Source organism: Oncorhynchus kisutch, linkage group LG2 (assembly GCF_002021735.2).
Source record: "Oncorhynchus kisutch isolate 150728-3 linkage group LG2, Okis_V2, whole genome shotgun sequence".
Taxonomy (NCBI): domain Eukaryota; kingdom Metazoa; phylum Chordata; class Actinopteri; order Salmoniformes; family Salmonidae; genus Oncorhynchus; species Oncorhynchus kisutch.
In genome coordinates this window covers 51,334,761-51,468,812 of record NC_034175.2, presented here as the reverse complement: position 1 = coordinate 51,468,812, position 134,052 = coordinate 51,334,761, and the positions used below count along the sequence as shown (strand labels likewise).

The window sequence follows — 134,052 nt, the reverse complement described above, 5'->3', positions numbered from 1 at the left end:
GCCTTTTAAAATTATAAACTTGGATTAGCTAACACAACATGCCATTGGAACACAGGAGTGATGGTTGCTGATAATGGGCTTCTGTATGCCTGGGTAGATATTACATTAAAATTCTGCCGTTTCCAGCTACAATAGTCATTTACAAGACTGCATTTCTGATCATTTTGATGTTATTTTAATGGACAAAAAAAAAGAAATGTCCTTGTTTTTGAAAGAAGCTAAGTGACCCCAAACTTTTGAACAGTAGCCAAAAGTTTTGAATGACACATACATTTTCACAAAGTCTGCCTCAGTTTGTATGATGGCAATTTGCATATACTCCAGAATGTTATGAAGAGTGATCAGATGAATTGCAATTAATTGCAAAGTCCCTCTTTGCCATGCAAATGAACTGAATCCCCCAAAAACATTTCCACTGCATTTCAGCCCTGTCACAAAAGGACCAGCTGACATCATGTTAGTGATTCTTTTGTTAACACAGGTGTGAGTGTTTGTGAGGACAAGGCTGGCGATCACACTGTCATGCTGATTGAGTTCGAATAACAGACTGGAAACTTCAAAAGGAGGGTGGTGCTTGGAATCATTGTTCTTCCTCTGTCAAATATGGTTACCTGTGAGGAAACGCATGCCATTATCATTGCTTTGCACAAAAAGGGCTTCACAGGCTATTGGATATTGCTGCCAGTAAGATTGCACCTAAATCAACCATTTATTGGATCATCAAGAACTTCAAGGAGAGCGGTTCTATTCTTGTGAAGAAGGCTTCAGGGCGCCCAAGAAAGTCCAGCAAGCGCCAGGACCGTCTCCTAAAGTTGATTCAGCTGCGGGATTGGGGCACCACCAGTACAGAGCTTGCTCAGGAATGGCAGCAGGCAGGTGTGAGTGCATTTGCATGCACAGTGAGGCGAAGACTTTTGGAGGATGGCCTGGTGTCAAGAAGGGCAGCAAAGAAGCCACTTCTCTCTAAGAAAAACATCAGGGACAGACTAATATTCTGCAAAACGTACAGGGATTGGACTGCTGAGGACTGGGGTAAAGTCATTTTCTCTGATGAATCCCCTTTACGATTGTTTGGGGCATCCGGAAAAAAGCTTGTCCTGAGAAGACAAGGTGAGAGCTACCATCAGTCCTGTGTCATGCCAACAGTAAAGCATCCTGAGACCATTCATGTGTGGGGTTGCTTCTCAGCCAAGGGAGTGGGCTCACTCACAATTTTGCCTAAGAACACAGCCATGAATAAAGAATGGTACCAACAAATCCTCCGAGAGCAACTTCTCCCAACCATCCAGGAACATTTGTGACGAACAATGCCTTTTCCAGCATGATGGAGCTCCTTGCCATAAGGCAAAAGTGATAACTAAGTGGCTCGGGGAACAAAACATTGATATTTTGGGTCCATGGCCAGGAAACTCCCCAGAGCTTAATCCCATTGAGAACTTGTGGTCAATCCTCAAGAGGCAGGTGGACAAACAAAATCCCACAAATTCTGACAAACTCCAAGCATTGATTATGCAAGAATGGGCTGCCATCAGTCAGGATGTGGCCCAGAAGTTAATTGACAGCATCCCAGGGCGGATTGCAGAGGTCTTGAAAAGAAGGGTCAACACTGCAAATATTGACTCTTTGCGCCAACTTTATGTAATTGTCAATAAAAATCTTTGACACATGAAATGCTTGTAATTATACTTCAGTATTCCATAGTAACATCTGACAAAAATATCTAAAGACACTGAAGAAGCAAACTTTGGAAATTAATATTTGTGTCATTCTCAAAACTTTTGGCCACGACTGTACTATTGTCTGACACATCATGTCATCGCCATTGACGATGTCTGTCAAACATGGTTGATTTACGATTTATACCGTAATATCACCCAACCCTAATGTAGGCTATACTGTACGTGTAAGACCTATACAGAACCTAGTCAGGCTAGAAGCGTGTTTTTCCAATTCTCTATATTGTGTCATGGTATGGGGATGTTGAGGTTAAATGCACCACTTGAACTCAATGGATTTATAACTTTCCCACTTCCATCTTTTTGCAGAGAATGACCTGCAATTAAGTGAGTCTGGCAGTGAAAGTGACGATGACTGACCAGTGAGTGACCACTATAATGCTGTGGGTGTGTTCAAGATGTCAGTCTGTGGACAGCTGCACTGACCTCCAGATGGATGGGCGTCCTTTACAGTCACAACAGAAGTGGAATAAGAAGATGGAATATGGATGTGATCTTCTTAATGCCAAACAAGACTGCACCCCTACACCTCCGGAAGCAACACCGCTCCGCACCCCACCAGCATTTCAGTTTTAATGTGTCTTAATTCTATCAATAGTCTAACTTGTCTGTCTGTTAGTGCCTTTTTGACAGACATGGGCCAATAGTTGTGATCAATTCTCTTATCTACACATTTGAACTGGATTATTTTCACTGTACATTTTAGTATTTACTAGTTACTACTAGTTTAGTGTTACTACTAGTTGGCCAAAGTGAACTGGGAACCATACTCCTGATTTGAACAGACAAGGTACTGCTCTTATCAAGGATAGCGTCAGTGTTTTATTAGTTGTAGTACTTAGGCTTTCTGCTGTGAAATAATTACTCTTAAAATATAGGGAATAGGTTGAAGCAGTCATATCATTTAGTTTATTAGGGATTATCTTCAAGTTACTTTTTTGTTTAATATATTTGGCCTAGCAACATATCAAGGTGGGGGGTATTTGAGGAAACTATTGCACTACTTGAAATGGATTGATTTAGCCTAGTGTGGGGTACACACAACTTAAAGATTTTGCTCAGTGTTGCTACTTAATGTATTTGAAAGATTACTTGGCTTTGTAGCTTTTTAAACCTTCAATACTTGAATCTGACTTATGATTATTTATATTTAACATATTTACTCAAAGACCAACCGCTTATTATATTCTATGGGCATCAGAGCAATGGGAGTGTAGGTAAACTCCTAGTGCCTGTTGCCAGTGAGTTTTCAGAGCTGTAATTAGAACTGCTTTTCCGTTCACTACGATCTCTTCTGTTGCTATTGTTACAGGGGTGAGTCTCAAGTGCTTCGCTGATTTGATTCATCGACTCGTTCTAAAAAATGCATTGGAGAAGAAGGCTTGAGGGTATTAAGCTTGGATCTTCTCCATTGGATTTTAAGAAAGAGGTGATTCATCAAGGAATTCATGAGACACGTGAGTAATCCAGGAACGACTTCTGAGAAAGAGCCCAGGTCATATCTCGTATCTTGCTACTGCACCATCTCTGTAAACAGGAAATGTGTGTTTTATGTTAGAACATATGGTGCATCGCAATCTCTCCTTTCTCCCGAAGTGTGCACTTGTTCAATTCCCTTCATGAATTCGAAAGGAAATCACTGGCATATGGAATCTCTACCTTGCCCATGCCTCCACCAATCCAATTACTTTATATTTGTGGGGAGTTGTGAATGAATGCACACTTCAGGAGAAAGGAGAGATTATTGGGATGTAACAACCATGACCTCCCATAACAAACTCTGGCAACTGGGAAAGAAGCGCAGAGAGTGAGGAAACAGCCTCTGACTGGATAAATAATGAGAAATTGTAATAATAATAATATATGTTGGAAGAATTTTGGATTCAGTAGGTGGTCATGAATAAGTAGCTATTTTGACTTTTTTCTTTTTCGATAAATAAAACGTTAAATTGTTTGTCAGCGTTTGTGTTAGGTCTCTTTTATTTATCTTGTTGGAATACATCGTTATGCACTATTCTCTTACTCAAGTTGGGGGGGGGGGGACCCAGCTGCTGTGCAATACTAATGTAATTAAAAAACTTTGCAAATTAGAAATTCTGCCAGTGATATTCCTAGATGTAAATTTAAATATTACCAAATATAGAAACATTGTGATTTGCTATCAGAAGGATACATTTGGCAAGGCCCCATCTTTTTTAGATACCACTACCCAAGGTAGAACAAAACAATAATGTTTTTTTTCACATCTCGGTCTCCCGTTTATGAAACGGATGTATGTGTAAAAATATTTTACTGCAAAAGTGGTTAAATTGATAGATATTGGGACATACCCCCTAAACTCTAAAAGTACAGAATAATGTCTGGCTTGGGGTGGGCTACAAACTAATTTAACCCAATATTGCAAGCTCTGACATTGCTAAAATGTGGAATACAAGTAGTCTGCCCTATATACACAAACAAAGATCATTAGGATACTTCTAAATGGTAAGTCTTAACCTGTCCTATGCACACACAATCATAAGGATTCTAGTCTTATAATTCAAATACATTTCACTCCATTATACAGTGACAGGGTAGAATACTTTTAGTCATTATCTTAACATTACCTTAAACATATAAATCATATGAATTTCTATTATATCTTCATACATCTTGGAAATATAGACATGTAAACACAGAGATACAATAGGTGGAATTTAACCAGATTTGATCACATTCACATTTGATCCAAACACAAATAAATGGGCAATGCATAGGCTACATTACATTACCACTTTGTTTACCCTGGCAAGAGAGACAGAGCGCATTGGCTGTAACCTATGTAGCTGCGGTGGTTATCATTAGCTCAGTTGAGCAGACTGAGAAATCATCTTGTTTTCTTCACATACATTTCTGTAAAGGGTTCTTGCTTCTGTATGTCAGGAGTGATGTGTTGTCAGGTTTGCTATATAAATATAGTTACAGTTAATATAAGGGAATAAATTCATTAGGCCCTAATCTATGGATTTCACATGACTAGGAGTACAGATATGCATCTGTTGGTCACAGATACCTGAAGAAAAAATAAAGGTAGGTCTGTGAATCCGAAAAGCAGTCAGTATCTGGTGTGACCACCATTTGCCTCATGCAGAACGACACATCTCCTTCACATTGAGTTGATCAGGCTGTTGATTGGGGCCTGAATCTTGTCCCACTCCTCTTCGATGGCTGTGCGAAGTTGCTGGATATTGGTGGGAAATGGAACATGCTGTCGTACTTGTCGATCCAGAGCATCCCAAACATACTCAATGGGTGACATGTCTGGTGAGTATGCAGGCCATGAAAGAACTGGGACATTTTCATGTTTGCGTTGTTCAGATCCTTGCGACATGGGACCGTGCATCATGAGGTGATGGCGGCAGATGAATGGCATGACAATGGGCCTCAGGATCTTGTCACGGTATCTCTGTGCATTTAAATTGCCATAGAATAAAACGCAATTATGTTTGCTTACCGTTGTGTATGGCTTCCCATACAATAACCCCACTGCCACCATGGGGCACTCTGTTCACAATGTTTAAACCAGCAAACCGCTCATCCACACAATGCCATACACGCTGACTGCCATCTGCCCGGTACAGTTGAAACTGGGATTAATCCTGTAAGAGCACAGTTCTGGCAATCGAAGGTGAGCATTGGCCCACTGAATTCGGTTACGACCCAAACTGCAGTCAGGTCAAGCACGCAGATGAGCTTCTCTGGGACGTTTTCTGACAGTTTGTGCAGAAATCATTTGGATGTGCAAACCCACACTTTCATCAGCTGTCATGGAGGATGGTCTCAGCTAATCTCGCAGGTGAAGAAGCCGGATACAGAAGTCCTGGGCTGGTGTGGTTACACGTGGACTGCAGCTGTGAGGCCAGTTGGCCGTATGGCCAAATTCTCTAAAATGACGTTGGAGTCTGCTTATGGTTGGGAAATTAACATTAAATTCTTTGGCAACAGCTCTGGTGGACATTCATGCAGTCAACATGCCAATTGCAGGCTCCCTCAAATCTTGAGCCATCTGTGGCATTGTGCTGTGTGACAAAACTGCTCATTTTAGAGGGGCTTTTTATTGTCCTCAGCACAAGGTGCACCAGTGTAATGATAATGCTGTTTAATCAGCTTCTTGATATGCCACACCTGTCAGGTGGATGAATTATCTTGGCAAATAAAAAATGCTCACTAATAGCGATCTAAACAAATTTGTTCACAACATCTGAGAGAAATGTGCTTTTTGTGCATATGGAACATTTCTGGGATATTTTTCTTCGGAGCATGAAACATGAGTCCAACACTTTACATGTTGCGTTTATATTTTTGTTCAGTATATATTTACCGGAGGACAGTGGAGCGGTGAGCGTTTTGCTAGTTAATGTGCTTTGTGCCCGGCCTGCACAACCTATGATTTCCGGGAATCTGATTGGTTTAGACACAGAACAGAAAGCACATAACCTGCAAAAATCAGTACTCTGATATAAAGGACAGATATGCTTACACAGTGTGCAAGATGAAAATCAAGTCTCACAAGCAGTGGTGATTTTAGCATGTAAATCTTGTTGGGGCAAACTCAACCATTTTTTTAGATGCATGCCAGCAAAACCACAATACTAAACAATGCATAACTTCCACTATAAAGGTGAAAAACGGTGCCCACAAACTGTTAGGGCCTACGTAAAGCTGTCCCAACAGCAGAGCATTCCTTTCAGCACCATGGTGTGAATCCTTACCACAGCTACACCTGGATATCAGCAGAGCCTTGTCTGGCAGCGAAACATTTAATTCAAATCAAATCAAAGTTTATTTGTCATGTGCGCCAAGTACAACAAGTGAAATGCTTACTTACAGGTTCTAACCAATGGTGCGGGAAAAAATGGAAGGTGTGTGTGTGTGTGTGTGTAGGTAAGTAAAGAAATAAAACAACAGTTAAAAGACATTTGAAAAAAGAGTAGCAAGGCTATATACAGACACCTGTTAGTCAGGCTTATTGAGGAAGTATGTACATGTAGGTATCATTAAAGTGACTATGCATATATGATGAACAGAGAGTAGCAGAAGCATAAAAAGAGTGGTTGGCAGGTGGTGGGACACAATGCAGATAGCCCGGTTAGCCAATGTGCGGGAGCACTGGTTGGTTGGGCCATTTAAGTAGTATGTACATGAATGTATAGTTAAAGTGACTATGCGTATAAGATAAACAGAGGGTAGCAGCAGCGTAAAAGAGGGGTTGGGGGGGCACACAATGCAAATAGTCCGGGTAACCATTTGGTTAGATGTTCAGGAGTCTTATGGCTTGGGGGTAAAAACTGTTGAGAGGCCTTTTTGTCCTAGACTCCGGTACCGGAGTACCGGTACCGCTTGCCATGCGGTAGTAGAGAGAACAGTCTATGACTGGGGTAGCTGGGGTCTTTGACAATTTTTAGGGCCTTCCTCTGACACTGCCTGGTGTAGAGGTCCTGGATGGCAGGCAGCTTTGCCCCAGTGATGTACTGTGCCATACGCACTACCCTCTACCCGCCTTGCGGTCGGAGGCAGAGCAATTGCTGTACCAGGCAGTGATGCAACCGGTCAGGATGCTCTCGATGTTGCCGCTGTAGAACCTTTTGAGGATCTCAGGACCCATGACAAATCTTTTTAGTTTCCTGAGGGGGAATAGGCTTTGTTGTGCCCTCTTCACGACTGTCTTGGTGTGTTTGGACCAATCTAGTTTGTTGTTGATGTGGACACCAAGGAGTTTGAAGCTCTCAACCTGCTCCACTACAGCCACATCGATGAGAATGGGAACGTGCTCGGTGCTCCTTTTCCTGTAGTCCACAATCATCAATTCAACTGCCTTTTAAAAACCATAGCTGATATGGCTGACTTGCTTAAATAAATATGGTTTCTACTGACTCCTTGTGGATTTGTGTAACTCGCATTATCCTTCAATAATAATGAATGCCAACATGAGTTTTGAACCATACACAAACATTATTACATTTATGTTCAGTAAATTCATGAGGTTTGTTCTTATATCATTAACACTTACAGTATCTCTAAGTATAAGTAAGTGCAAGCAAACGAGCTGCGACGAAGTAGGTCTTCCTTCAGCACTTTCAAAATGGACACCGACAGAAATTCAGATAGGAATTAGTTCAGATAAGTTCTCAACATCTTGCTGAATTTAACTTGACTCTTATTTAAGTCACCACAGAGCGAGAGAGAGATGCGGTTAATTTACCATTTGAATCATTTTATTTGCCCTACAGTGCCTTCGGAAAGTATTCAGACCTCAACTTTAAAAAAAAACTATTTAGGTTACAGCCTTATTTTAAAGTTTTCCTCATCAATCTACACACAATACCCCATAATGACAAAGTAGAAACAGGTTTAAAGAAATGTTTTGCTCATTTATATTTTGAAAAACTGAAATATCACATTTAGATTAGTATTCAGACACTTTACTCAGTACTTTGTTGAAGCAACTTTGGCAGCGATTACAGCCTCGAGTCTTCTTGGATATGATGCTACAAGCTTGGCACACCTATATTTGGGGAGTTTATCCCATTCTTCTCTGCAGATCCTCTCAAGCTCTGTTAGATTGGATGGGGAGTGTTGCTCCACTGCTATTTTCAGGTCTCTCCGGAGAAGTTTGATCCAGTTCAAGTCCGGGCTCTGGCTGGAACACTCAAGGACATTCAGAGACTTGTCCTGAAGCCACTCCTGCGTTGTCTTGGCTGTGTGCTTATGGTCATTGTCCTGTTGGAAAGTGAACCTTCGCTCCAGTCTGAGATCCTGAGTGCTCTGGAGCAGATTTTCATCAAGGGATCTCTCTGTACTTTGATCTGTTCATCTTTCCCTTGATCCTGACTAGTCTCCCAGTCCTTGCCTCTGAAAAGCATCCCCACAGCATGATGCTGCCCCCACCATGCTTCACCGCTTCTGCAGGTTTCCTCCAGACATGACGCTTACGATTCAGGCCAAAGAGTTCATTCTTAGTTTTGTCAGACCAGAGAATTTTGTTTCTCATGGTCTGAGAGTCTTTAGGTGCCTGTCATGTGGACTGTCAAGCGGACTGTCATGTGTCTTTTACTGAGGAGTGGCTTCCGTCTGGCCATTCTACCATGATATCCTGATTGGTGGTGTGCTGCAGAGATGGTTGTCCCTCTGGAAGGTTCTCCCATCTCCACAGAGGAACTCTAGAACTCTGTCAGAGTGACCATCCGGTTCTTGGTCACCTCCCTGATCAAGGCCCTTCTCCCTGATTGCTCAGTTTGGCCGGTCATCCAGCTCAAGGAAGAGTCTTCGTGGTTCCAAACTTCTTCCATTTAAGAATGATGGAGGCCATTGTGTTCTGGTGGACCTTCAATACTGTAGACGTTTTTTGATACCCTTCTCCAGATCTGTGCCTCGACACGATCCTCTTCTTGGAGCTTTACGGACAATTCCTTCAAACTCATGGCTTGGTTTTTGCTCTGACTTGCACTGTCTTTTGTGGGACCTTATATAGACAGGTGTGTGCCTGCAAAAACAATTGAATTTACCACAGATGGATTTCAATCAAGTTGTAGAAACATCTCAAGGATGATCAATGGATACAGGATGCACCTGAGCTCAACCCGAGTCTCATTGCTAAGGGTCTGAATGCTTACGTAAATAAGGTATTTCTGTTCTAAATTCTAAAAATCTGTTTTCGCTTTGTCCTTATGGGGTATTGTATGTAGATTTCTGAGGATTTTTTTTTTATTTAATACATTTTAGAATAAGTCTGTAGTGTAACAAAATGTGGAAAAGTCAAGGGGTCTGAATACTTTCCCAAGGAACTGTATGTGGTCTAAAAAGGAAGGAAAATAGAATCATGAGGATCCACTTTTATAGACAATAGGCCTATACCAATGCACAGACAGCGCATTGTGTAAAAACAATCCTTGCAATATCAACTGGAATTGCATCGGTCTTATAGTGAACTTTTGCTGACAAACATGGTTACAGACCAAACAACATTATAGTATTCCCTCTTCGTGGAGAAAAGAACATGAGCTATAAGTAAGCAAAACAAAGAAATGCATCATTCCAACATTGCCTAAAATTATAAATGAGATACTAATGAGATAGACTTATGTAAGCAATATAAAAATTGAGATGTACAAACTGTGGTATAAGGGAACGATGAGCGGATAAGAGGCAAGCCGTAATTTCGATTAAGACAATAATGAGCCAGCTAAAACCCTATTTGTTCAGCACTTTTTAAATGGACAGCGACACAATTCAGAACATGGGCCGTTCTTACAGTATTCTCCCTGTACACCAAGTCAGAAACGTAGGATAAATAACGGGGGCATATAAGCAAACAATGAAAGTTTTTACAATATTTCTATAAAACTGGACATAGGCTACATGTACACCACCAAGTCAGAACAGTGTAGGCTAAGTTCTGAGGGGGACCAAATTATTAGGGTGAGACACACAGGCTACTAACAGCTTACTACACAATATACACTTAGTATTAAACATATATCCCTGGCATATTACATAATTTATGCAGCAGCATACAAGACATAGGCCTATTTTTCAACTCACTATTGTTGTACTGTGCTCACAAGGTGATACGGCGGTCTTTCTTGTGGGCAAACTTTGTCATCAGAGTCTGGCATTCTTGATATTTGTGGTATTTTCAAGACTTCAGTGATCTTCTGGTAGCAAAGCCGGAGCTCTAGAAAGCAACCCAAGTTTCCGACTTGGTATGACCGTTCAAAACCTATTTTCCCAGTCATTTTTTCAGAGTTCCCAGTTGTCTTGAACTCACCAAAGTCCAATATTTTCCCGTTCTGAGTTCCCAGTTGTTTTGAACACAGCAGATTGGCAGCATGGCCAATGTATTCAACATTTTCTGGTCCATGGTGTTGCGTGTGAATGTTTATCCTTTTAAGCTTGAAAATAGACACTTTCTGACAGATGTTTTAAATCCTTAAACCTAGACTTGGACTACACACCCTCCACAAAATAGTGATTACTTCACATCGCAGTTAGCCACTGATTCCTTCCAAACCACTCATTGTTGAATTTGCGATTTCCAACATTGTTGTGTAATGTTTATGTCCAATGGCAGATAAGCACCGATACGTTTTTATCTATAATTTATCTTCATATGACAAGGATTGAAAAGGATTTGCCAGTAGATTATATTGGGAATTTTCCAGTACGTGTGTGACATCTTAGAGTAGTCAGCAGGATAAGTGCACTCTATACGTGTGTCTAGGTCATTAGATACCATTAGATATGCACCTGTCTTGGGAGTGGGCATGTCTGTTTATTTTTGTACAATTGCTATGGCCTAATGTTTACTGTTGCTATGGTTACCCCACGAATATAATCTATGCCCTAATGTGAAACCAAGCTAAAATTAGTGCAAGGCAAAAAGATAATGGTGGCTAAATGCCAGAGGGGATGAATCATTCAAATAAAGAGGAGTTACTATGTGTGTGACGTAAGGAGGAAAACTGTATAAAAAGTGTGTGCCAAGGCTGGAAAGGGAGTTGCTTCATGAACCAGCTCGACTTGAGTTACTTTGTAATAAAGTCTATTTGAACTCACAAGCTCTGGTATTTGAGAAATATTATTGACTGAATATTTCCACGACAATTGTCAACATGATTCATGATGACGACTGCTTGTCTAGCTAACTAGTTAGCTAAGATTTTGAAAGTATGATGTTGACATGATCAGTCCAATCAACACTATGGTAGATACAGTGGAGCAAAAAAGTCTTTACTGAAGACTCATCTCTTCAGTGGGTCATATGATTGAGTGTAGTCTGGCCCAGGAGTGGGAAGGTGAACGGAAAGGCTCTGGAGAAACGAACCGCCCTTGCTGTCTCTGCCTGGCCGGTTCCCCTCTTTCCACTGGGATTCTCTGCCTCTAACCCTATTACAGGGGCTGAGTCACTGGCTTGCTGGGGCCCTCTCATGCCGTCCCTGGAAGGGGTGCGTCACCTGAGTGGGTTGATTCACTGATGTGGTCATCCTGTCTGGGTTGGCGCCCCCCCTTGGGTTGTGCCATGGCGGAGATCTTTGTGGGCTATACTCGGCCCTGTCTCAGGATGGTAAGTTGGTGGTTGAAGATATCCCTCTAGTGGTGTGGGGGCTGTGCTTTGGCAAAGTGGGTGGGGTTTATCCTTCCTGTTTGGCCCTGTCCGGGGGTGTCCTCGGATGGGTCCACAGTGTCTCCTGACCCCTCCTGTCTCAGCCTCCAGTATTTATGCTGCAGTAGTTTATGTGTCGGGGGGCTAGGGTCAGTGTGTTATATCTGGAGTACTTCTCCTGTCCTATTCGGTGTCCTATGTGAATCTAAGTGTGCGTTCTCTAATTCTCTCCTTCTCTCTCTCAGAGGACCTGAGCCCTAGGACCATGCCCCAGGATTACCTGACATGATGACTCCTTGCTGTCCCCAGTCCACCTGGCCGTGCTGCTGCTCCAGTTTCAACTGTTCTGCCTTCTTATTATTCGAACATGCTGATCATTTATGAACATTTGAACATCTTGGCCATGTTCTGTTTTAATCTCCACCCGGCACAGCCAGAAGAGGACTGGCCACCCCACATATGCTCTCTCTAATTCTCTCTTTTTTTTCTCTCTCTCGGAGGACCATGCCCCAGGATTACCTGACATGATGACTCCTTGCTGTCCCCAGTCCACCTGGCCGTGCTGCTGCTCCAGTTTCAACTGTTCTGCCTTATTATTATACGACCATGCTGGTCATTTATTAACATTCGTGTTGTTATCTGATGCAATACGAAACATATCCCAGTCCACGTGATGGAAGCAGTCTTGGAGTGTGGAGTCAGCTTGGTCGGACCAGCGTTGGACATACCTCAGCGTGGGAGCCTCTTGTTTTAGTTTCTGTCTGTAGGCAGGGATCAACTAAATGGAGTCGTGGTCAGCTTTTCCGAAAGGGGGGCGGGAAAGACCCAAATCTGCCCAAAACACACAGCACAGGTATCACACACACACCAACGGACATACTAACAATAATCGACAGCACCATGGTGAACAAAGGGCACACTTATATAAGTATTGTCATGTTTGTATCTCTGTGTTTACTGGTCTATATTTCCAAGATGCATTAAGATACCCTAACGCTGTTTGTTTGTGTATTGACTACTTGTATTACAAATGTTAGAAATATCAGAGCTTCTGATATTGGATTATATGAGTTTAGGGTGGAGGGTGTGAGATGTCACAGTATATCAATTTAACCACTTTTGCAGTTAAATATTTTTTCACAATCATCGATTTCATAAAAATGGGAGATGTGAAAAAACATTATTGTGCTTTGTTCTACCTCTGCATTGATGATTTATAGAGCTCTAGACACTGACTGTAACCTTGGACTGTATGGAAAGGTTTCCTCTGGCAGTAAAGATGAGATCACATGGATAGCCGACAATAAACGGTATCAAAGTTCATTAGCGTTCTGAAAAACTAGGACAATAGTGGCAGTTGGATGGCTGGCTGCGCTCTCAGTAGATAAAAACAAGTGGCCATTATAATAGGCAGGAGAGAGCTCAGTCGTACGGATAAGAATAACAGACTACACTTTCCAGCAGTCGGAAGGACAATTTATGCGTCAACATGTTTAGCAGATCTTTATTACAGATCGGACTGCGTGTTTGTACACAGGAGAATAGGAACGGGATTAAAAGAGTGACACCGACGTTAACCTACATTAGTGACAGGCGGCGCGATGCCTCTACCACTATCGTGGGGGACAACAATAAGCAGAAAACTATGGATGATTTGGATGGGCCTAGTTTTCTGAGATCTTTATATTGGCTTTTCGGGAAAGGGTATTTTCAAACAACACATCAAATGCAAGTAAGTGCTGTACAGTGTCATTACAGTGCATTGCGAAACCTAGCTGCTAGTGTTATACCACACCGGTTGCGTATTATTATGTCTAATCTCCTAGTCCATGTGCCAGGGGTTCGGTCAGGTTGATTTGGGGTGGTGTGACGATGTTTTATAATGATTTTCTTGAAGCTCTTTGTCCATAGAGTTAGAAAATGTGTGATAGCAGTGTAGCAATGGCAGCTTTGTTTGATTGCTTTCATCCCTCCATCCATCCCTCCCTCCCTCCATCCCATAACATTTTCCAATATGTATTTTATCCATTGGCAAACATTGTCAGTATACAACAAGTTATTTGTCATGTATACAGTTTAATCATATATAATTGGAAAGCTTAGATCCACAGCTATCCATTAGGCATATTTTCGCAATGTTCAGGTCAATATACTTTGACCTTTGACCTCTAGGGTACATATCAGATGTGCCCGTATAAATTGCTTTAAAAAAGAAACCCTGATACATTTAAAAATTTGTTTGACAAGTGGTTCTGAACGGTCATGAAATTACCTTTCAAATTATATATAATTAAAACAACTTTCAAAGCACCACCTACAACTATTGTTTAAAAATAGCCCATGTTGTGCAGTAATTTGACCGTAGAAAATTGGAAGTTTAGCCATAGAATTCCATGTAGTGGGAGAGCTACGTTCATGGATTGTAAGTTTAGTGATAGAAGCACCAAATTGCACTCGCACAGCTAGAATAGTGTTTTAAAAAGATTTGTAGGTACAGGGCCACCACAGGATTCATGCATTAATCCATGAGAAGCCTTTTTCTAATATGGCCGCCAAACAATTTAATGGAGTCTTATTGGATCAATTTCCCATGACCATACCTGTATGAAATATAATTGTATAATGCCCAATAAAATCATAAATGTTCACCGTGATATAGAATACCCAGCCAAATAACCCGGATGTGTCAGATATACTGTATAAAGATGTTAAATTATTCACCAAATTGTTCTAAGAATATGCCCAAAATGTTATCCAAATCACTGATTTCTGAAGTTCCTTAATTGCAATATTTCATGAGATAAAAAAAAAGACATATTTGCAAATTTTATGGAAATGAAATACATACATATCTAATTTACATAATTATTCACACCCCTGGGTCAAAACATGTTTGAATCATCTTTGGCAGCGATTACAGCTGTGAGTTTTCTGGGTAAATCTCTAAGAGCTTTGCACACCTGGATTGTACAATATTTGCACAAGAAAAAACCCATTATTCAAGTTCTTTTAAATTGGTTGTTGATCATTGCTAGACAGCCATTTTCAAGTCTTGCCATTTTCAACTGTAACTATGCCACTTTCAATGTTGTCTTGGTAAGCAAATCCAGTGTATATTTGGCCTTGTGTTTTAGGTTATTGTCCTGCTGAAAGGTGAATTTGTCTCCCAGTGTCTATTAGAAAGCAGACTAAACCAAGTTTTCCTTTAGGATTTTGCCTGTGCTTCGCTCTATTCCATTTATTTTTATCCTAAAAAAACGTAATAGTCCTTGCCGATGACATTCTGGACATTAAGCAAATTTCTTTGCTACATTCTTTGCAGTTTTACTTTTGTGCCTTTGTTGCAAACAGAATGTATGTTTTGGAATACTTTTATTCTGTACAGGTTAGTATTGTGGTTAGTATTGTGGAGCAACTACAATGTTGTTGATCCATCCTCAGTTTCTTCTATCACAGCCATTAAACTCTGTAATCGTTTTAAAGTCACCATTGGCCTCATTGTGAAATTCCTAAGTGGTTTCTTTCCTCTCCGGCAACTGAGTTAGGAAGGACGCGATTATCTTTCTAGTGACTGGGTGTATTGATGCACCATCCAAAGTGTAATTAATAACTTCACCATACTCAAAGGGATATTCAATGTCTGCTTTTTAAAATTTAAGTTAGTCATAAGGTAGTCATTCAAAAAATAATGTTAAACACAGTCAATGCAACTTATTATGTGACTTGTTAAGCACATTTTTACTCCTGAACTAATTTAGCCTTGCCATAACAAGGTTTGAATTTTCAGCTTTTCATTTTTAATTATTTTGTAAAAAATTCTGAAAACATAATTCCACTTTGACATTATTGGTTATAGTGTGTAGGCCAGTGACACAACATCTCAATTTAATCATTTTTCAATTAAGGCTGTAACACAACAAAATGTAGAAAAAGTCAAGAGGTGTGAATACTTTCTGAAGGCACTGTATCACATTATTCCTGCCACACTGTAGAAAGCCATGCATGGGATTCCTGAAGTATGTATGTATGTAATGTAATGATATGTATGTATGTTTCGACCAGTCTGAACAATCTGAACTGTGTTTTTTGCTAGGTAAACATCATAAAAAAGTTAGCACAATGTGACCAAGGCCTCTATTGGACTAAACAATGTGCAGTTATACTTTTTTCAACCTATCATCTTCACATCTTGGACAATTATGTCTTTCTGTACTTTCCAGAAGTGCCATGCATGCACTCATTTATCAAAACCATTCCATAAAATTGTTTTGCATTTACTGTAGACCTCACACTGCAATTGTGCTCTTCTCCCCTCTCCCCCAGATTGAACACAGCAAGATCTATGGCCCTCTGTGGAAGTCAAAGTACGGGCCCTTGGTGATAGTGAACGTGGCCAGTGCTGAGCTGATTGAGCAGGTATTGAGACAGGAGGGCCGCCATCCCACCCGCACGGACATGCCCCACTGGAGGAGTTACCGCGAGCTGAGGAACCACGCCTATGGGCCCCTCACAGAGTGAGTAGACAGTGGAAACCCAGTCCCAGACCCTTTCATTGTATTCTGATCCCAGATCTGTTTGTGCGGCCGTGCCAACTCCTATGGTATGACGAGGGCCATACACTCTTAGAGAAAAAGGTGTTATCTAGAACCAAAAAGTTATTTGGCTGTCCCAATAGGAGAATCCTTTGAAGAACCCTTTTAGGTTCCATGTAGAATGCTTTTGGTTCCATGTAGAACCCTTTCCACAGAGGTTCTACCTGGAACCAATAAGGGTTCTCCCATGGGGACTGCAGAAGAACCATTTTGGAACTCTTTGTTTTAAGAGTGTCGGAGCTGGCTATACAGTACAATCTAGGATCAGGCTAATGTCATTGTACAGACAGGATATTTAGTATTTTATTACGATCCCATAAAGCTTCAGCTACTCTTCCTGGGGTCCAAACAAAATATAAAACATGACATAATACATAACATTAATAGACAAGGACAGAACTACATACTTTTTTATACATGCTTTCCTACATTTACAGTGAAGTGGGAAGTTTACATACTCTTAGGTTGGAGTCATTAGAACTAGTTTTTCAACCACTCAACAAATTTCTTGTTAACAAACTATAGTTTTAGCAAGTCGGTTAGGACATCTACTTTGTGCATGACGCAAGTAATTTTTCCAACAATTGTTTACAGACAGATTATTTAATTTATAATTCACTGAATCACAATTCCAGTGGGTCAGAAGTTTACATACAGTGGGGCAAAAAAAGTATTTATCAAATCAAATCAAATTTTATTTGTCACATACACATGGTTAGCAGATGTTAATGCGAGTGTAGCGAAATGCTTGTGCTTCTAGTTCCGACAATGCAGTAATAACCAACAAGTAATCTAACTAACAATTCCAAAACTACTGTCTTATACACAGTGTAAGGGGATAAAGAATATGTACATAAGGATATATGAATGAGTGATGGTACAGAGCAGCATAGGCAAGATACAGTAGCTGAAATCGAGTACAGTATATACATATGAGATGAGTATGTAAACAAAGTGGCATAGTTAAAGTGGCTAGTGATACATGTATTACATAAGGATGCAGTCGATGATATAGAGTACAGTATATACGTATGCATATGAGATGATTAATGTAGGGTATGTAAACATTATATAAGGTAGCATTGTTTAAAGTGGCTAGTGATATATTTACATAATTTCCCATCAATTCCCATTATTAAAGTGGCTGGGGTTGAGTCAGTGTCAGTGTGTTGGCAGCAGCCACTCAATGTTAGTGGTGGCTGTTTAACAGTCTGATGGCCTTGAGATAGAAGCTGTTTTTCAGTCTCTCGGTCCCAGCTTTGATGCACCTGTACTGACCTGGGCTTCTGGATGATAGCGGGGTGAACAGGCAGTGGCTCGGGTGGTTGATGTCCTTGATGATCTTTATGGCCTTCCTGTAACATCGGGTGGTGTAGGTGTCCTGGAGGGCAGGTAGTTTGCCCCCGGTGAAGCGTTGTGCAGACCTCACTACCCTCTGGAGAGCCTTACGGTTGAGGGCGGAGCAGTTGCCGTACCAGGCGGTGATACAGCCCGCCAGGATGCTCTCGATTGTGCATCTGTAGAAGTCTGTGAGTGCTTTTGGTGACAAGCCGAATTTCTTCAGCCTCCTGAGGTTGAAGAGGCGCTGCTGCGCCTTCTTCACGATGCTGTCTGTGTGAGTGGACCAATTCAGTTTGTCTGTGATGTGTTGTTGACATTGAGTGTGAGGTTATTTTCCTGGCCCTCACCTCCTCCCTGTAGGCCGTCTTTTCCAAAAGGGGGGCGGGTCAGCCACCAATTGTGCAAGTTCTCCCACTTAAAAAGATGAGAGGCCTGTAATTTTCATCATAGGTACACTTCAACTATGACAGACAAAATGAGAAAGAAAATCCAGAAAATCACATTGTAGGATTTTTTATGAATTTATTTGCAAATTATGGTGGAAAATAAGTATTTGATCACCTATAAACAAGCAAGATTTCTGGCTCTCACAGACCTGTAACTTCTTCTTTAAGAGGCTCCTCTGTCCTCCACTCGTTACCTGTATTAATGGCCCTTGTTTGAACTTGTTATCAGTATAAAAGACACCTGTCCACAACCTCAAACAGTCACACTCCAAACTCCACTATGGCCAAGACCAAAGAGCTGTCAAAGGACACCAGAAACAAAATTGTAGACCTGCACCAGGCTGGGAAGACTGAATATGCAATAGGTAAGCAGCTTGGTTTGAAGAAATCAACTGTGGGAGCAATTATTAGGAAATGGAAGACATACAAGACCACTGATGATCTCCCTCGATCTGGGGCTCCACGCAAGATCTCACCCCGTGGGGTCAAAATTATCACAAGAACGGTGAGCAAAAATCCCAGAACCATACGGGGGGACCTAGTGAATGACCTGCAGAGAGCTGGGACCAAAGTAACAAAGCCTACCATCAGTAACACACTACGCCGCCAGGGACTCAAATCCTGCAGTGCCAGACGTGTCCCCCTGCTTAAGCCAGTACATGTCCAGGGTCGTCTGAAGTTTGCTAGAGAGCATTAGGATGATGCAGAAGAAGATTGGGAGAATGTCATATGAAACCAAAATATAACTTTTTGGTAAAAGCTCAACTCGTTGTGTTTGGAGGACAAAGAATGCTGAGTTGCATCCAAAGAACACCATACCTACTGTGAAGCATGGGGGTGGAAACATCATGCTTTGGGGCTGTTTTTCTGCAAAGGGACTGATCTGTGTAACGGAAAGAATGAATGGGGCCATGTATCGTGAGATTTTCAGCGAAAACCTCCTTCCACCAGCAAGGGCATTGAAGATGAAACGTGGCTGGGTCTTTCAGCATGACAATGATCCCAAACACACCGCCCTGGCATTGAAGGAGTGGCTTCGTAAGAAGCATTTCAAGGTCCTGGAGTGGCCTAGCCAGTCTCCAGATCTCAACCCCATAGAACATTTTTCGGAGGGAGTTTAAAGTCCGTGTTACCCAGCAACAGCCGCAAAACATCACTGCTCTAGAGGAGATCTGCATGGAGGAATGGGCCAAAATACCAGCAACAGTGTGTGAAAACCTTGTGAAGACTTACAGAAAACGTTTGACCTCTTTCATTGGCAACAAAGGGTATATAACAAAGTATTGAGATAAGTATTTGGTCAATAACAAAAGTTTATTTTCCACCATAATTTGCAAATAAATTCATTAAAAATCCTACAATGTGATTTTCTGGATTTTTAAATTCTCATTTTGTCTGTCATAGTTGAAGTGTACCTATGATGAAAATTACAGGCCTCTCTCATCTTTTTAAGTGGGAGAACTTGCACAATTGGTGGCTGAATAAATACTTTTTTGCCCCACTGTACACTAAGTTGTCTGTGCCTTTAAACAACTTGGAAAATTCCAGAAAATGATGTCATGGTTTTAGAAGCTTCTGATAGGCTAATTTACATTATTTGAGCCAATTGGAGGTGTACCTATGGATGTATTTCAAGGCCTACCTTCAAACTCAGTGCCTCTTTGCTTGACATCATGGGAAAATCAAAAGAAATCTGGTTCATCCTTGGGAGCAATTTCCAAGTGCCTGAAGGTACCACGTTCATCTGTACAAACAATTGTACACGAGTATAAACACCATGGGACCACGCAGCTGTCATACCACTCAGGAAGGAGACGTGTTCTGTCTCCTAGAGATTAGCGTACTTTGGTGCGAAAAGTGCAAATCAATCCCAGAACAACAGCAAAGGACCTTGTGAAGATACTGGGGGAAACAGGTACAAAAGTATCCATATCCACAGTAAAACGAGTCCTATATCGACATAACCTGAAAGGCCGCTCTGCAAGGATGAAACCACTGCTCCAACACCACCATTATAAAGCCAGACTACGGTTTGCAACTACTAATGCACTTCATGAAATAGATGGTATCATGAGGCAGGACAATTATGTTGCTCTATTGAAGCAACATCTCAAGACATCAGTCAGGAAGTTAAAGCTTGGTTGCAAATGGATCTTCCAAATGGACATTGACCCCAAGCATACTTCCAAAGTTGTGGCAAAATGGCTTAAGGACAACAAAGTCAAGGTAATGGAGTGGCCATCACAAAGCTCAATCCCATAGAAAATTTGTGGGCAGAACTAAAAAAGCGTGTGCGAGCAAGGAGGCCAACAAACTTGACTCAGTTACACCAGCTCTGTCAGGAGGAATGGGCCAAAATTCACCCAACTTATTGTGGGAAGTTTGTGGAAGGCTACCCGAAATGTTTGACTCAAGTTAAACAATTTGAAGGCAATGCTACAAAATACTAATTGAGTGTATGTAAACTTCTGACCCACTGGGAAAAGCTGAAATAAATCATTCTCTCCACTATTATTTTTTCTAGGATTAAATGTCAGAAATTGTGTAACAGAGTTTAAATGTATTTGGCTAAGGTGTATGTAAACTTCCCACTTCAACTGTATGTAAATGTTTTTGGCAGTTTTTATTTTCAATACATTTGCTAACGTTTCTAAAATCTTGTTTTCGTTTTGTCATTATGGGGTATTATGTGTAGATTGAGGGAAAAAAAACCATTTAAAACAGAAAATAGAATAAGGCTGTATCGTAACAAAATGTGGATAAAGTCAAGGGGTCTGAATACTTTCCAAATGCACTGTAGGTAACAACTCAAGGACAGAACTAGTTACCTAAATGTAAAATAAGAATACACACTTCATACCCTTCAGCCTAACATTCCATACATCAACAATACGTTGATCTACTGAGGCAGGCCCTGAAATCCTAATGTCACTGCACCAATGTTCTTTAAACAACCTGAGAGATTCTCAAGACATCAGCTAGTCAGTGAGCTGAGCAGACTATCATGTCATAGGGAGCATGACTGAAATCCTTACTCTACTGAGGCTTTGTTTACAATTACTTTCTCTGAGCAAGCCCTAATATCCTAATGCCAAGGGCACACCTTATCTTGAACTTCAGCCCAAATGCCAGATATTCTCAAGAGGGAGGTGCTACAAGCTATTTAGGTCAGAGGCGTTGTGCTGTTTTACTTGTTTTTTAAAGCAAAAGTTGCTGCTTTGGCTGCTTGCTTGAGTCATTTGAGATTGCAAGGAGTTTAATGCTATCATGCTATCACATACATTACTGTGTGTTGCCTTGAATTTGTTTTGGTTATAGGGACTGGGAAGAGTCTTCTGGTTACAAGTCTTGTGGAGTATGAATGTCACTCCACTGGTATGTAGTTATTCCTGTGTTGCTTGTCCCAACACCACAGTGAAATATCAGTGTAGTAGTAGGAACATGTGCAAGAATTTGACAAGCACAAACACTTGAACCATGGGCTGCATATACAGAGCCTAGATGAGCCAGACTATACATGAAACACAAAACCTAGGACATAAAACCTCAGCATGATCCATCATGTCGTGCTTGAACCAGTGTTGTACTAGCAAAGGATTGTGGTGCATCTGGGGGATATGTTAAAGAGATTTTCTGGTGCTTTTGAATACTTTTTAGCCAGTAGTTCTGAAAGCAGCGCTCACAAGCCAAAAGTCGTCCCCGAAAAATAGCGTACTACATCACATATGTGCAGATATGCGCACAATGACATTGCTCTCTCTCCCGCTCTGCTGTGTGTGCATCTTGCTAGTTGTCACCCGAATGGCTACGACTCAAATTGCTAGGGGCTGGCCCACGTGGGACCACATTTTAGGAGAATGGCGCAGCACTGTTGTCAGAAAAACAGTTGCTTTCAAACTAGGTATTTTGTGGCTAAATGAGGTAAAAATAGTTATTCTGGTCATAGATTATGCATGTACGAACCCATTGACACATCCAGCACAAATCGATTGTGTCACTTTTTGCACACAACAATAGTGGGGCAAAAAAGTATTTAGTCAGCCACCAATTGTGCAAGTTCTCCCACTTAAAAAGATGAGAGGCCTGTAATTTTCATCATAGGTACACTTAAACTATGACAGACAAAATGAGAAAAATCCAGAAAATCACATTGTAGGATTTTTTTATGAATGTATTTGCAAATTATGGTGGAAAATAAGTATTTGGTCACTTACAAACAAGCAAGATTTCTGGCTCTCACAGACCTGTAACTTCTTCTTTAAGAGGCTCCTCTGTCCTCCACTCGTTACCTGTATTAATGGCACCTGTTTGAACTTGTTATCACTATAAAAGACACCTGTCCACAACCTCAAACAGTCACACTCCAAACTCCACTATGGCCAAGACCAAAGAGCTGTCAAAGGACACCAGAAACAAAATTGTAGACCTGCACCAGGCTGGGAAGACTGAATCTGCAATAGGTAAGCAGCTTGGTTTGAAAAAAATCAACTGTGGGAGCAATTATTAGGAAATGGAAGACATACAAGTCCACTGATAATCTCCCTCGATCTGGGGCTCCACGCAAGATCTCACCCCGTGGGGTCAAAATGATCACAAGAATGGTGAGCAAAAATCCCAGAACCACACGGGGGGACCTAGTGAATGACCTGCAGAGAGCTGGGACCAAAGTAACAAAGCCTACCATCAGTAACACACTACGCCGCCAGGGACTCAAATCCTGCAGTGCAAGACGTGTCCCCCTGCTTAAGCCAGTACATGTCCAGGGCCGTCTGAAGTTTGCTAGAGAGCATTTGGATGATCCAGAAGAAGATTGGGAGAATGTCATATGGTCAGATGAAACCAAAATATAACTTTTTGGTAAAAACTCAACTCGTCGTGTTTGGAGGACAAAGAATGCTGAGTTGCATCCAAAGAACACCATACCTACTGTGAAGCATGGGGGTGGAAACATCATGCTTTGGGGCTGTTTTTCTGCAAAGGGACCAGGATGACTGATCCGTGTAAAGGAAAGAATGAATGGGGCCATGTATCGTGAGATTTTGAGTGAAAACCTCCTTCCATCAGCAAGGGCATTGAAGATGAAACGTGGCTGGGTCTTTCAGCATGACAATGATCCCAAACACACCCGCCTGGGCAACGAAGGAGTGGCTTCGTAAGAAGCATTTCAAGGTCCTGGAGTGGCCTAGCCAGTCTCCAGATCTCAACCCCATAGAAAATCTTTGGAGGGAGTTGAAAGTCTGTGTTGCCCAGCAACAGCCCCAAAACATCACTGCTCTAGAGGAGATCTGCATGGAGGAATGGGCCAAAATACCAGCAACAGTGTGTGAAAACCTTGTGAAGACTTACAGAAAACGTTTGACCTCTGTCATTGCCAACAAAGGGAATATAACAAAGTATTGAGATAAACTTTTGTTATTGACCAAATACTTATTTTCCACCATAATTTGCAAATAAATTCATAAAAAATCCTACAATGTGATTTTTCTGGATTTTTTTCCCTCATTTTGTCTGTCATAGTTGAAGTGTACCTATTATGAAAATTACAGGCCTCTCATCTTTTTAAGTGGGAGAACTTGCACAATTGGTGGCTGACTAAATACTTTTTTGCCCCACTATGTCAGTGGTACATCACTCTGTCACAAGTTGGCACAACAAGCTGGAATAACAAGTTGGCATAAAGTGTTGGTTTTCAGTGAATGTATCTAAATCACAAATCTGCATTTCCTGTGGTGTGGAAAATTCTAGGCAACAAAAGAGTGATCAAATTAAGATCCTACCTCTGTACATAACAAGTTGTCTAAGGTAGAAATGTTAGATTAAATGGAAATGGAGCTCAGTTGCAATGGAAAACAGCACACATGAGAGGGTTTGCCTACCTATGGGGGTGTTTTGCATATTCTCTCTGAAACAGTTCTTCTTTGTTTCAAATTCCTATACAGTACATCTCTTCTCCATGTTAAAGCATGATTCTGTTTGTGTCTATACTACAGGATGGGTGCTCAGTGGCAGCGGATCAGGAGTATCCTGAACCCGCGGATGCTGAAGCCCAAGCATGTCTCCGCCTACACCAACGCCATCAATGACGTGGTAACAGACTTCATAGAAAAGGTGGCATGGCTCAGGGAGACCACGGGAGAAGGGGTCATGGTGAACGATCTGGCTGGAGAACTCTACAAGTTCGCCTTTGAAGGTTATTAACAGAGGAAATGACTGTCTGTAATAATGTTCTAGTCCCCATAAGATTCAAATCTGGACCTCTAAGCCAGTTCCACTGCTTAAAAAAAATATTCTGTTCTAATCAGGGACCTGGGACACCAAGTGGATGCAATTATTTATATGGTTGAACAGAAAACCAGAAGTAGTAGTCCAGACCTCGTAGGGTAAGATTTGAATACCCCTGGTCTAGTCATTAGAAAGGAAAATCTTAGAACAATCGCGGAACTGATATCTGCTTCATGAAGTTTAAAAAGCTGTCTTCATCATGATCTTATAATTATGTCATTTTGACATTACGTTCTGGCACAGGTACAAGTGTTTCTGTGTCTTTGGTATCTGTTTTCTGGGAATTGGGAGAAACGTGTGAATGTGAAAGGACAAGGTGCATTGTGAGGGTTGTGGACAGCTATATCTGTTAGAAAGTGATGACCTTGAAGTAATTGCACAGTGATCTTTAGCCTTGGAAGTTGGGTAGATACTGAGTAGCTGATTGTTTGACTACCTTGTTGGGTAGGCAGTTCTTAATATAATTTTGAAGGACAGCGTATTCAGTTGGCCAAGGGCAGTAGTGATGAAAAATGTCTATCTGGATGTTCTAGATCACGAGTCAAACTCATTCCATGGAGGGCAGAGTGTCTGTGGGTTTCTTCTCCTCCCTTGTACTTGATTGATTAATTAAGGTAATTAATTATTGAAGAAATCCCCTCACATGGTTGTCTAGGAATTAATTGAAAGGAAAACACAAAAACCCTCAGACACTTGGCCCTCCATGGAATGATTTTGACACCCCTGTTCTCGATCCGTACTATGGTCTTTGCTCGCATATCGCGATTGTATGATGTGATATCATCACCGTCATACACTCTGTAAACTACCATCCTGATGCTGTAATGTACCCTTTAACCTCACATAATGTCATCATACTCATGACATGGTCCTAAAGAAACAAACCAGTAATTCATAGGTTCTAATTGTGTAATTACCCTTTTACCATGCACTTTTTAAGTAAATACCTGCGAATTTCTCTACCGGCATTGAATTTGATGCCTTAGATTTATACTTTATTGATATCCAATCTAATCTATATACAATTAACTTAACTGCTACCATTGTTTGTCTCTGTCCTCAGGGATCTGTTCTGTGCTGTTTGAGACCCGTATGGGCTGTCTGAATGAGGAGGTTCCTGAAGAGACCCAGAAGTTCATTTTTTCAGTAGGAGAGATGTTTCGCCTCTCCCCCATCATCGTTCTCTTCCCCAAGTCCACCTGGCCCTACCTCCCCGTCTGGAAACATTTTGTGGCTGTCTGGGATCACCTCTTCAAAGTTGGTGAGTGATCCAGAAGCCTTGGTTTCCAGAATGAATCATGCCATGTTTCACAATTGCACAGAAATTAGTTTTGCATCACATTCTTCATCACGTATAGAAAATAGTTTAAAAAGTTACACAGTAAAACTTCACAACATAACACATCATCACATAGCCATGAACCTAAGTAACCTCTACTACATGCAAGCAAGTGAGGGGCAGGATGTAGGGTATATTTGGAGGGCACTCACTCGTTTTGCATGTGAAACATGCAAATGGTACAATGTGTTAATGTTGTTGATGTTATGTTACATCATTAACAACAACATACACATTGCACACTTTCCGATGTTGGCACTAAGACCGCTCTCAACGAGCTGTAAATGGCCATAAGCAAACAAGAAAATGCACATTCAGAGGCAGTGTTTCTCGTGGCCAGTGAATTTAATTCAGGGAAACTAAAATCTGCTTTATGGCATTTTTACCAGCATGTCACCTGTGCAACTACTCAAACAGGAAGTACTAGTGACATGCTCAATACGGAAGAAGAAGTTCAATGAAGCGGATGCTAAGCTACAGGACTGTTTTGCTAGCCCAAACTGGAACATTTTCTGGGATTTATCCAATAACATTGAGTCACCGGCTTCATTAATAAGTTCATTGACAACATCATCCCCACAGTGATCGTGCGTGCATACCTCAACCAGAAGCCATGGATTACAGGCAATATCCACACTAAGCTAAAGACTAGAGCAGCCTCTTTCAAGGAGCGGGACACTAATTCGGACACTTATAAGAAATCCCGCTAACACCTCCGACAAGTCATCAAACAGGAAAACCATCAATACAGGACTAAGATCGAATCCTACCATGCCTGTAGCGGGGCTTGCAAACTATCACGGATTACAAAGGGAAACCCAGCTGCGAGCCTACCAGATATGCTACATGCCTTCTATGTTCGCTTCAAGGCAAGCAACACTGAACCATGCAGAAGAGCATGAGCTGTTCCAGATGACTGTGTGATCTCGCTCTCTGTAGCTGATGTGAGTAAAACCTTTAAATAGGCCCCTCAGGGGTGTGTGCGTAGTCCCCTCCTGTACTCCCTGTTCACCCACGACTGCGTGGCTGCGCACGTCTCCAACACTATTATCAAGTTTTCTGATGACACAATGGTGGTAGGACTGATCACCGACAACGATGAGGCAGCCTATAGGGAGGAGTTCAGAGACCTGGCAATGTGGTGTCAGGAAAACAACCTCTTCCTCAGTGTCAGGAAGCCAAAGGAGCTTATCGTGGACTACAGGCAATGGAGGGGTGAGCACACCCCCATCCACATCGACAGGGCTGTAGTGATCCTCAGAAAGTTATACAGCTGCACCATTGAGAGCATTTTAACTGGCTGCTTCACCGTTCGGTACGGCAACTGCAAGGCACCACAACGTAAGGCGCTACAGAGGGTGTTGACATCACTGGGGCCAAGCTCCTTGCCATCCAGGACCTTTATACCAGGAGGTGTCTGAGGGAGGCCCAAAAAAATGGTCAAAGACTCCAGCCAACCAAGCCATAGACTGTTCTCGATGCTATCGCACAGCAAGCGATACCAGTGCACTGACTTTGGAACAAACATGACCCTGAACAGCATTATATCCCAAAGCCATAAGACTGCTAAATAGCTAATTAAATGGCTACCCGCTGCTACTGTCTATTGGCTATCCTGTTGCCTATTAAGTTTAACCCTACCTAAATGTACATAGCTACCCCTACACATTGACTCGGTACTGGTACTCGCTGTATATAGCCATGTTAATTTTTACTCATTATTCACTGTGTATTTATTCCTTGTGCCACTATTTACATGATTCTTTTCATCTCTAACTCTGCTCTGTTGAAAAAGGACCAGTGAGTAAGCATTTCACCGTTAATCTACACCGTGTTTACAAAGCATGAGACGTAAGATTTGATTTGATTTCTCATGTAAAAGGAGTGAGTGCCCTCACATACCCTACAATACTGTCTCCTTTAGTTTCAGCAGAGGTTTCAAAAGTTCAATGGCTGTGTTTCAGCTCTAAGCAAATCAAACAGGTGCACTACTCCTGGCTAGAGACTTGCCCCACTAAGCAAAGTTCACACTGATAATCTTTGGCTTGTTGACTTGAGCTCAGGGTGCACCCCCAAAACCAATTATTTCTTTGGCCGCCTCTCCTTCCAGTCCTTCCAGTTCTCTGCTGCCAATGATTGGAACGAACCACAAAAACTACACTTATCTCCCTCACTAGCTTTAAGCACCAACTGTCAGAGCAGCTCACAGATTACTGCACCTGTACATAGCCCACCTATAATTTAGCCCAAACCTCTACCTCTTTCCCTACTGTATTTATTTATTTATTATTTATTTATTTATTTAGCTCCTTTGCACCCCATTATTTTTATTTCTACTTTGCACATTCTTCCATTGCAAATCTACCATTCCATTGTTTTACTTGCTATATTGTATTTACTTTGTCACCATGGCCTTTTTTTTTTTTGCCTTTACCTCCCTTATCTCACCTCATTTGCTCACATCGTATATAGACTTGTTTATACTGTATTATTGACTATATGTTGTATGTGTCGAACTGCTTTGCTTTATCTTGGCCAGGTCGCAATTGTAAATGAGAACTTGTTCTCAACTTGCCTACCTGGTTAAATAAATCAAATCAAATCAAATGTATTTATATAGCCCTTCGTACATCAGCTGATATCTCAATGTGCTGTACAGAAACCCAGCCTAAAACCCCAAACAGCAAGCAATGCAGATGTAGAAGCACGGTGGCTAGGAAAAACTCCCTAGAAAGGCCAAAACCTAGGAAGAAACCTAGAGAGGAACCAGGCTATGTGGGGTGGCCAGTCCTCTTCTGGCTGTGCCAGGTGGAGATTATAACAGAACATGGTCAAGATGTTCAAATGTTCATAAATGACCAGCATGGTCGTATAATAATAAGGCAGAACAGTTGAAACTGGAGCAGCAGCACGGTCAGATGGACTGGGGACAGCAAGGAGTCATCATGTCAGGTAGTCCTGGGGCATGGTCCTAGGGCTCAGGTCCTCCGAGAGAGAGAAAAAAAGAGAGAATTAGAGAGAGCATATGTGGGGTGGCCAGTCCTCTTCTGGCTGTGCGGGGTGGAGATTATAACAGAACATGGCCAAGATGTTCAAATGTGAAGAAAGAGAAAGAAAGAGAGAAGGAGAGAATTAGAGAACGCACACTTGGATTCACACAGGACACCGAATAGGACAGGAGAAGTACTCCAGATATAACAAACTGACCCTAGCCCCCCGACACAAACTACTGCAGCATAAATACTGGAGGCTGAGACAGGAGGGGTCAGGAGACACTGTGGACCCATCCGAGGACACCCCCGGACAGGGCCAAACAGGATAAAGGTGAAATAAAAATAAAATAAATAATAGGCTGTCATATTACATTGTAGTATATCGCCATCTAGTGGCAGATATCCTACATGAGCAAAAATAACATCCCATCATGACTGAGGTCCATATCAAGGGTCTTTCCTCGATTATTCGTTTCCTCTCCTTGCCTCCTACTCAGAACATCAGAGGAAAGTGAGGGCCGAGAAAAACATCCAATGCCCTCCTCGCTCTTGTTGCAAGTGTAAAGGATGTCACACTGCTTGTTTAGCCAGTCCTACTTTCTCATGATTCAGCTCATACTGAGGCTTGAACACAGGACCTCTCACTTGCAATCACCTGTAACTGCCCTCCTGAAGCATCTCACCCAGTTGCGCCATCGAAAAGCAAGCTATTCTGCAGAGCAAGTGGGACACTTTAGGCTGAGGAGTGAGTTTCACAGATCCCTATCTGCTACACAAGGATTGAGAAAAGACTTGAGATTCACCCTAAGCATTTATATTGTCTTTGTGCTGGTTGCTATATCCTCTGACTTCAGCTCTCTCCCCATGCAGCGGAGGAGCAGGTGCGTCAGAAGATGGAGGAGATCCAGGAGAGGATCTCCCTGGGCCAGCCGGTGCAGGGAGAGTACCTCACACACCTCCTTGTCAGCGAACAGATGTCTGTCACTGAGATACTGGGCTCCATCACTGAGCTACTGCTGGCTGGGGTCGACACAGTGAGGAGGGATGTGTGTGTGTGTGTGTGTGTGTCTTAAAATACCAGTGAGGAGCTGTTTCACAGTAGGGTGAAAACAGGTGGGGAAAGGGGTGATGGCCTGGGGGGTGGGCATGTTTTTTTTCTTAATTTCAACCACTTTAGATTGTGATTTGTTGAATGAACGTTTGCAACATACCACCATAGCTTACCCTCGTCATGTACAGTTACAACAGTAGCATAACAGTATCCGTACAATATTATTAGCTTACAACCTATTCCTATTGTAATTGTTTTTGTATGCTCCAGACGTCCAACACCGTCTCGTGGTCTCTGTACCACATGGCCCTGGAGCCAGAGATCCAGGAGAAGCTGTACCAGGAAGTGATCAGTGTCTGCCCGGGGGACAAGGTGCCTACTAGTGATGACATCGCCAGAATGCCCTGGCTTAAGACTGTTGTCAGGGAGACACTACGGTACGTTGTTAGTCATCTGTCATCCCCACTCAGATCATTTTCAGTAAATTCACTAATTGATAAAATGAATAATGGGTTATTAAAGTTATTATATTCATAATGAGGTCTTCATAATGAATTATAATGAGTTATTAAATTCATTATACGCCAATGTGCTTATGTGTAGTTTTTTTAAATGATTTATTTCTTGGTAATTAGTCAAATGGAGCAAATCCCTTTCTCTCTCGAAGATGTACCACATAGCGCTATATTTTAGCATGAACTCTGCAGGCGAAACAAACTACACTCTACTCCTAGTGACTTTCTTGTATACTCCCTCCTCAGGATGTACCCAGTAGTACCCGGAAATGCCCGCATCAATGTGGAAAATGAGATAGTCGTGGGGGACCACCTCTTCCCCAAAAATGTGAGTTTTACTTTTGTCATCTTGTACTGTTGGAAATGGTTGCTATTGGTGAACTTAATTACTTTTCTTTTCAACCTGTATGGAGAGGAGATCCGATCACACTTGTATATTCAGTTTTATCCAGAGATATACATGCACTTTCACCATTCAATATTTTATTTAGTTCAAAACCGGGGTAGAGTTTTGGTTTGTCAATATCGCTCACACCAAACAATTATACAGTATACCACTAATCAGAGTTAGAGAGCGACTATGTTTGACTGTTCTCCTCTCTTCTGTCCTCTCCCTCCATCACTTCTCTCTCCTCCTTTCTTTCCATCTCTCTGTTCCAGACCCTGTTCCACCTGTGTCACTATGCCGTGTCCTATGACCAGACAGTGTTTCCGGAGCCCCATGCCTTCCTGCCAGAGCGCTGGCTCCGTGGGGGCCGGGGGGAAGACAAGAAGAACCAGCACCCCTTCGGCTCCGTGCCCTTCGGTTTCGGGGTCCGGGCCTGCCTGGGCCGGAGAGTGGCCGAGCTAGAGATGTACCTCATCCTTTCAAGGGTAAGAATTACAGGCCTGTTCTGTAGTAGCTACCCTTCATCAAACAGCATTCTTCTGTTATGTAGGACTGTTATAGTAGCTTGGGATACTGACCACTTGTTAAAAAGCTAGATTTTCTGCATCTGATAATGGTCAGGGGTCAATACAGCATCCTCTGGCTATAATACATTTCCTACACCAATTTTCATATTTCATTTGACAGTGACGCTAGAGGGTTGAAAGGTTAAAGCTACAGTAATTTTAACCTACTTTTTAGCCCCAAAACCAGGACATTGAGTAAGTAAGTTAGTGTTGCTCTAGTCTGTAGTAACAGTCTTGTAGAATCTGGTTCAACTTGTTGTGGTGTTCCTCTGTTAGCTTCTGCATTGGAAGGAAAACATGGCACTTCTGGCACCGACAGAGATGGCCGCCTCGCTTCGCGTTCCTAGGAAACTATGCAGTATCTTGTATTTTTATGTGTTATTTCTTACATTGTTACCCCAGGTAATCTTAGGTTTTATTACAAACAGTCGGGAGGAACTATTGGATATAAGATCAACGTCTGTTCACTTACATTATGACCAGGAGTACGACTTTCCCGAAGCGGATCCTCTGTTTGGCTTACCACCCAGGACAATGGATCGGATCCCAGCCGGTGACCCAAAACAACGGCGCCGTAGAAGGGGCAGATGGAGCGGTCTTCTGGTCAGGCTCCGTAGACGGGCACACCTCTCCCGAGCATATGTCCAGTCTCTTGACAACAAGGTTGATGAAATCCGAGCAAGGGTAGCATTCCAGAGAGACATCCGAGACTGTAACGTTCTTTGTTTCACGGAAACATGGCTCACTCGAGACACGCTATCTGAGTCGGTACAGCCACTTGGTTTCTTCCCGCATCGCGCTGACAGAAACAAGCATCTCTCTGGTAAGAAGAAGGGCGGGGGTGTATGCCTTATGATTAACGAGAAGTGGTGTGATCATAACAACATACAGGAACTCAAGTCCTTTTGTTCACCTGGCTTAGAATTCCTCACAATCAAATGCCGACCGCATAATCTACCAAGCGAATTCTCTTCAATCATAATCACAGTCGTGTCTATTCCCCCCCAAGCAGACACATCGACGGCCCTGAAAGAACTTCATTGGACTCTATGTAAACTGGAAACCACATATCCTGAGGCTGCACTTATTGTAGCTGGGGATTTTAACAAGGCTAATCTGAATACAAAGCTCCAGAAATTCTATCAGCATATCGATTGTGCTACCAGGGCTGGCAAAACCCTAGACCACTGTTATTCTAACTTCCGCGACGCATATAAGGCCCTCCCCCACCCACCCTTCGGAAAAGCTGACCACGACTCCATTTTGTTGCTCCCAGCCTATTGACAGAAACTAAAACAGGAAGCACCCGCGCTCAGGTCTGTTCAACGCTTGTCCGACAAATCGGATTCCACGCTTCAAGATTGCTTCGATCACGTGGACTGGGATATGTTCCGCATTGCGGCGAACAACAACATTGACGAATATGCTGATTCGGTGTGTGAGTTTACTAACAAGTGCATCGGTGATGTTGTATCCACAGCGTCTATTAAAACATGGATTGATGGCGGCATTTGCACAAACCTGAATGCGCGAACCACTGCTTTTAATCAGGGCAAGGTGACCAGAAACATGACCGAATAGAAACAGTGTAGCTATTCCCTCCGCAAGGCAATCAAACAAGCTAAGCGTCAGTACAGAGACAAAGTGGAGTCGCAATTCAATGGCTCAGACACAAGTGGTATGTGGCAGGGTCTACAGTTAATCACGGACTACAAAAGAAAAACCAGCCCCATCTCGGATCACCATGCCTTGCTCCCAGACAGACTAAACTACTTTTTTGCTCGCTTTGAGGACAATACAGTGCCACTGACACAGCCTGCTACCAAAACCTGCGGGCTCTCCTTCACCGCAGCCAACGTGAGTAAAACATTTAAACGTGTTAACCCTCGCAAGGCTGCAGGCCCAGATGGCAGCTGGCTGGTGTGTTTACAGACATATTCAATCAATCCTTATCCCAGTCTGCTGTCCCCACATGCTTCAAGAGGGCCACCATTGTTCCTGTTCCCAAGAAAGCTAAGGTAACAGAGCTAAATGACTACCGCCCTGTAGCACTCACTTCCGTCATCATGAAGTGCTTTGAGAGACAAGTCAAGGACCATATCACCTCCACCCAACCTGACACCCTAGACCCACTCCAATTTGCTTACCACCCCAATAGGTCCACAGACGACGCAATCGCCATCACACTGCACACTGCCCTAACCCATCTGGACAAGAGGAATACCTATGTAAGAATGCTGTTCATCGATTACAGCTCAGCATTTAACACCAGAGTACCCTCCAAACTCGTCATTAAGCTCGAGACCCTGGGTCTCGACCCCGCCCTGTGCAACTGGGTCCTCGACTTCCTGACTGGCCGCCCCCAGGTGGTGAGGGTAGGTAACATCTCCACCCCGCTGATCCTCAACACTGGGTCCCCACAAGGGTGCGTTCACAGCCCTCTCCTGTACTCCCTGTTCACCCACGACTGCGTGGCCATGCACGCCTCCAGCTCAATCATCAAGTTTGCAGACGACACTACAGTGGTAGGCTTGATTACCAACAACGACGAGACGGCCTACAGGGAGGAGGTGAGGGCCCTCGGAGTGTAGTGTCAGGAAAATAACCTCACACTCAATGTCAACAAAACAAAGGAGATGATCGTGGACTTCAGGAAACAGCAGAGGGAGCAGCCCCCTATCTACATTGACAGGACAGTAGTGGAGAGGGTGGAAAGTTTTTAAGTTCCTCGGCATACACATCACGCACAAACTGAAATGGTTCACCCACACAGACAGCGTGGTGAAGAAGACGCAGCAGCGCCTCTTTAACCTCAGGAGGCTGAAGAAATTCGGCTTTTCACCAAAAACACTCACAAACTTTTACAGATGCACAATCGAGAGCATCCTGTCGGGCTGTATCACCGCCTGGTACGGCAGCTGCTCCGCCCATAACCGGAAGGCTCTCCAGAGGGTATTGAGGTCTGCACAACGCATCACCGGGTGCAAATTACCAGCCCTCCAGGACACCTACACCACCCGATGTCTCAGGAAGCCCAAAAAGATCATCAAGGACAACAACCACCCGAGCCACTACCTGTTTACCCCGCTATCATCCAGATGGCGAGGTCAGTACAGGTGCATCAAAGCGGGGACCGAGAGACTGAAAAACAGCTTCTATCTAAAGGCCATCAGACTGTTAAATAGCCACCACTAACATTGAGTGGCTGCCGCCAACATACTGACTCAACTCTAGCCTCTTTAATAATGGAAAAATTAATGTAATCAATTTATCACTAGCCACTTTATATAATGCTTACATACCCTACATTACTCATCTCATATGTATATACTGTACGCTATACCATCTACTGCATCTTGCCATCTTGATGTAATTAAATGTATCACTAGCCACTTTAAACAATGCCGCTTTATATAATGTTCTCATACCCTACATTACTCATCTCATATGTATATACTGTACTCTATACCATCTACTGCATCTTGCCTATGCCGCTCGGCCATCACTCATTTATATATTTTTATGTACATATTTATATTCATTCCTTTACACTTGTATGTATAAGGTAGTTGTTGTGAAATTGTTAAGTTATATTACTTGTTAGATATTACTGCATGGTCGGAACTAGAAGCACAAGCATTTCGCTACTCTCGCATTAACATCTGCTAACCATGTGTATGTGACAAATACATTTGATTTGATTTTGGCAGACCAGACATTCACCTTTGGTCTGATTCAGCCCATCTGGGGACATGGTGATACCATGAATCTGTCTGTCGGCAAGGAATATGTAATCATTAACTTAACTTGGATTGTTGGAAGGAAGGAGTTGTACTTTCAAACCTCCAGCCTTTAAGATCCTGTATAGTGTTCTCATATGTTTTATTGATTCAGAGACACAGTTGAATAATAGGATAAAACAATGACTTTCACATCTATTTACTGTAAATGTTTCAATTAGGAGAGTTCATATTTCTAGGTTATTGTGCAATACAAGAGTTTTTGTTCCTTTTATCTATTATGTACAGTATGTATCTTTCTATTGAACACGTGGATAGCTAATATTCTCTCAGACTAGGACAATAACATACTAATGTCAACATGTTTTCCTCTCTCTGTCCTTCCAGTTGATAAAACACTATGAGATACGTGCAGATCCTGCCGGAGCCACAGTTAAGCCAATCACAAGAACCCTTCTTGTCCCTGCTACCCCAATCAACCTGCAGTTTATTAATAGAACAGTCCAGTAGCAAGAGGAACCAATGGCAGCAGAAGGAATTTCCCTATGAACCACATTAGTATCAAAGATGGTATATTATATTGACAAGATAAACAAGTGACCGCTGTGACAATGGAAATAAATGTCCTCAAAGATGGAGGAAGCCAGATCAGGTGAGGCCATTCTAGCCAATGAAAGGGCAGATATGTGTGTGAATAACAGGCCAAATAGATAGATAGAGGACTCATCTTTGTATCTGTGCTATTATAAATTTATTTTTGTTATTTGATTATTTAAAAAAACATTTTTACCCCTTTTTCTCCCCAATTTTGTGGTATCCAATTGGTAGTTACAGTCTTGTCTCATTTCTACAACACCCGTACGGACTCGGGAGAGGCGAAGGTCGAGAGCCGTGTGTCCTCCGAAACACAACCCAACCAATGTCGCACTGCTTGTTGACACAATGCCCACTTAATCTGGAAGCCAGGTGACCGTGTCAGTGTGCACTGTGTCAGTGTGCACTGCGCCCGGCCCGCAACAGGAGTTGCTGGTGCGCGATGGGACAAGGACATCCCTGCCGGCAAAAACCCTACCCTTACCCGGACGACGTTTGGCCAATTGTGCGCCACCCCATGTGTCTCCCGGTCGCGGCTGGCTGCAACGGAGCATGGACTCCCAACTCATAGGAATTCCCACCCAGTTGACTACTTTAAAATGGCGGAAGCCCTCAAAGGCAATGTCCATGCTAAAGCGTATAATATTTGCCAAAGCGTATATCCATGATGAGTCCTCTATCTATTTATCTCTATGACACAGGCACAACTCAAAGTAGCCCGACATGCCACGTGCATCCACTTATATCAGTGCATTCGTAACAACCTAAGCATCAAGATACGTATATGTAATCAAATAAGCATCAATTAGCAATTATTCTTTTTGATGACCAAATTAGACACTCTGATTGGCCTCCATACAAACATTTTTTGGGCAGCGTATAACTCCGCTTCATCTCTGTTAGTAAGTCTTCCTGTCACCAAGCACTTGTTAATGGACAAGTCACTAAGTGTACTACTTTACCTCACTTAACTTTCCCATGCCTTAATAAGTGACCCACAAATGTGTAACGTCAGGACCACAACACAGCGAGACCACAGTAAGACCCTGTTGTTGACAGTGTGTTGTCATTATATTAACATTTATTTCTGTAGATAGGTTTAGTTTAATTTAACAACTGTCTTGCTCCAGGTGAGGCTGTGTTATTTGTTGCTAATAAACACAGTTTAATTTGTATGTTTTTTTAAAGTTATATGATTTTAAAATGTATTTTATGTTATATGACAATGCACATATTATAGATGTATAATTACCTACAAAGTTATGCTGTTGATTCAGTATTGAAGATGTTCTAAATGAATGTAACACAATAAAATAGCCTTTTAGCCACTTTTGTGATGTATTGGTGTACTTTTCACAGAGATTCCTTTTGAGGACATTCTCTAGTATTACAATGATTGATAAGACAGCTTGGACTTTGCCGGATGAAAGCTGGCTTATGTCCCAAATGGCACCCTATCCCCTAGTGCACTGATATTGACCGGGGCCCATAGTGGATAGGGTGCCATTTGGGACGCAACCCTTTGGCCTCAACACTACTAGAGATGCTACTGTGGAATAACAGCTTGTACTGCTGGGAATCTTTAATTCCACAATTCCACAGTTCCACTATTTGTTTTACTACTTTACTCACATCTGTAACAGTATGACAGTACACTGTTGTTACACTGGCTTAAAGCTACTGTAATATAACGTGCCACAGAACGTGCTAGAGAAGAGTACAGCCATGACCAGAAGTGACTTTTCATAGCAGGTTAGGAGAGCATTTTAGCTAACCCTAACCCTTTTCCTAACCTTCACCTAAGTATCCTAACCTGCTACAAAAAAGTAACTTCCAGTCGTAGCTGTACTCCCTTTAGTCAGAACCACAGAAAAAGTGAGATTTTCTCCACCAAGCATGGTGACTTCAAGCCGTGGATAGTAAGACTAGATAAGTCTTATGCATACTGAACAGTCTTTTATCACAAAATATATTCAGTATAAGTCCTGTCATTCATGTTTCCCTAATATTCAATTCAAAAAACCTCCTGAGAGGGAACTTCATGAGCGGAGACAGGGTGATACATACAAGACACTTAACAACATAGCAAAATAGAACACAGAAAATTAACAGTATAACAGATTAGATTACAAGCAATCTATGCAATCACAGGCTATATATACACATATAAAAAAATATATATTAAAACGAGAAGCTGCTCTCTTAGAATTGTATGACAGATCTACAGTATATCTGTGTCCGGAGGGTAGGGGACTGTACTGGTAATGGAGTATGTGCATAATGTTCAAAGCTATTTGTTCCCAATTGTTCCTTGTTTTTTTTAATAGATGTCACTAAGGGGTTTCTGGCTTTCTCCAATGACCTTCCCACTGTTTTTTATTATAGTGGGCTCTGTGACGACCCTCCCACTCTGTCTGCCGAATTCTTTCTCTTTGGATGTCGGTGGGCGGAGCCAGGAGGGTCGTCAGTGAAATGGGACACACCTGGGCTCAGGTGTGTCCAAGGATAAATGCACCTCTTCCCCATTCATTGAGGAGGCTCTCTGCATGCAGACACAGATTTTGGTTATGGCATTTTTGTGGCTGTTTTTGGTTGTTTGCGGTTGTTTGCGTTGGCACCTTTCAACATCCCTCATTTTCACATTTATGCACGCAACCACTCACTTACACTACTGATTACACACACCATTGTTAATTATATTTAGTTAACTTTAGTTAAATAAATATATTTTGTTATTCCCTATCTCCATGTTGTCTCGTTTGTTACGTGCTTTGAGCCGGTTTGTGAGAGCTTTAACTAGTGTTCCATAGAGCACCAAACCACCACACAATATTAAAATCTAGGATGGATTCTATAAAGCATTTATGAAATGCTTGGAGGATGGCTGGGTGTTCATTAAACTGCCTACATTTCTGTAAAAAGAACAGCCATGGTTGACATTTAGAGTGAATCTGTTCAGTGTTCCTTTTGAAGGAGAGCTTGTTGTGAATGTTGGTTCCTAGGTATTTATAGTCCTCCACTCACTCAATGATCTGGCTGTTAATCTCCCCTTCAAACAGCATAGCTTCAAGTGCATCCTCATCCCTAGATAACCAAGCCAAATGGTGCAGTTTCTGTCCTCATTCGAATATCATAAAGGAATAAAAGAAAGGTGTTGGCATGAAATTGCAATATAAAACAGTGGACCTTTACACTTTATGGCATTATTTGAAGTTAATTGTGACTTAAAATGCACTTGACAAATCAGTGTTGTGGATTTAGAGGTCATTTGAAGTCACTGGATGATAAGGGTAATATCACTATCAGATCTATTTGCTTATTTTAGTTACCATAGATGCAGCGATTCAGTTGACACAACATGTTTAGGAAATAACCAATGTTTGAAACTGTTAACCCTTTTGGAAGTGGTTCCATATTGAACTTACAGGCTCGATTTTCTTTTCACATCAGAGTTTTTTCTTTTTTTTCCTCCTCTCTCTCTCTCTCTAAATTCAGCGTGCAGTTGGCATGCTGATTACAGGAATGTCCACCAGAGCTGCCAGAGAATTTAATGTTCATTACTCTACCATAAGCCCCCTCCGACGTAATTTTAAAAAATGTGGCAGTACGTCCAACCAGCCTTATACAACTTCAGACCATGTTTATGACATCATGTGAGAAAGCGGTGTGCTGATGTCAACGTTGTGAACAGAGTGCCCCCAGTTGTGGCGGTGGGGTTATCGTGTGGGCAGGCATAAGCTACAGACAACGAACACAATTGTGTTTTATCGATGGAAATTTTAATGCACAGAGATACCGTGACAAGATCCTGAGGCCCATTGTTGTGCCATTCATATGCCGCTATCACCTCATGTTTCAGCATGATAATGCATGGGCCCATGTCACAAGTATCTGTACTCAATTCCTGGAAGCTGAAAATGTTCTTCCATGCCCTGCATACTCACCAGACATGTCAACCATTGAGCATGTTTGGGATGCTCTGGATTGACGTGTACGACAGCGTGTTCCAGTTCCCGCCAATATCCAGAAACTTCGCACAGCCATTGAAGATGAGTGGGTCAACATTCCACAGGCCACAATCAACAGCCTGATCAACTCAATGTGAAGGATGTGTCGTGCTGCATGAGGCAAATGGTGGTCACACCAGATACAGACTGGTTTTCTGATCCACGCCCCTCATTTTTTAAAAGTATCTTTGACCAACAGATGCATATCTGTATTGCCAGTCATGTGAAATCAATAGATTAGGGCCTAATGAATTCATTTAAATTGACGGATTTCCCTATATTAACTGTAACTCGGTGAAATCGTAGAAATTGTTGCATGTTGCGTTTATATTTTTCTTCAGTATATATTGCCTAAATAACACCAAAAACCAATAAAGCAAATTAAACAAAGACAAAAACAATCAGACATAACAGCAAACAATACACACACAAAACGTTTCAAGAGAATAATAATGTTTAAAATATTATATTGTTAGCGATTAAAATCTTTATTTAACCAGGTAGGCCAGTTGAGAACAAGTTCTCATTTACAACTGTGACCTGGCCAAGATTTAGCAAAGCAGTATGACACACACAACAACACAGAGTTACACATGGAATAAACAAACGTACAGTCAATAACACAATAGAAAAAAATCTATATACAGATGAGGTAAGATTAGGGAAGTATGGCAATAAATAGGCTGTAGCGGCTATTAGTAAGCTATTGCGACAATGTGCAACTAGTAGAATGAATGATTGATTGAAGGGAACTAAATAGGCAGATAAATGTTGGTTATATATATTTACATTGGTGCTTTTGACTCACTGGCTGACATTTTCTTGTGGTAGCAAGTCACGAATCTTGCTTCTGGGATTGCACACAGAGATATTTCCCCTAACAGATATGGGGTTTTGAATTTGTGTTCAAATTCTTTGTGGATTTGTGTAATTTCAGGGAAATATATGTCTCTTATATGGTCCTACATTTGGCAGGAAGTTAGAAAGTGCAGCTTGGTTTCCACCTCATTTTGTGGACAGTGGGTACATATCCTGTCTTCATGCTCCTGAGTGGGGCAGCGGTCTAAGGCACTGCATCTCAGTGCTAGAGGCGTCACTACAGACACCCTGGTTCGAATCCGGTCTGTATCACAACCGGCCGTGATCCTAATTGTCCCTAGAATTTCTAAGCAAACAGCTGGAGGCAGGGCTTTCTCCTATAGAGCTCCATTTTTATGGAATGGTCTGCCTACCCATGTGAGAGACGCAAACTCGGTCTCAACCTTTAAGTCTTTACTGAAGACTCATCTCTTCAGTGGGTCATATGATTAAGTGTAGTCTGGCCCAGGAGTGTGAGGGTGAACGGAAAGGCTCTGGAGCAACGAACCGCCCTTGCTGTCTCTGCCTTGCCGGCTCCCCTCTTTCCACTGGGATTCTCTGCCTCTAACCTTATTACAGGGGCTGAGTCACTGGCATACTGGTGCTCTTTCATGCCGTCCCTAGGAGGGGTGCGTCACTTGAGTGGGTTGAGTCACTGATGTGATCTTCCTGTCTGGGTTGGCGCCCCCCTTGGGTTGTGCTGTGGCGGAGATCTTTGTGGGCTATACTCGGCCTTGTCTCAGGATGGTAAGTTGGTGGTTGAAGATATCCCTCTAGTGGTGTGGGGGCTGTGCTTTGGCAAAGTGAGTGGGGTTATATCCTTCCTGTTTGGCCCTGTCTGGGGGAATCATTGGATGGGGCCACAGTGTCTCCTGACCCCTCCTGTCTCAGCCTCCAGTATTTATGCTGCAGTAGTTTATGTGTCTGGGGCTAGGGTCAGTTTGTTATATCTGGAGTACTTCTCCTGTCTTATTCGGTGTCCTGTGTGAATTTAAGTATGCTCTCTCTAATAATTGGGAGTCCCATAAGGCAGCACAAATGGTCCTGCGTTGTCTGGGTTTGGCCGGTGTCGGCCATCATTGTAAATAAGAATTTGTTCTTAACTGACTTGCCTAATTAAATAATGGTTCAATATATATATTTTTTAAGTACTCTTTCTCTCAGCACACACATTCAACAACCAATTAAAAAGTCACGCTGTTATGTGGTCAGTGTCTCTACTCCCGCCTATGGTGCTCATGCATAGGGGATGGTCACTGGCACCAGGGTGGAACATCATAGCACATCAAAGGAGAATGTAAATGTGACATGCTGACCATTCATTTATTTACAATTGCAGACTATTGACATGGCAAATACAAACAAACAGCATGGTAGGGGTTTCATGGGGGAAATAGTTATATGCTAATAGTACTGTATATACTATTGAGTTATACAATCCACTATTTTGTTGCTGAGAATTGTCCTGCATCTATGAGCTTTGCGATTTACATACATTCACTGAAAACCCACAGTAACATTAACGGTATTGCACTGATGAGCTTTGCGATTTACATACATTCACTGAAAACCCACAGTAACATTAACGGTATTGCACGTTTCATGTAGCCTACTTTTGGCCAGATAATAGCATAACCCCTGAACAAGCAACATTACATTGAAATCTTGTTTCTGCATTATTTTGCTGTAACAATACAGGTCAAATTGAGATCCTACAACTGTGTGTGTGGAAATCAGGAAATACTAGAGATGAACTACATAAACATTTTTTGGTGTGAACAATTTGTTTTATTCCTTCACTTCAACAATAGCACTCTCCATGAGAAAAAATATGCATTATAACAAAACCCTATAAATGCATGAATGTCTCAGTTAAAAGTGTATGGAAGTTATCCAATTCAGAAGGTATTCAAAAAACGAGGAGGACCAGAGGCACTCTTCATATAATGAAAATGCCTTAATTTTTACAGTATGTTTAATGGAACAAATATGTAAAAACTCGGACGCGTTTCAGCAGCATGGACTTCGTCAGAGAGTAGACGAACGAAGTTACAAGTTACGAATTATGCATTTACATCAAGCCAACTACTACCACAGTTTAATCAGTTAAATAGGCAGACAAATGATTTGATAAGAAAACGATGAGGGATAAATGTTCTCTAAACTTTGTGTCAATCATTTTCTTATCAAAAGGTAGGCTTAGCCTACCCTATTTTGCGTGAGAAAACACTACTGTTAGTCTACTATCCACCAGTGGGACTCACAGGCTATGATCACTTCAGGCCAATTTCAACAGGCATTCCATGCTCAGGTTTGCGGGTTCAAAAACCCAAACAAGAACTCTATTGTGCATCCAGAATCTGGTTTACAGGCAGGTTCCCACACAGTCCAGACTCTGCTGGGCTATATGAAAGTAAAGTAAGATCTGCTATTCTGCTGACAGTAGCAGATATGTACAGAACAGCCCTTGATGTCAGAAATTCATGGATCTGGAGTCGAATATTAACTAACGGGTTGAACATATGTTATAAGAGAGCTGCGTTTTCCAATGCTGCGCAGTGCGCTCAGTCACAGACAAGAGAGGAACGGACTTGGACTCACGTCAAGAGGTCCATCGACCGATGCGACGCTAGTGTGCCAAAAACACTCCAGAAAAAAACAGAGGAAATGGAGAAACGAAAGGGTAATGCGTGTCTTTTTATTTTATCCATGGTCCATGCATTTTTGAAGGAAAGAGTTTTACACACAAACTTTGTTATCAATAGTTTTCAGTTTTTTGTAGTGACAAATGGTGAATGACTGTCGTTATGCATGCCAATGCTTGACAAGATGGATGGATGTAGGCAAATGTGTAACATGTGCTCGATTTATAGAAATGCTGAAATATGTGGAATTGGTCATTTTGCATTTAGTGTTTGGTTTTCACTGCAAAACTTCTGAATATGTTTTCCATCACATCTGTCTATTTGCAATGGAACTGAGTCAACAGGCGCATCATCAGAACGTTTGTATTAATTTGACCTATTATTACCATAAACCACTCTCTTCTCATAGGCCATAGAGCGTAATAATAATGAGTAGTCTGGCGTTAATTATTATTTTATTATTAATAGTCAGTATGGCTATTCCCAGAAATTATGCACCTTATTGACTAGTATTTGTCACTGCGTGAATACTGCAATACGGGTTGGATTTCATTGCATTTGACAGAAGGCCTGCATTTATGAGAGATTATGCTTAAAGTAACTGTCCAGTAAAAATCTCACTTTTAAAAGTTCATATTCTGTTAACTCATACTCAAATAATGTTGTCCTATCCTGTACTGGTACTTGTAAATAATGTTGTCCTATCCTATACTCATACTCAAATAATGTTGTCCTATCCTATACTGGTACTTGTGGCCAAAGCCTACATTGTAGAAAAAAACACTTCAAAAACCCCACCTCAAATCTATATCTCAAACAGGAATTTAAAAAATGCTTACTATTTCCTGATGAGGATGAGCTGGCCAATCAGCGGTCTACTTGAATTAATATTTTTATGGACCAGTATACACCCACACCATTCTGTTGTTGGGGTACACCCACACCATTCTGTTGTTGGGGTACACCCACACCATTCTGTTGTTGGGGTGCACCCACACCATTCTGTTGTTGGGCTACACCCACACCATTCTGTTGTCGGGGTACACCCACACCATTCTGTTGTCGGGGTACACCCACACCATTCTGTTGTCGGGGTACACCCACACCATTCTGTTGTCGGGGTACACCCACACCATTCTGTTGTTGGGCTACACCCACACCATTCTGTTGTCGGGGTACACCCACACCATTCTGTTGTTGGGCTACACCCACACCATTCTGTTGTTGGGGTACACCCACACCATTCTGTTGTTGGGCTACACCCACACCATTCTGTTGTTGGGGTACACCCACACCATTCTGTTGTTGGGCTACACCCACACCATTCTGTTGTTGGGCTACACCCACACCATTCTGTTGTTGGGGTACACCCACACCATTCTGTTGTTGGGCTACACCCACACCATTCTGTTGTTGGGCTACACCCACACCATTCTGTTGTTGGGCTACACCCACACCATTCTGTTGTTGGGCTACACCCACACCATTCTGTTGTTGGGCTACACCCACACCATTCTGTTGTTGGGGTACACCCACACCATTCTGTTGTTGGGCTACACCCACACCATTCTGTTGTTGGGCTACACCCACACCATTCTGTTGTTGGGCTACACCCACACCATTCTGTTGTTGGGCTACACCCACACCATTCTGTTGTTGGGCTACACCCACACCATTCTGTTGTTGGGCTACACCCACACCATTCTGTTGTTGGGGTACACCCACACCATTCTGTTGTTGGGCTACACCCACACCATTCTGTTGTTGGGCTACACCCACACCATTCTGTTGTTGGGGTACACCCACACCATTCTGTTGTTGGGCTACACCCACACCATTCTGTTGTTGGGCTACACCCACACCATTCTGTTGTTGGGCTACACCCACACCATTCTGTTGTTGGGCTACACCCACACCATTCTGTTGTTGGGCTACACCCACACCATTCTGTTGTTGGGCTACACCCACACCATTCTGTTGTTGGGCTACACCCACACCATTCTGTTGTTGGGCTACACCCACACCATTCTGTTGTTGGGCTACACCCACACCATTCTGTTGTTGGGCTACACCCACACCATTCCAACACAGAAAAGCTGCTTTTTTATCATACATCATTTAAAAAAGTGGAAGGAAAACGATTTCACTCATATTGTAATTAATTATAGGTCTTATTTCATAAAAATCTGGAAATACTGGACATTTACTTTAAATGTAGATACAGTACGTCATGTCATGTACATGCATCTTGTAAATGCAATACCTCCAATGTTAAATTATTTTGTGATTTCCTTACAGAACATGAGTTGAAAATTCATGAAAATGGAAAGACAAGCAAATCACCGGTAATTTTTGATATTTCTCTACATTCATGTTTCATTGCACTATATCCATGGTCCTGTCTTTGTTTTCTGGGTTTCTTAGTTGAGCAACATTTCAACAATAATTTCTTCTTCTTCAGACCTTAGACTTGTCATTTCTTTGTACCATGAATGGATAATGTCATAATTGTATTTTTTAACTGATTGTAGAATGGATATTGGATACTCCAGTAAACTGTGCATACAGTCTTTATGTACTCGCTCTCTTTTTTCTCTCCCTCGCTCTCTCTGCATTTATATCTCTCACTCTCTTTCTCGCTCCCTTCTCCCCTCTCTCTGTCCCTCTGTCTCTCTTTCTCCTTTCTTCTCAGAAACTATGTGGGACCAACTACCCTGTCAGCATCTCCTTTATAGTGGTGAATGAGTTCTGTGAACGCTTCTCCTACTATGGCATGAAAGGTATAGTAACCTATAATTAAGAATGTTTCTCCTAACTAAGAACCTAAGAATATAATACAATTGTTCTCCTAAGTAAGAACCTAACTAAGAACATTATTAAGAATGGTTCTCCTACAATGGCTTGAAAGATAGTTCACCTAATTAAGACACAAACAAGCGAAATGAGCAGGCAAGTGCACATCTGACAAAGTGAAAATGTAGAGTTTCCATCAACTTCGCGTGCAATGTAGAGATCAAAGACCGCCGCAGTTCGTGGAGTAGTAGGTGAAACCATTCACTTCAGGAAAAGGGGTGATATAAATAAAGTTTCCGTTCATTATGTGTTGCTGAATTCATAAGAATATTTGCTGCCATTGTAGTAAGGTTGGCAATACGAGAGGTCTTTGGACTTATTTTCTATGAAAGAACAACTGGTGGGTTTTGAGTGCTTCTCCCCTATTTGGGATGTTGGTCTGCCTGCTCTTCAGTGTGAGAGAGGTATTCTGAGAGCGTTTTTGTGTCTCCTTCCTCTGTATATAATACGTTTTAAAACTGTATAACACAATAGTGTCTTTGGAAAACGGGTTCATATATCCTGATGTCAAAAACGAATGTGACTATGTATATATTTATTTTGCCGTTAATGTATTTAAGACTTATTTCGGCAAATTAACCGAGTTTTTGCTTGTTTAGCTAGCCATGTTAATGACGAGTTAACTAGCAGCGTTGGTCACTGCACTACAATGTCACTCTATCTATTGCTTGCAGGTGATTTGCTAGCTGGTGGTTTATTGAAATATTAAGTGAATGTTTATTTTCTTACTACCTTAAAAGGTTTATGTAAAAAGGGTTGTACTTGTGCTCTGTATTTATGGATTAATATCACTTCAGACTGAGAGTATGTATCACTACTGTTGCTCTTATCTAAAATATATATTGTGTTCTACCTAACCAGTGAACGTGTGGCTGTGACCGCCCTGTCATCACTGTTTAATATATTTTACTGCATATAAAAACCGAGTCAATCTGATGTGTGGGTGTCCATGTGCCTTTCTTCTGGGTGGCTATGTGAAGTTGGTTACACACAGATAGGGTTCAACAGCTGTGGCCCTCCCATTAGGGCATTAGGGGCAGCGCCCCACTTTGACTGGTCCAAAAAATATATATTTTTAACTATACTGAACAAAAATATAAATGTAATATGCAACAATTTCAAAAATGTTACTGAGTTACATATAGGTTCATATATGTAAATTGAAGTCAATTGAAATAAATGAATTAGGTCTAATCTATGGATTTCACTTAACTGGGAATACAGATATGCATCTGTTGGTCACAAATACATTAAAAAAAGGTAAGGCGTGGATCAGAAAAGCAGTCAGTATCTGGTGTGACCACCATTTGCCTCATGCAGCGCGACACATCTCCTTCGCATAGAGCTGATTAGGCTGTTGATTGTGTCCTATGGAATGTTGTCCCACTCCTCTTCAATGTCTGTGCGACGTTTCTGGATATTGGTGGGAACTGGAACACACTATCATTCATGTCGATCCAGTGCATCTAAACATGCTCAATCGTTATATTTCTGGTGAGTATGCAGGCCAGCTTCTTGATATGCCACACCAGTCAGGCTTATCTTGGCAAATGAGAAATACTCACTAACAGGGATGTAATTTGAGAGAAATTATATTTTTGTGCATATGAAATTTTTTTATGATCTTATTTCAGCTCATGAAACATAAGACCAACACTTTACACTTTACATGTTCAGTGTAAATAAAATATATATAATTCATGGATTATGCTTTAAATCCTCATAAAAGTGTGGTAAATATGTACTTTTTCATGTTTCAAAAATATATTGTTCAAAACAAGCTGTTCAGTTACTACTCTGCCCCTCAGTAACTGCCAGCAGCAGCAGCTCTACCTCCGTGGGCGCATGCGAACATGGATGGTTTTCCACCTATTTGCTTATGAGGGCGAACTGACCCAATGAAATCTCAGGAGCATAAATTATAATAGCAAAAAGTAAGTGGACCATTCTGGGCCCCTCAAATGTGCGTCTGTTCAGTCACAACATCTTGTTCTGCCCTAGTCTCCCTACCAATGACTCTCTTGCATCAGACGGCTTACTTCCGCATGTGAGACTAGATCTGCTCTATCAGGTACAGATGGCCCTAAAGTAAAAAACGAATTGTAATTAACATGTAAATAAATAATCATAACAGTCATGGTAGCCTGGGACCTGATAAACCTAACAACTACACCCAACAAGTGTCGAAGGACAGGGATACACTAGCTAGAACTTTCCCATAGCGGATCTTTAACACAAAAAGCATGACCAATTTTATTTTTTCCCACCATGTTGTTCATCAGGTTCTACTATAAGTGACAGGGCAACATGTTGTGTGGACTAAAACAGGATACAACTGTGTGTATCATAAAGCGTAATCAAATGAATTAGCCAGCTACAGTAATTTTGAGAAACATTGAGAAATAGTTTGGTAGATTTTTTGGTCAAATTAACTAGTTACCCAACTTTGATAAGCAGCTAGCTAGCTAGCTATAGCTGCTAGTAACTTGCTTGCTAGTTAGCTCCCATGCCAATTTCAAGTCTTTCTAAACTAATATCTGACTAACTCAGAAATATGAAGTTATTTCAGAATGAAAGTTACCTGGCTAGTGCATCATGCTTTGTGACATTATATTAGCTAGATATCCCCAGTTAAGTAATGCTTGTTGTGTTCTTCCTGGTGCACTTATTAGTTTGTGACGTGAGCTAGCTGCTCATTCTAAATAGTATAATCTAATCTGTTCAAAATATTGGCAGCATGTGCAGCAGCGATCATTCGGTTGAAGTCGGTGTATGTATGCTGTTGTTCAAATGCACAGATCACGTGATATATCTTCTTAAAGAAAAGTCCAGTATTCAGCCAATTAGTGGCTTCCACTGGGGCTCAACCAGTGCCTGACCACCTGCCCTTTTGCCCTCCTATGAAAGTGCTCTTGTAGCTCCATGGATTTAAAAAAATGTTATAATGTACTTTTACATTTTATTTTGAGTCTCTTTTCATTTTAAATGTAACGCTTTGCACATCAAGCTAGATACTTTCATAAGCTCTTGAATCGCCTCCTCCGCCCCAAGAGCACACTCGTTTGACTTGCATGCAGTGGCCACTGGCTGTGGGTGGCAGGAAGGGTGCCGGGCAGACATCCACATTTTAAGTTGGATCTGATGTGTCATTTGTTATTTTGAGCATGTCTGTGCATGGCCCTGGTCATGAGAAGCAGCAAACACCCATGTTAAATGCAATAAGGCAATGAGGCCATTTTGACAGAGGGTCCACAATATGTATCCCTTTTGGCCTCAGACCTGAACTTCATTTCACTTGATCTAGACCCCCTGTCTGTCTGTCTGTCTGTCTGTCTCTCTGTCTTTCTGTCTGACTGCCTGACTTACATCCTTTCCTGTGAAACACACTTAAAGAAAAAAGAGATAAATGCATCCCAAATGACACCCTATTGATTATGTAGTGTTTTAATAAGTAGTGCACTATATAGGGAAAAGGGTGCCACACATTGAACGTCAATGTTAAGTGGATGGGCATATAAAACATATCTTCATGAGAGTGCCATGAACAGTAGGTTGTAATGCCTTACACTGTTAGAAAGTCACATCATAGATTTCATTTTCAAATGTCATGCTATGAACATTTACAATTGACATGCTATAAGATTTGTGCTGCCTAATAATGTTTTATATACTGTTGAAGTCGGAAGTTTACGTACACCTTCGCCAAATACATTTAAACTCAGTTTTTCACAATTCCTGACATTTAATCCTAGTAAAGATTCCCTGTTTTAGGTCAGTTAGGATCACCATTTTATTTTAAGAATGTGAAATGTCAGAATAATAGTAGAGAGAATGATTTATTTGAGCTTTTATTTCTTTCATCACATTCCCAGTGGGTCAGAAGTTTACATACACTCAATTAGTATTTGGTAGCATTGCCTTTAAATTGTTTAACTTGGGTCAAACGTTTCAGGTAGCCTTCCACAAGCTTCCCACAATAAGTTGGGTGAATTTTGGCCCCTTCCTCCTGACAAAGCGGGTGTAACTGAGTCAGGTTTGTAGGCCTCCTTGCTTGCACACGCTTTTTCAGGTCTGCCCAGAAATCTTCTATAGAAATGAGGTCAAGGCTTTGTGATGGCCAATCCAATACCTAGACTTTGTTGTGCTTAAGCCATTTTGCCACAACTTTAGAAGTATGCTTGGGGTCAATGTCCATTTGGAAGACGCATTTGCGACCAAGCTTTAACTTCCTGACTGATGTCTGTCTTGAGATGTTGCTTCAATATATCCACGTAATTTTCCTTCCCCATGATGCCATCAATTTTGTGAAGTGCACCGGTCCCTCCTGCACCAATGCACTGTGCTTCATGGTTGGAATGGTGTTCTTTGGCTTGCAAGCTTCTTCCTTGCTGTGCGGCGTTTCAGGTTATGTCGATATAGGACTCTTTTTACTGTGGATATAGATACTTTTGTACCTGTTTCCTCCAGCATCTTCACAACGTCCTTTGCTGTTGTTCTGAGATTGATTTGCACTTTTCACACCAAAGTAAGTTTATCTCTAGGAGACAGAACACGTCTCCTTCCTGAGCGGTATGATGGCTGCATGGTCCCATGGTGTTTATAGTTGCGTACTATTGTTTGTACAGATGAACGTGGTACCTTCAGGCATTTTGAAATTGCTCCCAAGGATGAACCAGACTTGTGGAGGTCTCCCATTTCTTGGCTGATTGTGGAGGTCTCTAGGTCTTGGCTGATTTATTTTGGTTTCCCCATGATGTCAAGAAAAGAGGCACTGAGTTTGAAGGTAGGCCTTGAAATACGTCCAGAGGTAGACCTGCAATTGACTCAAATGACGTCAATTAGCCTATCAGAGGCTTCTACAGCCATGACATCATTTTCTGGAATTTTCCAAGCTGCACAGTCAACTTAGTGTATGTAAACTTCTGACCCACTGGAATTGTGATACAGTAAATTATAAGTGAAATAATCCTTCTGTAAGCAATTGTTGGAAAAATTACTGGTGTCATGCACAAAGTAGATGTCCTAACCGACTTGCCAAAACTATAGTTTGTTAACAAGAAATGTGTGGACTGGTTGAAAAACGAGTTTTAATGACTCCAACCTAAGTGTATGTAAACTTCTGACTTCAAGTGTAACTATTGGTCAGGGAAAATCTAACGACTGGTGGACCTCTCAGTCCTAGTGGACTGCTCTCATTCGTTGTAGTCTCGCTCCCCTGTGAACGTAACACAGTGTTGGCCAGCAACTCTACTGATTCATCACAATCTCATCTTTCATCTATTTTTAAGTTTGTCCCTCTGTGATGAACAAAGTGGTTTTGTTTCACATCTTCAAACTGTTCAATTTCTTAAATTTAATTCTATATAAATTGATGTGTGTTTGTCATAGAACGATGGAACTACTTTCTAACGTTCCAGTAGACTCTCAGTTTGCAGCTATATGCAGCTTATGTGCCTGTGATGTACCAGTGATGTACCGTTCCAACACAAATTGACAGACAATCCAATCAGTGAATGCGCGATAAGGTGGTACTCCCAAGTCTCCAATGGCTGTGGATATATGACCGGATCCCCCAGAGTAATTTGAGGCTAAATTAATTGAAGCAGTCAAATTCGTTGTTGATGAAAACCCACTGTAACAGAAGTTGATTAATAAGCCAATAACCTTGATATGACTTGATAAAACAATTACATTATAACGAAAGTCTCCTAAATAGGGGACTTAAAGTTTAAAAGGTTTTAAGTGTGTTTCCTTATTTTCAGTAGTAAAGAGTTTACATAATCTCATCCTTATTTTCAGTAGCAAAGAGTTTACGTAGTCTCATATATAAAAAAATACATTGTAGTAGTCAGTGAGATAGTAGGTCTCAAAATTGTATTGGGTGAATTGTATTGTACGCTAATTGAAAATAAGAACAGAAGACTGTTTAGCCACATTATTATATTGCAAAACTCTGATCCCTAACCTGGTGCACACTGTGTTTCATTGTAGCGGTGCTGACATTGTACTTCATCAACTACCTGCATTGGGACCCGAACCTTTCCACAGCAGTGTACCATGCCTTCTCCAGCCTCTGCTACTTCACTCCTGTGCTGGGGGCCCTCATCGCTGACTCTTGGCTGGGCAAGTTCAAGTGAGTTAGATGTAGAAGCCACTTTCAAAAATAGATATAGATTTTTGAATTTTTTATTTCTCCTTTATTTAACCAGGTAGGCTAGTTGAGAACAAGTTCTCATTTACAACTGCGACCTGGCCAAGATAAAGCAAAGCAGCGCGACACCAACAACAACACAGAGTTACACATGGAATAAGCAAACATACAGTCAATAATACAATAGAAAAACTCTATATACAGTGTGTGCAAATTATGTAAGATAATTGAGGTAAGGCAATAAATAGGCCATAGTGGCGAAATGATTACAATTTAGCAATTAAACACTGGAGTGATAGATGTGCAGAAGATGAATGTGCAAGTAGAGATACTGGGGTGCAAAGGAGCAAAAAATAAATAACAGTATTGGGATGAGGTAATTGTATGGGCTATTTACAGATGGGCTATGTACAGGTGCAGTGATCTGTGAGCTGCTCTTACAGCTGGTGCTTAAAGTTAGTGAGGGAGATATGAGTCTCCAGCTTCAGTGATTTTTGCATTTTGTTCCAGTCATTGGCTCAGATAATCACCAGCAGCAAGAGCGACATCATTGATGTATACAGAGAAAATAGTCTGCCCGAGAATTGAACCCTGTGGCACCCCCATAGAGACTGCCAGAGGTCCGGACAACAGGCCCTCCGATTTGACACACTGAACTCTGTCTGAGAAGTAGTTTGTGAACCAGGCGAGGCAGTCATTTGAGAGACCAAGGCTGTTGAGTCTGCCGATAAGTATGTGGTGATTGACAGAGTCGAAAGCCTTGGCCAGTCGATGAATACAGCTGCACAGTATTGTCTTTTATCGATGGCGGTTATGATATCATTTCGGACCTTGAGCGTGGCTGAGGTGCACCCATGACCATCTCGGAAACCAGATTGCATAGTGGATAAGTTACGGTGCGTTTCGAAGTGGTCGGTGATCTGTTTGATAACATGGCTTTCAAAGACCTTAGAGAGGCAGGGTAGGATAGATATAGGTCTGTAGCAGTTTGGGTCTAGAGTGTCTCTCCCTTTTGTAGAGGGGGATGACCGCGGTAGCTTTCCAATCTTTTGGTATCTCAGACGATATGAAAGAGAGTTTGAACAGGCTAGTAATAGGGGTTGCAACAATTTCGGCAGATCATTTTAGAAAGAGAGGGTCCAGATTGTCTAGCCCGGCTGATTTGTAGGGGTCCAGATTTTGCAGCTCTTTCAGATCATCAACTATCTGGATTTGGGTGAAGGAGAAATGGGGGAGGCTTGGGCAAGTTGCTGTGGGGGGTGCAGGACTATTGACCAGGGTAGGGGTAGCCAGGTGGAAAGCATGGCCAGCCGTATAAAAATGCTTGAAATTGAAATTCTCAATTATCGTGGATTTATCGGTGGTGACAGTGTTTCTTAGCCTCAGTGCAGTGGGCAGCTGGGAGGAGGTGCTCTTATTCTCCATGGACTTTACAGTGTCCCAGAACTTTTTGAAGTTTGTGCAGGATGTAAATTTCTGTTTGAAAAAGCTAGCCTTTGCTTTCCTAAATGCCTGTATATATTGGTTCCTAACTTCCCTGAAAAGTTGCATATCGCGGGGGCTATTCGATGCTAATGCAGTACGCCACAGGATGTTTTTGTGCTGGTCAAGGGCAGTCAGGTCTGGAGTGAACCAAGGGCTATATCTGTTCCTGGTTCTCCATTTTTTGAACGGGGTATACTTATTTAAGATGGTGAGGAAAGCACTTTTAAATAATAACCAGGCATCCTCTACTGACGGAATGAGATCAATATCCTTCCAGGATACCCGGGCCAGGTCGATTAAAAAGGCCTGCTCGATTAAATGTTTTAGGGAGCATTTGACAGTGATGAGGGGTGGTCGTTTGACCGCAGTCCCATTATGGATGCAGGCAATGAGGCACTGATCGCTGAGATCCTGGTTGAAGACAGCAGAGGTGTATTTGGAGGGCAGGTTGGTTAGGATGATATCAATGAGGGTGCCCGTGTTTACAGATTTGGGGTTGTACCTGGTAGGTTCATTAATAATTTGTGTGAGATTGAGGGCATCACGCTTAGATTGTAGGATGTCTGGGGTGTTAACATGTCCCAGATTAGGTCACCTAACAGCACGAGCTCTGAAGATAGATGGGGGGCAATCAATTGACATATGCTGTCCAGGGCACAGCTAGGGGCAGAAGGTGGTCTATAGCAAGCGGCAACAGCGAGAGACTTGTTTCTGGAAAGGTGAATTTTTTTCTACATTTAAGTAGAAGCTCCAGTTGTTTGTGCACAGACTGAGATAGTAAGATACAACTCTTTGGGCTATCTCTGCAGTAGATTACAACGCAACCCCCTTTTACAGTTCTATGTTGTCGGAAAATGTTATAGTTAGGGATGGAAATTTCAGAGTCTTTTCATCCCTTAAAGGGAAATATACTCTGTTTGATCTATTGTGGTTTCAAGTATTCTATTCTATTCTATTATTTTCTATTCTAAGCTAATTGTGAAAGTAACTACTGTGTGTCATGTCATCCACAGGACCATTATCTACCTCTCTGTTGTCTATGTGATCGGTCACATCGTCAAGTCTGTTGGGGCCATACCGAGTGTGGGGGACTCAACCATACACATGTGAGTAGTTGATCACTGATTGATTAAGAGCTAGAAATGTTGCCCTGTAAATGTGTTGACCAATCTGACATCTAACACTGTGCTCTGTGTGTGTATGTGTGTGTGTTCTAGAGTACTGTCTATGGTGGGTCTGATCCTCATAGCCTTTGGTACAGGAGGTATCAAACCCTGTGTAGCAGCGTTCGGAGGTGACCAGTTTGATGAAGAGCATGTAAGAGACTATTATATCCAAAATTTATACAAGGGTTGGAACTTTTCAGGGAACAGAACCAAAACCGGAAACAAAAGTGACCTATACTGTTCCGAAACAGAAACTTTATTTTAAAGGCATGGGAAATGGTAAATAAAGTCATTTTACATTCCGGGCATTTTTTTCCAGTCCCACAAAAATTACAACAAAGAGCCTATGCAAAGCCCTCACTCTGTCACTCAGAAACTTATTCCAGTGTCTTCCTGTCAGCTGGAAATCTTTGCCAGTGGGTATGCGTTATCTGTAGGGTTCCCCTCCCCTCTGAAGCATAGGTTACTTTGTAGCCAACTGACAACATTACAAGCATGATCCATAAATGAGGAAGAGTTGTCTAAAAGAATGGATTAGCTTTTTCAATGCTAGTTAAGGATACTATAGTTATCACATTTCACAGTGGATTTATTAACTACAAAAGGTCAAATGGGATTTTAATTGTATTGCTGCCAGCTGGAAATCTTTGCCAGTGGGTATGCATTTATGTGTAGGCTGCCCCTCTGAAGCTTGTTAGCTTGTTAGCTTGTGGACCAGAGCTAATGTTTGCTCTGGTTCAACGTTAAACCAATGCTGAAGATCAAAGACGTTCCTCCATAGAAGCCGCTGGCAAAATTTCAGTAGCATCTCACGCCCTTCACTGTGACTGACTGTTTTTCTTTCACTATGATTGAAACTATGCTGTTACGGCAAAATACAATTAGCTCTTAATGACTTTGCTATACAGATTAAATCGCTTACCCGCTCCAAAGCAAGCTGTTCTATCCGCACTGATTGGTGAAGCAATTTAATGTCAAGCTAAATGTAAAAAAAACATGCCTAGAAGGCCAGCATCCTGGAGTCGCCTCTTCACTGTTGACGTTGAGACTGGTGTTTTGCAGGTACTATTTAATGAAGCTGCCAGTTGAGGACTTGTGAGGCATCTGTTTCTCAAACTAGACACTCTAATGTACTTGTCCTCTTGCTCAGTTGTGCACCGGAGCCTCCCACTCCTCTTTCTATTCTGGTTAGAGCCAATTTGCGCTGTTCTGTGAAGGGAGTAGTACACAGCGTTGTACGAGATCTTCAGTTTCTTGGCAATTTCTGGCATGGAATAGCCTTCATTTCTCAGAACAAGAATAGACTGACAAGTTTCAGAAGAAAGTTCTTTGTTTCTGGCCATTTTGGGCCTGTAATCGAACCCACAAATGCTGATGCTCCAGATACTCAACTAGTCTAAAGAAGGCCAGTTTTATTGCTTCTTTAATAAGCACAAAAGTTTTCAGCTATACTAACATAATTGCCAAAGCATTTCTAATGATCAATTAGCCTTTTAAAATGATCAACTTGGATTAGCTAACACAACGTGCCATTGGAACACAGGAGTGATGGTTGCTGATAATGGGCCTCTGTACGCCTTTGTAGATATTCCATTAAAAATCTGCCATTTCCAGCTACAATAGTAATTTGCAACATTAACAATGTCTACACTGCATTTCTGATCAATTTGATGTTATTTTAATGGACAAAATGTGCTTTTCTTTCAAAAACTTCTTTCCCAAACTTTTGAACAGTAGTGTATATCTACTTTTTTGGGGCCCGAACCGGTTCAGAACAGTGGAACGAAGAAAAAATAATAATACTTCTGTTCAGAACAAAATAATTAGAAACTATTTTCAGTTCCAACCCCTGCTTTCATACCGTCACTGCAATATGTGAGGGATGGTTCAATCTAACATCTGTGATTACTAAAATGTGTTTTGTTGAAGGGCTATTGAAGTAGAAATATGATAGAAATTCAACCATGAATGGAAGAAAACAACTTTATTGAGCTGTAAAAGAACTAATCTAAATTGATTTTCTGATATTAAACAGTGTTCACCATCATTGGTTTTCTCCCCTCTCACCTCAGACAAATGAAAGGAGGAAATTCTTCTCCATTTTCTACATGTCCATCAATGGTGGGAGTGTCTTATCGACACTCATCACACCAATATTGCGAGGTTCGTGTCAACATTAACCTTAATCCTAACCTTAATATTGAGGGCTTTGGCCTTTGAAATTGCATATGGCTGCTGCATAGATAGCACAGCATAACTGTACTGTGTGTGTGTTCTTATACTTGCAGGAGATGTGCAGTGTTTTGGTGGTGACTGCTATGCTCTTGCCTTCGGAGTACCAGCGATTTTGATGGTCATTGCTCTAGGTGAGTGTACTTCACACCTCTTCTTATGAAGCCAGTCTGGATTTCTACTTGAGACTAGAATATACCCAGTTAGTAAACCTGGTAGAAAGGATGTTATTACTTTACCAGATTACAACCTTGCCTGCTGGGTAAAGTATGTATTGAATGCATTCAGCACAGGCCTGGTTGTGCAGCAGACGTGTATACATGAGCTACTTTTCACATAGGCAAGCTACCATTATGGGTCACATTGGGGGGCTGTGGCCCCCGAGTCGGAAAACAGAGTTTGTTTTGATAGAGCATGCTTTAGCCTGGCAGAGGCAGTGAACCCTAAAGAAGAATGGGATTCTGAGGCAGTCAGCAGAAAGACCCTAATGGCAGGAACACCGATGTGTGTGTAGGGCCTGGTAAACATGGAGCCTCGCCAGTCAAAACAACACGGAACTGTGTTAGACACACACAAACATGCATAGGCACACACTCACGCACGCACACACACACACACACGCACACGCACACACACACACACACACACACACACACACACACACACACACACACACACACACACACACACACACACACTTACAGATGGCTGGTATTGGCTAATTGCTGGTCCTGTCCATTATAACATATGCTTGATGTAGCTGTAGGTGGGTTACAGTAACAATACAAACAGGACACACATGTTGTTGACATATGTAAATACAGTCTGTAGGTCTTTTGGCTAATTTGTTTTAGTTCCTAAACAAATGTAATCTACCCAGATAGCACACATCATCAACACTCTTCAGTGTGTAGTCAAGAAGTTTACTATAACAGAGAGTAAGGGCCTTGATTACTTCTAACCATTCGGGGATGACCATGGGTGGAAAAAGCTTATCTAGGAACTCCTAGAATTCCAATTCACTTCGGGAACTCATTGGGAACTCTGTCCGTCTCCCCTCAGTTCCCCCTTGGTCTGACAGAAAGACAATAGTTTGTTTGCAGTTAGGGAGTGTGCTTTGGAGGAGACCAACACTCATAAAACTGTATTGCCATAGTACATTTACAATCAGTTTTTTTTGTATTTATTATTTTACCCCCTTTTCTCCCCAATTTTGTGGTATCCAATTGTTTTTAGTAGCTACTATCTTGTGTCATCACTACAACTCCCGTACGGGCTCGGGAGAGACGAAGGTTGAAAGTCATGTGTCCTCCGATACACAACCCAACCAAGCCACACTGCTTCTTAGCACAGCGCGCATCCAACCCGGAAGCCAGCCGCACCAATGTGTCGGAGGAAACACTGTGCACCTGGCAACCTTGGTTAGCGCGCACTACGCCCGGCCCACCACAGGAGTCACTGGTGCTTGATGAGACAAGGACATCCCTAACCCAGATGACGCTAGGCCAATTGTGCGTCGCCCCACGGACCTCCCGGTCGCGGCCGGTTACGACAGAGCCTGGGTGCGAACCCAGAGTCTGATGGCACAGTACAGCGCCCTTAACCACTGCGCCACCCGGGAGGCCCTACAATCAGTTTTTTAATAACCAATGTATAATAAACTCAGCAAAAAAACAATTGTCTTCTCACTGTAACTGCGTTTATTTTCAGCAAACTTAACATGTGTAAATATTTGTATTAACATAACAAGATTCAACAACTGAGACATAAACTGCTCACAATAAACATTGCTAAAAGATACAACTGTTATGCATGGAATTTTAGATCCTCTTCTCCTTAATGCAACCGCTGTGTCTGATTTTTTAAAAAGCAAACCATGCAATAATCTGAGTACAGCGCTCAGACAACAAATCAAGCCAAACAGATATCCGCCATGTTGGAGTCAACAGAAGTCAGAAATAGCATTATAAATATTCACTTACCTTTGATGATCTTCATCAGAATGCACTCCCAGGAATCTCAGTTCCACAATAAATGTTTGTTTGATCGATAATGTCCATAATTTATGTCCAAATACCTCCTTGTTGTTCGCGCATTTAGCCCAGTATTCCAAATTCATGACGCGCGATCAGTCAAAAAGTTCCGTTACAGTCCGTAGAAACATGTCAAACGAAGTATAGAATCAATCTTTAGGATGTTTTTAACATAAATCTTCAATAATGTTCCAACCGGAGAATTCCTTTGTCTTCAGAAATGCAATGGAACGCAAGCTAACTCTCAAGTGAACGAGCGTGGCCAGCTCGTGGCTCTCTGGCAGACCTCTGACTCATTCCCCTCTCATTCGCCCCCACTTCACAGTAGATGCATCAAACAAGGTTCTAAAGACTGTTGACATCTAGTGGAAGCCCTGGGAACTGCAATATGACCCCATAGACACCGTGCATTCGATAGGCCAAGAGTTGAAAAACTACAAACCCTAGATTTCCACTTCCTCATTGGATTTTCTTCTCCGGTTTTAGCCTGCCATATGAGTTCTGTTATACTCACAGACATGGTTCAAACAGTTTTGGAAACTTCAGAGTGTGTTCTATCCAAATCTACTAATTATGCATATTCTAGCTTTTATGGCTGAGTAGCAGGCAGTTTAATTTGGGCACGCTTTTCATCCAAAATTCCCAATGCTGCCCCCTACCCTAGAGAAGTTAAGTACTGCAGTGCATCTCCTCCTCATGGACTGCACCAGATTTGCCAGTTCTTGCTTTGAGATGTTACCCCACTCTTCCACCAAGGCACCTGCAAGTTCCCGGACATTTCTGGGGGGGATGGCCCTAGCCCTCACCCTCCGATCCAACAGGTCCCAGACGTGCTCAATGGGATTGAGATCTACGCTCTTCGCTGGCCATGGCAGAACACTGACATTCCTGTCTTGCAGGAGATCACGCACATATCGAGCAGTATGGCGGGTGGAATTGTCATGCTGGAGGGTCATGTCAGGATGAGCCTGCGGGAAGGGTACCACATAAGGGAGGAGGATGTCTTCCCTGTAACATACAACGTTGAGATTGCCTGCAATGACAACAAGCTCAGTCCCATGATGCTGTGACACACCGCCCAAGACCATGACGGACCCTCCACCTCCAAATCAATCCTGCTCCAGAGTACAGGCCTCGGTGTAACGCTCATTCCTTCGACGATAAACGTGAATCCGACCTCACCCCTGTGAGACAAAACCGCGACTTGTCAGTGAAGAACACTTTTTGCCAGTCCTGTCTGGTCCAGCGACGGTGGGTTTGTGCCCATAGGCGACGTTGTTCCCGGTGATGTCTGGTGAGGACCTGCCTTACAACAGGCCTACAAACCCTTAGTCCAGCCTCTCTCAGCCTATTGCGGACAGTCTGAGCACTGATGGAGGGATTGTGCGTTCCTGGTGTAACTCGGGCAGTTGTTGTTGCCATCCTGTACCTGTCCCGCAGGTGTGATGTTCGGATGTACCAATCCTGTGCAGGTGTTTATGGTTCATTGAACAAGCATGGGAAACAGTGTTTAAACCATTTACAATGAAGATCTGTGAAGTTATTTTGGATTTGTACAAATTATTTTTGGAAGACAGGGTCCTGAAAAAGGGACTTTTCTTTTTTTGCTGAGTTTAGCACAACTTCTACTCAACATCTACTCAAACTCCACTCGTTATATGTTTATGTCTTTGTAGTTGTGTTCATCTCTGGAAGTGGGATGTATAAGAAGAGTCCACCGGAAGGGAACATCTTGTTGGATGTGTGTAAGTGCATGGGGGTAAGTCATCCATCTCTCACTCTCTCAGCAGTCATATACTTCCATAGAAAGATGTCTCTCGTGGCAGACTGTTAACATTGCTGGCCAGCACACTTTGGTTCTGGGTTCTGAGATTACAGAAAGATGAACCTCTGTCCCTGGGCTGAATATTGTACCATGACTGCTCCTGTTCCCTCCACCCTACAGTTGGCCATCAAGAACCGTTGGAAGAGCTCTAAATATGACCCTAAGAAGAAACACTGGCTGGACTGGGCAGAGGACAAGTATCCGGTATGATTATCAAGAATGAAATAACTTTTTCTGATTAACTCCAGTGACGACTAGAATGACTTCATGGAGCTTTTAACTGCCCCCATTAACTGTGTTTCAGATTAAGATATGATAAGATAATATAAAGATAAGAAAACGCTATTGTCCCTAACATTTTCATAAAATTGCATTTAGTCTTTGGTGATCTGGCATACAGGTGAACGTCTACAGGAGAAGGTATATGTGTATGTATAAAGAAGTCTCTCCTGATAGTGACCCATAATGTATGGTTTCCTATGTGTTTCTCTACAGAGACGTCTGATCCATGAGATTAAGATGGTCCTAAGGGTTCTAGTGCTCTACATCCCTCTGCCCATGTTCTGGGCTCTGTTTGACCAGCAGGTAAGGACCCAACGCTTACACTTACCCTAACCAGCCTCACGAGAACAGTAATCACCACCCTCGCTGTTAAAAAGCCCTGGCCTAAGCAATTCCTTTCATGATTCCGAAACCCAAGATACAGTCCAATACAATGGGTATGGACTAAGTTAAGACAGTAATTTCAACCAGCTTTGCCCTCTGGGACCCCAAGTTCTGCTTGCCTAAGGCTCCTCTCCTCTCCTCTGGCCAACAACAAACAGCACCACACTACCATCTGATTAGGGATAACTGCAAATTCCAAACACACATCTAACATTTAGTTTGGCTTTCCATTAGGCATGTTAGAACCCAAGGACATTGGATTAATGAGGTCTGATTATGCCATTGAAGTGAATGGTGATGGCGAACCAGCTATCCAGTGCCATAGAACACAATGAATGGGCCAGTGATAACATGATAACATTCAGCCCTCTTTGTTTTGTGATGCTGTAGGGATCCCGTTGGACTCTCCAGGCCACGCGGATGAACATGGCCTTCGTAAGTTCCTTTTTCTTTCTTTCAATTTACAGTACATAACAACAGTGGTATGAGTCTCGCAGTGAATGGTCTTCGTAAGTTTATTTCTTTGTGTAGCAATGTGCTTTACAACTGTGGTAAAAGATGATTGTACAATATTTATGATTTCATAGTATTCTGAATTGTTTTATTATCGTTGACTGTAATCTGAAATTGAGATCTTGTTGTAAAATCGGTCTCCATGTTACAGGGATCAACATTTGTCCTGAAGCCTGATCAAATGCAGGTACCTACAGTTCCTTACTCTCTTCCCACTCTCTGCGCGGTCGACAGAAAGCCGATGTTTCCAGTTTTCAGGGATACAGTATTTCAACCTAACTTCCGCTTCCCCTGAAAAATGGATATGGGGTCTCCGCTCAATAGTTTCTCAACGCCTGCTCCGTTAGGTTACTCAATTCCTAACAGTACATAATACATTACTACTGCTTATAATCTTTACACTAAACTCAGCAAAAAAAGAAACATCCCTTTTTCAGGACCCTGTCTTTCAAAGATAATTCGTAAAAATCCAACTAACTTCACAGATCTTCATTGTAAAGAGTTTAAAAACTGTTTCCCATGCTTGCAATGAACCATAAACAATTAATGAACATGCACCTGTGGAATGGTCATTAAGACACTAACAGCTTACAGGCGGTAGGCAATTAAGGTTCCAGTTATGAAAACCTAGGACACTAAAGAGGCCTTCTACTACCTCTGAAAAACACAAAAAGAAAAATGCCTAGGATCCCTGCTCATCTGCATGAACATGCCTTAGGCATGCTGCAAGGAGGCATGAGGACTGCCGATGTGGCCAGGGCAATAAATTGCAATGTCCTTGCTGTGAGACACCTAAGACAGTGCTACAGGGAGACAGGACGGACAGCTGATCGTCCTCGCAGTGGCAGACCACGTGTAACAACACCTGCACAGGATCGGTATATCCGAGCATCACACCTGCGGGACAGGTACAGGATGGCAACAACAACTGCCCGAGTTACACCAGGAACGCACAATCCCTCCATCAGTGCTCAGACTTTCCGCAATAGGCTGAGAGAGGCTGGACCGGGGGCTTGTAGGCCTGTTGTAAGGCAGGTCCTCACCAGACATCACCGGGAACAACATCGCCTATGGGCACAAACCCACCGTCGCTGGACCAGACAGGACTGGCAAAAAGTGCTCTTCACTGACGAGTTGCGGTTTTGCTCATTATGTGCGTGATTTCCTGCAAGGCTGGAATGTCAGTGTTCTTCCATGGTCAGCGACGAGCCCGGATCTCAATCCCATTGAGCACGTCTGGGACCTATTGGATCGGAGGGTGAGGGTTAGGGCCATTCCTCGCCTTGGTGGAAGAGTGGGGTAACATCTCACAGCAAGAACTGGCAAATCTGGTGCAGTACATGAGGAGGAGATGCACTGCAGTACTTAATGCTGATGGTGGCCACACCAGATACTGACTGTTACTTTTGATTTTGACCCCACCTTTGTTCAGAGACACATTATTCAATTTCTGTTGGTCACATGTCTGTGGAACTTGTTCAGTTTATATTTCAGTTGTTGAATCTTGTTATGTTCATACAAATATTTACACGTGTTAAGTTTGCTGAAAATATACGCAGTTGACAGTGAGAAGACATTTCTTTTTTTGCTGAGTTTAGAACTGTAACCATAGGTTATCTCTCTCATGGCCTTGATTAAGATCACACTTGTTTTCTCCTGAACCCAAACCCTTTTATAATGGATATTACCACCATAATGCTATCTTTTTATTGAGAACATTGAGCACAAATATTTACTGGTGTCTTTTATAAGTATGCTGCATTAATCTTTATGATTTTATGATATTTTTAGGGGATTTTTTATTGTCATTTATAGGCGTGTGCCCTGTGTTTTGTTCTTGCTTATTTTTTCAGATGTTAAACGCTCTGCTGATCCTCGTGTTTGTGCCTATCTTTGACATGGTTGTGTACCCACTCATAGGCCTGTGTAGGATCAATCTCACGTGAGTGGACCTTGTGTGTCTGAACTCTAGCTGTCTCATCCTTGCTTCTTCCGTCCTTATTTCCTCAATTCCTTGCCTTTCCTATCAAAGCTCATTGGAGGAGGGACCTTGGATCATCTTCCCCAATTATCTAAGGATAATTGGGGAAGCAAGGATGAAGGAAGCAAGGCTACGTTTTCAGATACAGCCCGTCTCTAAACGAGCGGGAGCTTTAGCTGACGGTGGACACTACAGCGTTCCACAGTCATCTTTTATGAGGAAACTAAGGGAGTAAGGAATGGTGCAAGAACAGGCATCATGTGGCTTACACAGCTGCCTGTTGGCCATAAAGAAAACATTTGTAGCTGCTCTACCAAACCTTGTGATCTTATCATGTGATAGAGATGGGTGAAAGATACGTGGAAACAATGTCGTGCAAACGTCTTCTCCTACAGAGATATAAAACAACTGACCAAATTAGTCATTTCTGAGAACAGAAATTGTTGTTACTGTGTAGTAGCAACTGTGTACTACTGGTTAGCACTGTGTAGTAGTACGTGGTAACAACTGTGTTAGGGACAATGTTGACCAATGTGAGTTGACCGTCAAGCACTCTGTTAAAGGTGCACTCTCGAACGTTTGTATAAATTCAGCCAGTAGTTTTGAAAGTGGTGCTCACAAGCCAAAAGGGGTCCCCGTGTTTTGTGTACTACGTCATCAAATCATATACATCCATTTCGTATGCTTTGTTATGTCATGCAGAAAAAGTTATCCAATTCGTACTATATGTAACGAATTTGTTGTGCTTAAGATCCTAGAGGGCATCTTTAAAAGTCTATACGTGTAGTGTAAGGTATCTAAGGGTAGTGTGGGGTCAGATTGTTTGATTGTCAGATTCTTCCATCTCTTCTCAGGCCGCTGAAGAAGATGGCTGTGGGTATGATCTTTGCAGCGCTGGCCTTCGGTTCTGCCACCTTGGTGGAGGTCAATGTCACGGTAAGACTAAACATCTCTGGCTCAATTTCACTTTAGATTTTATTTGTATAACTTGCCAAAGGCCAGAAAAATCCCTAATCGTATTTTTGCAAGATTATCATAATTCTCAATAACTTCTGAAATGACCTCTTTACATCCATAGTGACAGAATCATGGCGTTTTACCCTACCTATAGCAGCTGTAGCTATGGGAAGAGACTACCTTGATTCTAATGTCCCCTCTATCTTATCTTTGCCTCTGGTAGAAAACGGTGGTGGAGCCTGCGCCACAGGGACAATGTCTGCTACAGGTCTACAATCTGGCTGTCAGTGACGTCAAACTGAACATCTCCGGGAGTAACCTCTTCTCACAACCCATCAAATCCTATGAGGTAAACTAGATTGGCAGTTTTGTAAAACAATACAACAGTAAAGCACATTACAGGATGTTTTACTGTAACCTAACCATATAATTAATGTACCCATGAGGGTGTGGCCAAATTGCTGTGGTCTGGGTGGCTTTGTACATTCCTGTAATTCTATTTCTATGAACTTAACTTAAGTTGATAATGCTATGCGTATAACACATCATGTATTTATAAACGTTGACAGCAGCTCTTACAGAAAGCAGTCCTACCAGATAGGAGTGTGTTCTTCTGGGGTCAGCGTGTCTTTTGTTTTGGCTATATAGGTGAACATAAACCTTGTCAATTCTTTCTGCCTCTGTGTCTGTCCATTAGGATCCACCAGCATATCAGCATATTCAACTAGGGGGACACAACAAGACCATCAATATGGCGGTCACACAAAATGAAATCCTTTACCAGTGTGTCCAGACCTTCACACAGCAGAAAGCCTACACTCTCGTCCTGCACAGCAATGGTTCTGGGATTGTATGTCAACTAGTGAGTCTGAAGTCTGATCTGAAGCACCATAATGATTACAAAAGTTATTGAACGATGTGGTAGCTCTTCTTAATAGCCTACTACAGAAATCATTTCTGTATCTCCAACTTTCATGATCTGTTCTGTTTATTTTTTATTTATTGTTTCATAATATAGGCGACAGACAACATACATAAAAGTGAAAAAATGGAAGCGTACCTGAGGTAATGATGTTTCTATGTCTGAATTTAACTGGAGGAAAGAATAAGAGTTCATCATCTTGTGAATCATCTTGTACAATGGAAAAATACATGTTCCCCATGACTCTCAGCTATAGATCAATGAATATACTTTATCCCATCTCTGCATACCTGCATTACAAATGTATTGGAGCTGAAGCATTTAACATGGTCACTGTCTCGAACAGATTCATCAACACACGGAGCGAGGCTGTGAACATAACAGTAGGTGCTGTGGATTTTTACGTACCTGCTGACTATGGCATATCTCCCCATAACAGTGTGGAAAGAAAAGAGTGAGTATGACTTGCATATTTCCTTTCCATTGCAGTTCATCTTAACAAATATTAAAGTATCTCATCCCAGTCCACTGACAGAATATCCTATAATTGATATTCCTAATTTTCTAACATTGAAAATCTGACTGATATATTATCAAATCGGTAATAGATACAATACTAGATCATATCTCAGTATCCACAGATCACTTTTACCTCTGCCTTCTCTAAATCCTTCACCTATCCCATCTCTCACAGGTACACAAATGATAAATGTACATCAGGCTCACAGAATTTCCTCATCACCCTGGGCCTGCTTGACTTTGGAGCCTCGTACACTGTCATTCTCAAAGGAGTGAGTCAGGCCACTGGCTTTACATGAGACCACAAAATACCATACTGTAGATACTATATGTGTTTCCTGCTACAGCCTGAAGCCAGTATAACTATAAATACCTGGACTAGCACAGTACTAGCTACCTGGTAGTTAAACTAGTAAGTGTATGTGATCCCTGCGATAATTGAACCCACAACCTTGGTATTGTTAGCATTTTCAGTGCCTGCACTGGCATACAGTACTAACCTCCTCTACTTTTTTTTCCAGGACCCCGGAGAGATCATTCTCCAGAAAATGGAGGATGTGAAGGCCAACAATGTCCACATAGCCTGGCAGATTCCACAATACGTCCTGATCACAGCGGGAGAAGTCATGTTCTCCATCACAGGCCTCGAGTTCTCCTACTCACAGGTCAGTAGTTGTCTTCCTCGCAGGTCAGCAGTGATTAGTAATTGGTTATTGGTTGAGTATTGATAATAAGCCTAAAATGCCTACATACTGTAGGTACCTCTGAATATCTGAAAGAATTGGGGTGTCCAATATGATGAAAATTCTACCTAGACTTTCAGAGGGCAAGATGAAGCTAAAACTATATTGCTTATACCAACCTGAACCCTTTCAGATCTACATGAAATGCATAGGGGGATTACAAGGTTATGGGTTGATTATTTGGAATTCCGCCTTTACAAGGAGAGAATATAATGTTTGAGTAAAGAACATGTGCATCATCGTTAATATCACCCAGAGCTGTGTGATCTGTCCCTGCTTTTCCCCACCAATGATAAACAATATTTTGGTCTATGTTCAATACAGGCCCCAGCTAACATGAAGTCAGTGCTGCAGGCCGGCTGGCTGCTGACTGTAGCCTTTGGCAATGTCATTGTGCTGATCGTCGCAGAGGGGGCAGGTCTAGATCAGGTAAGTCTCAGTCCCAGTAGTAGAAGAGTGCTTTTGTTTTCACTGTGCTGTTTAGAAGATCTTGTCATTGCACCATTGAACCCATAGACAGCATAAAACAGTTAAAAACACAGAACCAAATGTCTGTGGTAGTCCACTAGAGGGCAACCAATCACAACATCATTACTGTCTTGGTCCCTTTCTCAAGTAGAGTACACCAGGGTAATAAATATGGCCTTCAAATAACAACATAGGCCTGTGTTAAATGTGTTTAATGTTGAGTTGAACTTCTAATTCCCAGTGGATGGAGTTCCTGCTGTTCGCTGGCCTCCTGGTGGCAGTCTGCATCATCTTCTCCATCATGGCTTACTTCTACACCTACGTAGATCCTGACGAGCTAGACAAGCTGTTCCCAGACAAGACAGTCAATGACGACGATGAAGACAACTTGAAAAAGAACCAGAAATACCACATGGACCAGACAGACAACAGTATGTACTTGAACCCAATAGAGAAGCGCACTAAGATGTAGCTTGGTGACTGACGTACTGTGTTACGACTTCCCCCTCGATAGACCTGTAAGCCCCTATTGTGGAATGTTTTTATGCATTGGTAAATCTAAGCAAAGCATTACGATTTGGTGAATGCTGTTTGAGTATATTTTGACTGAGCCTTACTGTATGTAGTTTGTTGTTGTCACACCCTGTCTGTGTGATCTTATGTACTAACCAGAGTTAGCACTCCAACCTAGACACCTCAAAATCCACAGGTGAAACCAGGACCAGTAGGAACAAAACAACATTGTTGAAATACTTTATGGCAAAATAAATTGCATTTTTGTGAATTTGTAACATTTTACAGAATTTTGCAGTACTGCACATAATGAAACAAACGTTAGCTTCCTGTTTATAATGTTGTTCATAGTAGACAAGGAACACAACTGTCTCTTACAGTTAATGATACATGAAAGGGAACCTATCCAAAAACAACACAATAACAGAACATTGTAAAAATGGTCCCTCTTCATACTGGCTACTTGAGACAAAACTGGAGTAGACTGAAGTCCAGTAATACTTGACTAAACCAAAGTACAGATGACAAAGGCAACAGTAAACATGTTGTCCCGCACAAATGATGCAGCGCCACCAGCTTGGGCTAATTGAGATATTGTGTGTGCCTTGGCCAATCAGTGTCATTTTGTAAAAGCCGGATCTCTGCGGCAAGACGCATCATTCACCCAATTTTCGTCAGAATTGGCCCGGTGGTGTCTGAGATATTGTGTGTGACTAACGTATGAACAAAAGGAAGGATGGAGACAAATCCACAGTCCCCTCCCCAATTTCATTGCGGGGGACAACTATGGAGTCAGGGAAAAGTCTCAAGGCACTCTAGAGAAGACATGCTGCTCCTAATCATCAGCATAACATTTTCTAATCTTGAGAAACATTTTCTTGTAATTTTCCTGTAAATAAAAAATGAAATGCTAAATAAAAAGGTGTACATTTCTCTAGTTGAATATTTTATACTTTTATTTCTGATGGTGTCACTAGAAAGCTTACTACTCTTATGGCTTTGCAGGACTAGCTCACTGTTGATGGAATCGGTTTGCACATTTATAATCTTTACTCATTCATGGTTTTGGCTCGTGGGATTTCCTTCCCTTATCACAGATCCATGACTACCGACAGAAAGCAATCACACCACTTCCTAGTAATGGACATATTACATCCATCACTCCTTAGACAACCTTCATTAATCACTGTTTCATAACAGGCTGCCATTCTACCATTCTCTCTGAGTTCCAAATGGCACCTATAGGGCTCTGGTCAAAAGTAGTGCACTAAATAGATAATAGGGTGCCATTTGGGATGTAAACAGCTGGGGAATGTAATGCAGAAAATGTAGCCGACGTCTGAGAGATATCACTATTATTACAAAGATTAGGATCATACAAAGTAATTCTAAGTGCTATTTGAGTGCTATTTGCTCAGTGTGTATAGAATTAAATGAATTAAACTAATAGCACAAGACAACAAAACATGGTAAGAATGTAAGAAATAATCTTGTCTTGGATTTGACCTCATGGAACTGAGTCCCCAAGATTATAATAGTCATATAACAGACTACAATAAACCATATCTAAGGGGGTAGAAAAAGAAGGAGCATCTCTTTCCTTTTTCCTTCTCTAACACTGGAATAACTATGAGCCAGGCAGGATTTCCCATGTGGGCACTGCAGAGAACAGAAGTTCATTCCGTGGTTTCCAAATCTCTAAAACACTGCTAACTTCACAGAGAGAATCTCAGCAGTGGTATTAGAGGACAAAAGAGCCACTGTCAGAGGTTTTACTACTATGATCTACCTTCACTACCTCAGGTACTCAAGTCAACTGTCTTACTGATCTCCTTCCCCCTTTTTAACACTTAAGGGAACTTATTTACAATCTACTTCTTTGATGAGTGTTGTGGTGCTTTTCAAGTGTTACTCAACTAAGTCCAAAACGATATACTTACAGATGACTGTTTTCATGCTTTTTAACAATTGAGGGAACTTACTTAAAGGAGTAGTTCACTATTTTACAACTTGATATTACATGTTTCTTAACCCATAAATTAGTCGATGGGCCAAGATAACTGAACCCTGAATTATATTTTTTCTCTAAACAGCCACAACAAATGCTAGCTAACCTTAGCCACCACAAGCTAACAATCAATGGAAGAGAGAGCATGTAAAAAGTCAAAATCCCCTGAAATCAATTAAAATCAACTCCACATTTAGTTTTATATTAAAGGTGATTTGGCCATTGAAAAAAACATGCTCACATGTCCCATCACTTCCATTGATTGTTAGCATGTGGTGGCTAAAGTTAGCTGAAGTTTGAAGTGGATGTTTAAAGAGAACTGAACCATAGATTACAGTTTCTCCTGGCCCATAGACTACTTTCCAGGCAATTAACCATCTAACATAAAGTTGTAAAATAGTTAACTACTCTTTTAACAGTCAATCTACTTCTTCTGTGAATGTTAGACTCTGCTGCAATATCCATATATTAGCTTACCACTTAGTATGAAGTAATGTAGTATGGCATTCATTCTAAGTAGTATGCTAGTATGAACATTGTAATGCAGACTATGAGGCTATGTAGGGGCTGTCCCTGATCTGACTGTTTCTCCATCAGTAGTTCAGTGACTCTAGTGATTAACTTAGGGTGAACCAGGCACTGCCGTAGGTCGTTGGTGATGATGGATATGGGGCAGTGTACTCCGTCACCCTCGTATCTGTCCCCAGGTGGTGACCTTCCTATATCTCTGTAGCCTGGCTCTGGTAACACTAGAGGGTCTGAGGCTGAACTGGCAATTGGACATGTCTCCCCTCCATGCTGGTGTGGGCTCTACTCCCACAACCAGGTCTGCTAGGCCTGACTATGTCACAGTCTTTGGATGTTGATGGTCCGTCTTTCTCTTTGGGGTTCTGCTCTGTAGTTTTCTGTTTGCCATTCTGGTTCCAGGTCACAGGGATGAGGTGGGGGCCGAAGGGTACAGTAGATTGTAAGGAAGAGGAGGGTGATTAGGAGTCCTCTGCTGGTGGTGATGAAGGGCTAATGTTCTAAGCTTGGCTCTTGGAGTCACGATATGCCCCTGTACGGGTCCCTGGATGGCCCCCTGCTGGGGTATCCTGGATCTGTTAGTCACGGTGACTTGTTGTCCCTCTCTTCTCTATTCAGGCCCCCACAGCCAGCTTCAGGTACTGCATGTTCACATCAGTACCAGCAACCCCTCCTTCAGACAAATAAAGAAAGTCGAAACCAAAGGAACCAATGTTTTGTCACAATCCACCTTACTCAGGGTTGACATACCTCAGGGACTACGGGTCAGTACTGTATGTTTACAAGGTCTCTGTCTCTTAACTAGTCTCACACACGTAATCCTTTGTTCTGCACCCTCTTTCGAGCTCTTAATTTCTTACCTAAAAAGCCAAGTTTTAGGCTAGGCAATCCAGGGACTGCGGTTGAAAATGAGCCGGTTGGCTAAAACCGGCACTTTTACTGAAATGTTGATTAATGTGCACTGTCCCTGTAAAAATAAAAATAAACTCAAAAATAAACTCAAACTCTCTAGCATAAGGTCAGTCAACAACTCAAATGCTTGAATGCTAATTGGAGCTAGACAGATTTGTCAATATGGGTGGGTTGGAATTCAGTCATCTCCTCTCTGTTGTTCTATGCTGCATTCCTGGGACTTTTGTCTTTCCCTGGACCTCAGCCAAATGGGACAAATTCCTCCCTGTGATCTATGTTCTTATAAGGACAACAAATGGTCGGACTGCACTGAGAATGACCCTGAGTGTGACAAATGTACCATCAGATTCTGCAAGGTACAGAGGGTTCGTTGTGGCTTGTGACAAGTGCCAACTGAACTGTCAATATTTTGACATACAGTAGAGTGTGAAGAGGATAAGTCGGGGTCAAGGTAACCTGGTCCAAGATCTGTTTATGTCGTCTTCACAAGTCCTATGGTCATTGTCAATGACAATTGGTATATATATTCAACTGTATATAGACTTTTCCCTATTGTATTATTGACTGTATGTTTGTTTATTCCATGTGTATCTCTGTGTTGTTGTTTGTGTCACACTGCTTTGCTTTATCTTGGCCAGGTTGCAGTTGTAAATGAGAACTTGTTCTCAACTAGCCTACCTGGTTAAATAAAGGTGAAATAAAAAAAAACGAATAAAAAGACAGCACAAACAGATCTGGGACCAAGGGTCAGGATACTGTACCTCAGTGGGATTTAGCCAGTCATCATCATTGTCGTTACTAAGTGTCGTCCTCAGAGCACAGACGATGGCTTTGGCGAGGGCCTCGCCTACTCTTGCCTCATCATCAACTTCCTGTATCAGATCCAGAAGAAGAAAGAAAAACTCCTATCATGGGAAAGAAGTCGCTGATAAAGACATTATGTGCAGCAGTAATTGATTGTGTCTGTGACGTTGTCTCAGAGCCAGTTATCAGGAGGCACCAGAGGTGACACACTACCTGAATACACATTCCTCTCATCTAGATATATCAATGTGTTATGCAGTGCACCACTCCTTTACATGCACACCCACAAATCATTATGACAGCCATAGCTTTACTCTGAGGCCTGTTCATTACTCAAAAACCCACAGTCATCATCGGGGAATCTCAATACCCGTCACATCCATCCCTCGTGATGTGCGTCCCAAATGACACCCTATTCCCTATATAGTGCACTACTTTTGACCAGGGCCCTATGGGCGGTAGGGGTAGCTTGTGGTGGGAAAACCACATCAAGCTGTAAATATGGCCCTCTGAAACGTTTCATTTCCTCTGAAGCATATGAGATGACTTTACTGTACTTACCAACTCAGTCCAGGAGTTGATGGAGACGTTAACAGGGTCGACAGACTCCACATGGTGCCCCCAGTGTCTGGGAACAAATAGCACCTATTGGAGTAGGAGGGCAACAGGGTCAGATGTCAGAAGAAACGCAATGTGATAGGTAGGAATATGGATAAGGAACGTATTTCTTAGTAGGAGTACTGAAGGAGCCAAAAATGTCTAGAATTGTCTTCTAGCACCACAGATCACAGTCCAGGGGTCAGAGAGCAGAGCATAGCCAGTCAATAAGTAGTAGAGCTGAAGGAGTCAAGGACTGTAAAGATTAGAATGCTGAGTGCTCTGTGTGATGACCCTCCCGCTCTGTCTGCCAAATTCTTTCTCTTTGCTCTTGTTTTCCTTATTAGGATGTCGGTGGGCGGAGCTGGGAGGGTCGTCAGCTAAATGGGACACACCTAGGCCTTTGAAGTTATGATTTTTGCTTTGTGGTGTGAGTCATCCAGGATCATAAAGTTGGTTCCTAGACATTTTGGTGTATTGCACTTTCTGGCATTATGAAGGACTAATACTAGTGTCATTAGGCTAACTGGTATGTGTATCGTTTGGTAGAAAATGTGGAGTTAATGTTTGAAACCTCTGTAGGTGCTTTGTTTGCATATTTTGTTACAGATTTTTTGAGTTGTAGTGTTTGGTGCTGTGTTGGTTGCCTTTTTGTTTGGTAAACTTGCCACTGCGGTGGATAGTTGATTGTGTGCTGCGTTGGAGAGTACATTGGTTAGTTTCCAGGCCCCTGCCCAGGCTGGAAACTCTTGCTCTACTCGCTGTTGGGTCATCGGTCTGAGGTGAATACAATCTGCAGTGTACCTCAGTGGGAGAAATAGGTAGGGTAGTGCCATTTGTTACCTGGAGCTATAGCCTTTCTTTTTTTCCCCTGTTAGGCTTAGCGATGTGTTTAATTTTGGAATAGGTTGGGCATAGTTATTTTGTTTTTTTGTGTGGACTCAGCAGTTGTCTCGGTGGCACATCTGTGGCTTGGGGGGAATCTGCCAGTGTGCTGGTGGGGTTTTCCTCTTAACAGTGGGGTACAGTGTGTCATTACCCACCATTAATCCACACAAAGACTAGGGTTGAGTTATTGTAGGATTTGGGGAAGCTCCATATATCTCATCTGTCTTCTGTGGTGCCCAGTGTGATTGGCATTTCTCTTGTGGTCTGGTGTGCTCAGCAGAGGGAAGAGAATCATGTTGTATTTACTTGTGACTATGGTGTCTAATGTAGACAAGTTCATTCGCTTTCCATCAGAGGAACTGTTCAAATATGTACTAAAGAGCATCTGTTGAAGATCGCTGATCACTACCAGGTTGAAATGATTTGATATTGTTGTAAACTTATGGTTGTTGCCAAAATTTTATGGAAGGACCCTGAGACGTTTCTTTCATTGGAACTTGTTGCTGACGTGGTCTCGTGCGCCCTATTCCTGAATGTTTACATGACTGACCGTTGTTTATTTTATTTGGTATTGTCCTGTTCTGTTGCTTCTGTCTGTTCCCTTCTGGCCTCGTTTTCTTCTTTCCTCTTAAAGGTTGCTTCCTGTTGCCAAAGGTTGCTGAGGTCTGGGGAGGGCGAGGTTGGCTGGGGCAGTGGGACTAGGATCCAGGGCAGTATTTTGTGTGATTGGTGTGGTGTTCCGGGGTCCTTGTTGGTCCCCGATTTTATTTATATATAGGTTGCCTCAGTTAAATATATTTTTGTTATTCCTTATCTCCAAGTCATCTCTTTTTTTTGTTATGGGCTTCGAGACGGTTCGTGACATATGAAACAGAAATTTGAGACTGGTTTAACACAGTGGGGACACTAGCCACTAGATGGCAGCTTATGACCTCCCTCCACTCCCTCTAAGAGTCTTCTGTCCAATTCATATTGTGGCTCTGGTCTTTATATTATTCAAGTGAACAGGCCATATTGATCCTCTGGTTCCACTGCAGTCTTAATTCATTCAGCCTAGAGAGAAGTCTGCTGTGTGCTATGTTTGATTTGGACAGACTTAACAATATTTCAATAAATCACAGTGATAAGTGTTTTATTCTAGGGGGTAACTGGGCTTAGTCTTGACACAATAGACGATACGTCCTAGTTCAACCCCACAGACATGGACCCGTGGAAAACAACAGAAATTAGTTGCTAAAAATCTGAAAGTTATTCACCTATGAGATAATAGTGCAGGATAACCTGTACTAATGTTTGGTTTCCCATCTGCAGCTTTGTACAACAGATGTCAGTTATAAGTGTATAACCTCTAAAGACCTAATTCTTTGAAGTTCCCTTTAAACTAGGTGTCATGTACCTACATAATAGGTTATAGGTTTAACTTATAAACCAATTGAACAGCCCCCACTGTTTTGTTTCTTAGTGGTAGCACTTGTAACTAACTTCATCAGTATTCTGCAGGAGCACTTAGTTTCCCAGAGATAGGAAGTGGGACAGACACTCATTGCTTTGCCACTGTCTTGACTCAAAGAGAGCGTGTGGATGTGCTGGCTTATACTGCTGGAATCTGAAGGGTGAAAGAGTGGTGGGTATCACAGAGACAAAATACAACACAACCCCTCTCCTAATTAGCTTCTAGAGTCAGTATCAAGACAGGAAAAGGCCAGTGGTCACAAACCAAAGTATCAATAATGAGACAAAGAGAATTTTAAATTATTTAAACATCTTTGACCTGCAAGCTCACTCAGATCTCATACTGTGCAGCAGCAATGTGGGGTTGAGTAAGGCTGAACCTTCCAATAATTAATATTCCATTGACTAGGGCTGCTGCGTCAATTGGTGAATCTGGTCAATATAAGTGGATTATATAGGGAATAGCATGCTATTTGGAACTCCTAGAAGACTGGGTGGCTGATGTTACAATCTTACTTTCATGTAGCATACCTGTCCTCTTCATCCATAATGAATCTCTGCTCTGTTCTGCCAGAACAATCCTCAGCAGCCAGTGTTATAGATTATTGCTAGGTCTTAATTGGATTTATAAACCAAAGTCCTTATCACCAATCCTGAATCCTAACAGATGAGAGGCTGAGGCAGAGAAACATGCTCCTTTTGAGAGTCAATAATGTTTAACATTAAAGCTTCTGTTCTGTCACGATTACTCAATTATTAACTGATAAAACAAACATATCATTGTCCCGCTCTCCTGTTCTGGCACTCAACGTGGCTGGTCTACTAACCACTGGTCCTGGCAATCCACATTACGCACACATGGAAACCATCATTGCACACACCTGCTCCCCATCGTTACGCACACCTGAACTTCATCATCACCCTGATTAGTCTCCCTTTATTTAGCCCTCAGTAGCTCAGTCTTCAGGCAGTTTTGGTTTGGTTTATGCCTGTTTTGAGCATAGTCATGGTTTTATTATTAAACTCACCTTCTTCCTGACTCCCTGTGTATACGTTACAGAATACTGCCTCTCAAGATATGGAAGCAGCAGAAGTTAAGGATATCTCCCAGATGGTTGACGAACAGGAACACCTACTCCGTCAACGCCATGACCAGCTGGCTCAACTGGGTACGGTAATGGATCAGGTCCTCCACGTTCCCCACCACCCGTGAGAATTCATCTCCAACTAGTGGATGATCCTCTACCACGAGTTGTCCCAGCGAGCCAGATCCCCAGCCCATCCAGCAGCCGATCCAGCAGTCTGCCCAGGTCAGCGACATCGTATGTAAGTGTGTGTATCCCAACCGGACAAATGACGCGACTCCATCGGAATGCCGTGGCTTACTACTCTAGTGCTCTCTCTACTTCAATCATCAGACAGGAACCCCCACCACCGAGAGGTCCAAGGTTGCTGCGGTCATTTCCCTGCTTACCGGACGGGCTTTGGAGTGGGCTACGGCCTTCTAGGAGAGGAGGAGCTGAGTTCCTATGAGAGGTTCATGGCTCTGTTTATGGCGATCTTCGATCATCCACCTGAGGGCAGAGCGGGAGGTGAGCGACTGCTCCGTCAGGGTGCCCAGATCACTGCAGAGTACGCCCTCATCTTCCAGACTGTGGAATAAGACGATTCTCTAAATCCTGCCATTTTTATCCCGCTCTCCGGTTTCCCTACTGCTCTCCAGGTCGATGAGGCACAGTTCCAGCAGGTCTTCCGACACTATGGCCTTCCGGAGGACATCGTCTCCAATAGTGGCCTCCAATTCACATCACGGGTATGGAAAGCCTTCATGGAGAAGCTGGGGGTCACCGTCAGCCTCACTTCTGGGTACCGGCCTCAGTCCACCGGGCAGGTGGAGAGGATGAACCAGGAGCTGGGGAGGTTCCTTAGGTGCTGGCCTGGTTCCATCCCTGGATAGAGTACACCCAGAATTCACTGTGCCACTCCTCCACCGGGCAGACCCCCTTCCAGTGTGTCCTGGGATATCAACCAGCTCTGGCTCCATGGACCCCAAGCCAGACCGATGCTTCTGCGGCAGACTAGTAGTTCAGAAGGAGCAGGTGGAGCCGGCAGACTGAGGTTCCCGTATTCCATCCTGGTGATCGTGTCTGGCTCGCCACCGGGAACCTCCTGCTCTGTAGGAAGCTGAGTCTCCGGGTTATGGGGCCCTTTAAGGTCCTCCGGTCAACGAGGTAACCTATAGATTACAACTACCCGGTGGTTCCTGGTTACCCACCCCCGGACATCGATGGGCACCTCTCCTTTGCCATCAGGTCCCTCCTGGACTCCTGACGTCATGGGGGTTGGCTCCAGTACCTGGTGTACTGGGAGGGTATGGGCATGGCGTCATTCTGGGGCTAGTGGAGGGGGGTACTGTCACGCCTACTCCTGTCACTTCCGCTCCGGCACTCGACATCGCCAGTCTACTAACCACCGGTCCTAGCAACCCACACACCTGGCAACCATCATTGCGCACACCTGGACTTCATCATCACCCTGATTACTTTCCCTTTTATTTAGCCTTCAGTAGCCTCAGTCTTCAGGCAGTATTGGTATGGTTTATGTTGAATACACTACCCCTGTTTTGATTATCTTCATGTTTCTTATTATTAAACTCACCTTCTGCACCTGCTTCCTGACTCCCTCGACACAGATTAAGCCTAGTCCTGAAATTAAAAGCATGATCAAGGGAGGATCTGGCACAGTGTGTACCTGTCCAGGCTAGAGGGTGACTGTGGGCCTTGGTGTGTCTGTGGGGAACCTTTGGAAGTCTGGCTGGAGTACGTCACACTAGACTCCTCATAGGGGATCCTGCTGGGGTACAGACAGCTTGTTTGCAAGGGGGAACAGGTGCCAACGCTTCCTGAAATATAACAGGGTAGGAGTGCTGATCTAGGTTCAGTTTATTTTTAAAGGGAAAGCCATCTTCACCAAAGCCATTGCATGCTTCATTGCAAGTTAAGCATGTTACTGTACTTCAGCATGTGACAAATTAAAACTTGAAACCACAATGGTTCTATTCTATGTAGTTGAGGAAACCTGGAATCTATCGCCATTCAATTTAAGCTATAGTTCAATATAATGTCTCTTTATTGAAATATTATGTAATGTGCGTTCTTTGGTTAGGTCATCACATCAATGTGAAAGGTTTCAACAGCCAATTTAAAGAAACAAGACTAGTGATCTTCATATGTGAAAGGTTTCAACAGCCAATTTAAAGAAACAAGACTAGTGATCTTCATATGTGAAAGCAGTGAGAAGATAATATGCACAAATATATTTGTATCGTTTGTCAGACTCCGTGCTTCACACAACTAATATCTCTGTTCTAAAGCGCCTCACCTCATACCCCCATCTCTCGCTCATGAGACCTCGATGAATGACTTTCTCTTTCAGGGACCAGGGAACCCATCTGATGATCTCCCCAAGTGAGATTCATCCCCTTCCCCTCTGTCTCCCTACCCTCCTCTCAGCCCCTCACCCCACTTCCCTCCTGACTCTCACCCCACTCCCCTCCCAGGAAATAAAAACAGCCACCTCTACATCCTCCAAAAGTAGTTTCTAAACCTTCTTTCCTCAGAGATAGAGGGATGAATGGTGAGTAGATCTTTGTCCTACAGATAGTTCTCATTCTATTGATTTGCTGTTGATTCAATTGATTCTATTGATTTGACTCCAGTACCACTCCTTTCTTCTCAGCTATAATGCTGTTAAATTGTTTCATTCTAATCTATTATACAATTCCCTCTGTGAAGGGAAACATCCATCGTCTGTGTGCACTACTACCACTTGCCAGTGAGATGTTTTGTTCATTAGGGCTCAATGAAGCAAAACAATTAGCAACAGAAAAAAAGGCGCTTCTTATTGGACATATCCAGGTAGTCCTTCTCCATTTCAGTTTTTATTTTTCTTGTTTTGTGCCTACTGAACACAACCCAGTTCTGTACAATTACCTTCCTTGCACCTGTAGTACCAGGTTCTACCCATAGGAGTTCAGGTGGCAGAGAGTATTGGCACCTTCTGTATCAATCCACAATGTGCTGTCTCTCCCACTACAACCCAGGAACCCAAACTGAGACCACACCACGTCCTGTAATGCACACAATACAGTTCCAATTACTAACACTGTAATTACCAATCATACTGTATATTCATGGTTGCTATAATCTCATATCAATTTATGCGGTCATCTATTTAAATAATCTCATCTAACATTTTAAATATGTCATTGTAAAGAAAACAATTCATATTCATGGAACAAATATGTCAATGTGCCATGAGCAGTTTCAATATTACGGTATGGCAGCAATACATCCCGAGGGAAACCTCCATTGTCACTAGACACAGGTGAAAATGCATGCCCATTCACCATCTCATTGATTGCTTAATAGGCAGTGCAATGACTGTCAACAAAGGTTGTACCCCAAATGACACCTTATGCCCTATATATTGTACTACTTTTCACCAGACCCCTATGGGTCCTGGTCAAAAGTAGTGCACTATGTAGGAATAGGATGCCAATTGGGACAGACACTCTCTAGAGGAAACAAGATGTTTGTTGTCTGTAGGCTCTTTGTCAAACCATTTGGGCTGTCAATCATTTCCTGTTAAAAAGCAAGAAAAAAAAGTGGGGTTTCTGCCCAGCACCCTGGATAATGAAACCATTACCATGTTCAGGCAACTGTAAATGATAGACTTCACAATCTTGGCTTTCAGCAACTTTTAAATGGCGCTATTCATCATTTAAAAAGGCATCTGACTGCCTGTCTTTAAGGCATGAATTTCGTCAGACCTGTGAAAAAAATGCAGGCCGCCCCTTAAGCATCTATTATCATTAAAGGGAAATGAATTAATGGATGCCAGCTCGAACTAGAGTGGACGTTCAAGGCCTTGACTGCCCGAGGACTCAAAAGGAAAAGGGCTGCCATTGAAAAGTTCCACTGAAAATGTCTGTCCTATCACGTCAGGATATCATCAAAAAGAGAGAGAATGTCTGCTGATTGCTAAAGTTGTCACTTTTGATTTGTACGTGTCTGTATCAATTTAGGCTTAGGCTAGTTAGCGTCTCCAGGATCGCTGATGGGGCAAAGGAATTCATTAAAGATACCCATGCATCTGTTTGACATTTACATGTTGGTGTGATACTGTCAGAACTGGACTCAATTTCATTTAAATTCAATTGATGAATAAATAAAAAATCACGGCACAAATTGATAATCGGCCATTATTTTCTCTAAGTACAACTTTATTAAAGAATGGAATTTCAAATACATCTCTTGACCTGAATGGACTGAGGAAAAATCCCATATAGTTGTGTCTGTGCATTGAATATAACAGATCAAAGCAGCCCATGTGTTAACCAAAATGGCTTTAATTCAGCATCAAGGGACAGGCTTTTGATTGTGACAGAACCACTTGAACATTCCATAGAACTAACCAAATGGCTTGAATCTGTCTAAGGCTGAGCACCTTATGTGAGCCCTGTCCTCAACCGCCCTACAAGTTACTCATCACACCTGGCAACCTGCAAACAGAAAGTTAGTGATTGAGGACAGAAATAGCATACAAAAAGTAAGAAATCACAGGCAGACAAATTGCAGAGTGACAACATGTAATCCTTCTCAACATTCTGTCAGTGCTGAAAAGACTAATAATTCTTAATTATGTTTTTCAGATCCTTGATTATATAAGATATATGTGACTGTGTAGCATCATGAGATTGATTGAGGAGGGTGTGTATATCTGAAATAGAGAGTAGTTTACCCCAAACATGTCTTGTCTTGGAGCAGCAGTGCCATGTACTTGCAGTCTGCATAGGCCCAGTACTCTGAGAGGTGGTAGTCAGAAAACACCCAACATCTGCACCAGTCTGACCCTCTGTCCAGGACTGATACTCCTCAAGTCTGGCCTCTACATATGAGCACTGAGCTCAAAAATAAGTGCTTGACAATGAAAAGATAGAAAGGGAGAGGGAGTTTCCCAAAAAGTTTTACAGGACAATCTCTATTTTGGTGGCCTCTGGTACATTCTAATGCCTTGATTCCATCTGAAATACATAGTGAAATGATTGAATACCTTTTCAAGTTCACCTCCCAGATTGGAAAAATGTGTTGTGTTATTGTGTAGAAAGACATGAATTTACAATTGTATTATTGATAATGTATTAATTCAATGTAAATATATGATATTCTAAGTAAAAGAAGATTAAACATTTAACCCATATTCTCTTGAGATTAAAGTCTTATTTAGAGTTGTACTGCAAGATATGAATTGCCAAAATGTTGCATGTGCAGGGCAGTGGTGGAAAAAGTACCCAATTGTCATACTTGAGTAAAAGTAAAGATACCTTAATAGAAAATGACTCAAGTAAAAGTGAAAGTCACCCTGTATAATCCTACTTGAGTAAAAGTCTAAAAGTATTTGGTTTTAAATATACTTCAGTATCAAAAGGAAATGTAATTGCTATACTAAAGTATTACAAGTAAAAGTATAAATAATTTTAAATGCCTAATATTAATCAAACCAGACTGCACCATTTTCATGTGTTTTTTTTACAGAGAGCCAGGGGCATGGCCCTACCTTCAGACATAATTTACAAATGAAGCATTTAGTATTTAGTGAGTCTGCCAGATCAGAGGCAGTAGGGGTGACCAGGGATTTTCTCTTGATAATTGTGTGAATTAGACCATTTTCCTGTCCTGCTAAGCATTCAAAATGTAACAAGTACTTTACTGTTTTCCCTGGACACACAAATGAAGTCACATTAAGACAAAGTTTATGCAAAAGTAAAAATATAAAGTTGTCAAAAATATATATAGTAAAGTACAGATACCCCAAAAAACTACTTAAGTAGTACTTTCAAGTATTTTTACTTAAGTACTTTACATTACTGGTGCAGGGTATACAGGCTGTCTCTAATTTATTAATGCACAATTTGACTAAATGGGTCATGGAAAATGTTATGTTTTTTGCGAAAACTTTGTCTTTATGTGACGTCATTACTGTTTTTATCGACACAAAATAGTTAAATGGAAACGCACCCAAGTAGGCAATTTTCACACCTATTTTCTATGAAAACTTTCTAATCCCTGGACAAGTTAACAGAAACATAGCTACTGTCTGGCAAGACCCAACATCCTGGGAAATCCTTTGGTTTACGTGTCCTGATGCGATACCATGGACATATAACCACATTGCATGATTTATGAATAACAAAGGGAAGAGGAGATCAACTTTAGATCACCTTTTATGAACTTGTCAACACTTGCTATTTAGTTGTCAATCAACACACAGTGGCCTATAAATAGCCTACTATGCGTGCTGGCTATGTGAAACACGCAAAAGAAAATAAATGAATGTGTCAGAAAACAATAATTAGGCTAAATCCTGGATTTCGACTCATTGTTACAACTTAAATTAGTCAACATGGGACATAAAAATTCTCAAGCATCGCGCTCTCTCCCTCCTCAGTGTAAAGACATTTGACTGTACCAGAGATCTGTGCGGTGCATTCGGAAAGTATTCAGACCCCTTCACTTTCTACTCATTTTGTTACGTTACAACCTTATTCTAAAATGGATTCAACATTTTTTCCCCTCATCAATCTACACACAATACCCCATAATGACAAAGCAAAAACTGTTTCTTATGAATTTTTGAAAATGTATTTTAAAAATATAACTGAAATATCACATTTACATAATTATTCAGACCCTTTACTCAGTACTTTGATGAAGCAGCTTTGACTGTGATTACAACAGAGTCTTGAGTATGACGCAACAAGCTTGGCACACCTGTATTTCTCCCATTCTTCTCTGCAGATCCTCTCAAGCTCTGTCAGGTTGGATGAGGAGCGTCGCTGCACAGCTATTTTGAGGTCTCTCCAGAGATGTTAGATCGGGTTCAAGTCCGGGCTCTGGTTGGGCCATTCAAGGACATTCAGAGACTTGTCCTGTGTTTTCTTGGCTGTGTGCTTAGGGTCATTGTCTTGTTGGAATGTGAACCTTCGCCCAAGTCTGAGGTCCTGAGCGCGGATCTCTGTGCAATTTGCTCCATTCATCTTTCCCTCAATCCTGACTAGTCTCCCAGTCCATGCTGCTGAAAAACATCCACACAGCATGATGCTGCCACCACCATGCTTCACCATAGGGATGGTATTGGCCAGGTGATGAGTGGTGCCTGGTTTCCTCCAGACGTGATTCTTGGCATTCAGGCCAAAGTGTTCAATCCAGAGAATCTTGTTGCTCATGGTCTGAGAGTCCTTTAGGTGCCTTTTGGGAAACTCCAAGCGGGCTGTCATGTGCCTTTTACTGAGGAGTGGCTTCCGTCTGGTCACTCTACCATACAGGCCTGATGGGTGGAGTGCTACAGAGATGGTTGTCCTTCTGGAAGGTTATCCCATCTCCACAGAGGAACTCTGGAGCTTTGTCAGAGTGACCACTCTGACCAAGAACCTTCTACCCCGATTGCTCAGTTTGGCCGGGCGGCTAGCTCTAGGAAGAGTCTTGGTCATTCCAAGCTTCTTCCATTTAAGAATGTTGGAGGCCACTGTGTTCTTGGGGACCTTCAATGCTGCATAAATGTTTGGTACCCTTTCCCAGATCGGTGCCTCGACACAATCTTGACAATTCCTTTGACCTCATGGCTTGGTTTTTGCTCTGACATGCACTGTCAACTGTGGGACTTTTCCAAATTATGTCCAATCAATTGAATTTACCACAGTGGACATCTCAAGGTTGATCAGGATGCACCCGAGCTCAATTTCGAGTCTCATAGCAAAGGGTCTGATAAGGTATTTACGTTTTTTATTTTTAGTACATTTGCAAAAACCTCTAAAAAACTGTTTTCGCTTCTTTGTTATGGGTTATTGTGTGTAGATTGATGAGGATTTATTTGTATATAATCCATTTTAGAATAAGGCTGTAACATAACAAAATGTGGAATAAGTGAAGGGGTCCGGATGCATTGTATATAATGACGAGATGCTCATGTCTTCTACCTAACAATGTGAATCGTTGTCCCAAAGGCGGTAAGGCAGGCGACAAGCTTAGGTCCAAAATAAGCCCATAGAAATGCTTTGGGCTTATTTTGGACAGATTTTGGCGAGGGTGAAACCTCTCACTTCGCCTCTTCCTCTCTGGCACATTTCCCTGTCATCGCTCACTTTGTGACTGACAGGCGCCTATCCTATCAATAGATCGTTAGAAGATGCATATAGTTCATTCTAGTGGGAGAGGTCTCGACGGACTTGCAAATTGAGTCTTTTAAATGAAAATGAAAAGTAGCCTAGTAAATATGAAGTGGAAAATGTAGCCGGCTGAAAATGAGTCCGTAACCGGCTGATTAGCCGACAGCCGGCACTAATGGGAAACACTGTTACTGGCGTCTCCATTTGATTTATTCTGCTTGAACAATGTGTCAGTCGGATCAAGGGTGGGTGATGACATTTAATTAACCATGTTAAATTATACCTTCGGTCTGCTGTCACAAAATATGTACCTTTAAAAATATTTTTGACATTCTGAAGGCTGGCGGACCAAAGCCAATATTTACACTACCAAATGTACAAACAATTTACTGGAGCTTTATTTTAGACCACATCAAACTGCAAAAACTGCCAGAGACCAGAGCAACTGGAGGAAGCTTGAGGTTGGTCATTCTGCAGCCAAAAAGTGATGATAAAGTGCCAAGTGATTATAAAGACAATGGCTTGAGAACATTAGGAAAGCACAATTTATCACAACTAAACTAAACATAGGTCTACAAATTGTTCAGTAATTATAACAGTAAACAACAAGGTCTTTGGAGCCAAAGAGGCAACATAGCCATGCAAGATGCACAGAGCTCAATGGCTGACTGCACATAAATTATGAAGAATGGTGGCGTAAAATATCTTCATGACAATGCCTGAAGTTTTAGTGCAGCAGGCTGGGTGAGATAATGCAAAGTTGGCCCAGTCCAGACACAACCCATAGCTCCTACAGGCACTTGTCTAACTTGGCAAAACTGATCCTAAATCAGCACTCCTAATGTGAGACACTTAATACATACAGCCTCTGAAATAACTGGTGTCGTGACGTGACTATCATTAATGTGATGACTGCTATTCATCGAATAATGACCTCCTACGTTTAATTATTACTTGATTAAATTAATCATGTAACAATTAATTCACTGTAAATTTGGAGAACCACGAGAAAAGTTTTTTTAATGAGTTACCGTTTCCCGAATTAACTCAAGAACACATCAATATCATACCAGTCGTCAATCATCAATTTTTTCATATCAGTCTCATTCTGAACGTCGCATAATCCTTGGATATCTGCACAAACCCTAGGCTAAGTGATAAATCAGCAATACACAAATTGGCTTAATTATTTATTTACTAACTAACTAAACAATCACACAGAATTACAAAAACACACACACACGGTATAGGTTATATTGATCACAAACATAATGCAATGAAAAGTCCCTAGTGGACTAACCCAATATAACGGCTTGTTACACAATGGAAAGGGGGTGGGGATACAGCAAAGAAGTTAGACAAAAACAACAACACAGAGTTAGACATGGAGTAAAATAAACATACAGTCAATAATACAGCAGAAAAATAAGTCTATATACAATGTGAGCAAATGAGGTGAGATAAGGGAGGTAAAGGCAAAAAAAAGGCCATTGTGGCGAAGTAAATACAATATAGCAAATAAAACACTGAAATGGTAGATTTGCAGTGGATGTCACGCCCTGACCAAACCAAAATAGAGACATAAAAATTATCTCTAAGGTCAGGGCGTGACATGAGTTGGGGTGGGCATTCTATGTTTTGTGTTCTATGTTTTCTACGTCTGTGTGTTTGGCCGGGTGTGGTTCTCAATCAGAGGCAGCTGTCTATCATTGTGTCTGAAAAGGTAGCCCTCTTCCCACCTGTGTTTTGTGGGAAGTTGTTTTCTGTTTTTGTGTCTGCACCAGACAGAACTGTTTCGGTTTCATTCGTTCTCTTTGTTGGTTTTGTTATTCAGTGTTCAGTTCTATTATTAAATCATGAACACTTACAAAGCTGCGCTTTGGTCCACTTCTTACACTTTGGTTATCCTTCCAGGATACCCCGGCCAGGTTGATTAGAAAGGCCTGCTCGCTGAAGTGTTTCAGGGAGCGTTTGACAGTGATGAGTGGAGGTCGTTTGACCGCTGACCCATTACGGATGCAGGCAATGAGGCAGTGATCGCTGAGATCTTGGTTGAAAACAGCAGAGGTGTATTTAGAGGGCAAGTTGGTTAGAATGATATCTATGAGGGTGCCAGTGTTTATGGCTTTGGGGTGGTACCTGGTAGGTTCATTGATAATTTGTGTGAGATTGAGGGCATCAAGCTTAGATTGTAGGATGGCTGGGGTGTTAAGCATGTTCCTGTTTCGGTCGCCTAGCAGCACGAGCTCTGAAGATAGATGGGGGGCAATCAGTTCACATATTGTGTCCAGAGCCCAGCTGGGTGCAGAGGGTGGTCTATAGCAGGCGGCAACGGTGAGAGACTTGTTTTTAGAGAGGTGGATTTTAAAAGTAGAAGTTCAAATTGTTTGTGTACAGACCTGGATAGTAGGACAGGACTCTGCAGGCTATATTTGCAGTAGATTGCAACACCTCCCCCTTTGGCCGTTCTATCTTGTCTGAAAATGTTGTAGTTAGGGATGAAGATTTCAGACTTTTTGGTGGTCTTCCTAAGCCAGGATTCAGACACGGCTAGAACATCCGGGTTGGCACAGTGTGCTAAAGCAGTGAATAAAACACATTTAGGGAGGAGGCTTCTAATGTTAACATGCATGAAACCAAGGCTATTACGGTTACAGAAGTCATCAAAAGAGAGGGCCTGGGGAATAGGAGTGGAGCTAGGCACTGCAGGGCCTGGATTCACCTCTACATCACCCGAGGAACAGAGGATGAGTAGGATAAGGGTACGGCTAAAAGCTATGAGATTTGGTCATCTAGAACGTCCGGAACTGGGGGCGATAAAAAGCAAATGATGTACAGGTATAATGTACAGACAAAGGAATGGTAGGATGTGAATACAGTGGAGGTAAACCTAGGTATTGAGTGATGATGAGAGAGATATTGTCTCTAGAAACATAATTGAAACCAGGTGATGTCATCGCATGTGTGGGTGGTGGAACTGAAAGGTTGGATAAGGTATAATGAGCAGGGCTAGAGGCTCTACAGTGAAATAAGCCAATAAACACTAACCAGAACAGCAATGGACAAGGCATATTGTCCATTGAAAGTGATCATAAGGATCCAGTGAATAGTGAGGTTGGTTGTGGTCACGGTGATTCAGACAGCTAGCCGGGCCATCGGTAGCAAGCTAGCATAGGATGGAGGTCTGTTTTTAGTCAGATATAGTTATAGTGACCCAAGAAAAATTGTCCGATAGATCTATTCAGATAGCAGCCAATAAGACAGCTGACGATTAGCGGGCCACAGATGGGCGTTCAGGTAACGTCGTGACAGAGGGGCCAGTTGGATAACTCCCTCGAGCAGATAACGTCGGTAGTCCAGTCATGAAGGCCCGGTGGGGCTCCGCATCGGCAGTAAAACGGGTCCGGATAGGTGATTGTAGCCCAGGAGTGGCTGATGGAACACTTCAGCTGGCTAGCTCCTGGATCGACGTAAGCTCCTGGATCGACGTAAGCCAATAGTCACACGGATAGCGGCTAGCTAGCTGCGAGATCCAGGTGAAAATGTCCAGAGCTTACGGTTGAAATCCGGGGTTATGGAGAGAAAAATAGGTCCAGTATGTTCTGGTCTGAGTCGCGTTGTACAAAACTGGCGATAGCTTTTCGAGCTAAAGGATAGCTGATGACTACAAACCGTGGTTAGCTGAATACTAACATTACCCAGTAAATTGGCTAGCTTCTGGTTAGCTTCTGGCTAGCTTCTGGTTAGCTTCTGGCTAGCTTCTATTCTGGATTTCAGATTTGAGGTAAATAATACTTTTTTTAAAATTGGTGAGGCGGGTTGCAGGAGAGTGTTTTGAAGTTGAGTTTTTGGAAAAGAAAACATATAAAAGATATGTGAAGAAATATGTAAATATATATATACACGGGACACGACAAGACGAGGACAAAGGACGTCTGACTGCTATGCCATCTTGGATCAATATGATATCAATAATATAAAGAGCTGGAGAGACAAAGAGAGTGGACTTATAGTACATACAGTTGGAAGCTATGCTCACGGGAATATGAATACTTTGCACATGAATGACCGCTCATTCAGGAAAGGAATGCAATGTATATGTTTACACGTAGATGTCTTTGTCGCCTCTCTGTTAAACTCGATGGGTGCTATGGTGTAGTTATCAAGGTATGTAAAGACTCTGCTTTGTCCACCAGAGTATTTCTGTCTGTAATAAAGCCCTTTTGTGTGGATAAACTCATGATTGGCCCACCCATGCCCACCCATGGCTTCACCATTGCCCAGTCATGTGAAATCCATAGATTAGGGCCTAATGAATTTATTTCAATTGACTGATTTCCTTATATGAAGTGTAACTCAGTAAAATCATTTAAATTGTTGCATTTATATTTTTGTTCAGTATAAGAAGTGGCTAAGGTGCAGTGGATACATGAAAAGCCTAGCACTGGACCGTTCTCTTACTCTTCTTCTCATGCCTTCTCCCATTCTGAATCTGACAGCCTTCCCTCCTAGACATTGTGACAGGTGGTCCACAGTCTGACACACACAGCCAATATTAATCAAATACATTTTGTGCCGAATACAACTAGTGAAGACTTTACCGTGAAATGCTTACTTACGAGCCCTTCCCAACGATGCAGTTTAATAATAATAATTCTAATTAAATAGTAACACAAGTAATGAAATCAAATAGAACAATGGAGCTATATTAGTGCTGTGCGATTATAAAAAAAGATCACTTTTTTTTTCAACATTAACTGCTCTATGCATTATGTGGACTGATTGCTGTAACAACACTGAATAAAACACTTAAAATCTCTTAAGGCTAGGGGGCACTATTTTCAGTCCGGATGAAAAGTGTGCCCAAAGTAAACTGCCTGATACTCAGGCCCAGAAGCTAGGATATGCATAGTATTAGTAGATTTGGATAGAAAACACTCTGAAGTTTCTAAAAGGTTTGAATGATGTCTGTGAGTATAGCAGAATTTATTTGGCAGACGAAACACCGAGGACAAACCATCCAGGATTTTGTTTTTGAGGTCACTCTCTTTTCAACAGGTTTTCATTGGGAATCTATAATTCTATGGCAGTTGCTTGCAGTTCCTATCGCTTCCACAGTCTCTAGAAATTGGTTGAGGTTTTTCCTTTGACAAATGAAGAAGTAGCCCTGTTCAGAACGAGGGTCGAGTGATGTGTACTGTTGTGGTTGGGGCGCGTGACCTAAAAGCTTGCTCCACTTTGTTTTCCTCCAGTATTGAATGCAGTTTTTTCCGTCTTAAATTTGATTGATTATTTACGTTTAAAAATACCTAAAGTTGGATTAGGAAAGTTGTTTGAAATGTTTGGATCAAGTTTACAGGTAACAAATTAGATAATGTGTAGTCATGTTGTGCAAGTTGGAATCGGTGTATTTTCTGAATCATATGCACCAAATAAATTGACATTTTGGATATACAACGACAGAATTTATCGAACAAAAGGACCATTTGTGATGTTTAATGGACATATTGGAGTGCCAACAGAAGAAGATCTTCAAAGGTAAGGCATGCATTATATGTTATTTCTGACTTTGTGTTGTGTCTGGCGGGTTGAATTATGATTTTCATGTGTATGTTTGCTGGGGTGCTGTCCTCAGATAATAGCATGGTTTGCTTTAGCCGTAAAGCCTTTTTGAAATCTGACACTGTGACTGGATTAACAAGAAGTTCATCTTTAAACTGGTGTATAACACTTGTATGATTTATGAATAATTATTATGAGTATTTCTGTTTTTGAATTTGGCGTGCTGCTATTTCACTGGGTGTTGTCAAATCAATCCCGTTAATGGGATTGGCGCTACAAGGGATCACTAAGAGGTTTAAGAAAAGTCCCATGATTGTAGTGACTGCCCGTTACTGCATCATTTATTTACATTACTTTAATAAAATATTTGTTTTATTTGATGACTATATTATTTCATTCCAAATCATAGAATCTCATCTCTATAAAGCTGCTGCCTATGCTGCATATGCTTTTATGACTGTGGAATACCAACTATCAATCACTTAGATCAAATATTTTCAGCCTTGTGAAGCAACTGCTATCGTTCACCCTTTCTCTCTTCTCTTAAAGGGGAATTTCACCCTTGGGGAATATGGGCTTGTTTTCATCATGTCCAAGGCATTTCTAGGTCAGTGAGATGTGTTTCACACATAATTTCCCAATAGGAAGGCAGGTCTGGGCATCTCGTGCTGAATATACACCCTATTCCGGCTTCTGGTGTACTGATCTGGGGGGGCAAGATCTGAAATTAAATGTAGTCCTGCTTTGTGGCATTTCGCAAAGGCTCTATGTGATACTGATCACACTATATGTTTTGTGCTTGTTGATATGGTTGTCCTTGTTCGATAGAGCCATTGGATGTCTTTCAGCGATGTTCCTGTCAGCTGATTTATTCCAAAATATATAAGCTGACACATTTTTTCCAGTCTCTGAAAAACTATATCTAGGTTTAGGTTTTACAATTGGAGATCTATTGTATCTCGATTTAAAAACGTATTCTCTTTTTAGTCATAGATATGGCTACTAAACAGCAAGCTTAACTTACAACCAGCCACCTAAGCTAGGTTTACCAGCAAACGTGAGCACATGACTGGAGTTGGCTAGCTAGTTAGCCTGGCACCTGCTAACTTGTTACTATATGCTAGACCTACCATTTGTAACTTTTTTGCAAACTTGCAAACATCAGAAACTGTAAATCGTGAACAGAAATATAAATGCAACATGCAGTGTTGGTCCCATGTTTATATTACACAGGTGCACCTTTTGCTGGGGACAATAAAAGGCCACTCTAGAATGTGCAGTTTTGTCACACAACACAATTCCACAGATATCTCAAGTTTTGAGGGAACATGCAATTGGCATGCTGATTGCAGGAATATCCACCAGAGCTGTTACCATAAGCCACCTCCAACATCGTTTTAGAGAATTTGGCAGTACGTCCAACCCGCCTCACAACCGCAGACCGTGTGTATCCACGCCAGCCCAGGACCTCCACATTTGGCTTCTTCACCTGCGGGATCAACTGAAACCAGCCACCAGGACAGCTGACGAAACTGTGGGTTTTCACAACCGAAGGATTTCTGCAAAAACTGTCTCAGGGAAGCTCATCTGCGTGCTGATCATCCTCACCAGGGTTTGAGCTGACTGCAGTTCGGTGTCGTAACCTTCGATGGCCACTGGCACGCAGGAGAATTGTGCTCTTCATGGATGAATCCCAGTTTCAACTGTACCGGGTAGATAGCAGACATTGTGTCATGTGTGCGAGCGTTTTTTATTTTATTTATTTTTTATTTAACTAGACAAGTCAGTTAAAAACAAATATTTTTTTACAATGGCGGTCTACCCAGGGCAAACTCTAACCTGAACGACGCTGGGCCAAACGGCCCTATGGGACTCCCAATCACGTCCGGTTGGGTAACAGCTCGGATTGCAATGCATTGCAATGTATTGCAATGCATTCACATTACCATTGATAAAATGCAATTGTTTTAATTTTCCGTATCTTATGCTTGCCCATACCATAACCGCACCGTCACCAAGGGGCACTCTGTTCACAACGTTGAGATCAGCAACGGGAGCTCCCGAGTGATGCAGCGGTCTAAGGCACTGCATCTCTGTGCTAGAGGTGTCACTACAGACCATGGTTCGATTCTAGGCTGTATCACAACCAGCCGTGATTGGGAGTCACATAGGGCAGCGCACAATTGGCCCAGGATCGTCCAGGTTAGAGTTTGACCGGGTAGGCCGTCATTGTAAATAAGAATTTGTTCTTAACTGACTTGCTTAGTTAAATAAAAAACATGTATGTATTATATAGCCTAGTTCAGAGTTTACTCTATTTGGTAAATGTTGTTTGTTTTATTTCACATAGACAATTTTTTTTATACTTTATACTTTTTAGCTCAGATACTTTTCGATTGTTTCCAATTAGAAATAAATGTTGTTTCCACACAAGACTTCAACGTGTTTCTGACAGGCATTATAGTGCGTAATTCCAACCATCAACAAGATTGTGCGTAACGACCGACCTTATTGAGATGCAAACTAATGGAAATCTGGTTTGGCATTTGATGAAGCACTTTGGCAGTTTGAAGTGACTCAAATCAAATTCTTTATTTTTTGCATATCCAACTTGAATCTGTTATTTGTCCTGTAGTCTGAACAGCCAAAATTACATGGAATCGAATATTTCAAGCCACATACAAATCTTATTCCTGGCCGTGCAATGTGTGTCTGAATGATCAAATCTGATTGTGGTTTTAGACTGTTATTTGGCATATCTTATTGCTTGCTAGCTACTTTGTTGACAATTTAACAAGAACATGTGGTAGCCAAAAAGGACTTGTTTTGAAAGTGTTCCTTTACTATGATTTTGAACGTTCAAAGCAACTGGGAAACATCCATGGCAGGCATTGTTGTCACTTTAGCTAGCTACGTAACTTCTGAGTGATAGGAAGTACGAGCCCCACCACCAATCAGCCTATACACCAATCAGCCTTTGTGATGTGTGTTTTGTCCTATATTTTTATTTTATTTATTTATTTTTTATCCCAGCCTCCGTCCACACAGGAGGCCTTTTTCCTTTTGGTAGGCCGTCATTGTAAATAAGAAGTTGTTCTTAACTGACTTGCCTAGTTAAATAAATGTTAAATCAAATTAAAATAAATTCATACCACTGCGAACACATCTGTCGTTACTATGATCACTTGCGTAGCAATGCCAGCAAATGACTGCTGTCTGAACACACACATTTCTGATTTGGTCACTTTTAACTTGCTGTTTGGACAGTGAATATTCCCAAACGGATTTGAAAAACAAAACTGATTTGAGCATTAAGCATTATGCAGCGTGAACAAGTATTTACAGACTGACATACCCATCTAATTAGCTAGATCATGGATGGGCAACTGGCAGCCCACAGGCTTTGAAGGCCCTTGGACTGAGTTTACGAACTCAGTCGACGTCCAAAATGAAGAACGTACTGCATTTATGCCAATTGGCAACTCTTTAAGGCCTGCAAAAGGAGCAGCAACGCACAGATGAATTATGCACGAGTTGACAAATCATGAGGCAAATCAGTCTAAACAATAGTACTTTGTCCCTATTTTCAACACTTTTGTGTCAATATTTTTTGTTAAACCGAATCAAAAGTGTTGGGGCATATGCCAGCTCGCCACACATTTGACGACGGCACTGCTGTGCTGATCTCTGCAACATGGATAGATGGAAATCGCCACATAATGCTAGAAATAAAGAAACAAATCCCATATGTATGAGGGGTTGTAACTGGTTCAGGGAATAGAGCAGAAAACCAGAAAATAAGGACATTTGAGGAACAGAACCAGAACTGAGAACGAAAGTGATCTATACTGTTCTGGAACAGAACCGTTCTTTTAAAAGCATGGGAACCGGTTATGTTATTGTACACAAACCGCCTATGCAAAGCCCTGACTGTCATTCAGGAACTTATTCCAGTGTCTGCCTGCCTGCCAGCTGAACATCTTTGCCAGTGTGTGTGTAGGCTACCCTCTCAGAAGCATGCACTTTACAGGCGTGATTCAGATTAGAATTTTAATTAGAAAACAATGGATTAACTTTTACAATGCTAGTTAAGGATACTATACGATAGTCAAATTTCGCATTGGATGTATTAACTACAAAAAGGTAAGACATGTTTTTTTAGCTTAATTCTGGAGCCACTCTGCACACACAAGCTTGTTAGCTAGCTCTGGTCTAACTCTCAAGCTCTAGTCGGCAGTATGTGCAATGTAATGGAACTGAGAGTCATGATCAAGGGCTAGCTCTGGTCCAACGTTAGTTAAGCCAAATCTCTGAAGTTCAAAGACATTCAAAGTTCCTTCACAGAAGCCGCTCCTCCGTAGGTATATGTAACGGTTTTCTTCTGGTGAAAGAGAGGCGGACCAAAATGCAGCGTGGTTAGTTTTGTCCATCTTTAATAAAGATGAAAATACAACAATCTACAAAACAAGAAATGTGAAAAAACCGACACAGTCCTATCTGGTGCCACAAAGACAGGAACAGTCACCCACAAAACAGGCTACCTAAATATGGTTCCCAATCAGAGACAATGACTAACACCTGCCTCTGATTGAGAACCATATCAGGCCAAACATAGAAATAGACAAACCAGACACACAACATAGAATGCCCACCCAGCTCACGTCCTGACCAACACTAAAACAAGAAAAACACACAAGAACGATGGTCAGAACGTGTCAGTATAATTCTGTGGGCCTAGCTAATTCAGATAATGAAAGTCATAACAGCAAGATGCCCAGCACGCTCTCCTCACCCGCAAAATTTCAGGCACATGTCGCACCCTACACTACACCTGTATGTCCAATGCATAGCTTTCCTGCACCATAGCAAGCTTCTGTATCCATTGGTGAAGTAATTGAATTTCGAGCTAAATGTAAAAATAAAAATTCAGAGGGTTAAGAAAGGAACAATATAAACCATAATTATTTTGGTTCGAACCAGTTCAGAACTTAATTTTGCTTGTCAGAACAGTAGAACAGAACGGGGAAAAAATAATAGTTCTGTTCAGAAAGAAACGATTGGAAAATAATTTAGGTTCCAACCACTGGTATCAGCCTAAACAATCAGTATCTCAACGTGTTCTAAACAATCAGTATCTCGACATGTTTAGATATAGGCAGAAACTCAAACAGGAAGTACCCGTGCTTCGAACTATTAAACGCTGGTCTGACCAATCGGAATCCGCGCTTCAGGATGGTTTTGATCACGTGGACTGAGATATGTTCCAGGTAGCTTGCGAAAATAATTTAGATGCATACATGGATACGGTGACAGAGTTTATAAGGAAGTGTATAGGAGATGCAGTACACACAGTGACTATTAAAACCTACCCTAACCAGAAACCATGGATAGATGGTAGCATTCGAGCGAAACTGAAAGCGTGAACCACCGCATTTAACCATGGCAAGGTGACTGGTAATATGGCAGAATACAAACAGTGTAGTTATTCCCTCCGCAAGGCAATCAAACAAGCTAAACGTCAGTATAGAGATAAAGTGGAGTCGCAATTCAACGGCTCAGACACAAGAGTATGTGGCAGGGACTACAGACAATCACGGACTACAAAAGGAAAACCAGCCACGTCGCAGAGAACGACGTCTTGCTTCCGGGGAGGCTAAACACATTCTTTGCATGCTTTGAGGATAACCTAGTGCTAACGACGCAGCTCGCTACCAAGGACTGTGGGCTCTCCTTCACCGTGGCCGACGTGAGTAAAACAGTTGGCTGGCTGGTGTGCTTACGGGCATATAAAATCAAATCAAATGTATTTGTCACATACACATGGTTAGCAGATGTTAATGCGAGTATATTCAATCTCTCCCTATCCTACTCTGCTGTTCCCACATGCTTCAAGATGTCCACCATTGTTCCTGTTCCCAAGAAGGCAAGGGCAACCAAGCTTAATGACTATTGCCCCATAGCACTCACCTCTGTCATCATGAAGTGCTTTGAGAGACTAGTCAAGGATCATATCACCTCTACCTTACCTGCCACCATAGGCCCACTTCAATTTGCTTACCGCCCCAATAGATCCACAGACGATGCAATCGTCATCACTCTGCACACTGCCCTATCCCATCTGGACAAGAGCAATAATTATGTAAGAATGCTGTTCATTGACTATAGCTCAGCATTCAACACCATAGTAACCCCCAAGCTCATCATTAAGCTCAAGGCCCTGAGTCTGAACCCCGCCCTGTGCAACTGAGTCCTGGACTTTGTGATGGGCCGCCCTCAGGTGCTGAAGGTAGGAAACATCACCTCCACTCCACTGATCCTCAGACACTGGGGCCCACAAGGGTGTGAGCTCAGCCCCCTCCTGTACTCCCTGTTCACCCATGACTGCATGGCCAAGCACGCCTCTAACTCAATCATCAAGTTTGCAAATGATACAACAGTAGTAGGCTTGATTACCAACAATGATGAGACAGCCTACAGGGAGGAGGTGAGGGCTCTGGGAGTGTGGTGCCTGGAAAACAACCTCTCACTCAACGTCAACAAAACAATGAGATGATCGTGGACTTCAGGAAACAGCAGAAAGTGCACGCCCCTATCTACATCGACGGGACCACAGTGGAGAAGGTGGAAAGCTTCAAGTTCCTTGGTATGCACATCACTGACAAACTGAAATGGACAATCCACACAGACAGTGTGGCGAAGAAGGCGCAACAAAGCCTCTTCAACTTCAGGATGCTACATTTTTTTGGCTTGTCATCTAAACCCTCACAAACCTTTACAGATACACAATTGAAAGCATCCTGTCGGGCTGTACCCACCACCTGGTACGGCAACTGCACCGCCCGCAATGGCAAGGCTCTCCAGAGGGTGGTGCGGTCTGCCCAACGCATTACCGGGGGCAAACTACCCGCCCTCCAGGACACCTACAGCACCTGATGTCACAGGAAGGCCAAAAAAGATAATCAAGGACATAAACTACCCGAGTTACTCCCTGTTCACCCCGCTATCATCCAGAAGGCGAGGTCAGTACAGGTACATCAAAGCTGGGGCCGAGAGACTGAAAATCAGCTTCTATCTCAAGGCCATCAGACTGTTAAACAGCCATCACTAGCACATTAGAGGCTGCTGCCTATAGGCATAGACTAGAAATCACTGGCCACTTTAAGGAATGGAACACTAGTCACTTTAATAATGTTTACATATCTGGCATTACTCATCTCATATGTATATACTGTATTCTATACTATTCTACGGTATCTTAGTCACTTAATGTTTAAATATCTGGCATTACTCATCTCATATGTATATACTGTTTTCTATACTATTATACGGTATCTCATTCACATAATAATGTTTACATATCTTGAATTACTCATCTCATATGTATATACTGTATTCTATACTATTCTACTGTATCTTAGTCCGTTCTGCTCTGACATCGCTCATTCATATGAATATAGTCTTAATTCATTCCTACCTAGATTTGTGTATATTGGGTATATGTCGTGTAATTTGTTAAATATTACTTGTTAGATATTACTGCACTGTCGGAGCTAGAAGCACAGGCATTTCGCTACACCCTCAATAACATATGCTAATCATGTGTATGTGACAAATCAAATTTGATTTAATTTAGTCGGATTCCGCTGGAAAATGTTTCATCTATTGCAAAATGTTTTACAACGGAAATTGTTTACCGTTTACTTTAGGAACCAAACTGAAGCAACACTAGCTAAAGGAGCTAAACGGAGCGGGACCTACATTAATTTGTCGTTGCAAAACGTTTTGCAACAGACGAAACGTTTTTCAACGGAATCCAACTAATAGTAATGCCTACTGTACATCCCAGGTTTCGCTTTCAGAATTGTGACCATTTCCGTGAACGTCCAGGCATGCGCAGTGAAGTAGCAATGACATCGATTGTTGTTGTTTCTCTGGGCAACTGATATTGAAGTTAGATACCGGTACATTTGTTGCCATTGTGTAATCGAATATTGGACATAGCGCGCGGACTAAATCGCTGCTGAACGAACGCTACATTGTATCAAATGCGATGGGTGCTGCTTCGAGCACAGAGGGTGAAAGGGAACCTCTTCTTGTTCCTCCTGACCGCGAGACGAGCATTCAGCCAGTTTACAGCCAAGTCTACGGGAGAAGATGGCTGGTTCTGACTCTGTTTTCCTTGTTGGCGTTCATGCAAGGGATAGTATGGAACACCTGGGGCCCAATTCAGAACTCTGCCATGCATGCGTACGATTTCACCAAATCTGACATCGCCGTGCTTGTTCTTTGGGGGCCAGTGGGGTTCGCGCCTTGGCTGCTATTTATATGGCTAATGGACAAAAAGGGTGAGTTGTTTTGTTCTAAATGACAGTTGACAATACTGTACTGGAACACAATGTACTTTCCTTTATGTCATTTAAAAAAATGTTTGTCTCCATTCCAACATTATATAGTTTTATTACAGTGCATGAAGTTGTGAATTGTTGACACACAAATCCCTAGAAAACTTTCAAGATAAGATATTTCTGAGAAATCATAGATCAAAGTTGATCAGCTAAGCTACCCCCCCCCCCCACCCTCCAAACCAAATCAACCACAAGAAAGGAAACAAAGTAACATCTTAACATTTCCCTCAGACTGACCTAGTTGCAATGCTGTTGTTCAAATCAAATTGTATTAGTCACATGCACCGAATACAACAGGTGTAGACGTTACAGTGAAATGCTTACTTATGAGCCCCTAACCAACAATGCAGTTAAAAAAATACGGATAAGAAATAAAAGTAACAAGTAATAATAAATAAAACAAGCAAAATAACAATAGCGAGACTATATACAGGGGTGTATCGGTACAGAGTCAATGTGCAGGGGAACTGGTTAGTTGAGGTAATATGTACATGTAGGTAGAGTTATTAAAGTGACTATGCATAGATGATAACAACAGAGAGTAGCAGCGGTGTAAAAAAAGGGGGACAATGCAAATAGTCTGGGTAGCCATTTGATTAGGTGTTTAGGAGTCTTATTATGTCTTGGGGGTAGAAGCTGTTTAGAAGCCTCTTGGACCTAGACTTGGCGCTCCGGTACCGCTTGCCGTGCGGTAGCAGAGAGAACAGTCTATGACTATGGTGGCTGGGGTCTTTGACAATTTTTAGGGCCAATTTTTAGGGCCTTCCTCTGACACCGCCTGGAATGTAGGTCCTGGATGGCAGGAAGCTTGGCCCCAGTGATGTACTGGGCCGTACGCACTACTCTCTGTAGTGCCTTGTGGTCGGCGGCCGAGCAGTTGCCATACCAGGCAGTGATGGTGCAGCTGAAGAACCTTTTGAGGATCTGAGGACCAATGCCAAATCTTTTCAGTCTCCTGAGAGGGAATAGTTTTTGCCCTAACACTTAAAAGGAGCCATGTATAAGTGTCGTGACAAGTGCTCCCATACAGGCTAGCTAACCACCAAACCAAACCAGTTCCTCCACATCACTTGATTGACACCGTTAGCTAACACCCATCTAACACACAGAACACACTGTCAGGTGACAAAAACAGTTCATTTATCCCCCAGGAAACATAAAAGCAAATAACATATAAAGCATATTAAAGCAAAGGGCATTTGTCATAAGTTTGTCATGTGGTTAGTTAGTCATCTAGGGACATGACTGTCTCTCTAAAACAAAATGATGACGGTGCTATGGGTGTTACATAATCTAAACAGGTCATACATTGTAATATAATGTTTTGCTACTGTAGTATGTAGGCCAACCCCCGATGAAAAGCAGCTCCAATGACTGTCTGGTAGAGATTAGAATGAAATGTATTTTGTACACAGGATCCACATACCAGTATCTGCCATTGTTTAGTTGTGCCATCTTTAGTACATGGAGATCTGACAGACAGGAACAGATTTCCTAAAGGGAACCCGCAGAAACATTCGGAGATACAGAATTCATGTTTCCCTAACATTTCTTTATTTTATTTGTATTTATTAAACCATTAATTAACTAGGCAGTGATCAAAATCAGATTTAGTTTATCTGATGATAGGATTATCAATTTGTCACCAATTGTGTACTTTTCAGCTAGTGACTCGCACTCATCACTACCAAGAGGAAATTGGGGAACAGATAATGACTAGGGGAACAGAAGTTCTCTTAAATGATGGTCATGTGGTGGAAACTGAAAATGTAGACTTAAGTCAGAAAGGAAGCTGCATTTCTCTGGGTGTGTATATGAGGAAGAGAACTGGGATGTTGTGGTTTGGGGGGAGTTGACTGGGGACTAGTGATTCATATTTGGGATAATGTTTAGAATGATCTCAACAATTATACAAAATTATACACCTGCTCGTCGAACATCTCTCATTCCAAAGTCATGGGCATGGACTTGGTCTCCCTTTGCTGCTATAACAGCCTCCAGTCTTCTGGGAAGCCTTGTTGGAACATTGCTGTGGTGACTTGCTTCCATTCAGCCACAAGAGCATTAGTGAGGTCAGGCACTGATGTTGGGCGATTAGGCCTGGCTCGCAGTCAGAGTTCTAATTCATCCCAAAGGTGATCGATGGGGTTGCAGTCAGGGCTCTGTACCAGCCAGTCAAGTTCTTCCACACCGATTATGACAAACCATTTCTGTATGGACCTCGCTTTGCACGGGGGCATTATCGTCCTGAAACAGGAAAGGGCATTCCTAAAACTGTTTCCACAAAGTTGGAAGCACATAATCGTCTAGAATGCCATTGTATGATGTAGCATTAAGATTTGCCTTCATTGGAACTTACGGGCATAGCCCGAACCATGAAAATAGCCCCATATCATTATTCCTCCTCCACCAAACTTTACAGTTGACACTATGCATTAGGGCAGGTAGCGTTCTCCTGGCATTCTCCAAACCCAAATTAGTTCGTCAGACTAACAGATGGTGAAGTGTGACTCATCACTCCAGATAATGCGTTTCCACTGCTCCAGAGTCCAATGGCCACTCCAGCCGACGCTTGCCATTGCGCATGGTGATCATAGGCATGTGTGCGGCTGCTCGGCCATGGAAATGAATTTAATGAAGCTCCCGACGACAGTTCTTGTTCTTACGTTGCTTCCAGAGGCAGTTTGGAACACAGTGAGTGTCACAACCGTGGACAGAATTTTTACACGCTTCAGCACTTGACGGTCCCGTTCTGTGAGCTTGTGTGGCCTACCACTTCGCGGCTGAGCCGTTGTTGCTCCTAGATGTTACCCCTTCACAATAACAGCACTTGCAGTTGACTGGGGCAGCTCTAGCAGGGCAGAAATTTGACTAACTGACTTTGTTGGGAAGGTGGCATCCTATGATGGTGCCATGTTGAAAGTCACTGAGCTATTCAGGAAGGCCATTCTACTGCCAATATTTGTCTATGGAAATTGCATGGCTGTTTGCTCGATTTTATACACCATTCAGCAACGGGTGTGGCTGAAATAGCATAGTCCACTAATTTGAAGTGGTGTCCACATACTTTTGTATATACAGTGCATTCGGAAATTATTCAGACCTCTTGACTTTTTCCACATTTTGATACAGCCTTATTCTAAAATGTATTAAATATTTTTTTCCCTCATTCTACACACAATACCCCATAATGACAAGGCAAAAAAAGTTTTTGGGGACATATAATAGATTAAAAATGAAAAACAGAAATATCACATTTGCATAACTATTCAGACACTTTACTCAGTAATTTGTTGAAGCACCTTTGGCAGCGATTACAGCATTGAGTCTTCTTGGTTAAGACACCACAAGCTTGGCACACCTGTATTTCTCCCAGGTTGGATGGGGAGCGTCACTGCACAGCTATTTTCAGGTCTCTACAGTCCAGAGATCTTCGATCGGGTTCAAGTCCGGGTTCTGGCGGGGCCATTTCAAGGACATTCAGAGACTTGTCCCGAAGCCACTACTGCATTTTCTTGGCTGTGTGCTTAGGGTTGTTGCTTAGGGTTGTTGCCCACAGCATGATGCTGCCAACACCATGCTTCACCGAAGGGATGATGCCAGGTTTCCTCCAGAAATGACACTTGGCGGGCCTCCCGGGTGGCGCAGTGGCCTAGCTGTGCCACCAGAGATTCTGGGTTCGAGCCCAGGCTCTGCTGCAGCCGGCCGCGACCAGGAGGCTCATGGGGCGACGCACAATTGGCCCAGCGTTGTCCGGGTTAGGAAGGGTTTGGCCGGCAGGGGATATCCTTGTCTCATCGCGCACTAGGGACTCCTGTGGCGGGCCGGGCGCAGTGCACGCTGCCCAGGTCGCTAGGTGTATGGTGTTTCCTCCGACACATTGGTGCGGCTGACTTCCGGGTTGGATGTGCATTGTGTCAAGAAGCAGTGCGGCTTGGTTGGGTTGTGTTTCGAAGGACGCATGGCTCTCGACCTTTGCCTCTCCTGAGTCTGTACAGGAGTTGCAGCGATGAGACAAGACAGTAACTGCTACTAATTGGATACCACGAAAAAGGGGGTAAAATAAAACAAAAATAATAAAACAAGGGGGAAAAAAAGAAGTGACACTTGGCATTCAGGCCAATGACTTCAATCTTAGATTCATCAGACCAGAGATTCTTGTTTCTTATGGTCTGAGAGTCTTTAGGTGCCTTTTGGCAAACTCCAAGCAGGCTGTCATGTGCCTTTTACTGAGTGGCTCTTGCTGGCCAGTATAACAGAAATGCCTGATTGGTAGAGTGGTGCAGAGATGGTTGTCCTTCAGGAATGTAATCCCATCTTCACAGAGGAACTCTGGCAGAGCTCCAGAGTGACCATTGGGTTCTTGGTCACCTCCCTGACCAAGGCCCTCCCCGATTGCTCAGTTTGGCCGGGCGGCCAGCACTAGGAAGAGTCTTGGTGGTTCCAAACGTCTTCCATTTAAGAATGATGGAGGCCACTGTTTTGTTGGGGACCAGATCTGTGCCTTGACTCAATCCTGTCTCTACGGACAATTCCTTCGACCACCTGGCTTGGTTTTGCTCTGACATACACTGTCAACTGTGAGTCCTTATATAGACAGATGTGTGCCTTTCCAAATCATGTCCAATCAATTGAATTTACCACAGGTTGACTCCAAGTTGTAGAAACATCTCAAGGATGATCAATGGAAGCAGGATGCACCTGAGCTCAATTTGAGTCTCATAGCAAAGGGTCTGAATACTTATGTAAATAAGGTATTTCTGTTTTTAATTTTTTATAAATTAGCAAACATTTCTTAAAGCCTGTTTTCATTTAGTCATTAGGTGGTATTGTGTGTAAATTGATGAAATGTTTTTTTGAATCCATTTTAGAATAAGGCTGTAACTTAACAAAATGGAAAAAGTAAAGTGGTTTGAATACTTTCCGAATGCACTGTGTAGTAGTACTGTAACATTTGGAACAGTTATACAGAATAACCTCCCATTTTTCTCTCTCTAGTCCCCAAACTAACCTACTTCAACCCCACCTCTCCCATCGCTGTCTCCCCTCTTCTCTTTACTCTCTCTCCATCTCTCCCCTCTTTCTCCACCTCGCCCCTTTCATGCTACATCTCTCCCCTCTTGTGCTGCAGGTCTGCGGGTGTCTCTTCTACTGTCAGCCTTCTTCATGGTGATTGGGGCAGTGCTGCGAAGTGTCCCTGTACCAGAACAACATCTAAGACGATGGTAACAACCCTCACTCCCAGAGCCATGCTATATACTTTATATATAGTCCATACCAGGTGTCCGCAACCTTTTCTAGCATGAGAGCTACTCATTTCTTTTCAAACTTTCAAATTATTCTCTTTTCATCTTGCCTGCAACTCTTCCACTGGTCCTTACTGTACACAATAACGTTTTCTGTCAACATACTTGGTCAAATAAATAATGGTAAATAAACAACTCTTAATAAAAGGATGGCCCTATAAAATCTGTGATTTTCTCTCTCCAAATTATGTTTGATATTTTCCCAAATTATGTTCTCAGTTGAATTTTTCCTGGTTTTTGTTTTTCACTCTCTACATTACAATTATTTATAGAGAAACAATGTAATTGAATATTCATGTAAATGCTTAAATTACAACAGAAGACCATTTCTTGTGGGGGTCTGGAAGAAAACTAACAAGTAGATTATTTATTTTTTATTGCGCATCTAGTGAGTGAGGAATGTGCCGTCTAATTTGCCTGTCTAGTGATGGTTCTGTACTGCTGCTGCTCATTTCAGGGCCTAGTTTGCAAATAACAAATATTAGATACCAGTCAAAAGTTTGGACACACCTACCCATTCAATTATTTAAAAAAATCTATTTTATATATTGTAAATAATAGTGAAGACATCACAACTATGAAATAACACATGGAATCATGTAGTATCCAAAAAAGTGTTTAACAAATCAAAATATATTTTAGATTTTAGATCCTTTGAAGTATCCACCTATTTGCCTTGATGGCAGCTTTGCACACTCTTGGCATTCTCCCAACCAGCTTCACCTGGAATGATTTTCCAACAGTCTTGATGGAGTTCCCACATATGCTGAGCACTTGTTGGCTGCTTTTCTTTCACTCTGCGGTCCAACTCATCCCAATACATCTCAATTGGGTTGAGGTCAGGTGATTGTGGAGGCCAGGTAATCTGATGCAGCACTCCATCACTCTCCTTGGTAATATAGCCCTTACACAGCTTGGAGGTGTGTTGGGTCATTATCCTGTTGAAAAGTAAATGATAGTCCCACCAAGCGCAAACCAGATGGGGTATTATTGATTGTATGTTTGTTTATTCCATGTGTGACTCTGTGTTGTTGCATGTGTCAAAGTGTATTGCTTTAGAATGCTGTGGTAGCCATGCTGGTTAAGTGTACCTTGAATTCTAAATAAATCACACAGTGTCACCAGCAAAGCACCATCACGACACCTCCTCCATGCTTCATGGCGGGAACCGCACATGCGGATATCATCCGTTCACCTACTCTGCGTCTCACAAAGACACGGCGGTTGGAACCAGAAATCTCTCATTTGGACTCATCAGACCAAAGGACAGATTTACACCCGTCTAATGTCAGTTTCTTGTTTCTTGGCCCAAGCAAGTCTCTTCTTCTTATTGGTGTCCTTTAGTAGTGGTTTCTTTGCAGAAATTTGACCATGAAGACCTGATTCACACAGTCTCCTCTGAACAGTTGATGTTGAGATGTGTCTGTTACTTGAACTCTGTGAAGCATTTATTTAGGCTGCAATTTCTGAGACAGGTAACTCTAATGAACTTCTCCTCTGCAGCAGAGGTAACTCTGGGTCTACCTTTTCTGTGGCAGTCCTCATGAGAGCCAGTTTCATCATAGCGCTTGATGGTTTTTGCGACTGCACTTTAAGACATTTTCCGCACTGACTGATCTTCATGTCTTAAAATATTGATTGACTGTAATTTCTCTTTGCTTATTTGAGCTGTTCGTGCCATACTATGGACTTGGACATCTTCTGTATACCACCACTACCTTGTCACAACACAACTGACTGGCTCAAATGCATTAAGATGGAAAGATATTCTACAAATTAACTTTTAACAAGGCACACCTGTTAATTGAAATGTAATTCCAGGTGACTACCTCATGAAGCTGGTTGAGAGAATGCCAAGAGTGTCCAAAGTTGTCAAAGGCAAAGGAAGGCTATTTTGAAGAATCTTAAATATAAAATATATTTTGATATGTTTAACACTTGTTTTGGTTACTACATATGTGTTATTTCATAGTTTTGATGTCTTCACTATTATTCTACAATGTAGAAAATAGTAAAAAATTAAGTAAAACCCTTGAATGAGTAGGTGTGTCTAAACCTTTGACTGGTACTATACGTCTGCCAGGTAAGCCTACTATGCAGTTAACAATTAATTTAGGAGGTTTTGGTGAAAGTATTTCTGTCAATCCACAAGTTTGTTATCACATCAACTGTCTACACACGGAGTGATAGACAAACACGCGCACCACACAGACAGATGGGCAATATTGCTGGAAATTAATTGGCAGATAATGTGTTTGGTTTAAAAATATATATACAGTGGGGCAAAAAAGTATTTAGTCAGCCACCAATTGTGCAAGTTCTCCCACTTAAAAAGATGAAAGAGGCCTGTAATTTTCATCATAGGTACACTTCAACTATGACAGACAAAATGAGGGGAAGAAATCCAGAAAATCACATTGTAGGATTTTTTATGAATTTATTTGCAATACTTTGTTATATACCCTTTGTTGGCAATGACAGAGGTCAAATGTTTTCTGTAAGTCTTCACAATGTTTTCACACACTGTTGCTGGTATTTTGGCCCATTCCTCCATGCAGATATCCTCTAGAGCAGTGATGTTTTGGGGCTGTTTCTGGGCAGCACGGACTTTCAACTCCCTCCAAAGATTTTCTATGGGGTCGAGATCTGGAGACTGGCTAGGCCACTCCGGGACCTTGAAATGCTTCTTACGAAGCCACTCCTTCTTGCCCGGGCGGTGTGTTTGGGATCATTGTCATGCTGAAAGACCCAGCCACGTTTCATCTTCAATGCCCTTGCTGATGGAAGGAGGTTTTCACTCAAACTTTCACGATACATGGCCCCATTCATTCTTTCCTTTACACGGATCAGTCGTCCTGGTCCCGTTGCAGAAAAACGGCCCCAAAGCATGATGTTTCCACCCCCATGCTTCACAGTAGGTATGGTGTTCTTTGGAACACTCAGCATTCTTTGTCCTCCAAACACAACGAGTTGAGTTTTTACCAAAAAGTTATATTTTGGTTTCATCTGACCATATGACATTCTCCCAATCTTCTTCTGGATCATCCAAATGCTCTCTAGCAAACTTCAGACGTGCCTGGACATGTACTGGCTTAAGCAGGGGGACACGTCTTGCACTGCAGGATTTGAGTCCCTGGCAGCGTAGTGTGTTACTGATGGTAGGCTTTGTTACTTTGGTCCCAGCTCTGCAGGTCATTCACTAGGTCCCGCCTTATGGTTCTGGGATTTTTGCTCACCGTTCTTGTGATCATTTTGACCCTACGGGGTGAGATCTTGCGTGGAGCCCCAGATCGAGGGAGATTATCAGTGGTCTTGTATGTCTTCCATTTCCTAATAATTGCTCCCACAGTTGATTTCTTCAAACCAAGCTGCTTACCTATTGCAGATTCAGTCTTCCCAGCCTGGTGCAGGTCTACAATTTTTTGACAGCTCTTTGGTCTTGGCCATAGTGGAGTTTGGAGTGTGACTGTTTGAGGTTGTGGACAGGTGTCTTTTATACTGATAACAAGTTCAAACAGGTGCCATTAATACAGGTAACGAGTGGAGGACAGAGGAGCCTCTTAAAGAAGAAGTTACAGGTCTGTGAGAGCCAGAAATCTTGCTTGTTTGTAGGTGACCAAATACTTATTTTCCACCATAATTTGCAAATAAATTGTATATATATTTCACCTTTATTTAAAACGGTAGGCTAGTTGAGAACAAGTTCTCATTTACAATGACGAGCTGGCCAAGATAAAGCAAAGCAGTTCGACACACAACAACACAGAGTTACACATGGAATAAACAAACATACAATCAATAATCCAGTTGAAAAATAATATATACAGTGTGTGCAAATGAGGTAAGATAAGGGAGGTAAGGCAATAAATAGGACATGGTGGTGAAGTAATTACAATATAGCAATTAAACACTGGAGTGATAGATTTGCAGAAGATGAATGTGCAAGTAGAGATACTGGGGTGCAAAGGAACAAGATAGATAAATAAATACAATATGGGGATGAGGTAGTTGGATGGGCTATTTACAGATGGGCTATGTACAGGTGCAGTGATCTGTGAGCTGCTCTGACAGCTGGTGCTTAAAGTTAGTGAGGGAGAAATGAGTCTCAAGCTTCAGTGATTTTTGCAGTTCGTTCCAGTCATTGGCAGCAGAGAACTGGAAGGAAAGGCAGCCAAATTAGGTATTGGCTTTGGGGGTGACCAGTGAAATATACCTGCTGGAGCGCGTGCTACGGGTTTGGCTTTTAAAGCCAATACTGGCTAACCAGGGGTTAAATAATGTCAATGTTTTGTTGCTGGGAGGTTGCAGTGTCTGATTCTTGTGAGGTAGAACACGTGAACATTTCATGTACTTTCAGAATTGTTTGGTGAGCTACTCCTAGGTGGCCAGAGAGTTACTGGTGGCTCATGATCAACCCGGTCCATACTGTATACACAGTTGAAGTCGGAAGTTTACATATACACTTCGGTTGGAGTCATTCAAACTCATTTTTCACCTACTCCACAAATTTCATGTTAACAAACTATAGTTTTGGCAAGTCGGTTAGGACATCTACTTTGTGCATGACACAAGTAATTGTTCCAACAATTGTTTACAGACAAATTATTTCACTTATAATTCACTCTATCACAATTCCAGTGGGTCAGAAGTTTACATACACTAAGTTGGCTGTGCCTTTAAACAGCTTGGAAAATTCCAGAAAATGATGTCATGGCTTTAGAAGCTTCTGATAGGCTAATTGACACCATTTGAGTAAATTGGAGGTGTACCTGTGGAAGGCCTACCTTCAAACTCAGTGCCTCTTTGCTTGACATTGAGGGAAAATCAAAAGAAATCATCCAAGACCTCAGAAAACAAATTGTAGACCTCCACAAGTCTGTTTCATCTTTGGGAGAAATGTCCAAATGCCTGAAGGTACCACGTTCATCTGTACAAACAATAACAAACAAGCATTAACACCATGAGACCACGCAGCCGTCATACCGCTCAGGAACGCTGTATGGCGTTCTGTCTCCTAGAGATGAACGTACTTTGGTGAGAAAAGTGCAAATCAATCCCAGAACAACAGCAAAGGACCTTGTGTCTATATCCACAGTAAAAATAGTCCTATATCGACATAACATGAAAGGCCGCTCAGCAAGGAAGAAGCCACTGCTCCAAAACCGTCATAAAAAGCCAGACTACGGTTTGCAACTGCACATGGGGACAAAGATTGTACTTTTTGGAGAACTTTCCTCTGGTCTGATGAAACAAAAATAGAACTGTTTGGCCATAATGACCATCGTTATGTTTGGAGGAAAGAGCGTGAGGCTTGCAAGCTGAAGAACACCATCCCAACCGTGAAGAACGGGGATGGCAGCATCATGTTGTGGGGGTGCTTTGCTGCAGGAGGGACTGGTGCACTTCACAAAATTGATGGCATCATGAGGGAGGAAAATTCTGTGGATATATTGAAACAACATCTCATGACATCAGTCAGGAAGTTAAAGCTTGGTCGCAAATGGGTCTTCCAAATGGACAATGACCCCAAGCATTCTTCCAAAGTTCTGGCAAAATGGCTTAAGGACAACAAAGTCAAGGTATTGGAGTGGCCATCAGTTGTGGAAAATTGCAAGATTATGTTATAATGCTTATATTGCATTATAATGATTGTTTTATTCGACATAATAGAGTATTCTGTTAACTATTATGTGTGTGTGTTCCACTGAAGATGGGCCTCTGAGAGAGCACTGACAGAGGAGATTTACGATGTCTTTGGGTGATAAAACCTAAAGAGCATTCCAGATAACATGAGGTAATGGTTCTGTGCTATGAATTACTAGGAACGAGATTAGAACCTCGTCTTAGGGACCAAACTGAACGATAATTTATAGTGATTGTTGTCTGGCTAAGGAATACTCCTTTCTCAATTATAAAGTCCCTTTGTGAACTGTTCCTAAGATCTGTGGTTCGTCATGTAAGTTGAGAGGAGTGTATCTTGGCTATAAAAGATCTTTGTACTTTTCTGTTGGTACTTTCATTGGTTCATTAGAGATGGCGCATCATTGAAAGTCAAAAGGCTATTGCAAAGCTCTTATTATTTAAGATGTACTTTAAGTATAACTCTGACTGGTGTGTGAAGTTTAACTCTCCTCATTTGGTAAAGCAGAAATAAGCCACCACACATCACAAAGCCCTGACCTCAATCCTATAGAAAATGTGTGGTCAGAATTGAAAAAGTGTGTGCGGGCAAGGAGGCCTGACTCAGTTACACCAGCTCTGTCAGGAGGAATGTTCCAAAATTCACCCAACTTATTATGAGAAGGTTGTGGAAGTCTACCCGAAAAGTTTGACCCAAGTTAAGCAATTGAGTGTATGTAAACTTCTGACCCACTGGGAATGTGAAGAAATAAAAGCTGAAATAAATCATTCTCTCAACTATTATTCTGAAATTTCACATTCTTAAAATGAAGTGGTGATCCTAACTGACCAAAGACAGGGAATTTTTACTATGATTAAATATCAGGAATTGTGAAAAACTGAGTTTAAATGTATTTGGCTAAGGTGTATGTAAACTTCCGACCTCAACTGTATCGGGTGGGCAAATTACGGTCCGAGTCCATTCAAACTGCCCCCGGGAGGCTTCAGTAAAACAATTGTTGTGTGTAGAAATTATAATGGACCTACATATATTTTCAAATATCTGCCCTTTGACCTGCCAGTCCGAGAAATGATCTGTGCGGCCCTCTGTTGAATGTTGAAATCCCGATGTGAGCCTCAAGCCAAAGTTATTGCCCACCCTTGCTTTATATAGTGATATAGTCAGGTTCAGAATTATTGCCCACCCTTGCTTTATATAGTGATACAGTCAGGTCCAGAATTATTGCCCACCCTTGCTTTATATAGTGATACAGTCAGGTCCAGAATTATTGCCCACCCTTGCTTTATATAGTGATACAGTCAGGTCCAGAATTATTGCCCACCCTTGCTTTATATAGTGATACAGTCAGGTCCAGAATTATTGCCCACCCTTGCTTTATATAGTGATACAGTCAGGTCCAGAATTATTGCCCACCCTTGCTTTATATAGTGATACAGTCAGGTCCAGAATTATTGCCCACCCTTGCTTTATATAGTGATACAGTCAGGTCCAGAATTATTGCCCACCCTTGCTTTATATAGTGATACAGTCAGGTCCAGAATTATTGCCCACCCTTGCTTTATATAGTGATACAGTCAGGTCCAGAATTATTGCCCACCCTTGCTTTATATAGTGATACAGTCAGGTCCAGAATTATTGCCCACCCTTGCTTTATATAGTGATACAGTCAGGTCCAGAATTATTGCCCACCCTTGCTTTATATAGTGATACAGTCAGGTCCAGAATTATTGCCCACCCTTGCTTTATATAGTGATACAGTCAGGTCCAGAATTATTGCCCACCCTTGCTTTATATAGTGATACAGTCAGGTCCAGAATTATTGCCCACCCTTGCTTTATATAGTGATACAGTCAGGTCCAGAATTATTGCCCACCCTTGCTTTATATAGTGATACAGTCAGGTCCAGAATTATTGCCAATGATAAAGATGACATAAAAATACTTTATAAAATGAGTAATTAAAATACTGAGCTATTGTATGCAACAAAAAGGAAGATTCTATTATTTTATACAATTGCTCAGAAAATACATTTTAGTAATACAAGAAAATCTCAAAGATAGGTGTCAATGATTGACACCCCTGTTTTCAATTCTCCAGCACCCTCCCCTTGAGGATAACTGCACTTTTTTAACAGCCTTTTTCATAAATGTTTTATGAGATTAGAGAACACATTGGGATCTTAGACATTTCCTCCATACAGAATCTTTACAGGGCCTTTATATCCTTCGGTCTGCACCTAAGGACTGCTATATATATATTTGTACCAATTGCAACCATTGGCGATGGATGACGAAGGGATTTTACATGCTTGTTAACTAATTTTTATACCCCAGTGAAACAGAAATCCATGGAAGGCCACAGTACAGTTTCTTAAAAAGAGATTAACTGAAATAAAGTAGAATGTTAATGCAGATTTAATTTATTTCGATTTTTCTTTATAAGAATGTTTAGGGGTACCAATAATTGTCACCTTTTAGAAATAATTATATTGTTTGTTAAACAAAATCTTTCACTGAGCAATGATATTAGTATAAAATAATTATCCAACTTCTTTCAGCATACTGTAGTGTCTTTACCCTCATTAAACTGAAGACTTATAGTTTTTATCAAAGATTCTCTGTAATTAGTGTTACGAGATCAAACTGATTAATCATGTAACTGTAATTAACTAGGAAGTCGGGGCACCAAGGAAAATATTCAATGACAAAGTTATAATTTCCCAATATAACCTTTCAGATATTTTCATATCTGATCCATAGTCTTCTGATTAATTAATGATTTACTTTACCTCACGTTAGTCACATTCCAAACGTCGTAAATTGTTGGTTATCTGCACGAACCCAGTCTTCACTATGAGTCATCCATACATCAATTGTCTTAAATCATTTATTTATTACTAACTAAGTAATTCACAGAAATACATAAACAAATAATCAAGGTAAATATGGTTAGAAGAAATGATAGGGGAATGTGCCCTAGTGGGCTAAACCGGCATCGCGGCTTGGTGGACAAAAGGGGGAGTCAGCTGAGAAGTCACTACAGAGTGATAATTATAACAATTGAAATGCTAATCCTTTGCACATGAACGCTGACTCATTCGGGAACAATTGCAATCAATATATATATTTACGCTCAGTGTGTCGTCTTGATCGCTGTTGAAAAGTTAGTTTCTGTTGGAGAGTTTGTCCTCTCTCTCTGTCTTGGTTAGAGGGGATAGTTCAGAGCGACATTCATCCGTTTCGTTATGGAGTGAATGTTTCGGTGGTTGTCGTTCTTCGCGTTCAATGATACCGAATTCCTAGCTGCAGACTAGTAATTCATATCAAAGACGTGTCTTATTCTGTCTGTATCGATTGTCTAAGAGTTTAACCACGTGGTATGGTTAAAAGATTCAGCAATGGTCTGCAACCTTCGTCCCCTCCTAAGGGAGAAAAACATGGTCTGGTGATAATTTCTCAAAGTTGGGTTTTATTCGGAATTGCAGAAAAGGGCTGTCCCAGGATGCCTGACCCTAACTGGGCTAAGGGGCGGTCGTCTGATTTAGTTAAACTCAAAAGGGAATTGGAGTTTCCTTCATTAAACAGTCCTAAATCACATCACACAATTTTACAAACAGTATCATACTCACTCATTCATCTTATACAACAATTAGATGTAATCCTCATATCTGAGGCTATTATATAAACAGCGTTATGGCAATGTGGCCACACCGTCTCCCATGAGCTTCACCAAAATGTAACAAACGGACCAGTTCGTAGCTGGATTCTTCACCGATCTTTTATACCTTCTCCGGAATATAAATGTTGTTTGGACCTCAAGTTCTGTGAGGTGGAAGAAATTCCTTTGTTCTCTATGAAAATTCACTCCGTCTCTTATACTGTGTGACCATGAGGCAGGGTCTTCTCAGGAATTTACGACCTCTCTCTGACCACAGCAGCCTAGTTGAAGGAGGCAGGGGGAAGCTGGGAGAGGGGGATGGGCTTGCTGTACCCAAAGAGGGCAACATCATGACAATACAATATATCTCAGTATTTGAATAAGTTATCCAGTCTTTTTTTCCCTCATCTTTATCAAAGGTGCCAATCATTTTGAACCTGACTTTTTGCTCCATGCTGTATGATTCTGCTCAAACCTGGTCTACGGTGCATTCGGAAAGTATTCAGACCTCTTGACCTTTTCCATATTTTGTTGCGTTACAGCCTTATTCCAAAATATATGAAATAGTTTTTTCTCCTCATCAATCTACACACAATACCCCATAAGGACAAAGGAAAAACAGGTTTTTAGACATTTTTGCAAATGTATTAAATATAAAACACTGAAATATCACATTTACATAAGTATTCAGACCCTTTACTCAGTACTTTGTTGAAGCACCTTCGGCAGCAATTACACCTGTATTTGGGGAGTTTTTCCCATTATTCTCTGCAGATCCTCTCAAGCTCTGTCATGTTGGATGGGGAGTGTCTCTGCACAGCTATTTTCAGAGATTTTCGATCGGGTTCAAGTCCGGGCTCTGGCTGGGCCACTCAAGGACATTGAGACTTGTCCCGAAGCTACTCCTGTGTTGTCTTGACTGTGTGCTTAGGTTAGTTGTCCTGTTAGGTGAACCTTCGCCCCAGTCTGAGGTCCTGAGCTCACTGGAGCATGTTTTCATCAAGGATCTCTATGTATTTTGCTTTGTTCATCTTTCCCTCGATCCTAACTAGTCTCACAGTCCCTGCCGCTGAGAACATGCCCACAGCATGAATCTGCCACCACCAAGCTTCACCGTAGGGATTGTGCCAGGTTTCTTCCAGACGTGACGCTTGATTTCATCAGACCAGAGAATCTTGTTTCTCATGGTCTGAGAGTCCTTTAGGTGCCTTTTGGCAAACTCCAAGAGGGCTGTCATATGCCTTTTACTTAGGAGTGGCTTCCGTCTGGCCAGTTTACCATAAAGGCCTGATTGGCGGAGTGCTGCAGAGATGGCTGTCCTTCTGGAAGGTTCTCCCATCTTCACAGAGGAACTTTGTCAGAGTGACCATCACGTTCTTGGTCACATCCCTGACCAAAGCCCTTCTCTCCCGATTGCTGAGTTTGGCCAGGTGGCCAGCTCTAGGAAGAGTCTTGGTGGTTCCAAACTTCTTCCATTTAAGAATGATGGAGGCCACTGTGTTTTTGGAGACCTTCCCAAGATCTGTGTCTCGACACAATCCTGTCTCGGAGCTCTACGGACAATTCCTTCGACCTCATGGCTTGGTTTTTGCTCTGACATGCACTGTCAACTCTGACAGGTATGTGCCTTTCAAAATCATGTCCAGTCAATTGAATTTACCACAGTTGGACTCCAATCAAGTTGTAGAAACATCTCAAGGATGGTCAATGGAAACAGGTTGCACCTAAACTCAATTTCGAGTCTCGTTGCAAAGGGTCTGAATACTTATTTAAATAAGGTTTTTCTGTTTTTATTTGTAATGAATTTGCAATAGATTCGAAAAACCTGTTTTTGCTTTGTCATTATGGGGTATTGTGTGTAGATTTAGGATTTTTTATTTATTTAATCCATTTTAGAATAAGGCTGTAAAGTAACAATGTGGAAAAAGTCGAAGTTTGAAGACTTTCCCGAATGCACTGTACTCTGGCATGAGTTTCGATACAAGATCATGACCCATAATGTTGTGAGATTATTTCTCTAGAAAACTCAGATCAAACGTAGGCTACTCAGATCAAACGTAGGCTACACAGAATTGTATATTTATTAAAATTACAAATCATTTGAATAGCTATGGTAATTTGCTTGTTTCTGCTTTTAAATTGCAGCTTTAGGGAGGAAAGAAAGGACCCATCGAGTTGAGCATAGTTTTGATGGATGAAAGAATTCATGAACCACTTGTTTTACACTCCTATTGAACTGTCACATTGAAATAGTTCCTGCTCGTTTTGAATGCCTCACAATAGCAGAGACCTGGAATGGGATTGAGGCTCACCGTTTCCTCCTAAAAATTTGAATTCTATTTTAATAGTTAAATTGTGTGGATGCTTCACTTTGTTGCTCTTTTTGGCTACTGCTTTCATTCACACTGTCATTTCTGCCATCCTTATTTCCACCAGCTGAAAACCCCCCAGAAGGAAACCATGTCCTTTCTTCCATTGCTCTCTTAAAAAATATAGTCAATATTTCCTCCACTTTCTAAAAAAGCATCTGTGTGTTTAAAGGAGGCCTAGGCAAGGTTATCTGGATTACTTTAGGTATGAAGGTACTTTTATTATCCTACCTGCTCTATTGTTCATCTGCCACGTATTTCTTATTAGGCTCCACAATGACCTCGATTCAGGTGATACATGAAGGGTATTTCAATTGAGGAAGGAAATTGTATTCCCTTAATGAGGTGTATAGCACTTTCACCAACTGAATTTATGATGTTAGGTTTGTTAATTGTGCTCCCAAAGGTTAGGTAAAAACTCATTGTATTCTAACGGCACATTTTCTCGGAGTCTGATTGGGTCTGTAAAATGAGACCATTTAGTTAAGTTTATTGCAATATTAATACGGACTAAAGTCTAAAATAAATTGGAAAGATTGGCTCTTGTTTTAGGAGAGATACTTAGGAAATGAGACTCATGAATGATTCCTTCATTGTAGAAAATTATATAAAGGTGTTTGAAGAAAGTATAAACTTGTATATTGTGTTTTCCCCAGGCTTTGTAAAGTCTGGTCCCAAATCTGTTTATGCTGCAACACATATCTGGGACCAGGCTAAGGCTATGTGCCTTTACTGCATTTAACTGACAACAACCTCTTCATGCCCCACAAGTCTTCATTCTCCCTGTCACCTCTATGCTTCAGAGGGCAGCTGAGTATGGAACAACAGAATAGGTGTGTGTGTGTGTGTGTGTGTGTGTGTGTGTGTGTGTACGTACTAGACTAGAGATCTGCATAAAGCTAACTTGACACTACATGTCCTTGGCCTAGGGTCATTCATAAGCATGACATAATATATATGGTGTTGGTGTGGACGTTTTTACAGTGACTATGCCTACGTGGCTGAAGAGGGCATATGCTGTTGTACTTTGTCATATGAGAAATACAGGGTCACACTGAGGCATACACCATCAAACAAGAGAGGCGGTTCTCATGGAGGAGCGTTACATTGCAGGCAGTAAGGATGCCTACACAACCGCACTCTGCAGACGAAGTTCTCTGTGGAGTGCTGTTGTGATTATAAGATCTCCGCATCCAACTGAGACCCAGAAAGTGTTGCTATCGAGGTGATAAAGTGCCAATACGTAAAGGTTTAACACCCATCTATGTAAAGCACTATCCCTGAGAAGGTGTCTCTCCTCTCACAGTTCCGGTGATTACGTTATACATCTAGCCTATACGGGACAAACAATTCAAGACACGCTTACCACGCCTAACTCCTGTACTAATTCCTGTCAACCTATGTTTATAGTTGTAGTATGTAACAGTTGTGATGCCAGTAAGGGAGGATTTTAGGATCAACTTTGTGCCTTTTATGAAAACGCGTTAGTGATGTCAAAATATACTCCTAGAGGGAAGGTAGATCCTTATGCCATGCAAGTGGAATACCTCCCTCATACCATGGCAACCGTACTGTTCTGTGAGTTGTGCGGTTCCTGAGCAAGCAGCCACTGTGCATTTAAATCATAAAGATTTATGAAGTTTCTCAGAGGGCTTAAAATTGTTCTGACCTTTGGAGATCAGAACAGATAACCTGAGGTAACCTCTGACACTTTCACTCAGGCGTATATGATTCCTTAATATTTCCACTGAACAGTAAAGACTTATTGAGCTGTGTATCTAGCAGCCTATGATCTATTCAGAAACAGATCCCCAAGTCACCAGCAGGTGTCCCTCATTGCATTGCGTTTGCTGCTGCTGCTGCACACAGGTCTATGGCTGCACAGTTCGAGATCTGAGACATGGGGTTTGTGTTATTTTTACCCATGCTGCTGCCATGTACTTGTCTCACACACACATAAATATTCAATTTCCATCTCTCTTGAAACGTCAAGTGTGGGTGCTGCTGGGTCTACGACGGTGATTGTAGATACGACCAATGGTAAGAGGTTCTGCTGATCTGTTGCGAGGTCCGTGGGAATAAGAGGAGATGAACGGGGAGAGAAGACAGGGTAGAAGAGGGGAGAGGTCAGGGAAGTAAAGGAAAGAGGAGCAGATAGGAGAGGAAAGGAAAGTAGGAGGAGAGGAGCTGAGAGGAAGTGAGCTGAGAGGAGGACAGGAGAAGAGAGGAGAAGAGGTGAAGATTGAAAATGAGAGGAAGGAAGCTGAGAGAGGACAGGAGAAGATAGAAAATGAGAGGAAGGAAGCTGAGAGAGGACAGGAGAAGATAGAAAAGGAGAAGAAGGAAGCTGAGAGGAGGACAGGAGACGAGAGGAGAAGAGGTGAAGATAGAAAATGAGAGGTAGGAAGCTGAGAGGAGAAAGAAAAGGAGAAGAAGGAAGCTGAGATGAGGACAGGAGCTGAGAGGAGGAGAAGAGGAAGGAAGCTGAGATGAGGACAGGAGCTGAGAGAAGAGAGGAGGAGAAGAGGTGAAGATAGAAAAGGAGAGGAAGGAAGCTGAGAGGAGGACAGGAGCGGAGAGGAGGAGAAGAGGAAGGAAGCTGAGAGGAGGACAGGAGCGGAGAAGAAGAGGTGAAGATAGAAAAGGAGAGAATCTGAAAGGAGCTGAGTGAGTTCAAGTGCATCCCAGCCAGCGATCAAACAGTCTTTGATTTTCACCCCCTCCTAAAGATTGATTTAGAAACAGGATGGCTCCCCTGACAGCACGCACTAGATCATATTTTTAAAGAGGGAGAACAATCGTTTCATGTTCGATGGGCGTATTTCTTCACCATATGCTCTGGAGGGTAAACTTTGTTCAGTTTGGAGCTCATTTCTGAGAATCAAAGGGAGTGGGTTGTGAGATTGAAACACCTTCCTGTTGTCAGAGCTGCTCTCTGGTGTAGTTCAAGTAAGGAAACGTACCTGAAGGCGATCTTTGTGTGAGTCAGAATATCTGAAAAGAGGCCAGGGCAGGGGAGGAGGATAAAAGACAAGACACCATTACAATGGTCACTAATTTGACAGAGGTCCGAGCACCAATATGATAACTCTTGAATTAAAGCAGGCAATGCTCAAATGTTTGCAAATACAGAGAAAACTGATGCAAAGGTTCTCTCTCAGAAATATCTTTGTCTCGTTGATTGGCTACACACACATACACACACACACACACACACACACACACACACACACACACAACCATGACGTGTTGTGTCCCTGTACCAACTGCAAACTTTGCCACTGTGCCAATGATACTGCCATGGCCTCTCTGATTGTGCCACACTCTGACACATTAGATTCGATCAGGTATCTGGAAGTGGCAGTGGTATCATTTCTGTCGCACAGTGCCAGGTTAGAGACATGAGCATATCGTATATCTAACTGACTTACTCGCACGCTGGGCTGGCTTGGTCTCAGAGCAATGAGATTTTCTCTGACAGGGTTCATCAATATACATTAAGTGAATCATCTCTCGCAGAACGACTGCCCTCCCTCCATCCTCCCCTCTTCCACTCTTCCACACCCAGGGTTGGAGAGTTACTCATGTGATCTGATTAAAACTAACTTCAATCAGTTATGTTACCAGCAAAAATATTGTAATCAGATTACAGATACTATTGAAAAACTAGATTACTTTTTGGATTCCGAAAACATTGACACCTTTCTGTTTTCTCAATGACATTCAATTCAGGCATTGAAAAAAGGTGCGAGTTTTAATTTATTCCACCTGAGTGAGTCTGATCACAAGTCAGAGACCACTATGATGACACACCAAATGCGTTTGATGGATCCTTTTTGTCTTCTAATGCCTCTTAAAGGGAAAGTAATCCAAAAGATTTTGAATTATCAGCAGGTCAGTTTTATGATGTGTTGTCATCAAGTGTACAAGTTGGAAGATAGATTTGTGGACAAGCGGGCACCATAAATCTTTTAATTATTTTGATCATTCTGTTTGACTTGAATGGAATGAATGATCACAGCGTGAGAGGGAGGGAGACTGGGGACGGGTGCGAGATGGAGGGAGTGTGGAGGAGGGAGAGAGACTGGGGGGAAGGAAGAGAGAGCTGGAGAAGGAGTTTGTTAAGTGAGGGGAGGGAGAGAGAGGAGGAAGGTGAATGGGATTGAGGGAAAGCAGTGGGAGAGGGAGAGAGACATGAGAGAAGTGAGGGAGAGTATTGTAGGAGATGGAGGGAGGGGGGAGTTAACTGTCGTTTGAGAAGATCTCAGGAGGAGATATGGGATAGCTACACTTCCATCGATCTGTCTTGCCAGCGTTGACAGCTCTTTGTCTTCTGCTATGAGCTTATCTGGTTTGAACTCAAGGCAGACAGCAGTGTTCGACTGGTTTACGGGTGCCAGGACTGTAGCAGAATGTCTGTCAATATTAGTGCTGTGTTCTTTTCCTCGAGATAAGACTCAGCAAAGAAGATGCACAGGTTCTTAATAGTTTTTTTTTAGTCTCACCTTTGTTGCCTGCCTTTTAATCTTTTCAAAGAGTTATTGTACATTTACCAAGCTGAAGAAGCTTCTATCTGGAAAGATAACCATTTTATCTTAAATCATACCCACATTAATGCTAATAATGAAAATCATTAAAGGATTTGCACCAGAGGTGGGCAATTTTGTTTCGGGCCTCGTTGGGCTTCAAAATTCAGTGGATGGTCGCAAGCTTTTTTGTTTTTTGTTGTTGTTGTCAAAAGCAATTTGGCCAGAAAAGGGAAGTTATTTGAAAATATATAGGTCCATTGTAAATCCGACATACTTACTATCCTATCTAGTTTTAGACGTTCAAGAGTGGCCTGTAGTGTTTTTTAAATAATACAAATAATACAGTGGGGCAAAAAAGTATTTAGTCAGCCACCAATTGTGCAAGTTCTCCCACTTAAAAAGATGAGAGAGGCCTGTAATGTTCATCATAGGTAGAATTCAACTATGACAGACAAAATGAGAAAAGAAATTCCAGAAAATCATATTGTAGGATTTTTTATGAATTTATTTGCAAATTATGGTGGAAAATAAGTATTTGGTCACCTACAAACAAGCAAGATTTCTGGCTCTCACAGACCTGTAACTTCTTCTTTAAGAGGCTCCTCTGTCCTCCACTCGTTACCTGTATTAATGACACCTGTTTGAACTTGTTATCAGTATAAAAGACACCTGTCCACAACCTCAAACAGTCACACTCCAAACTCCACTTTGGCCATGACCAAAGAGCTGTCAAAGGACACCAGAAACAAAATGGAGGAATGGGCCAAAATACCAGCAACATTGTGTGAAAACCTTGTGAAGACTTACAGAAAACGTTTGACCTCTGTCATTGCCAACAAAGGGTATATAACAAAGTATTGAGATAAACTTTTGTTATTGACCAAATACTTATTTTCCACCATAATTTGCAAATTAATTAATTAAAAATCCTACAATGTGATTTTTTTTTTCTTTTTTTTCTCATTTTGTCTGTCATCATTGAAGTGTATGATGAAAATGACAGGCCTCTCTCATCTTTTTAAGTGGGAGAACTTGCACAATTGGTGGCTGACTAAATACTTTTTTGCCCCAGTGTATATATTTAAAAAAGGAAATTACGTCAAACCTCCTTCGGTTCTGATTGAATGGGTTCGTGGGCCAGATCCGTAGTTTGTCCACCCCTGTTTAGATGATGTTTTCTATTGCCACTCAGACACACTGGTTTGGGAAGGGCTGGCAGGGCCCAGGGGATGACTCCGATCTCACACTGCAGCAGCAGGACTCAGACTTCATGAGAGAATCCTGACTCCGACAGGAGTAAATAGAAAGAAGAAGAAAGAAAGAAATAACCATACCCATAGAGATATATTTTTTAAATATGTAGAATTATATTTATTCATTTTTTTAAACTCCTTTTCCCTATAGGCTAACACTAGAATGAAAATTGCAGGTAGTTTCTCACATAGAAACATGCTGAGGGAAATGGATTCTTTCTAGTTAATGGCATCTCTCTGGTTACACTGTCTGGCTACATTGCATCTGTTGTCTATATGCATAATGTGATATTAATGTTTCATGTTTCCCTCCTGATCCTCTCTGCAGGTTAATACACGCCGGTCAGCTGCTGAATGGTTTGGCTGGTCCAACCATAATGAGTGCCGGCCCCCTCCTCTCCACCACATGGTTCGCTCCGGACCAACGAGCCACAGCCACCGCTGTCGCCTCATTGGTGAGCTACCTGGGGGCGGCGTGCTCCTTCATTGTCGGCCCACTGCTTGTGCCCGCCCCCAACGACACAACACGTGCCATGGTGAACCGAGCCGACGTCTCGACAGACACCCAGATGAACCACATACGAGACAGAATCCAACTGGTTTTGTATGCAGGTACTGATGTTCTAATATCTTATGTAGCTGTAATGTATGCATTCATAAAGCTTTTATAAGGAGCCATACTGTGAAGTGTTATTCAGATACATAAGAGACAAGATCCAAATGGTTATGTATGCAGGCAGGTACTGAGAAAAAGAAATGCGGTCTCTACCTCACTTTGAAACACTGGCGCATACTGAAGATGAGAAGATATTCAGCAACTCTATGGCTCAATTGAGTAGCTGAATATCTTCTCATGTTATGTATGCAGGTAGGTACTGACAGCACCGCAGCCTCTCAGTCATTCATCATTACCCAACAGGAATCAATAGCAGATAATCTCTGGATCATGTCTGCCCTGTCTAGTCCAGGGAGAGAAATACAATCAGCTGAAAGTGATGCGACTGTCTGTCTCATCACGCAAATATCAGACTCAAACGTCTCAACAATATAACATTCAGAACAGAACTGGATGCCATAAAAAGATGGAGGCTTAGCCTGTTCTGCTTAACTGATTCAGAAAATTAAAGCATTTAAAGAAAGAAAAAAACATCATCCCCAACAATAGTAGATTGAGGCTTTGTGTTAACTATTAGTATTACATTTCAAAGGACAAAACTGACACATTTCCTGAACTGAGAGCTTTAGAGGTCAGAAAGCATTTAGATGGAATTAAATTCATTGACGTTTTCCTCCTGCTCCTCTGAGGAGAATAAATTATACACTTCCGCAGTCACACCTGCACTATAGAAAAGCAGCAATCAACAGTTGTGCCAAGTGTTTTGGTTTGAAAAATCAATGTGATCTGGCATGGACCCTGTCCTGTGCCAGCCAGAGAGTAAAAATGCAGCTGCTGTCCAATCAAACTGCACATTATGATAGGAAAAAGCATGATTTATGATTCTGGTGGTACTTTTTGGGAAATGGACAGACTAAAAATGCTGTGGACTTTCAAAGAGAAATGGGTCCTGTTTGGTTGCCCAGGCCAGGCCAAGCCCAGTGAAAGGGGTTGGTGGATTTAGGAGCTTGTCTGGAAGGCAGGGTCTTTAGGGCATGCTGACAGAGAGAGTATCAGAGACCTCTACAGTCTCTGTGCCAGCTGAGTGATGTAGTCCCAGGCCCAGCTCTCTGATAAGCCGCTTGTCTCTTAATTGACTAATCTGGGCATCTGCAATAGAGCAGGCCTGGAACTCTACATTGCCTTCAGGAAGTGTTCATACCCCTTTATTCCACATTTTGTTGTTACAGCCTGAATTCAAAATTGATTAAATATATCCCCCCCCCACCTTTCTACGCACAGTACCCCATAATGACAAAGTGAAAACATGTTTTTAGAAATGTTAGCAAATTTATTGAAAATTAAATACAGAAACATTTCATTTACATAAGGATTCACACCCCTGAGGCAATACTTTTTAGAAGTACTTTCAGCTGCGATTACAGCTGTGAGTCTTTCTGGGTAAGTCTGTAAGAGCTTTCCACACCTGGATTGTGCAACATTTGCCCATTATTCTTTTCAAAATTCTTCAAGCTCTGTCAAATTGGTTGTTGATCATTGCTAGACAACCATTTTCAGGTATTACCATAGATTTTTAAGTAAATTGAAGTCAAATCTGTAACTCGGCCACCCACATTCACTGTCTTCTTGGTGCAACTCCAGTGTAGATTTGGCCTTGTCTCTTAGGTTATTATCCCGCTGAAAGGTCAGTTTGTCTCCCAGTCGTGGAAAGCAGACTGAACCAGATTTTCCACTAGGAATTTGCCTGTGCTTAGCTCCATTCTGTTTCTTTTTTTATACTGAAAACTCCCTAGTCCTTAATGATTACAAACATACACATGACATGATACAGCCACCAATGTGCTTGAAAATATGGAGAGTAGTAGTCTGTAATATGTTGTGTTGGATTTGCCACATGCATAACACACACTTTTACTTTAGTGCCTTATTGCAACAGGATACAGGCTTTGGAATATTTGTCTTCTGTACAGGCTTCCTTCTTTTCTCTCTGTCATTTAGGTTAGTATTGTGGAGTAACTACAATGTTGTTGATCCATCCTCAGTTTTCTCTTATCACAGACATTCAACTTTTGCAACTGTTTTAAAGTCACCATTGGCCTCATGGTGAAATCCCTGAGAGGTTTCCTTCCTTTCCAGAAACTGAATTAGGAAGGACGCCTGTATCTTTGTAATGACTGGGTATATTGATACGCCACCCAAAGTGTAATTAATATCTTCGCCATGCTCAAAGGGATATTCAGTATCTGCTTTATTTTTATTTATTTAGCTATCTACCAATAGGGGCCCTTCTTTACAAGGCATTGGAAAACCTCCCTGGTCTTTGTGGTTGAATCTGTGTTTGAAATTCACTGCTCGACTGAGGGACCTTACAGGTAATTGTATGTGTGGGGTACAGAGATGAGGTAGTCATTCAAAAATCATTGTTAAACATTATTATGCCACACAGAGTGAGTCCATGCAACTTATTAAAATCAAATAGTATTTGTGACATGCGCCGAATACAAGAGGTGTAGACTTTATAGTGAAATGCTTACTTAACCAACAATGCAGTTTTAAGAAATTTCCCCACCCCAAAAAGTAAGAGATACAAATAACAAATAGCCTGGGTAGCCATTTGATTAGATGTTCAGGAGTCTTATGGCTTGGGGCTAGAAGCTGTTTAGAAGCCTCTTGGACCTAGACATGGCGCTCCGGTACCGCTTGCAGTGTGGTAGCAGAGAGAACAGTCTATGACTAGGGTGGCTGGAGTCTTTGACAATTTATAGGGCCTTCCTCTGACACCACCTGATATGGAGGTCCTGGATGGCAGGAAGCTTGGCCCCGGTGATGTACTGGGCCATATGCACTACCCTCTGTAGTGCCTTGTGGTTGGAGGCCGAGCAGTTGCCATACATGGCAGTGATGCAACCCATCAGGATGCTCTCGATGGTGCAGCTGTAGAACCTTTTGAGGATCTAAGGACCCATGCCAAATCTTATCAGTATCCTGAGGGGGAATGGGCATTGCCGTGCCCTCTTCACGACTGTCTTGGTGTGTTTGGACCATGTTAGTTTGTTGGTGATGTGGACGCCAAGGAACTTGAAGCTCTCAACCTGCTCCACTACAGCCTCGTCGATGAGAATGGGGGCATGCTCTGTCCTCCTTTTCCTGTAGTCCACAATCATCTCCTTTGTCTTGATCACGTTGAGGGAGAAGTTGTTTTCCTTGCACCACACAGTCAGGTCTCTGACCTTCTCCCTATAGGCTGTCTCATCGTTGTCGGTGATCAGGCCTACCAGTGTTGTCATCGGCAAACTTAATGATGGTGTTGGAGTCGTGCAGTCATGAGTGAACAGGGAGTACAGGAGGGGACTGAGCACGCACCCCTGAGGGGCCCCCGTGTTGAAGATCAGCGTGGCAGTTGTGTTGTTACCTACCCTTACCACTTGGGGGTGGCCCGTCAGGAAGTCCAGGATCTGGTTGCAGAGGGAGGTGTTTAGTCCCAGGGTCCTTAGTTTAGTGATGAGCTTTGAGGGCACTATGGTGTTGGATGCTGAGCTGTCAATGAATAGCATTCTCACGTAGGTGTTCCTTTTGTCCAGGTGGGAAAGGGCAGTATGGAGTGCAATAGAGATTGCATCATCTGTGGATCTGTTGGTACAGTATGCAAATTGGAGTGTGTTAGGGTTTCTGGGATGATGGTATTGATGTTAGCCATTACCAGCCTTTCAAAGCATTTCATGGCTACAGACCTGAGTGCTACGTGTCGGTAGTAATTTAGGTAGGTTACCTTAGTGTTCTTGGACACAGGGACTATGATGGTCTGCTTGAAACATGTTGGTATTACATACTCAGACAGGAAGAGGTTGAAAATGTCAGTGAAAACACTTTCCAGTTGTTCAGCTCGGAGTACACGTCCTGGTAATACGTCTGGCCCTGCGGCCGTGTGAATGTTGACCTGTTTTAAGGTCTTACTCACATCGGCTGCGGAGATCGTGATCACACAGTCGTCTGGAACAGCTGATGCTCTTATGCATGTTTCAGTGTTACTTGCCTCGAAGCGAACCTTATTATGTGACATGTTAAGCACATTTCTACTCCTGAACTTATTTAAGCTTGCCATAACAAAGGGGCTGAATTCTTATTGATTCAAGACATTTCAGCTTTTCATTTTTTATACTTTTCTAAAAACATAATTTTACTTTGAGTTTATTGGGTATTGTGTGTAGGCCAGTAACAAAATATCTCAATTTAATCCATTTTAAATTCAGGCTGTAACACAATAAAATGTGTAAAAGGTTAAGAGGTGTGAATAGTTTCTGAAGGCACGTATGTCCTCAGATTCTGTGCTCTGCCAGTCCTACACAGTTCTATCTCAAAGTAGGGTGGAATCAGAGACATGTGATTCTGGGTGGAATGGTTTTGGTGACACATTGACTGAGTTCAGGTAGGTAGTAAACCAATAATAACCCTTCTATTTGACTGTGTTAATAAGCTACTGATCTGTCTTTTCCTGTGTCTCTGTGTCCCTCCTGAAATAAAGAGTTTGGTGTGGTGGCGATGCTGTTTGCTGCGGTGCTGCTCTACTTCCCCTCCCGACCCCCCATGCCTCCCAGTGTGGCTGCTGCCAGCCAGAGACTCAGCTACAGGAGCAGCATCTGCAGACTACTCAGGTATGTACTGTCGGGTCCTTTGCCATCATCACACACCTTAAGTGGTCATTTTTTTATTAGACCTTAAAATGATTAAAATGATTCATCACAACTGTCACAAAAGGGCCTGGGGTGTCCTCGGTCGCCTCTCAACATGCCTTGTCCTGTTTTAACTTTGAGATGAGGAAGGAATGAATGGGTCTGTTTGATTAGTGGGTATGGAGAAATTAAATGAAGGGGTCTTGTTCCTCTGCCATGCGCCATCTGTTGGGCCTGCTGGTTAATGTGCATCAAAGACATCCTCTCTCCCCCTAGATTAATTACACAGTCATAAGATTCCCCTGGCCCTGCTGAATAAATAGATCATCATCATCCTCTTCTCCTCATCCACACATAGCCAGGGTTCTCTGGTGGCCATGGTCATGTAACATGCTCACATAGCCAGGGTTCTCTGGAGGCCATGGTCATGTAACATGCTCATACAGCCTGCATTCAGAATGCACTGTCTGTGGGCCGGGGATCACGCGCTGGGCTGTGGACAGACCGCCAGTGAGCAGGCTGGTTGAACTCCCTACAGTCCACCCCCCCCAGCCAGACGGAGCACTCTTTCTTTTTCTCTCTCTTCCTCTCTATCTCTCTTATTCTTTTTATTTTTCTCGTTCTCTCTTGCTCTGTCCTTTTCTCTCCCTCTGTCTATCACTTGCTCACTCACTCACTTTATCTCTCTCTCTCTCTCTCTCTCTCTCTCTCTCTCTCTCTCTCTCTCTCTCTCTCTCTCTATCTCCTCCCCCCCTCCCTCCCTCCCTAGTTCTCACTGACTCTCTCTGATTAACAATAACAAACTCCCTGCAAAGCACACAGCTTCAAGAGAGGGATAATACCAGTCAAGCTGACATAAACCCAATGAAGACACTGTCTGATGCACGCATGCATACACACACACACATCTGGAGTCCCACTGATAGGCAGCCTTCCAGTGGCCAGTCTGACCTATTTCACACTCAAGCAGCATCAGTAGCTGTCTGGCTGAGGATTGTAGACGGAAGGGAAAAAAATAAAAGCTTGGCCTTATGTGTGTAAGTTCCACTCTTCAAAGAAAGATAAACTTGGGTTAGCAGCAACATTCTGTTTTCTGAATTTAGCTAGGTCTTGAGTTGTATCCTTCCTTCTAAGCCAGACTTACCACTTCTGTTGTACCAGTGTTTCCCAGAGTTAGCTAGGTCTTGAGTTGTATCCTTCCTTCTAAGCCAGCCTTTCCACTTCTGTTGTACCAGTGTTTCCCAGAGTTAGGTCTTGAGCTGGATTCTAAGCCACCACTTTTGCCCTTTCTTCCACTCCTGTTGGTGAGAGAGTTTGAACCATAGTTAATGATCTGGAGCTTGATAGGTTAACCCATCTGTTCAGGTCTGATGCAGAGCCTCATCACAACACAGAGCAGGTGTGTGTCCCAAATGGCACCACATTCCCTTTACAGTGCACTACTTTTGACCAGGGTCTAAAGACCTCTGGTCTAAAGTAACGCACTAATAGGGAATACGGTGCCCTTTGGGCAGGTTGACGTTTGTCATGAAGCCAAGCTTCTGGGAGACCGCGATGGCTGTCTTTTGATTTGTAAAGAATCTTGCCCTGGAGGCAGAACTGAGCGAGTTCTGCTAGATTGTGCCGCTGTAAAATCAAAAGTTGAAATTATAGAAATTCATGAAACCAAAATTAGCTTTTTGGTCTTAATTTAGGGTTAGGTGATGGTTTGGTTTAAAATCTGATGTTATAACAGTGGCTGTGCCAGCTAGGGACCACTCTGCAGAGCTGCCTCCAGTACACGAGTCTTGACAATAAATGCCAACCTTCGTCATTTGGGACACAGCCCAGCTCTCCACACATGTAGAGAAGTTCTCAGTACTACCTGACAACTACTCTTGGAATAGTAATGACGTTAGTTAGCAGCATTAGTATTGCTAATGGTCCCACTATAATTATTTACAAATACAAAACAAAAGGATGAAGGTTTAAAAGGCAATCTAAAATAATATGCAGGAGAGGTAAGAAACCCAGACGGGCTTGTAGACACCTCCCTTTCAATGTTTAGAAAACAAAACCATAGAAAAATAAGTAGCAAAATAGATGATGAACAAGCGGGTAAAGAAGTCAAAAGAAAATTAAAGTACAGTGCATAGAGTTGCAGTGCTTGAGGTGTTCCAGGAAACTGTTCCAAAAACCTATGTAGGAGATGAACCTCTGTAGGAGATGGACCTCTGTCGGAGATGGACCTCTATGGGAGATGGACCTCTGTAGGAGATGGACCTCTATGGGAGATGGGCCTCTGTAGGAGATGGGCCTCTGTAGGAGATGGGCCTCTGTAGGAGATGGGCCTCTGTAGGAGATGGGCCTCTGTAGGAGATGGGCCTCTGTAGGAGATGGGCCTCTGTAGGAGATGGACCTCTGTAGGAGATGGACCTCTATGGGAGATGGACCTCTATGGGAGATGGACCTCTGTAGGAGATGGACCTCTGTAGGAGATGGGCCTCTGTAGGAGATGGACCTCTGTGGGAGATGGACCTCTGTGGGAGATGGACCTCTGTGGGAGATGGGCCTCTGTGGGAGATGGACCTCTGTGGGAGATGGACCTCTGTAGGAGATGGACCTCTGTAGGAGATGGACCTCTGTAGGAGATGGACCTCTGTAGGAGATGGACCTCTGTGGGAGATGGACCTCTGTGGGAGATGGACCTCTGTGGGAGATGGACCTCTGTGGGAGATGGACCTCTGTGGGAGATGGACCTCTGTGGGAGATGGACCTCTGTAGGAGATGGACCTCTGTAGGAGATGGAAAATTGGCCTAGGCTTCTACGGGAAAAAGAGGTGTGGAGATTGGTGTCAGTTCTAGTGGAGTAGTGGTGGACCTGAGTATTAAATGTGAATAGCAATTTGAAAAGAAACAGGGAGTAGATTTGTTTTTTAATGTAAATACAAACAGACAGAATTGAAGTTGGTTGATGTCATAAATATAGAGGATTTTAAAGCTATGGAAAGGAACTGGCACAGCTGTCTGAGTGAGTTGTATGAGTCATTTTGCCTAGGAAGGTTCTATCCTGCTCATTCTGATGCATTGAACTCCAGCCAAGACCTGCCAAGGACAAATGGCACTTAGCTGATGATGCTGCTGGCTTCGTGGCTCCCCAGAATATTTCACCCTCCGGCGCTTTGCCCTGTGCTGTGCTTACTTAGGCACAAGTAAGGGAATAGCACCCTATTCCCTATATAGTGCACCACTTTTGACCAGAGCCCTATGGGCTATAGTGCACTACATAGAGAATAGGGTGCCATTTGGGACAAAACCTTACTATACAGTAATCTAAATAAGCTGTGGGCCGGAAAAAGGTGCAAGTATATTGATTTCCCGCCAGGCCGCCATCACAGCAAGGTTAATAATACAGTAGCAGCTGGTAGCTGGAGAGAGAGGGCAAGTCACTTTTATGAGTCTATAACACTCTCTCTCGTCTAGACTCCTCCAAGCCCAAGTACCACAGGACAGGGTACTGGGGTACACTCTCTTACAGTGGATAGGAGTAGGAGTGCCAATCCAGGATCAGTTTTGCCTCATTGATTGTAATGAATGGACAGGGGTGACCTGATCCTCAGCAATCCTACTGTTGATACTAGAGGTCGACCGATTAATCGGAGTGGCTGATTAATTTGGGACGATTTCAAGTTCAACAATCGGAAATCGGTATTTTTGGGCCCTGATTTGGCAGTTTTTTATTTTTATTTTATTTTTTTCTTTTTTCTTTACACCTTTATAATCTTTATTTAACTAGGCAAGTCAGTTAAGAACACATTCTTATTTTCAATGACGGCCTAGGAACGGTGGGTTAACTGCCTCGTTCAGGGGCAGAACGACCGATTTTTACCTTGTCAGCTCGGGTGATCCAATCACCTGCCTCTCGTTGCACTCCACAAGGAGACTGCCTGTTACGCGCATGCAGTAAGCCAAGGTAAGTTGCTAGCTAGCATTAAACTTATCTTATAAAAAACAATCAATCAATCATAATCACTAGTTAACTACACATGGTTGATGATATTACTAGTTTATCTAGCATGTCCTGCGTGGCATATAATCTGACTGAGCATACAACAAACATCACTTTCATGCGTTTTGCCAGCTGCTTTTCGTTGTGCGTCAAGCATTGCGCTGTTTATGACTTCAAGCCTATCAACTCCTGAGATGAGGCTGTTGTAACCGATGTGAAATGGCTAGCTAGTTAGCGGGGTGCGCGCTAATAGCGTTTCAAATGTCACTCGCTCTGAGACTTGGAGTGGTTGTTCCCCTTGCTCTGCATGGGTAATGCTGATTCGAGGGTGGCTGTTGTCGTTGTGTTCCTGGTTCGAGCCCAGGGAGGAGCGAGGAGAGGGACGGAAGCTATACTGTTACACTGGCAATACTAAAGTGCCTTTAAGAACATCCAATAGTCAAAGGTTAATGAAATACAAATGGTATAGAGGGAAATAGTCCTATAATTCCTATAATAACTACAACCTAAAACTTCTTACCTGGGAATATTGTAGACTCATGCTAAAAGGAACCACCAGCTTTCATATGTTCTCATGTTCTGAGCAAGGAACTTAAACGTAAGCTTTCTTACATGGCACATATTGCACTTTTACTTTCTACTTCAACACTTTGTTTTTGCATTATTTAAATAAAATTGAACGTGTTTCATTATTTATTTGAGGCTAAATTGATTTTTACTGATGTATTATACACTGCTCAAAAAAATAAAGGGAACACTTAAATAACACAATGTAACTCCAAGTCAATCACACAATCAACAGGTGGAAATTATAGGCAATTAGCAAGACACCCCCAATAAAGGAGTGGTTCTGCAGGTGATAACCACAGAACACTTCTCAGTTCCTATGCTTCCTGGCTGATGTTTTGGTCACTTTTGAATGCTGGCGGTGCTTTCACTCTAGTGGTAGCATGAGACGGAGTCTACAACCCACACAAGTGGCTCAGGTAGTGCAGCTCATCCAGGATGGCACATCAATGCGAGCTGTGGCAAGAAGGTTTGCTGTGTCTGTCAGCGTAGTGTCCAGAGCATGGAGGCACTACCAGGAGACAGGCCAGTACATCAGGAGACGTGGAGGAGGCCGTAGGAGGGCAACAACCCAGCAGCAGGACCTGGATCTGCCTTTGTGCAACGAGGAGCAGGAGGAGAACTGCCAGAGCCCTGCAAAATGACCTCCAGCAGGCCACAAATGTGCATGTGTCTGCTCAAACGGTCAGAAACAGACTCCATGAGGGTGGTATGAGGGCCCGACGTCCACAGGTGGGGGTTGTGCTTACAGCCCAACACCGTGCAGGACGTTTGGCATTTGCCAGAGAACACCAAGATTGGCAAATTCGCCACTGGCGCCCTGTGCTCTTCACAGATGAAAGCAGGTTCACACTGAGCACATGTGACAGACGTGACAGAGTCTGGAGACGCCGTGGAGAACGTTCTGCTGCCTGCAACATCCTCCAGCATGACCGGTTTGGCGGTGGGTCAGTCATGGTGTGGGGTGGCATTTCTTTGGGGGGCCGTACAGTCCTCCATGTGCTCGCCAGAGGTAGCCTGACTGCCATTAGGTACCGAGATGAGATCCTCAGACCCCTTGTGAGACCATATGCTGGTGCGGTTGGCCCTGGGTTCCTCCTAATGCAAGACAATGCTAGACCTCATGTGGCTGGAGTGTGTCAGCAGTTCCTGCAAGAGGAAGGCATTGATGCTATGGACTGGCCCGCCCGTTCCCCAGACCTGAATCCAATTGAGCACATCTGGGACATCATGTCTCGCTCCATGCTTTAGTCCAGGCCTGGGAGGAGATCCCCCAGGAGACCATCCGCCACCTCATCAGGAGCATGCCCAGGTGTTATAGGGAGGTCATACAGGCACGTGGAGGCCACACAAACTACTGAGCCTCATTTTGACTTGTTTTAAGGACATTACATCAAAGTTGGATCAGCCTGTAGTGTGGTTTTCCACTTTAATTTTGAGTGTGACTCCAAATTCAGACCTCCATGGGTTGATAAATTTGATTTCCATTGATCATTTTTGTGTGATTTTGTTGTCAGCACATTCAACTATGTAAAGAAAAAAGTATTTAATAAGAATCATTCATTCAGATCTAGGATGTGTTATTTTAGTGTTCCCTTTATTTTTTTGAGCAGTGTATTAAGTTAAAATAAGTGTTCATTCAGTATTGTTGTAATTGTCATTATTACAAATAAAATAAGAAAACCGGCCGATTAATCGGTATCGGCCTTTTTTGGCCCCCCAATAATCGGTACCGGCGTTGAAAAATCATAATCGGTCGACCTCTAGTTGATACATACAATACATCCAATAGTCTGTTTTCCTGTCTGTCTGTATCCTCAGAGTTTGTTTATCCCAGTTTCATCTCAGCACAGACTGAGGTAATCAGCTGAGAGAGTTAAGAGTGGTGCCAGCCCATCATGCTTTATTAGCATTTATACGAGTGTCTCGCCAATCACCAGGCCTGTGTAGCCAGGAGTGTGTGTGTGTGTCTGTGTATCTGAACACAGAGAGAAGACACCCCTAACAGAGGAGCCCCCCCCCAACCCTCCGTCTCAACTAGCTGCTAACACTGTCTGTCTGGCACCCCTCCAATCACTCTCTGCCCAATTACAATCATCCATAACACCTTGTTCTCATCACTGCCGCCTCCGCCCCAAAACCCTGTCCCTGCCATGTCGCTGATTTAATTTGAGGACCATCACTTCACCCCTCTCTAACAGCACCATTAAATCTCCAGCCTTCTGGTCTGACAGTGACAGCAGCCGTCATAAAGGGGAAATCTCTCTCTCTCTCTCTCTGTCTCTCTCTCTCTGTCTCTCTCTCTCTGTCTCTCTCTCTCTCTCTCTCTCTCAGGACTGTTTGTTTTCCTAGCTTCTGTTCAGGATGGACGGCTGGCGTTTACTCATGCATTTGTTCATGACATCCATTGATATGCCGGCTGCGTCCTGTATGTATCTCGGAGGGACATCTGGCGAATGCTTAAGGCGTTCCTCATCCTCAGGGAGGGAGGGGGGATGAAAAGCAACTCTGAGGAAAATCTAGTTCACAGCTACATAGACTTAGACTTGAAAGTCTATTGTTTTGTTTCAAACTAAGTTGAGGAGGAAACTTGTCCCAAGTTGCTGCATAGCACTATATGACATCAATGTATTCCTCTGGCACTTTAGACAGCAATGTTGCAGTTTTATTCTCCTTGAAGAGAACCTCCACAGAGATACAGATTCATGGAGCACATTGATGGACAAACAACCAGCATCGTGGTCATGATCTTGATTAGCATCTTGTAAAATTCATGCTTGAGAATAACCCACCTCTTAGTGGTTTGTCAGTGTTTA

The 134,052-nt window shown here is 42.2% G+C and overlaps 4 protein-coding genes and 1 pseudogene across 4 annotated transcripts in view; 4 read left to right on the top strand and 1 right to left on the bottom strand.

Moving 5' to 3' along the window:
* LOC109868113 (ELL-associated factor 2-like) overlaps positions 1-3,690 on the top strand; it is a 12,511-nt gene extending 8,821 nt beyond the window's left edge. Inside the window, exon 6 of the mRNA XM_020457565.2 lies at positions 2,046-3,690. Within this exon, the coding sequence (XP_020313154.1) occupies positions 2,046-2,095 (50 nt within the window). The 3' untranslated portion in view covers positions 2,096-3,690. The remainder of the gene's footprint in view (positions 1-2,045) is intronic.
* A 9,501-nt stretch (positions 3,691-13,191) lies between these two features.
* On the top strand, positions 13,192-37,053 carry cyp27a3 (cytochrome P450 family 27 subfamily A member 3). Its single transcript, XM_020457539.2, has 9 exons — positions 13,192-13,609; positions 16,201-16,391; positions 24,247-24,446; positions 25,602-25,799; positions 29,741-29,904; positions 30,192-30,358; positions 30,683-30,764; positions 31,097-31,309; positions 35,518-37,053. Exons 1-9 carry the CDS (start codon positions 13,367-13,369, stop codon positions 35,638-35,640), a joined length of 1,581 nt encoding a protein of 526 aa, XP_020313128.1. The 5' UTR covers positions 13,192-13,366; the 3' UTR covers positions 35,641-37,053.
* A 6,085-nt stretch (positions 37,054-43,138) lies between these two features.
* slc15a2 (solute carrier family 15 member 2) lies at positions 43,139-69,204 on the top strand. The gene is made up of 23 exons (XM_020457528.2): positions 43,139-43,272; positions 45,533-45,579; positions 45,927-46,014; positions 52,079-52,220; positions 54,737-54,829; positions 54,941-55,040; positions 56,962-57,052; positions 57,178-57,255; positions 60,831-60,913; positions 61,100-61,183; positions 61,475-61,564; positions 62,036-62,080; positions 62,310-62,345; positions 64,012-64,100; positions 64,994-65,075; positions 65,320-65,445; positions 65,794-65,958; positions 66,115-66,161; positions 66,365-66,472; positions 66,713-66,809; positions 67,059-67,202; positions 67,605-67,709; positions 67,990-69,204. The coding sequence occupies exons 1-23, from the start codon at positions 43,257-43,259 to the stop codon at positions 68,218-68,220; spliced, it is 2,187 nt and encodes a 728-aa protein (XP_020313117.1). The 5' UTR covers positions 43,139-43,256; the 3' UTR covers positions 68,221-69,204.
* Positions 69,205-71,018: 1,814 nt separating this feature from the next.
* Positions 71,019-79,818, bottom strand: LOC109904492 (HSPB1-associated protein 1 homolog; annotated as a pseudogene).
* Positions 79,819-98,067: 18,249 nt separating this feature from the next.
* Positions 98,068-134,052, top strand: part of LOC109868110 (solute carrier family 49 member 4) — a 65,621-nt gene continuing 29,636 nt past the window's right edge. Inside the window, exons 1-4 of the mRNA XM_020457551.2 lie at positions 98,068-98,580; positions 103,772-103,865; positions 121,724-122,007; positions 126,534-126,663. Of these exons, the coding sequence (XP_020313140.1) occupies positions 98,286-98,580; positions 103,772-103,865; positions 121,724-122,007; positions 126,534-126,663 (803 nt within the window). The 5' untranslated portion in view covers positions 98,068-98,285. The remainder of the gene's footprint in view (positions 98,581-103,771; positions 103,866-121,723; positions 122,008-126,533; positions 126,664-134,052) is intronic.

What these genes read in the sequence shown, in the direction of transcription:
- cyp27a3 (XM_020457539.2), top strand. Translation starts at nt 13,367, where the DNA reads ATGTTTAGCAGATCTTTATTACAGATCGGACTGCGTGTTTGTACACAG. An exon ending in GCCTATGGGCCCCTCACAGA is followed by an intron (nt 16,392 to 24,246) that starts GTGAGTAGACAG and finishes TCTATACTACAG; the next exon opens with GATGGGTGCTCAGTGGCAGC. An exon ending in GTTGTCAGGGAGACACTACG is followed by an intron (nt 30,359 to 30,682) that starts GTACGTTGTTAG and finishes CTCCCTCCTCAG; the next exon opens with GATGTACCCAGTAGTACCCG.
- slc15a2 (XM_020457528.2), top strand. An exon ending in GGGCAGAGGACAAGTATCCG is followed by an intron (nt 61,184 to 61,474) that starts GTATGATTATCA and finishes GTTTCTCTACAG; the next exon opens with AGACGTCTGATCCATGAGAT. An exon ending in TCGAGTTCTCCTACTCACAG is followed by an intron (nt 67,203 to 67,604) that starts GTCAGTAGTTGT and finishes TGTTCAATACAG; the next exon opens with GCCCCAGCTAACATGAAGTC.